Raw genomic sequence first — 142,374 nt, forward strand, 5'->3', positions numbered from 1 at the left:
CGTGTCTGGTGTTGGGTGTGTACAGATGGGAAAGGTGGATCAGGTGTCAAAACTGAATCCCCCTCCTTCCCATGAAACATGCAATGTACCCTTGCTTTCTTTAAAAAAAATCAACTTTATTGAAGTATCACTTGCAAAATTCAAATGCATATTTTAAGTATATCAACAACATACTCACCTTGTCATCAACACTATAATCAAGATATAGAGGCTTCCCCCCCAGGCTTATAGAGGTGTAACTGGTGAATAAAATTTTGATATTTTTAAAGGATGTGTGGATGCTAAGTTGCTTTGCTGCTGCTGCTGCTAAGTTGCTTTAGTCGTGTTCAATTCTGTGCAACCCTATGGACTGTAGGCCGCCAGGCTCCTCTGTCCGTGGGATTCTCCAGGCAAGAGTGCTGGAGTGGGTAGCCGTGCCCTCCTTCATGGGATCTTCCAGATTCAGGGAGTCTTGGGTCTCCTGCATGGCAGTGGTTCTTAACCCCTAGTGCCACCTGGGAAGCCCTTTTATATGGTACTACATGGAGATTTTATATACATATGTGACTCAGCTGGTAAAGAATCCATCTTCAATGCGGGAGACCTGGGTTCGATCCCTGGGTTGGGAAGATCCCCTGGAGAAGGGAAAGGCTACCCACTCGAGTATTCTGGCCTGGAGAATTCCATGGACTATACAGTCCATGGGGTCGCAAAGAGTCAGACATGACTGAGTGACTTTCTCTTCACTTCACTTCACTTCACATTGTGAAAGTTTTCCCACCATCGAATTAATTGGTGCATCCATCACCTTACATATTTAATTGTTGTTTGTGTGTGAGAACACTTGAGTTCTACTTTCTTAGCAGATTTTAACTATCCAACAGTATTATCAGTTATTGTTGCTGTTTACTTGCTAAGTGTGTCCAACTCTTTTGGGACTCCATGGACTATAGCCTGCCAGATGCTTCTGTCCATGGGATTTTCCAGGCAAGAACACTGGAGTGGGTTGCCATTTCCCTCTCCAGGGGATCTTCCCAACCCAGGGATCAAATCCATGTCTCCTGCATTGGCAGGCGGATTCTTTACCACTGATTATCAGCTATAATCACAGTGTATTATGAGATATTCAGACTTAATGACCTTATTCATCTTGTAACTGGAAGTTTGTACTGTTTTTACCAACCTCTCCCTGTTTTCCCCATCCCTCAGTCCTGGCAACCACTCCTCCACTCTATTTTTACGAGTTCCTTTTTTTAAGGTTCTACATATGAGTGATACTATGCAGTATTTGTTGTTTTCTTTTTTAAAAAGAAATATTTAATTATTTAGCTGGACTGAGTCTTAGCTATGGCACGTGAACTCTTAGTTGTGGCATATGGGACCTAGTTCCCCGACCAGGCATCAAACTTGGGCACCCCGTGTTGGGAGCACAGAGTTTTAGCCACTGGACCACCAGGGAAGACCCTTTGGGTTTTCTGTCTGATGTCTTTCACTTAGCACGATGCCCTCCAGGTTCATCCACCTAGTCACAAATGGCAGGATTTCCTTCTTTTTGAGATTGTTTTTTGGCCATACAAAGTGGCGTGTGGGCTCTTAGTTCACCGACAAGGGATAGAACCCAGGTCCTCGACAGTTAAAGCAGAGCGTCCTAACCGATGGACCATCAGGAATTCCCAGAACTTCTTTCTTTTTAAAAGCCGAATGATATTCCATTACATATGTATTATTTTCTTTATCTGTCATCTGTCAGTGGACACTGAGATTGTTTTCCTGGCCTTGGCTATTGCAAATAAGGCTGCAATGGACATGGCAGTACAGATAAGTCCTCCAGATAGTGATTTCATTTCCCTTCATGTATATACCCAGAAACGGAATTGCTGGATCCCATGGAAATTTTTAATTTTTCAAGGAACCTCCATGCTATTTCCAGTGTGACTGCACCAGCTTACTTTCCCACCAACAGTGCACAGAAGCTCTTCCTCCACATCCTCACCAACACTGAGCTCTTGCCTTTTCTTTCTTGCTTTCTTTAATTTTATTTTTGGCTGCACTGGGTCTTCATTGTTGCGTGTGGGCTTTCCCTAGTTGCAGTGCGCGGGGGCTACTCTTCATTGCGGTGCTTGAGCATCTCATCCTGGTGGCCCCTCTCGTTGCAGAGCATGGGCTCTAGGGCGCGTGGGCTTCTGTAGTTGTGGCTCATGGGCTTCGTTCCTCCGAGGCATGTAGAATCTTCCCAGACCAGGGATCGAGCCCGGGTCTCCAGCATTGGCAAGTGGGTTCTTAACCACTGTACCCCCAGGGAAGTCTGGCCCTTGATTTTTGATGTCAGTCATTCTAACAGGTTTCAGGTGATATCTCATGGTGGTCTTGCTTGACATCTCCCTGATGGTTGGTGATGTTGAGCTTCTCTTTGTGTACCTGTTGCCCATTGGTATGTCTTCTTTGGGAAAATGTCCATTTAGGTCCTTTGTCCATTGTTATTTTATTTTTGGCCGAGCCATGGGGCACGTGGGATCTTAGTTCCCTGACCAGGGATGGAACCCATGCCTCTTGTAGTGGAAGCATGGAGTTTAACTGCTGGACTGCCAGGGAGGTCCCCCTTTGCCCATTTAAAAATTGGATTATTTGATCTTAATTATGTTGAATTGGCTCATAGTGAGTTTCAGGTCTGCTATATCCTTCTAATTCTCTCTATATTTGTTCTGTTAATTTTTGAGAGCTTGATATTGAAATTCTAACTGAAAAATCTTAATTTATCTACTTGAAAAAATTGTAATATGTGGTGGAACTATATGTAACCTTGTTCTGTATTTTCCAAGTCTCCTGTAAATGTGTTATCATATTTTCACAATTTAAAAAATAAAAGAAAAAATTGGGGTTTTTTTGCTATTGAGTTGCATAAGTTCCTTGTTGTTGTCTTTTTTTTTTTTTTTTTTGGTTTTTAACTCCTTAGTGGATACATGGTTTACAAATATATTCTTCTATCTCAGAGGGTGCCTTTTCATGTTGTTGCTGATTTCCTTGGCTGTCTAGAAGTTGGTTTTATTCTTGTAGAAGCTTTTTAGATTGACATTGCCCACTTGTTTATTTTCTCTTCTGTCCCTTTTGCTTTTGCACCGTGCTGTTTCTAGGAGGATGTCAGAATATCAATCAGTGTCGGGTCAGGGCAGGAGCCACTGCGCTCAGCTCGTGTTTCCTTGAGCATGGCTGTCCCGGATCATCTGTTCTGTGATGTCAGAAACGGGAGCAGAGCTGGTGTGGAGCCGATGGATGGCTTCCAGTGCCTGCAGGTCTCTTGGCCTCTGAGTCATGCTGTTGCCATCTCCCCCGCCCTCGACCCATGTCCCAGTCATGCCCGCTGGCCACTCTCATTGGTAGAGACCTTCCGAAGGTCACTGCCAAGTCGTGATGCCCTAGATACATTGTGGGTCAAGACGAGAAGCAAGGTGAGTCTTCCCCTTGGGTGGGACGCAGCCCAGGAAAGCCACTCTCAGGAGGAGTCATGGGCGCCGGACTGCATTATGGGGAGGAGAGATGGGGGCTGGATGTGGACACCTGCTGTGCTGTGCTTAGCTGCTCAGTCCTGTCTGACTCTTTGCGACCCCATGGATGTAACCTGCCAGGCTCCTCTGTCCAGGGGATTCTCCAATACTGGAGTGGGTTACCATGACCTCCTCCAGGGCTTCTTCCTGACCCAGGGATCAAACCCAAATCTCCCGCATCACAGGCAGATTCTTTACCATTGAGCCATCAGAGAAGCCGGGATGTGAAGATGAGTCACCAGAAAAACTTCCTTTGGGACAGATTGGAATATGCAGGCCTGAAAAAGGGAAGGGGGCTGTGGTCAGGCCCCCAGGGCCTGGAGCTGCCCACTTTACTATGGGTGGGGAGCAGGATTTCTGCCCTGGGGTGCCCCTATCGTAACCATCCTGGGTGGATTATGCAGACTGTTTAGTCCATGCCTGACTCCTGGGATGCTGGACAGTTCTCTGAGAGCTTGGCTGCCTACAATGCCTCTCTGGGCATTGACCCATCTGACCATTGCAACCCTCACCCAAGCCAGCCCCATGACTCTTTTGCCAGAGGGGTTCTAAGTTTTTAGACAATTTGTTGCCAAGGGAACCCATCAATATTGCATAAACTAATTTCTGTTTTGGATGGAGACAGTTTTTATTGGATTTCCACGTAATCCCCATCTTCGTGATTCCCCTGTGTTGGGGGTTCCAGAGATTGCCCCCACATTTAGTAATTCACTAGAAGGACTCACAGGTCTTAACATAGAGTTGTACCCAGTACTAAGGCTTATTACAGCAAAAGGACACACAATTGAATCAGCCAGGAGAAAACACGCAGGTGGAGTCTGGAAATCTATGCACAGGCTTCTGACGGCCCTTTCCTCCTATAGGGGTGGGGTGCAGACCGTGCTCCTTCCCTAGCAATAAATGCAGTAATATGTGTGCAGTGTGTCTGCCCATTACAGACTGAGCCCCTAGAGTTTTCACTGGGGAATGGTCACGGGGGTGTCTATGCTGAGCAACCATCAAAGTTTCAGAGTCCTCTGAGCATGGCAGATGTTCATCACAAACTACATCGTTTGGACAAGCAGGGCGGGCACAGTGAACCCGCCTTCTCAGCCAGGGAAGGGAGGGATGGTTGAAGTGCCAAGTGCCCAGAAGCAGGCTCAGAACCAACTCTCTCTTTTTTTTTTTTTTTTTTTAGAGTAAAATAAATGGGGTTTTTATTCACTCAAAGTTTTTTGTTTTTTAGTTGAAATACAGTTGATTTACAATGTTGTGTTAGTTTCAGGTGTGATTCAGTTACACACACACATATATATAGCATATATAGAGTTACGAAAGTGAAAAGTGGAAGTGTTAATCACTCAGTCCGACTCTTTGGAACCCCACGGACGGTAACCTGCCAGGCTCCCGTGTCCTCGGGATTTGCTAGGCAAGAATACTGGAGTGGGTTGCCATTTCCTTCTCCAGAGGATCTTCCCAACCCAGGGAATGAACCTGAGTCTCCTACTTATCAGGCAGATTCTTGACCACTGAGCCACCTGGGAAGCCCCCGTCCCTGATGTGAGGATAAGGCTAAGACTAGACAGGTCACACCTGTGGGACAGGTGCCGCCACGTGGGGCTGAGTGCAGCTCCGGAGCAGGGCGGGATTCTCTGAGACGGCTCAACGTGTTCCTGGAAAGTGAGGGAGAGGGACCAGGAGGGGGCGCACTTCCAGGCCCACCCCGCCCCAGGGCAGGAGCAAGAAGGAGCAGGCTGTGCGGACGGCCCGGAGGAGAGGTGGGGGCCGGGCCTCACAGGGGCTGGGGCCGTGTGTGCCCTCCGGGGTCCTGTGAGAGGCTTCACGCGGAGGTGACAAGTCCCTCTCTCCTCAGTGCCCGCTTCCTGGGACACCGCTTTCTTGAGTCTTCCAAACAAGACCCAATTTATTATCGTCCTAAACACTGATTTGTGCATATTAAAAACAGGGCCCTCCGCTTGGAGAACGGCTGGGCTCTGGGATGACTGATGGCTTTATTAGCTCGCTTCAATTTTATATTTATCAAATTAAACCAGCAGCCAAGGGGCACTGGATTAAGATTCTTTCTCAGCAGTTGGAGAAGAGAAGATGGGGGAAGAGACAAGGCTTGTGATCCGTATTCTAAGAGGCAAGTTTTTAGTGCCTACAATAACAGGCTAGAGGCCCTCACGGGGGCTTGGTGGGTCACAGGCCTGAGTCAAGGGCTGTCTTCACGCTGGGAAGCCTGGGGCGCGGTCCCCATCCTCCTCTTCTTCAGCGTCTGCCAATCAGAGCAGCATTTGTTTGGTGTCAAGCTACAGCTTGCTCTGTGCCGTGTCTACAAATATAAAAGAGCCCACAGCAACCAGTGGCCTGGGCTCGGAGACGAAATCTGGGTTCAAATCTTACAAGCTGTGTACTTGGGAGCAAGCTATTTATTTCATTTTTTAAAAATCGAGGTATAATTCACGTCAAAATCACCCCTTTTGAGTGTACGATCCAGAGGGTTTTAGTATATCCTTGAGACTGCACAACAATGACCACCGTCCAGTCTTAGACATTTTTATCACCCTACAAAGAAACCCCCTACCCATCAGCAGCCACTTCCATTCCCCTCTGACAAGCCCATAGTAAGCATTAATCTGTGACATGTGGGATCTTAGATCCCTGACCAGGAATCAAACCTGAGCTCTCTACATTGGAAGCCTGAAGTCTTAGCCACTGGATCTCCAGGGAAGTCCTTAATCTACTTTCTGTCTCTATAGATTTTTCTCATGTGATTGGCTTATTTTAACTTAGCATAATGTCCTCAAGGTCCAACTCCATCGTAGTGTGTGTCAGAACTTAATTTTTAAGGCCAAATAATATTCCATGCTATGTGTAGACCACCTTTTGTTTATCCATTCATCCATTGGTGGGATATTTGGGCTGCTTCTATCTTTTAGCAATTGTGAATAATACTATTCTTTGAGATTCTACTTTCAATTCCTTGGGGTATATACCCAGAGATGGAATTGCTGGATCCTATGGTGATTCTATTTTAATCTTTTGAGGATCATTCCTTCTTAAGGCTGAATAAATAGCATTCCATCTTATGGATATGCCACAGTTTATCCATTCATCCATCAACAAGCAAGCTTGGGCTGACTCCCCTCCTTGGCTCTTCTGAATTGCACTGCTATGAATGTTTGAGTACTGGCGTGTGTGTCTGGCTGTGTGCTCTTGTTTCTTTTGGGAATAGCCCTAGGAATGAAATTACTTCATCCTTTGAGTCTCAGCTGGTTTGTTCCTGAAATCGTAGTTGTGACCTTGCAGGCTTCATATAAATGGATGAGATACATACCTGGTGCAAGGTGGGTGCCCAAGAAATGGAAAATATTAATAAGACAGACAAAAGATCAGCACTTCCTGTGTATCAGGCCCCATGAGAAGTTCTCAGGTGTAACCTTCACTTTATTTGTTGAACCATTTAAAAAATCGAAGTGTAATTAACTTACAATGGTGTGATAGTTTCAAGTGTAAAACAAAGTGATTTCATTATATAGGCATACGTATGCATGTATACACCAGTGAACCAGTGAAGTTGCTCAGTCGTGTCTGACTCTTTGCAACCCCATGGAGTGTAGCCTACCAGGCTCCTCCATTCATGGAATTTTTCAGGCAAGAGTACTGGAGTGGATTGCCATTCCCTTCTCCAGGAGTTCTTCCCGACCCAGGGATCAAATCCAGGTCTCCCTCATTATAGGCAGATGCTTTACTGTCTGAGCCAACAGGGAAGACTGTATATACATAAACCTTTATACATATATACATATTCTTTTTCAGATTCTTTTTCATTATAGATTATTATAAGATATTGAATACAGTTCCTTGTATTATATAGTACATGCAATTGTTTTTTTTTTTTACTTTTACATTTTTGGCTGTGCTGGGTCTTCATCACTGTGAGGGCTTTTTCTCTAGTTGCAGTGAGTGGGGGCTACTCTTGGTTGTGGTGTGCGGGTTTCTCTTATTGCAGAGAACAGACTCCAGAGGGCAGGCTTCAGTCACTGCGCCTCTAGAGCACGGGCTCAATAGCTGTGGTGCACGGGCTTAGCTGGTCCATGGCTTGTGGGGTCCTCCCGGACTGGGGATCGAACCCATGTCCCCTGCATTGGCGGGCAGATTCTTTACCACTGAACCACCAGGGAAGCCCAATAGGTGCAATTCTTACTGTAGAGATGAGGAAACTGAAGCTCTGAGAGTAATTTGCCCAAGATCACAGTTGGGCCGTGAATGCAAACTTGGAGCACAGGCCCCGCTAACTCCAGACTCACACTGTGAATGAGGGGGCGACTTTCAGGATCTTAGTTCCATGACCAGGGATTGAACCTGGACTTTGGCAGTGAAAGTGTCAAGTCCTCACTACTGGATTGGACCGCCAAGGAATTCACAGAACGAGGCAGCTTCGATCTGGGACTGACCACCACCCCCATCCTGCCGACACTGCTGCCCTTCAGGTACACAGGTGAGCAGGCTGCCTGTCCCCCGAAGCTGCCTGTCCCCTTGCAGGCAGGGCTGGAGCTAAGCCATGCCCTGGGCACCATGTGCATAACTCCCCCCCCCCCCCAAAAAAAAGCCAGGAATAGCACAGGGAGGGACTTCCCTGGTGGCTCAGGAAAGAATCCATCCACTTACAATGCAGGAAATTTAGGAGAGGCGAGTTTGAGCTCTGGGTTGGGAAGATCCTCTGGAGGAGGGCATGGTGACCCACTCCAGTATTCTTGCCAGGAAAATACCAAGAACAGAGGAGACTGGTGGGCTATAGTCCATGCAATCGCAGAGAGTCAGACACGAATGAAACCACTGAACACAGAACAGGGAGACTGACCCTGGGGGTGATACTCAGAGTGAGTGGGGACTTGCACAAGAAAGCAGATTTGGTGACAGTGGAAGCTAGCTAGGTTTGGGGCAGGAACTCTTTGGATGGCATGGGAGTGACTATTTCATGAAGGGAAGGGGGCCTGTAAAGTAAAAGTGGGGTGCAGAAGGCAAAGTGAGAGAGGGCGCCAGCTGACCACATGTCAGGGTGGGCTTAGAAACGGCCCTGTTCATGTACATATTCACTCATTCGAAATTTCTCTGCTGGATGTAGGGACTTTCCTGGCAGCCCAGTTGTTAAGACTCTGCGCTTCCAACACAGGGGACTTTGGTTGGATCTCTGGTCAAGGAACTAAGATCCCACTTGCTGCTTGGCCAAAACAAAAAGCCTTCTCTACCAGATGTAACTTGTATTAGATACTGTCTAGGACATTTGGGGCACATTGGTGAAACAGAGAGATAAAAAATTCCTTCTCCTGGTTGAGAGGAGTGCATCGTTACCCTCCTGCATCTGCCCCCTCCTCAAACCTCTCAAGGGATCTAGAAAGGGACACCGCTCTCCCAGCACAAGCTGCAGCGTGGAGGCAGAAGCGGAGGAGGACTGTTGAAGTGGGGAGGGAGTCACAGAGGGGGCGTGGACCCCTTGCCGCACTCCCAGATGTTGAGAGGTCATTGTCTCTCAAGGGTATGATCTCACATGGGGTTGGATGCTAGGAGATCTTGCTAAAAGGGGACAGATTCCAAGCTGGTCTGAGACAGAACTTGAAATCCTCTGAGACATGAAATCTTGCATCAGCCTTGCCTGAGCAGAAATCAGAGAGAGGAGCCTTTGGGCAGTTGTTCTTTTGAGATGACCCAGGGATGTTTGGGGAGCAGAAGGAGGAAACTGAGGCAGCTGGATGCTTTCCTGTGTCAACAAGCAACTCTCGGAGGTGGGGAGCTTTCTTCCTGGGGACTGCATTCTCTGAAGGATGCCTGCTCAAGTTAGCCTCCCAGGACCCCTGGACCAGGGTTTTGAAAGCAATGAGTGACCTGGGCTCTGAGGTCTGCCAGGTTTGAATTTGGAATCTGGATCTGCAATGAACCCTTGAGCAAGATACTTTACCTCTCTGAACTTCTGTTTCCCCATCAGTGAAGTGGAGACATGAGCTTATGCATGGTGAGCATCAAGCTTTGCAGTATCTGGCAGTGGTGGCCCTTTTTAGACAGTATGTGGTTATAACAAATAGCCACACATGTAGTGACTGAAAGCTACACAGATGTATCATTTTGCTGTTCTGGAGACTGAGCATCCAAAATGCACCGCATGGGGCTAAAATCCAGGTGAGAGCAGGGCTCTCTTCTTTCTGGAGGCTCTGGGGAGAATCCATTTCTTTGCCCTTTTCAGCTTCTAGAGGCTACCTGCATTATGTGGCTTGTGGCCTCTTTCTCCATCTTCAAAGTCAGCAGTGTCTAGTCGAGTCTTTTTCATGCTGCCTCCTTCTTCCATATTTAAGGACCCTTGTGATGACATTAGGCCTACCAGATAATCCAGGATGATCTCCTTATTTTAAGGACCCATGATTTACAACCTTAATTCCACTTGCAACCTTGATCTCCTTTTGCCATGTAGCATAACACATTCATAGATTCCTGGGATCTGGACATGGTCATCTTCAGAGACCATGATTCTACTCACCCTAGATAACTGCTCCCATATTCCTACAGTGACCTGTGATGCATCTGGGGAAACTGTCCAGAAAGAAAAGGGGTCATTTTTTTTTTTGGCTGTGCCCCATGGCATGCAGGATCTTAGTTCTCTGACCAGGGATCAAACTTGTGCCCCCTGCAGTGGAATCTCAGAGTCTTAATCACTGAACTGCCAAAGAAATCCCTTTTCTATTTTTCTTAGAGGGGTCATTTTTTTCAATCGCCCTACTAAAGAAGATTTAAATAAAATAGCCACGTAGCCATGGTAACGAACTTCCCTGGTAACTCAGATGGTAAAGAATCTGCCTGCAATGCAAGAGCCCAGGGTTCGATCCCTGGGTCAGGAGAAGGAAATGGCAACCCACTCTGGTATTCTTGCCTGGAGAATCCCATGGACAGAGGAGCCTGGTGGGCTAGAGTCCATGGGGTTGCAAGGTGTTGGAAATGAATGACTAACATTTTCACTTTCACTTTCAGCCATGGTAACAAGATTTAGAATCCCTGAATCATTTCTAGGCACATAGTAGGTGCTCAATAAATGGAATCTCACAATCGAGTTAAATGACGAGCTTGCCTTTGTCTCCAGTGCCAGGATGGGGTCCACTTGGGAGGGTCCCCTGTCTAGTCCATCCCAGGCTTCCTTGCCTGTCCACGCACCTGCACACACACATGCACATGCATGCACAGACATAGACATAGCTGTGAACTTCCCTGCGGAATAAGAAAATAAAATAGCTACGCTCCCGACTCCCACAAGCTGTGCGGCAGAATGGCCTTCCGGCATAAATAAAAATAAACCCCAGACGCTGCTTTTCAATCAGAGGATTAGCCTAAATGTTGTGAAACAGAAAGCATGAAATATGCATTGGAGCAACAGCTCTCCCCGCGCCTCGGCCGCACTGGCCGGCTCGCGGCTGCTTGTTCCTGCCCGGCGAGGCAGCTGATGATTTGTGCAGAGTGTCGGTAAACGTGTTATGACATTATTAATGCTCTGCTCCCCGGCAAAGGACAATGGCCTATTGCCTCTTAATGTGCTATCTGCAGCGGCAGTCGGAGCACATTAAATGGGGATTTCAGACACCAGAAACCTCATGTTTCTTTCTCTTCTCTTTCCACCCCAGGCCCCTGTGAGCTCCCAGAAGCTACCTGGAAGCCTCGAGCAGGTGGGTGTGTGGTCAAAGCTATGATATCCCTGGAGGCTTCAGGGGGGTTCATGATGGGCCAGGGAGGCCCCCAGGGAGCCCTTAGAGCCACTAGGACTCCTGTCCTTCCTGGAGCAGAACTGCATCTCTGCTGGGCTTAGGGGGGCCTGGCCTCAGGGAAGCTGGACTTGAGGGGTGGGCAGGGCTGGCAGGCTCCCTGCTCTGCCCTCAGGTGACATCTGCAGGGGCTGCCGACGCCAGACCTCCAATGGATCCTATCGTTTTTGCACAATGTTCTAAAAATGTTGGGCGTCCCTTGTGGCTCAGCTGGTAAAGAATCCGCCTGCAATGCGGGAGACCTGGGTTTGATCCCTGGGATGGGATGATCCCCTGGAGAAGGGCAAGGCTACCCACTCCAGTATTCTGGCCTGGAGAATTCCACAGACTGAGCTTTGAGCTCACAAAGCTTTGAGCTCACAGTCCTTTGAGCTCGCAAAGAGTCAGACATGACTGAGCGACTTTCACTTTCATTTTCACCTAAAATATTGAGGAGATTCTTCTCTGGTGGTCCAGTGGTTGACTTAGCACTTCCAAGATGGAGGCTGGGGTTTTTGATCCCTGCTTGGGGAACTAAGATCCAGCATGCCTCTCAGTGTGGCAAAAAAAATAAATAAAAACAAAAAACTAAAAATATTGAGCTACATTTGTAAATGACGTGACTACACAAAAGAAGCCCAGGTTTCTGATTCCCTTGAAATAACTGGGTCCACAGTGACACAAAGCGAAGGTGGCATGTCCCCCTTAGGGACTTCTGTTTTTCTGGTGGTCTCTAATCACTCCAGCCCCTTTCTACTAGGTCCCTGAAGTAGGCTGAACAGTACCCCCATACCCAGCCCCCATTCATGCTCATCTGGAACTTTAGAAGATGGCCTTATCTGGAAATAAATTCTTTTCAGATGTAATTAGTTAAGATGAGGTCATTCGGGATTACTGTGAACCTGAATCCAATGACTTGGGACTTTCTGATAAGAGGAGAGGACACAGACACACACAAAGAAGGCCAGGCAGTTGCTGTTGTCCGACTTTGCAACCCCATGGATTGCAGCACGCCAGGCTTCCCTGTCTTTCACTGTCTCCCAGAATTTGCTCAAACTCGTGTCCACTGATTCAGTGATGCCATCCAACCATCTCATTCTCTGTCATCCCCTTAAATCTTTCCCAGCATCGGGGTCTTTTCCAATGAATCAGCTCTTCACATCAGGTGGCCAAATACTGGAGCTTCAGCTTCAACATCAGTCCTTCCAATGAATATTCAGGACTGATCTCCTTTAGGATTGATCTCCTTGCTAGCCAAGGGACTCTCAAGAGTCTTCTCCAGCATCACAGTTCGAAAGCATCAATTCTTCGGTTCTCAGTCTTCTTTAAGGTCCAACTCACATCCGTACATGACTACCGAAAAAACCATAGCTTTGACTAGATGGGCCTTTGTCAGCAAAGTGATGTCTCTGCTTTTTAATGTGCTGTCTAGGTTTGTCAGAGATTTTCTTTCAAGGAGACAGACAAAGGCAGAGACTGGAGAGATGCAGTAATAGGCCAAGGATGCCAAGGATTCCTGCCAGGAGCCAGCAGAGGGGTATGTGACAGTCTCCCTCAGGGCTTCTAGAAGGAACTGACTCTACCAACACCTGATTTAGGGCTTCTGGCTTCCAGAACTGTAAGAGAATAAATTTCTTTCTTTCTTTTTTTTTTTTTAATTATTTTTTAAAAATTTCTTTCTTTCTTTGGCCGCACTGAACACCATGCAGGTTCTTAGTTCCCTGACCAGGAATTGAACTTGGGTCTCCTGCAATGGAAGTGCCAAGTCCTAAACCACTGGACCACAGGGGATTCCTGAGAATAAATGTACATGCTTTGAAGCCCCTCAGTCTCTGGTAGCCTATTACAGCATCCCTAGGAGACTATATAGCTCCCTTCCCTTCTTTGCATGGCCCTTATTGTTGTTTAGTTGCTAAGTCATGTCTGAATCTTTGTGACCACATGGACTGCAGCATACCAGGCTTTCCAGTCCTTCACTATCTCCTGGAGTTTGCTCAAACTCATGTCTGTTAAGTTGGTGGTGCTATGTAACCATCTCATCCTCTGTTGCCCCCTTCTCCTTTTGCCCTCAGTCTTTCCCAGCATCAGGGTCTTTTCCAATGAGTTGACTCTTCACATCAGGTGGCCAAAGTATTGGAGCTTCATCTTCAGCGTCAGTCCTTCCAATGAATATTCAGGGTTGATTTCCTTTAGGATGGACTGGTTGGATCTCCTTGCCGTCCAAGGGACTCTCAAGAGTCTTCTCCAATACCGCAGTGCATGGCCCACCATCTAGGTACTTTGAGTTCAACCCTCTTTAACAGCGGTGCATTACCCATATTCCCCAAATCTTCTCTGGAGTCCTGCTCCCCCTTTTGGACAGAGGCCCCCCACCCCCCTACCTGGCCAGGGCCTCCTGCTGGCTCTGGGCTTCTCCTGACCCTTCTAGCCAGACCATCAGGTCGTGGGGAAGGCAGTGGGGGAGGAGCCAGGAAGTGCCACATTCAGAGCTCTCAGGCCGATACAGGGTCTACACCCAATCCCCTACACCGAGTTCACTTGTGATTCTGTTTATAGTCTCAAAAGAGAAAAACTGTAGAAAAGAGAGGGTTTTGGAGTCTGATGTGACCTAGCCTCCTGAGTCCGTAGATGTGCCCCCAGCCGGAGTGTCCCCTCTTCTCCTCTTGTTTGTTTAGGGGCACTCTGCTTCTTTCTCTGAAGGTTGTAGGTATCTTTCCAGAACATGAGTATTTCTCCAGTGGTTCTCCACCTAGCCAGCTATGTGGGCATAACTTGTGGCGTTAAAAAGCAAATGTGTCCAGGGCTCAGCTTCGTGCGTGTGTGCTCAATCCTGTCCTACTCTTTGCAACTCCAAGGATGGTAGCCCACCGGGCTCTTCTGTCCATGAATTTTCCAGGCAAGAATGCTGGAGTGGGTTTTCCATTTCCTCCTCCAGCGGATCTTCCTGACCCAGGGATCGAACTCGAGTCTCTTGCATCTCCTGCATTGGCAGGAGCATTCTTTACCACTGAACCACCTGGGAAGTGCTTTATTCACCTTGGGAACTGAATCAAAATAGTGACTCCCTATTTGGTTATGTTCTTGCAGATGATTCTGCTGTGGGTTAGTCTTGAGACCCACTGGACTACAGAGCAGGGTCTCAGTTTGGGGTCCCAAGAAGTAGATTCTTTTCTTTTTCTTAACTTTTTGGCCATACCATGTGGTTTGTGGGATCATAGTTCCCTGACCAGGGAACCTGTGCTCCCTGCAGTGGAAGCGTGGTGTCTTAACCACTGGACTGCCAGAGAAGGAGTCACACATTTATTTAGGAAGTGGCCCCAGGAACAAGGAGTGGGGGATGAGGCAGGGGAGGAAGGAAGTCAACATGGGGTGCCTGACAGAGCAGGTTACCACTGCGGGCAGCTGGGACTCAGGGAAACCAATGTGGGTCTTCCCTGAGAGGGGGGAGGTGGGCACCTATTCCTTGAAGGCTGCTTCTGGGGCAGGAACTCCCTGACACTTCTGTCTGGCCCCTGCATGTTCAAGCATATTCCCACGGCCAGGAAGAAAGCTTCAGGCAGCACTGCATGTATTCTCATGATGTGCCTGCCGGCATGTAGAGGTGAATGCCCGGGGAACAGGCCGAGGTACCAGCAGTGGTGGCTGCAGGTGGACAATAACAAGAAAAATCATAGCCACCTGCTGGGAAGGCTCCAAGGTGCCGGGTGACCCCTGAGTGGGGACTCACAAGTTTTCTCCGAAGGTCTGCAACATGGTGGACAGCAAGCTGAGCCTCGTACACTGAGTTACGCTGCAGAGGCTGACAAAGGGCACACAGACTCCAAAAGGAAGAGGCAGCTGGGTGGTCTGGCTCAGTGTCCTTCACTCTCTGCCCCGAGCCTTCCTGCCTGGCTCGAGCCTGCAAACGCAGCAGGCACTTTCTCCCATCTCGAAGTCCAGGCTGGGAGGGTACCCTCTGTCACCTTCAGAAATCTGGCTTCCAGTTGAGAGAAGGCCACTTCCTCCCATGAGCCACACCAGGCATGACCGTGCCTTTGGGGAGACCCCCATCTTCTCCTCTCCCCTGTGGCCTAAAATGCCAACCAAATGCCAGTGTGACCCCCAGAGCTTGCGCACAGCCGCCAGGACATTTCATGCCTGAGTGTGGCTGTGGTTTTCACCCTGACATTCAAGGCTTCGGTTATTGCCTGAATGTACAGCAGACGTAAGGGTCCAGGAACAAAATGATTTAGATTCCTGCCCTCAGAGATCTCCTTGGCCAGCCTGCCGTGATGCCCAAATTTCCTGCCACCATTTGTCACTCTTCCGCACCAAGGCCCGGTCAGCACGTCCTTGTTCAATGCAAATTTGTCACCTAGCTGGAGTTAACACATTAATCCGCCAACACCAATTCATCATCGGCTTTCACATTAGTGGCGAGCATGGCGATGAGGTAATGGGATGCTGGACAGGTGAATTTTGATGAGGAAGGAGCAGGAAAAGTAGACTGTGAGTCACAGCTGGTGAGAAACGGCCCTGATCGGGCTGGGGGGATGGGCTAGGCGAGCAGCAAAGGTGGTGGGGGGGAAGCGGGGGGATCAGGGGCCTGGTTGGACCAGACAAGGACTGGATGGACCAGTATAGAGGTTTCCTCTTCTGGAAAGGCCCTCGGGGTCATCCATGTCCTTCTTCACATGGCCTGAGGCCTGGGGCTTTTCCCAGCCTGGGCCTTCCCCGGCTGTGCCTGGCCAAGCTGGTCTGGCAAGTGCTGTTTCTGACTGAGCAGCATCCTCAGATCAAGGCTTGGTTCTTGCTCAGGGTGCTCACAGGGGCCACTGACACCTCTCTGCAAAGGCAAACACCTCTCCAGGGTCAAGAAGTAGAGGGTAAGGGAGGACATGCATGCTTCCTGGAGTTGGAAGGAGCCTTAGTGAACCTCACGTGTGTCTGCCAAGTCACTTCAGTCATCTCCGACTGTTTTCGAGGCTGTGGACTGTAGCCTGGCTAGGCTCCTCTGTCCATGGGATTCTCCAGGCAAGAATACTGGAGTGGGTTGCCATTTCCTCCTCCAGGGGACTCTTCCTGACCCAGGGATCGAACTCGTGTCTCCTGTGGCTCCTGCATTGCAGGTGGATTCTGTACTGCTGAGCCATGGGGTAAGGTGGGGCGGGGTGAGGGAAACCGAGGAGTCCCCTTGACTTTCAGGCATAATCCACTGGTTAACGGAGAGTCTGAGACTAGAACCCAAGCCTACAGAGCACCCACCTGCCCCTGTTTCTGGGCTCAATGGAAGAGCCTCAGTGTCACAGGCCGAGTTCAAAAAAAGGAAGCAAAGGAGAGCTGCTGCAGTCTCTTTCCAGAGAGGGCCAAAGGATGGGTGGAGGTTGCAAAGCGAAACCGTGGGTGTGAAGGGGCCGATGCAGAAGCCCTGTGGCTGCAGAGGCAGGGGCAGCGACCCGAGGGAGGGCCTTGGCACCGGGCCTAAGGGGGCAACTCCTCCTAGCGCCGACTTCCTCTGTGCACTGCAGGAGCCCAAGCAGCCCTCGGCCCTCAGAGCTGGTGGCACCCGGCATGCTTCCGAAAGGGGCCTGGGGAAGTTGCAGGGCTGGAAGGAGGCTCAGGGACGCCCGCCTGCCCGCTTGCCCGCCTGCCCACCCCAGCTCCCCGCCTCGGGCCTGGAGTGAGCGCCGCTGGGCCGCGGCCACGAGGTGGCGCCGGCGCGCCGAGGAAGCGTGGTGGCCGCTCCCGGGCCGCCCCAGCCGCTCCTCGGCCGCCTCCTCCGAGGAAACAATGCGGCGCCTCCGGGCGTAACGCGGCGCGGGGCTGGACACCGGACACCCGAGCGCGGGCAGCGGAGAGAGCGGGCGGCAGGGCGGGCGCGGAGCGCCCTCGCCGGGGGCCATGGGCGCGGCGCGGTACGCGGCCCGGGAGCGGCGCGGCCCGGAGGCGCGGGGGGCCGGGGCGCGGGGCCGGGGCCGCCGCTAGCCGGCACCGAGGGCGCGGGCCCGGGCGGGGATGAGGGCGCCCGCGGCGGGGAGCCCGTCTGCGCGTCGCGGCGCCGTCCCGCCCTGCGAGCGAGCCCGAGCAGGCAGACGCGCGGCTGGCGGTCTGGGGGCGCGCCGCCTCCTGGCCCCCAGAATGTGAAGCGGGGAGGGCGGAGACGCAGAGACGGCCCGGCCGGGCGTCCTCGCCGGCCTCCGGCAGCCGCGCGGCTCCCCGGGCCCTGCCCGCCGAGACCCCGTCGACCTCGCGGGCCGCGAAGCCGCCGGGCCCCGCGCCCCCTCCTCGCCTCGCTTGGACCTGGCTTCGGCCCGCAGAGGGTTCGCGGCCAGGACGTGGCCAGAGCCGAGCTCGGGACCGTCCGGCCGGCCTCGCCCTCGGCTTCTCGCCCGGACAAGTTTGAACAATGATCACAGTCAACCCCGATGGGAAGATAATGGTCAGAAGATGCCTGGTCACCCTGAGACCCTTTCGGTAAAGTTCTTTCCCGTTGGCGAGGGGAGGGCTTTTTCTCCAAGTGGGCGCGGGGTAGGTGGGCGAGGTCAGCCCCTGCGAGGATGCCTGTCCCTACGGTGACTGACTGTCCCAGTAGTAGAGGGGGGCGGTTTGTGCTTCCACCCTTGGTGGTGGCCAGCGGGGCTGGGAAAGGCATGGAGCTGGGTCCCGGTTCGGGTGGGGAGGGTGTACGATTCGGGGACGTGGACCAAGTTTGGTATAGATTCGGAGAGGACTTCGGGGTGCGAAGGTGGGAAAGGGGGCAGAAATCACCCATGTTGTGGTCCTGGGCCCGCGAAGTTGCCCCAGCCAGGGCGCCCCTTCCCTGCCTCTCCCGGTCCTTCCCCACCTCGCGATCGGCCCCACCCCCGCGGCAAAGTTAGCGCTCGGAGCGGGGTGGCACCCCCACCCGGCCGACCCGCCCACCCCCTCTGCCTGTGCCGCCCTCTTTGACCCCGCCTTCTGCGCGCACTCCTTTTCTCTCGGCGGGGTGCGGGCCTCTGTCCCATGGGAGGGCCCCGAGATTGGGGCAAAGACCGCCCACCCCCCCCTGGGAATTCGATCCCCGACCGCGGGCCTTGGAAAGGTTGGGGCAGGGGCGGCACTGTGGGGAGGAGGGGTGACCAGGGCGTGGAGGCAGGATGGAAGTCAAGACCGACCTCCTAGTCCGACCTAGGCTGTCCAGACCAGGCAGGGCTATGGACTCTGGGGGCCTGGCTAGGCTCTGCGGGTCCCACCCCAGGAACCTCCAGAGCCTGGCGGTTCCGGGGCAGCTACTGCTCCTCCCAAGTGCAGTCGGAGCCAGGCCTGCAGCCAGGGTTGGGACGCTAAGCGATGAGCGCCTAGCAGAATTAGGGTGTCACCTCACCCAGGGGCAGGAGGTCGCGAGGGAGCTGCGGGACCTGGGGCTGGGGCGGAGAAGGGGGTGGCCTGACTCCGGATGCGGTCACAGGTGGGATTTGGGTGAGGGAGGGAACCTGTGAGGGTGGGAACTGTACAGGCAGAGATGCCTGAAGTTTGGGGTGCGGGAGGGGCCAGATTTGAGCCCCTCCCCTCCAGACCTGAGGCTGAGACAGGGGACCCCTCCTATGCGCCCCACTCCAGATGGGGAGACCATGGTCCCACCTCCCCATTGCCTCCCTCTGCCCCTTGCTCCCACCCCCCACCCCCAGCCTATTGTGCAGAGTTGAGGAGACAACCTTCAGGGCAACAGGGATCGAGCTGGACCTCCAGTGTCTAGAGGATGCAAGAGGACTACAGAACCAGGGGTCCCCAGGGTAGAGCCTTGGGCGGGTGATTGAGTGTGTCAAGAGCCCCCACCCCACTAAAGTTCCCCTGCGAAGCAGGATGGGAAGCTATCATCTCTGGAAAGGACCTTGTTCTTCCAGGGAAATCCTCAAATCCCTAGCCAACCAGCAGTCCTCAGCCCTGTCTCTCCCTCCCAGTGTTGGCCTCTCCCTCCAGGCCATGGGGAGCCCAGCCACTGACCCCAGCTTGGCTGGACATTTCGCAGCACGGTTAAAGGTGGTGGCTGACCGCAGCACCACGGACAGCGCCAGCTCCCTTAAGCTCCTTCCCTCTGGAGTCCCGCCCCTGTGGCTCTTTCTGGCTCTTTCCTAAAAACAGGATTCAGAGGTGGGATTGCCTAGGTTCCCCTCCCCTCCCCCCAGGTTATGTAATTTCACCTCAGGGTAATCCTAGGCTGCCCAGAGACCCACAGCCACCAGTGAAGTCTTCAAATCCGTTTCACATGGTTGGGGGTGGTGGAGTTGTGTTTACAGCCTCCAACCATATCACCTCTATTTGTTAATCCTCCAGGGCAGACTGCTCCTGTTGGTCTTCCCAGAGTCTCTGGCAGGGTCCTTACTCTCTAGTTGCTTCTGGAATGTTGCTTGAGTAGATATGAGGGTGGACAAAATCATCTTAATTTGAATCTACTGTAAATGGCCCTGGGATTGGGGTCTGGCAGAAGGAGATGCAGATGAGGTGTTGGGGCTTGAGGTTCTGTGTAAAGGCCTAGCTACCTTCTCATAGCAGGTTTTTGGACCCTGGCAGTCTAGTTCTAAATATGAGTACCCCATAGCTGGGGAAGGGGAGGGAGGAGTAGGGGACAAGAAACTTGGAGAGATCCATCCTTGTCCTCAGGCTGAGGGGACAAACTGCTTTTCCCCAGGATCTTCTTGGGCGTGTGGCCACCCTCCCCCTACAATGTCCCTCTGACTGCTAGCCTGAGACCAGCCTGGCTTCGTCTTGGAAATCCAAAGGCCAGAGCCCCACCCCCAGGCTTGGTGGAATTCAGTGAGGGGTCTCTAGGAGGTGAGGGAGCTGAGGGAAGCTCCCTTTTCCATCTCTGCTTTGGGGTTTGTTCTGCTCCCCTCTCTGATTTAATCTGAAACGGCTTCCTTTAAATATGGGTTGGGAATTTTGTTGTGCTTTTATTTTCTTCCACAATTATGTGTTTTCTTTAATGGACCAAATTTTAATTAAATACTGCTCTGCCAGTTTCAGATAATGAAGATTAAAATGCATAAGGCAAGTCTTGCATAGAGATACAGACAAATGTAGGGTTTGAGGATGGGGGGGAGGTGGGGGGGATGGAGGTCTCTGGCATCACTTGTGGGGTTCCCCATGGTGTGGCTGGCTCCAACAGAAATGGGGTTCCTCACCCTGACCTGAAGGGGAGCAGCTCCCCTTTCAGCTCTGCCAGTTCGTCAAGTCCTTGGATAGACTCAAGGTCCCAGAAGAGCCTCCACCTCTGCTGCCCTAAGGCCAGATTGGCCCAGAATCTAGTCTAGAAGCAGCAGGAGCCTGGGGCCAGACATGAGGGTGGGTTCCCTGCTGGGTGTCCCCCAGGAGATTCCCTAGTGCCACTTGGCATGTAATCAAGTCTATGAGTTGAAGTATAAACAGTTGTTTTTTGTCAACTCCCCGGAATACTGTGACAGCACACACTTGTGTGACACCCCTTGCACAGGGGTTGACTTACTCTGACCGGTCCGTGGTTCACGCTCCCGTGTGCCTGTCTGGTGAAGATGTGGGTTAGGGAGTGTCTGGACACAGAGAGTGGCCACATGACTCTGTCCTTCTAGACCTTACCGTCTGGTAGTAACAGCTCCCCTCCACCCCTACCCCTCACCCTGAACATGACAAGGTGTTAAAGCGAGCTCATGACTGGTCACAGCAGCAAGACACGTGTACACAGGAGCTGACCATGTTCCAAGTGATTGATGGGATCCAGGTGGGTTTTGTCTGGACCAATTACTTGCCCTCTAGCTGGCATCGGGTTCTGCTGTCTTCACCTATACCAGTGGTCCTCAAACTTGAGCGTGTATCTGGGTGACCAAGAGAACCTGTTCAAACACATTGCTTATCCCCCTCCCAGAGTGTGTGATTCCCTAAGCCAGGGACTGGGGCCCAAGAATGAGCACTTCTAATGTGTCCAAGCTGCTGCTGCTGCTGCTGGCCTGGGGACCACACTGTGAGGACCTCTGCTGTTAAGGGGCCAGCTTCTGTCTGGAGGCTAGGAGCTGCCCACCCTCACACCTTGTGTGCCTCAGTGTCCCTCGTGGTTTTTTGTGTGTGGCTCATGGTCACTTCTTTGTAGTCCAGCTCTCTTCATCCTGTGTGATGGGAGACCTACTGGCCAGGAGCTCAGCCCCCCGATCTTTTACTCCTCTGTTTATCCATCCCTTCCTCACTCATTCATTCGTAGGGAGCCCTTGTGGCATCAGAGTGCATGTGCTGACCCGCCCTATTGTTCTCCGCAGGCTTTTTGTCCTGGGCATTGGCTTCTTCTCACTCTGCTTCCTGATGACATCTCTGGGAGGCCAGTTCTCGGCCCGGCGCCCAGGGGACTCCCCCTTCACCATCCGCACAGAAGGTATCTTGGTGGGGAAAGGGGTGTGGAGGTTTGGGGGTCGGAGGAGAGGGAAGCCTTTGAGCCTCACCCTGCAGGAGGCTTTCTGGGGCTCTGTCTTGAGGGCCTGGTCACTTCGTTGGTGGACGTGTGAATGGTTGGGGCTTTAGCTCTTGACCTAGCTGTACTCATCAGCCTCCTTCTGGCCTAGGTTCCCTGGTCAGGAAGGGCCTTTGAGCCAGGAGCTCCCCAGCATCACAAGAGGTGGTCTGTGTTGCTTCTCTAGTGGGGCAGTTTGGGGTCTCTGGATATGACCCCTGTCTGTTTGAGACACACGCATTCTGCTCCTTTGGCCCAGGCTGTGGCCACAGCACAGGCAAGACTGGCCGTGGGCTCACGTGTCTTATCTCCAAGCTCTATGGTTCTTCGTCCCTGCCCACATTACTTTCGAGGCAGGGGAATGGAGGGTCAGAGCATGGGGTCTGGGGACCGAATAGGCTTGGTTTGTACCCTGGTTCATCACCTACCAGCTGTGTGCCATTGGCCAGGTCACTTAACTCACTTGCAGAGAAGGAGAGGAGTGACTGTTTTCTGGGGTCAGATGGGACGAGCTCACGTGGCACGGGGTGTGACCGGGTGATGGTCTGGGAGGCCACCCTCCTGAACGTGGGTCCTGCCCCCCTCCATCCTGCTCAAGGAAGAATGGAGAACGGTTCAGAGAGTCCTGCTCGCTGCGTCATGGGGGCTGTCCCAGTAACCATGAGAAGGAGGGACAGAGTGGGGAAACTGAGGCAAGGGGGGTTTCTGTAACTGTTCAGGGGGCTGCTCTGTGAACTCTCCCCTTCCCCCCACTCCCCAGGAAGTCTTTGTTTGACATTCACCTTCTCGAGTCCCCAGGCCTCATCCTTCTGACTCCCCTCTTCCCAACGATGGATAAACCCTCCGGGAGGATGGGGTGTCGTCTGGGGTGGGTGCTCTGAGGGGCGCTTACTCTGCCATCTGGTGTCTCCTCTTTAGATCCATGCTTTTGGTTTAACATGTACTTCTTTAAACGTGCAAAAATCTCCCAGCAGGAATTTCACATTTATTAGTCATTCAAACCTGAATGTAAATGAATCTGTCCCTTCTCTGACTCATGGAGGTCCCTCAGTCTCTTTGAGCCTCCGTCTTCTCCTCTGGTACATGGGGCTAACAGTGCCCACTTCCCCAGGATTGCATGAGGGGGCATGAAGATAACATAGATGAAGGGTCCTGAGCAGCTTCTGGCAAAGAGTGTGAGCTCTGCAAACATTTACAGGATGTGCTGAGTCTGAGATGCAAGAGAGGATGTTTAGGGAAGAGGACCAAGGAGGTGCCAGGACCTGGGATCTCTGCATGGGAGACTCCTGAGGATTGAGATTTGAGGAGGGGGTGAGGCAGTTGTGAAGGTGCCCTTGAGGGGTAGCTTGGGGACGGGTGGGGGAGGTTGAGAGTCGGGGGTGGGGTATAAGGAACGGTGTTCAGGCTACCTGGGGGCCACTCTGGGCAAGGGGGCGTGTCTGTCTGGGTGGGCTTGGGCAAGCTGACCTCTGAAAGGTCGAGGATCCAGGAGGTGGGAATCAGGGGCTGGAGGAGGGGTGTATGGGTGAGCTCTGGTTCTGGTGCTCATCTCCCTGATGGTGGCCCCCATCTTGGTAGTGGTCAGAGGACCAGGGCTTGTGGGGGTCTTGCTGTGCTCTGTACTATGCACTTCTGCCCAGCATGGGGAGAAGGGGCCCAGCTCCAACCTAGATCTTGTGTCTAAGGGGAGAGCAGAGCTACCAAGGGGAGAGGACTTGCCCAGGGTCCCGAAGTTAGAGTTAGAGGTGTGTGTGTGTGTGTGTGTGTGTGTGTGTGTTTAAACTTTCCATCTGAGTATGTGCTGTGTGTGTACTTAGTCGCTTCAGTTGTGTCCGAATCTCTGCAGCCCATGGCCTGTAGCCTGCCAGGCTCCTCTGTCCATGGGGATTCTCCAGGCCAGAACACTGGAGTGGGTTGCCATGTCCTCCTCCTGGGGATCTTCCCGACCCAGGGACTGACTGAACCCAGATCTCCCACACTGCAGGCAGATTCTTTACCGTCTGAGCCACCAGGGAAGCCCTTTCCCATCAGAGTATAGTATCCAGAAACTGAATCCGTCCAGGCAGCCAGCAACCCAGATCCAAAGACAGGGCATCATCCATCCCCAGAAGCACCCTCAGGCTTCCTTCCACTCTCCACTTCCCTGCGGACACCAGGACCTGACGTCTATAACACAGAGGAGTGCCGCCCGGTTCTCGGACTTTATGAGGACGGCGTCATCTGGCAGTTGTTCTGTTGCCTGCGCCTTTTTCTATGTTGCCTTTGTAAGATTCACCCCTCTCCTGGCGTGTGGTTGCCAAGGTTTGTTTTCACGGCCGTGCAGCATCCACTGTGTGACTGCAACACAATGTATTTCTCCACTCTGCCCCAGGGCGGACCCTGGGCTGTTTCCAGCTTGGGTCGTTCCTGAATTGTGCTTCTGCGAACATTCCAGCATGTGTCCGTGGTGGACACACGTGGGCATTTCTGTCCAGTCCACCTGGGGGTGGAGCTGCAGGTCTCTTCTGTGTTGTGACTCCAGTTCTCAGACCCAAGTGTATCCAAGTCTTTTCACACCTCTCAGGCCCCCTGGGCTGGGAATTTCCTGCCTGGAATATGGAAGTAAATGTTGGGGAGGTGGGGAGCAGGACCAGGATGGGGGCCTCTGGGAACCCCGGGGAGGTGACCCTGACCCCGGGGAGGTGACCCCGACAGTTCACATCCCAGGTCCCCATTGTCCCCTCAGTGTCCCTCATGCCCTTGGTTTGAGCTGGTTTTCTTGGGGAGACCCATAGCAAGGACTTGGAAGAGCCCCAAGTTTGTGCTGGGGGTTTAGAATCCTGATCCAGTGAGAGATGCCGCCTCAAAGGAGACCCCGGGCTTAGGGCAGCCCCACAAACAACCTAGGAGGTGCCAGTCTGTATCTCCAGGAGCTGCCCGGGGAAGGATGGTTTGAAAGTGGAGGACAGTTGGAAGGGGTCTGGGGAGCGAGGTCACAGTGGGGGCTGGGTGTTAGATAGTGTTTATTCCGGGGATCTGTGCAGGCCCAAGGCAGAACTAGAAGAAGGAAACCCACTCGGGGTTAGAAAATAAATAGAAAAAATAACTTAGGAAGAAAAGCCCTCCTCTGGCCAGTAACACCATCTGAGCGCAAATAGGGACGTGGTCTGTCTTTTCCTCGCCCGTCAAGCCTGTGAGGGGAGCGCGTCCCCACGAGGACATGACTGGGGGAGGGGCAGGGTGCAGGGTTTTCCCTGAAGAGAGGGGAGCCTTCCACCGCCTCTCCCTGGGGAGACTCTGGGTTCCCCTGGGGGCCAGTTTCTATTTTGTGATGAAGTTCTCTAGTTGGGGGAGAGAAGTGTGACAGACATCTCATTCTCTATTCTGCACACTCATCCTCACATGCAGGGAAGCAGGAGGCTGAGCGGAGGAGACTTGGACCCGGGAGGAGGCCTAACCTAATTCCCTCTAGCTGTGGTTGGGCCCCGCTTGGGGGGAGGATTTTTTTTTTTTTAAGGCTCCCTCTCCAGTCCTCAGGGCTTTCTTGGTAGCTCAGCTGGTAAAGAATCTGCCTGCAATGCAGGAGACCTGGGTTTGATCCTTGGGTCGGGAAGATCCCCTGAAGAAGGGACAGGCTACCCACTCCAGTAGTCTGGCCTGGAGAACATACAGTCCATGGGGTCGCAAAGAGTCGGACACAACTGAGCGACTTTCACTTCTCCAGGACTCACTTCACACCCCAGTTCCTCTTTGTTGCCTCCTTTTGTCTTAAGAGGAACTTGCTTCCTTCTCATGACAGGGGACTTGAACTTGTGTCTGAGGCCTCTCCCGAGGTCTCCGCAGATGCCCCCAGAGCCCATGTGGCTGTTCCTGGCTGACCATCTCATCTGGAAGTAGAGGTCAGAGGCCGTCTCCGGAGATGGGGCTACAGGCTGGAAGTGCTTGATTCAGCTGCTTGTGTCTGCCCTGAGATCTCCCGGTGGACTGGCCCCCGCCAGGATTTGAACCGGGACTGTTGGAGACATAGTGCCTGGCTCTGTAGCCTGTCTCTGGCCCAGGATCTCGGTGCTAAGGGGGCTTCTCTTCTCAGAGGCTGGCACTGGGTGGGTGTGCCAGGGCCTGCCCTTGTCCCCCACGCTGCCCAGAGCTCCCGTGGCCTCAGCTGGTTTCCTCGGTGGCCATGTGCAGAGAGACAAATGTGCACTCTTCTCCAGCTGCGCAAACACCAAGTCAAGGCCTCCGTGTCGAGTGCCTGGGAGGTCTCTTCCATCTGGCGAGGTGGAGGCTCCTTCAGTTTTCAGGAACCAGTGGGAAAGGGTGGGGGTGGGGAGGAGAAAGGGGACAAGGGCGGACAGGATGGGGCCTCGGTGGGTGAGGAAGCACCCTTGTCGGTAAATGTGAGGCCCCTTTGTATCTCTCAGCATCTCGGCTTTCCTTATTAATATGGAAATATGGAGGGAACATGTGTGACTTCTGAGATGTGTCGCCAGGGACCTCACATTAGATACATTTCAATTTAGCGGATGCTGAGAGTAGGGAGGTGACTCAGGGCAAGGCTCATTGGGAGCCTGCTCTGCCTGTGGTCCCGGCCGGCGGTATCCAGGGAGCGCGTCACGTGGCAGGGCCTGCCGGCCCGACTGACAGTTTGCTTGGCCTGTTTCCCTCCTGGGACCTGCTCCCTGCCTCATGCAGGGCAGAAGACGTGCCTAGTGCCCTGGAGCTCCTCGGGAAGCGATGGGCAGGGAGCTTCTGGAGTCCTGCACCATCTGTAGATGCTCAGAATAGACGCTCTAGCCCCAGGTGCTGGGAGAGTATCTTGTGGTCTTCGCCCAGTCCGATGGAGGTGGCCTTCAGACTCATCCGAGAGGGGACTCTGTCTCCTTAGAGCCAGTTTATAAGCCCTCTGGTCTTCTGGAGTCACTCTGTTGACATTTTTTGGGGTTTTTTTGGCCACGCTGTGTGGCATGCTGGATCTTAGTTGTCTGACCAGGGATCAAACCCGAGTCCGCTGCAGTGGAAGTACAGATCCTAACCATTGGATCACCAAGGAGTTCCCTCTGTTGACAATTTTAAAGAAGGATGTCTTTGTCCTTCAGAGGAAGGACAATCCAGAACACTCACATATCTCCAAGGACTCTAAGGGGCTTATGTCTCTTTCCCTGGACACCTCGTGCTCTGACCTGCTTCTATTGAATTATTCTCTTGGGTGTCTCCCCTCCTGCCTCCTCTGTGTCTCCCACACTGACCTATTGGGAAGGACATTCCTTACCCCTAAACCCTCACACACGGATTGGGGGGATTTGGGGGTGGGTCTCAGACCACTGCTCAGCACAGTGAGCAGATGACAATTCTCTCTTGGACACCTGCCTTTCAGAGCCCCCCGAAACCCTTCCCCATGGGTCATCCCTTTGGTGGTGGAGCATCCCCGTCCTGTCCAGCCCCTCTGAGCCATTGTCCTGTCCCTGCCCACGTCCCCAGGCCTTGTCCTCCCTGCTAGTCTCCCAGGCTGAGCTGGGAAACTCCAGTCTTCCTAGTTGAATATGCAGAGTCATTTCGCTTTCTCTCTGTCTCATTGCTCTGGGCATCTAGACGAAGCTCTGGCCCACCCAGGGGTTTAGCAAAACAAAGCAGAGCTCTCTCCCTAAGGAGATTCTGCAGGCTTTTATAAGAACACATCTTTTCTTTCCCATTACCTCCATTTCTCTGGAGGCTGCTAGGGGAAAAGATGGAATAGGAGTCTCAGCCTGTAGACCCTTGAGTCTCAGTAAGTCAGACCCTCACATTTTACTGGAGGGGACACTGAGGCCCAGAGAAGGAAAGTGACCTGTCCCCTCCCCCCACCATCCGGGGGGCAGAGCAGGTCTGGAGTCAAGGCCTCTCCTGGGACCTGGTGCTGCCTCCAGGCTTGGTCCAGCTCTGTTTGGCTCTTTCGACCCTTGCAGTTATTGGCTCCATCAGCTGTTTCGCAGCTTTTGTAATGGGGTGGGGGCGGGGTAGGCATTGTCAGTGAGATCTTGGGAGGGGTGCAGACAGTGAACTCCGAGGGGAAAAGGACACTTGGGATGAGCCTGGAGAGAGGGCAGCAGTGTGACAGGGCAGCTGGCAGGCCCGAGCCGTTGCAGGGAACACCGCACGGCCCCAGGAGCTGTGATGTGGCTCAGTACTGCTGGAGTGCTGTGTCTGCAGGTTCCAGATGCTGCCCAAGCTCTGTGGTCCAGTCGGGCCCGAGTGCACAGCCTCAGATAACAGACTCTGGCTTGAGAGTGTTCCCAGCTGTGGTCTCACTTTCCAGTTTCCATCCAACTCCTTTGGGGAAGGGGCCACCCCAGCTCCAGCTATGAGCGATCAGGGCAGCCCAGGGAGGCCAGCCACTGCATGATTCCAGGACGTCCATCGGGTAACCCTGAACATGGGGGGCTCCCATGGGCCTGTGCAAGGCAGCTCCAGGATCAGTCATCTGATGGGCTCCTATTTTTCTAGCTGAAATGATGGGAACTCCCCTCTGGTTTTACTCTGTGCTCCAAGCGCTGGTTGAAAGTGAGGTATTGCATTTGGATGACAGGCTTGGGTGGGAGGTCTCTGGATGAGAGTACTTTCAAAGAGTCAACTGTCCCCAACTGCGTGGAGCTGAAAGAGAGAAGGAGCTATTTATATCTTGCTTGCTGAGGGACTAACTGATTGAGGCCATGAGTGAGTGGGGAGGGGCTGAGTGGTGGGAGAGACCTCACATTGCTTCATCAAACACTACAGTGAAATTTCCCGATCCCAGTGGAAAAATCCACCCAGTTTTCTGAGAGGGGAGGTGGGGAGACCATTAGCTCTTTCAGCTACTCAGGTGGGGAGGGGTGGAGACTGTTTCCTTCCTTCTTTCTGATGCCCAGTTTTTCCAGCACCCAACCCCTCCTCGTGTCTGTCCTCTGCTCCCCCCATCCTTCCCCCATCATTCATGCTCGCTGTCTTCTTTGGAGCCAGAGATTGAGGCTGTTTGAGTAACCTGCAGCCCCCAGCCCCCCAAGGCCTCCCTTCTAGGCTCAGGCCAGCTCAGCAAGCAGGGACACCCAGCCGGAAGGTGACTTGGTATGAGAAGGCGGCTGCAGCCACTGGAATGGGCCTGGCACCAGGGGATACAGGGACAGGCACAGCAGAAATGTCACAAGTAGCCTGGTTGTCAGCCAGCCTCCCTAGGGCCCCCTTTGGCTCAGTCCCAAGCATGGAGCAGAGGAGACTGGCCCCTTCCTGACCCCCTCCCCACTCGACTTCTTGTCTCTGCCTCTGGTTCCCTGTGGCTGGCTGTGATCCCTCTTACCCGCATCCTGGCACCTTGAACTTGGGTTGCAGTAGGGACCTAATGTTTATTGCCTTGAACTGGGGACACCGAGGCTGAGAACATTACGATGACACCCTTGGCCGCATGGCCCCTTGAGGGGATGCTGTCAGAGGCAGGTGAGAGCCCAGGTCCACCCCAGCCCCTCTGAGTCCACCGGGCCCCGACCCTGGCTTTCTTGAGAAGCGGATGCTAATGATGCTCAGCCCTCAGAGAGTCCCGTCACATGCTGGAGCTGCTGCCGCCGCCCCATGGAAAGTACCAGATCATGGCTGTCCCGGGGAGCAGCCCTCAAGCAGTGACTGGCGAGAGGTGGTGTATACATGCTTAGCCCCCTCGCCCCCTCAGGGAGAGAGCTGTGAGGCTGCTTCTGCACCAGCTGGTTTCCCCAGCGTGGTAACATGCCTCTCTGGTCTGTCTCTGCTTCCCTGGCTCACTTCCCCATAACGACCTGCCCTCAAACCTTTATCTGGGGGGCCTGATTCTGGGGATCCCCATCCAAGGTGCCGCCTGACAACCCACCCCCCACCAGCAGCCTAGGGAATCCCCAGGAGCATCTGGATCTCTAGGGACCCAGGTCAGTTGTTAACGGAGATTCAGAGTCTGGCCCCTAAGGTTTGCAGGCAACCTTGGTGGGAGCTGCCATACCTGGAACCGAGCACTGATGGATGGTTTGGAGGGACCATTTAAAACCTTCACAAAATTTAATTAAAAAGGAAGGTGGGGGCTGCTGTCCCACACTGACATGCGTGGTGCTAATGATGAGGAGTGATTAGATGGGAAATTGTGGAAAGTCTCAGGCTGGTTAACGAGGTCTTGGTTGAAGCACCTCATTTTCATCTAATTTTATTCTTCACAAGGTCTCCTGGCCTCTCCTGGAGTTGATCTCTGAGAACCCAAGGACTGGCTTAAGAAGATAAATTCACACTGGTTTTCTAGAGTGGGGTCTGGGGGAGTGGATGGGAAAGGGAGGTGGCCAAGGCCCCCACCCCTTTGAATACAGGCTCACAGCCTCTCCTGTGCATCTAAGTCACATGAGGAGCAAGCAGAATGCAGAGTCTGGGGCCCTAGGTCCTAGAGATCTGAATCAGCAGATCTACACGAAGGCCCAGGAATCCAGACTTCACCTGGCCACGAGGTTCAGCTGTGGGTGGATGGTTGACTGTACTTTTAGAAACCCTGATCCATGAGTTCTGTCTGGAACTTGTTGTTGAGGGTCTTTGGGCATTCCCTGTCATCTCACAGGCCTGAGAGTATGTCTAAAGCTCGATTTCTCAGATGAAAACCAATGCTCAAAGAGGTTAAAAGATTATCCCAATGTCACACAGCTGGTAGGGAGCAGGGTGGGCCCAGGGCTCTCCGGATTCCTGTTCTGCAGGAGTGAGGGGTGGTGCAGGCTCACTCTCCTGGCTCCCTCTCTTTCTTTCTTTTCTTAAAAAATTATTTATCTATTTTAACTGGAGGATAATTACTTTACAATATTGTGGTGGTTTTTGCCATACATCCCCCCTCTTTCTGAGAAGAAGCGAGTGGGGCTGGGGTCTGAGCCACCCCTGACCAGACACCATGTGGTCTCAGGTGGCCTCGGGGCTGCCTGGGCCATGCCTGACGGCGCCCACCCTCTGCCCACAGTGATGGGCGGGCCGGAGTCCCGTGGTGTCCTCCGGAAGATGAGCGACCTGCTGGAGCTGATGGTGAAGCGCATGGACACGCTGGCCAGACTGGAGAACAGCAGCGAGCTGCACCGGGCTGCCGGCGATGGGCATTTTGCCGGGGACAGGTGAGGGGGACCCGGGAGCGGGAGGGGCTCCTGGAGTGGGGGAGGAGTGGTACCCGCTATACCGGGGATGGAGCCGGGGATACCGACGCAGAATGCATTTTACACATACACACACACACACACACACACACATACAGTAAATGCAAAGTGTGTGGTGTTTGCAAATCTTCCCTAAATGGCTTCCCGTTGTACGTTATCTGACAGTTTTGAGCTCTGTCTGTGTTGACCAGTATGTTTGACTGTGCATGGGATGCAATGACCTCAGTGATCATCTGTCTTCCTCCCATGGACCTGGGCCATCTTTGCAAGAAGAATTGCCTGGTTTATGCATTCTAAATATTCCCCTGCTGAGGCCACAATATGCAGAGTTCCCTTAGGGTTTGTGCGGCAGCCCCACGTGCTTCTGCCTGTCCCTGGGAACCCAGGTGGTGGTCTGAGGTGTGAGGTCCTCCTGAGCCCCTGAGAATGAGGGGGCATGAAGCTAGGGCTGGCCCAGCTGGGAGTCCTGGCCCCCAGACTCGGGTGTGGAGGAGATGAGGCTGGGACCCCACCCATCCCAGGGGACAAGCTGCGCTTGACCTTTTATTAATAAATACTGGGTTCTTGATGAGCTGGAGCTGCTCAATGTGTTTTGAAAGTGTTAGTCGCTCGGTCGTGTACAACTCTGTGCGACCCCACGGACTGTAGCCCACCAGGCTCCTCTGTCCTTGGGATTCTCCAGGCAGGAATACTGGAGTGAGTTGCCATGCCCATCTCCAGGGAACCTTCCCAACCCAGGGACTGAACCCAGGTCTCCTGCATTACAGGCAGATTCTTCACCATCTAAGCCACCAGGGAAGCCCTGATGTGTTCTAACTGCTGAAAAATTAGTTTGAAACCCACACTTTTACACAATTTGGGAGAAGCTATACCTCAGCCAATGTGATTTGCTAAAAGAGTCCTGCTGCCGAAAAATGTGTTTGAAATCCACACTTTTGGACAATTTGTGGGAAAAGCTATACCTCAGCCAATGTGTGGTATGTAAAAGCCAAAGCCATTTCTGAAGTTTGGTGTTGGGTAAGATCAAAGGAAGGGACGGTGGTGAGTGCTGGTCCTTGAGAGGTCCTGGCCCAGGGGAGCCTGAAGCACAGTCCGCTCCTTCGGGCTGGTCGGGGATCTTCGGCCCCATAGGCTGCCTGGGCTAGACAGCTGGCCCTGGGTCCCTACTTTAGCAGACCTCTGTGATTGAATGTTCTGGGTGCCCAGTCGGGTGGGCCAATATCATCATCCCTGTCCTCATGAGGGCTTCCCTGATGGCTCAGATGGTGAGGAATCCGTCTGCAATGCGGGAAACCTGGGTTTGATTCCTGCGTTGGGAAGATCCCCTGGAGGAGGGCATGGCAACCCTCTCCAGTATTCTTGCCTGGAGAATTCCCATGGACAAAGGAGCCTGGCGGGCTACAGTCCACGGGGTCGAGAAGAGTTGGACACGACCGAGCGACTAAGCACAGCACAGTCCTCTTAATGGGTGACATTTACTCACAGCTCACCGTACCGTGTTACCGCCGAGAGCTCGTCAACCCCACAGTGCCTTACGGGGAGGAAACGGAGGCACAGGGGTGTTTAGGAACTTGCTCAAAGTGGCACAGCTGCTGAGGAGCTGCGCCTGGCTCGGGACACAGGTCAGCTGGCCCCACCAGAAGCCCACCTTTTTATATACCGAGCTCTTGGTGGCCACTCATTAAATATGCAGTTTCTTGGGGGTTTGTTTTTATCCCTTTGCAAGATTTTTCATATCAATTAGTAATAATTTGCAGCTCAGGAGACACAAATCCTTCTTTAGACCTTTGCTGTAATTTTTTTTGTTTTGGGAAATGTAGGCACTAAAATTACATTACTGGACATAGGGAACAAAGAGGGACTCCAAGGGGGAAAGGGAAGGGGAAACTGGGATTGACATATATACACTATTGATACTGTGTATAAAATAGATAACTAATGAGAACCTACTGTAAAGCCTTGGGAGCTCTAGTCAATGTACTAAATGATCTACATGGGGAAGAAATCCGAAAAAGAGAAGGTATAACTGGCTGACTTTGTTGTACAGCAGAAGCTGACACAACCCTGTAAAGCAACTATACACCAATAAAAATTAATTAAAAAATAAATAAAATTACAGTTCTGGAGCCTGGAATTAAATGCAGTGGTGGATGTGAGGAGCTCGCCAGAGTGCCTGGCTCTTGGTGGGAGCTCTTCCCCCTTGGGAAGTCGGGGTCCCTGGTTACATTCTGTGTCTCTCCAGAGCCTGAGCATCTGACAGAAGAAACTAGAGATCTCTCTGCTCCTGAAATACGTCTTGGCACCAGTGAAGCACCAGGCACTGCTCCCGGAGGTGCTGGGGACACAGCGATGAGCCTTGTCCCCATTCCTGTGGGGAAGACAGACAGTAACTGAGAAAAAGAAAGAAATGAGATAATGTAGAGATCTTGAGCCAAGCTCTAAGCGTTGAGAGAGCAGATGACTGGGAAAGAGGCTATTCAAACAGGGTGGTCTGTCAAGGTCCGTGGGAATGGGTGATTTGTGAGCTCAATTCTGAATGAGCAGGCGGAGCCAGCCACATGAGGAGCTGGGGGGTAGAGAATTTGAGGTAGAGAGAACAGCAAGTGCAAAGGCCCTGGGGAAGGAGCAGGCTTGGTGTCTTTTTAAAAATTATTTATTTATTTGGGTGCTCCAGGTCTTAGTTGCAACATTCGGGACCTTTAGTTGCAGCATATGGGATCCAGTTCCGACCAGGCCTCTGCGTTGGGAGCGAAGAGTCTTAGTCACTGGACCATCAGGGAAATCCCAAGCTTTGTGTCTTGAAGGAAAGAAACCAGTGTAAAAGTCCACCTGGAAGAGTGCAGTGGGGGCTAAGAGAGGGCAGCGGGCAGGCGGCCTAGAGCTTTGTCAGTGATGGTAGGTGGCGTTGGAACCCTATTCTTAGAGCTGAGGGATGTCTCTGCATGAGGCAGGTGTGAGAGGGGAAGAGAAGGGCTGGGGCAGAGACAAGTGGTGATGGTTTAATCGCTAAGTTGTTTCCGACCCTTGCAACCCCATGGACTGTAGCCCGCCAGGCTCCTCTGTCCATGGGATTCTCCAGGCAAGGATACTGGAGTGGGTTGGCATGCCCTCCTCCAGGGTGCAGAGACGGGAGATGGAGGCGAAGGTGCTGGGCGCCCCTGGGCTCCCCCGGGGGTCTGAGGCCATCTCTTCTCCGTGTGCCCAGGGTGCTTCTCCCTGATGCTGCTGTGTCCCCTCTGATTTAGCCCCTTGCCCCCCGCCCCATCCTTTCCACTTTCCCAGCTGCCCCAGCTGTGCTCCCCGCTGTCTGGGTTGCAGATCCAGCCTCTGTCCACACTGGTCTGTTCACCAGGGTGAGGGCAGAGTGTCAAGTGCTCCTGGGCTGCTGGGCCTGCCTCCTGGGGCCAGGAGTGCTCCCGCCAGCGCATTCAGTGTCTCTCCGGTTTCTTCCCGTCCCAGCCCGCCCTCCCTCCCCTGCTCTGCCCTTCATCTCCACCCGCTCCAGCTTCATCCCAGGAAATAGCAACAATCCATCATGACCAGCAGAGCCCATCAAACCCCACAGGCAGAGCCATAAATTTCAGGGACACTGTTGCTTCTGGCTTCAGGGAGCGAAGCGGTGGGTGTGTCCGGGCACGCGGAGGCTGCCTGCTCACCCTTCCCATGGGCACGAACACTGCCGTCCCCTCCCTACCCTGACCCCACTCCGGGCTGTCCAGCAGGGCACTGGCAGATGAGAACCCTGCCGCCGCTGTGTTTCCAGCAAACTCTCAGTTATCTGTACTTGGATTTCTCACTTTGCAATTATCTGTGGCTTTAAAAAGAACAGCCTCCACTGCCCCCCTTCTGCCCTTTGGAAGCTTCTCGGCTGTGCCTCCCACTCATGGCTGGTATATCCTTAGGGAAAGCAAATTCGCTTTATTCAGCCTAGGAAAAAACAATTCAGGTTTATTTGCCGATTTATTGCAAATGGCATCGTATTATGTATCCTAAAACCAAATAGTGATCTCTGAATTTTCCATAAGGCCTCTCTGCAGTGGCAAAGACAGCTGAGATTTGAAGCTGTCTGTGTTCGAGCCAATCTGTATTTGTTGAGTGCTTACTGGGTGCAGGCTCTGGGCTGGGGTGTCAGGAATGGATGGAGGAAACCCAGAAGACGGAAGTCAGAGTTCTTGTCCTCAAAGAGTGTCAGAACTCCTTAGGAAGAGGGAGCCAGCAACCCCTCCCTGTGGAGAAGGGAATGCAGGAAGGAAGATCCATCAGAATTATCATCTGTGAGTAAGGAGTTGAGGTTTTATTTCCCCCCACCCCCTGATTTTTTAAAGTTTTATTTAAAAACTCAAAAATTCTTCTGAGGACTTCCCTGATCATCCAGAGGCTAAGCCTCTGGGTTCCCAATGCAGGGGGCCCAGGTTCCATCCCTGGTTAGGGAACTAGATCCCACGTGGCACTACTAAAGATCCCACATGCCTCAGTGAAATCAAGATCGAAGACCTTGTATGCCACCACTAAGACCCGGCGCAGCCAAATAGATAAGTAAATTAATAATAATCATAAAAAGCTTCTAGACACTCTCAGCCATCTCTGTGTTGGTGGGGCTAGGTGCCAGGAGTGTAGCTTCTGTGTGTGTGGGTGGGGTGTAGGACAGGGGACACGCTACTGGTTAAGATGACTTGGGGCTCAATTTTAAAAGACATGCCCCACTTCTCACAGGCCCTGTGCTGGGTCCAGCCTCTGGATTTGCCCCTTCCTAATGGGACAGATCCGGGAGTGTATCTGGACCCTGGGCTGGGGAGAAGCCGGACTGATACGGGGTTGTGGGGAGATATTGGTGACTGGTTGAGAAAGTCACTCCAGGGCAGACACCTGTTAAATGTGACATAAATGCGAAGGGTTAACCATCCCTAACAGGGACAAAGGTTCTCAGCATCCCACTGTATGCCGTTTGTAAGACAGGCCTCAAAACCAGTGACTCAGAAATTAAAAATAAAAGGAAATGTATCCAGGACACACAAATGGAGAGAAAGTGGAGATGGCAATATTTATACCAAACAAAGCAGAATTTGAGGCAAAAGAACACATAACAGAACAAAGAATTCTCCTTCATTATTAATAACAATCCCACGCTTAAGGAACTGTTTAACTTATCAAACTGGGAAATGTGTTTTAATTATAAGATTTTTATCACTGAGGATGCAGCCAAATAGACACATGTACTTTTAAGATACTTCAGAGTCCTACTATTGGGACTTCCCTGGTGGTTCAGTGGTTAAGACTCTGAGAGCTCCCAATGCAGGGGGCCTGGGGTTTGATCCCTTGTCGGGAAAACTAGACCCCACAGGCTGCAGCTAAAGATCCTGCCTGCTGCAATTCAGACCAGGCCCAGTCAAATAAATAAAAGAAATAAAAGTAAATATTAAAAAAGAAATCAGTGGGGAAAGGTCAATATGGTATGGATACACATGATGGGATTCTCCAGGAGAGAATTCTGAAGTGGGTTGCCATGCCATCCTCTAAGGGGTCTTCCCGATCCAGGGCTCGAACCCGTGTCTGTCACGTCTCCTGCATTGGCAGGCGGGCTCTTTACCACTAGTGCCACCTTGGGAAGCCCTAAATAAGACATACGAGATGTTAGAAAGAAAACCCTCCAGGGGAACACTGGGCTCTGGGGTGGGGACGGGGGCTCTGTTCCCCATAGTCTGGCTGTGCCCCACCCATGGGGTACCAGTCCCTTCCCCAAGTGATGAAACTACAGTCCAACTCTAGCTCTGTTCCTATCAGCAGTGGGAAGACTATCTGTCTGTCTACCATCTATCTATCCTATCTTTCTGATACATACATGTGCATGTATGTGTATATATATTTCTCAGGGCAGGAGAGAGGGCGTCTTCTCTGCTCTCACCTGGAGAGGGGCAGGCAGGTCCTTGATTGCATGCTGGCAGCACTCTGATGGCATCAGACCTCTGACGGGAGTGAAGAGGGGGAGCAGAGGAGGAGAGCAGTAAAAAAGATGCAGGGAGGACTGGACACCAGGGATGGGTGTTTCCTGTGTTCTGTGTGGTGTGTGAGAGACAGACACCTGGAGAGAACCCATCTCCTGTGCGCGGCGCTCGTGTTTCTGGCTGTAGCATTTGTGTCTTGGTACATGTGTCTTCAGGCACCTGTGAACGCGAGTCTCTCTGTTTTAAAAGGAAAGCAATCAGTTTTATAATAAAATAACAACTCCCAGCAAGCACGCTGGCCAGCTGCGCAGAAATCAATATCTCATTAATTGAATGCAACCCTCATAAATCATGGGTGGAACTCAGAATTAAACCTCCTTCCTGCGGCTTCCTGGAGCGCTCATGATGGGGCCAGGGGACTGAGAACTGGAATCAGTAATGGCCTCATGGGCCTTCTGGGGACCTGGCCTGATGGGAGGTGATGCCTGGAGCCGGTGTCCTGGGGGGGAAGTGGCCACTGATTACCGGCTGGAGCCAGAGTTTCTTGCTCTGTTCCCTGCGCCTCTGGCCCCTGGCTCTGCGTGGTGAAGGGGCAGAGGGTCCTGAGGTCAGTGGGTGGCCTGTGGTGTTGGTTGCTTCTTCAGGGGACCCTGGGCCAGCGCCCAGAGGTTGGCCGTACCAGGGTCAACCTTGGAGGGTGGCTGGCTCCAGGAAGCCACTTATGCCCGAGCATATTTAGCCAGTAGCAAAATTATATTTTATGACTACATTGGCATAACGATGCTTATAGTAACATTACATATTAAAATCTTTTCCTGACCTCAATTTTTTCCTGATGTTTAGAGGAATGGAAACATTTTTGTGGACCCCCTGAAAGCACTGTGGGCCCTGACAGGGCACCACCCTGGCCTGGCCTGATGGAGAAGCCAGCCCTGCCACCACCCCAATCCCACGGTGACAACACCGTCAGCGGTGGGCAGCCATACACCTTGTCCCCAACCCACCCCCACTTTTCTTTTCCACGGAAGCATTTCCCAGGTCACAGATGTGCTGTGGTTTGAAGTCTGACAACATCAACTTTTGTTGTCATTTAAAAAAAAACTTCCCAGGGAAAGAAGCCTAATCCTATATTATTTGAAAATAGAAAGTGCTGTGCAAATGCTAAGTCCAGTATAATAATAGTGACGCCAAGTAATTCTGTTTTGAACAAGTTGAACTTGTTAAATCAGACAGATGCCATCTGTGCTGTTTTAAAGCCCAGGCTGGTGATATGTTTTATGCAAAAAAAAAAAAAAATGCTTATCGTATGAAAATTGCTGAATCTCCCCAAAAGTGAAGTGCTTTGCTCTGTAGTTAGACTTATGAGACTTCCTCTCAAGGATGGGGTGACTCCTGGAGGTAGGGAGTGAGACTGTCTCAAGCATTTTTGAGCACTTACTGTATACTGAGCCCTTGACAGTCAACTTCATATCTAATCCTTGTAGTTCATCACTTCGTGAGGGAGCTAAAATTATTCAGACTTTATATGAGCTAACTCTGGGGCTCAGAGAGGTTAGGTTACTTGCCCAGAGTCACACAGCTCTCCACTGGAGCCAGGATTTGAATCCAGAACCTCTGACTCTGAGGTCCTTTCTCAGTCCGATGCCTGCATGCTAAGTCACTTCAGTTGTGTTTGATTCTTTGTGACCCCATGAACTGTAGCTTTCCACGCTCCTCTGTACATGGGATTCTCCAGGCAAAGAATACTGGACTGGGTTGCCATGCCCCCCTCCAGAGGATCTTCCCGACCCAGGGATTGAACCCATGTCTCTGATGTCTCCTGCATTGGCAGGCAGATTCATGACCACTAGTGCCACCTGGAAAGCCCTCTAATAAGTCTCCGAATAATGTGGACCCAGAAGTGTGAGGAGTCAAAGGCTCCCCCCTACCCCCCATTGCTCTTCATCTCCCATGAAAGAAGCAACAGGATGAAGGCTGGGCCTATGGATATGGTACCTATGGATGTGATCTTGTTCAGAAATAGGGCTTCAATAGATGCAGTCAAATTAAGATAGGTGAAACTGGATCAGGGTGGGCCCTAATCCAGTGCTGGTGTTCCTATAAGAAGAGGAAATTTGGACACACACATAAGGAGGCCGAGGAAAGACAGAGGCTGAGGACCGCTGTCTCCCCCAGAAGCTAGGACAGACATTCCCCCAGAGCCCCCAGGAGGAAGCCAGCCTGCCGACACCTTGCCTGAAGACTTCTGGTGCCCAGGGTGTGAGAGAAGACATCTGGACCGCTCTAAGCCCCCAGTCTGTGGTCATTCGTTGCAGCAGCCACAGGAAGTGAATGAAGGGCAATGCCATTTTCCAGGAGAGTTTGGAGAGCGTGGACTGGACTGCCTTGTGTGCGTGTGTGTGTGCACACAAGTGTACATGTGTGTGCACAGGTGTGTGTGCTGGGCTCATCTCCCCCCTTCCTGCCGCCTCTGCCTTTGGTCCCCACACCCTTCCTCTCCTTACAAAAAGTGGAGCAGGGAGGGCTTCCCTGGTGGTCCAGCGGTTAAGAATCCGCCTTCCAGGGCTTCGCTGGTGACTCAGTGGTAAAGAACCCACCTGCCAACACAGGAGACACAGGTTTAATCCCTGGTCTGGGAAGAACCCACGTGCTGCAGAGCGGCTCAGCCCGAGTGCCACTGCTACTGAGTTTGTGCTCTGGAGCCCGGGAACCGCAACTTCTTGCTCCACAAGAAGATAAGCCGCCACAGTGAGAAGTCCAAGCACATGACCTAGAGAGTAGCCCCACTTGCTGCAACTAGAGGAAAAGCCCGTGTAGCAGTGAAGACCCAACACAGCCAAAAAAAAAAAAAAAAAAATAAGAGCACGCTTTCGAATGCACAGGACGTGGGTTTGACCCCTGGCTGGGCAACTAAGATTCCACATGGCAAGGGGCAACTAAGCCCACACACCACAACTGAAGAAGCCTGGGCATCGCGACCACTGAGCCTGCGCTTTGCAGTGAGGACCCAGCACAGCCAAAGTTTTAAAAAAGGAAAATGGTGGGGGGCGGGTGGCCCAGGAGGGGCAGCACTGTGCCTTTCCTGGTGGGAGGTGGGGTTTGAAGATCCCAGAGGAGCCCAGGTTGGAAAAATCCTCCTTCGTGTAGTTCTCATTATGTGCGGCAAGGAAGACCCAGTCCTTGTACGGGGATAAATGAAGCTTACAGTTGGCCTGCAAAGCCAGAGGAGGTGGTGAAAATCAAAGGGAAAGGAATCACTGTCTTCAGGAAAAAGGAAGCGGCCTTCTGGAGAGGGGCCCCCAGAGCCCTCCTGGCTGCGAGCCCCACGTGCCGACTGAGTGGAATCTGTCTTAATAGAAGTTTTTGCCGTGAGATAAATACTGCATCTGATGTCTAATAAACTCCTCTGACAGGGGAGTGGCGATCAACACCAGGGGATACTCCAAAAATTAAGGCAGCGCCAGTGTTGATGGTGAGTTGGAGGGCTGTGATGTTTGTGGCAGTGACCTCGTCTAGGGTCCTGGGAGAATTCATTCTTGGGAATCCAGCAATAATTTTACTAGAGGTTTTAATAGTTGGCAAGTCCCCAGGCTACTTTGTGTGGAATTTATTTTGGCAAGATACAGCCCTCCCTGGGAGAAAAATAGAGAAAGAGACTCAGGGCGGCCGGCTGAGCCCAGGAAAAGGTCCTCCATCACCTGGGGGTCCCCAAATACATCCCATCCAGGCTCTTGGAGGGAATTCCTCTGCCCATGTCAGCCCGAGCACTGCCCTTGGCCTGGCACCTGCTGCTGTGGGTTTTCCCAGAGGCATGCCAGGTGGGCATGCTGATGGTTAGTTAGTGAGCTCCATCAGCCCGGGCTGAGACAGCAGCGGCTCCATTTCCTGGCCTGACTGTTGGTCGCTGCATTGCTGTTCCGTGCAGGCTGGCCTTTGGGTGCTGGGGGCCCTGCAGTCCTTTGCAGGCAGGCTGAGCCCTCCTTCCCCCGCCCCCGGGAAGGCCATCACCGCAGGCTCACCCTGGCTTCTCCCTCTCAGGCTCTCTGCCGGGACTGGCCTCATGGAGCGGATCCAGGCCATCGCCCAGAACGTCTCGGACATCGCTGTGAAGGTGGACCAGATCCTGCGCCACAGCCTGCTCCTGCATAGCAAGGGTGGGGGCCGGGGGCGCCTCGCAACCCCTAGGAGGACAGAGTACAGGGTGGCGGGATGTCCGGGGTGGGGCCTGATTTCTCCCTGCAGCAGCTCCCCTGGTTCCTGGGGGGTCCTGCCTCGGGATGTCAGTGGGGTGACCCCACCATCCCGGGGTGGCCCCTCTGTCCCTCTGATGTGGGGAGCATCAGGCTGGGGAGCCCCCTCAAGAAGTCGGGAGTGCATTCGGATGTGTGCCTGAGGTCTGCCCATCCAGAGAACTGGTCTTTAACCATTCAGGCCAGCTCCTCATTGGCCCGAATCGCCTAAGGAGGGTGGGCATTGTGGCAGAGGGGGCAACTCAGGCCCAGGCCAGCCCTGGCAGGTGGCCTTGCAGGGAAGAAAACTCAGATCAAGGGCAGTGTGTGCTCCCATGCTCCCCCTTCCCACCTGGCTTGTGCCTTCTCTGCCGGGCTCCTTCCCGGACCCAGGTCCTCAGCAAGCTGGCCTTCTCTCCCTGCAGTGTCTGAAGGCCGGCGGGACCAGTGTGAGGCGCCCAGTGACCCCAAGTTCCCTGACTGCTCAGGGAAGGTGGAGGTGAGGCTTGGGGCTGACGGTTGGGGGTGGAGGTGACCAGGAGAAGCAGGCCGCTTGGCGGGGGCTGTGCCCCAGATTAGCTCTGGGGTTCTGCTAGCAACAACATCCACCACCAAGGTGCTCTCTGCCTGGCCTCCGGACCCTCACACTGGCACTAGCTAGCAGAGGCCAACCTCAGAGGAACTGCTTCTCTGCTTGGGCCACCTGCCTGGTCCACCAACCCAAATTTCCCAGAAGGGGTCCTGTTTTGGGGTTTTCAGTACTGTCTTACAGCAGACAAGCTATTAAATATACATGTGCCACCCCCAGCAGCCTGAATCCCAACAATTTCACACAAGAAGTGGACCTCATTCTCTCTCTCCATCCCTTCTAACCCAGCTGGACTGAGAGAATCCCTCCCCCCCGCCCAGGGTGCCCCCTCACCCCCGACTGCATGGAGTCTGTCTATCTGGGGAGCCAGTTCACAGGCATAAAAGCCAGCCCCTCACTGGTGCTGAAATCCCTGAGTTGGGGGGCAGTGGCACTGCAGACCCTTTCTTGGGGACCACGTGGGGGCCGCTGTGGATGAGTCCCGCCCTGGCTGCACCCCTTGTCTGCTCAGAGGCTGCGCCCTGACCTTGGCGTCAGCCGAACCTGGCTCTTGGTTATGGATGGAGAACAAATGATGAGGGACCCGCCAGGCCTGCAGCTGCTGCACCTCCACTGTTGGACCGCATGTGGCCTGACCTGGCCTCATTCCCGCAGGGTCCTTCTCTTTCTGGGCCTGGGGGATGGTGGGCCAGTCTGGCCTTCCCTGAGTTTCTCAGTGGCTGAGACATAGGGCTGGGTATTAGGACCCTGGTCCATTCTCTCTTCTCTGCTTCTGGCCTTGCTGCACCTTTAGGATGGGCCCCAGGGACCCTCTCCTGGGGGGCCTCGGGGTCCCCAAGGACATCCCGCAAGGGGGCCCTTTGGGTACAGGAGGGACTGGCGCTGGCTCCCTGGCCCAGGCTGGCCCTCTCTGCAGTGGATGCGTGCCCGCTGGACCTCTGACCCTTGCTACGCCTTCTTCGGGGTGGACGGCACCGAGTGTTCCTTCCTCATCTACCTCAGTGAGGTCGAGTGGTTCTGCCCCCCGCTGCCCTGGAGGAACCAGACGGCCACCCAGAGGGCTCCCAAGCCCCTCCCCAAAGTCCAGGTAGGCGAGGGAGGTGGGTGGGTCGGCAAGGGGCTGGTGGCCGGGTCGTGCTTGGGGGACAGCAGGGAACACTTGGCCCCCGGGTAGGATAAGGCCAGCTGGCTCTGCCTGGTGGGTGGGCTGGTCCCGGCCTGCCGGCCTGCGGGTACTCGCCCCAGTTCCGGCGGGATGCTGCAAAGCTGAAACTGCTTGAGGGGCAGGCTGGGGCCCTGGAGGCGCCTCCCTTAATGGACTGGAATAATAGTAATAATAGCTGTCACTCATTGAAGGCTCCCTGTGTGCCAGACACTTTGTTTGTACTTAAATCTCGCAGCAGTCCTTACACAGTCATATTTAACAGATGACAGATCTGAGGTCTGGAGAGCTGAGTTAACTTCCTTAAGGCATACGGATACTCTGGCTCCGCTGAAAGGCAGCCTGGCTTCTCTGCCCTTGGAGACCCGGCTCTGACCACGACCTCACTGCCTCCTTGTCGGAGCTGGGATCCTGGGAACAGGTCACAGCTGACCCCGTCCTGAAGGGCCCAGGACTGGTGGCTGACTGGAGCTGGGCTGGGACAGACCGACGTGGCTGGGGAGTGACTGTTGGGGGGATGAGAGCGGAGCTCGTGACTCTTAGAAACGTGGAAGGAGCTAGAACAGACCCAACCTCACAGGGAAGATGCCCTGGGTAGCGGATGATGGTGGTGGTGTAGTTGCTGGCTGGAAGTTAGAGAACTGAGGTCTGGACCCCACCCCCTCCAGGCAGTTTTCCGGAGCAATCTGTCCCACCTCCTGGAGCTGATGGGCAGTGGGAAGGAATCGCTAATCTTCATGAAGAAACGCACCAAGCGGTTCACAGCCCAGTGGGCACTGGCCGCCCAGCGCCTGGCGCAGAAACTAGGGGGCGTCCGGAGGGAGCAGAAGCAGGTACCGCATCCTCCCAGGGCATTCAAGGAGCTGAACTTAGTGAGCCGGGGACCTCAGGCTGCCAAGGGCACCCTGGGTCTACCCTTGAAAGGCTTTCATTGTGTTTATTTGAATTTGAGCTGGGGTGGTGCGGCGGCAGAGTCAGGATGGTTGCATGTGTTGGTTCTGACCCTTTTCAAGTTTGGGGCAGAGTGACACCCCCTCGCCCTTAGGAGTCCTGCATTCTGTGGACGTGTTGTTCTTGTCAGGCAGAAAAGTCGTGTCATTTGCCTGGAATGTTGGGAATAATGTAGCCTGTTTGGGGGAGTTCCTCAGCTCGTTGGTTCCTCCATCTGTCTGTCCATCCATCCATCCATGCGATAAATACTTGCCTGACTCTCATTTGCCCTGTTTATTTCTTTCAGAGTCCTTGTCATTTCATGAATTTTCTCTTGTCTGTGTTTACTGTCTGCCTCTTTCATCTGGAACATAAGCTCACCGAGGGCAGGGTGTGACCGTCCTGCTCACCTGTGTCTCCAGCGAGGCCACCGTGCCTCTTGGCCCTTCTGCTGTGCTCTGGTGCCAGAAAGCACAGCCGGGAGGGAGACCGTGTCTTCCGCTGGCCGGCTCTCCCTGGGGGTGGCCGGGCCGAGGGCTGCTGCTCCCCCAAGCTGACCCTCTGTGTCCCGCCACCCCCGACCCCCACCAGATCCTCGTCCACATCGGCTTCCTGACGGAGGAGTCGGGGGACGTGTTCAGCCCGCGGGTGCTGAAGGGCGGGCCTCTGGGGGAGATGGTGCAGTGGGCAGACATCCTGGCTGCTCTCTATGTCCTGGGCCACGGCCTCCGGATCACAGTGTCGCTGAAGGAGCTGCAGAGGTGAGTGCGGGGGAGGGGAGGGAGGGGAGCCTGTCCCCCAGGAGCCCAGCCACTGTCAGATGGCGACGTTCCCCGTAGCTTTCTCCACCTGCTGGGTCTGCCTCCCGCCCTGCCGTCCTCAGTGCTGATGCCCCCGTCATTCTGGGGGATGCACCAGGGAGCGTATTTGCTCAGTGCTGTGCAAACAGTGTCAAGTTCTCCGTCTTGGACTAAGGGGATTCCTGTTGTTTGTGCTCAGGGCCTGACAGATCCTGGTTTGTGGAACTGAGCCGCATCATCAGATAGGGTCCCCACTGCTCCCGTCCTGCCTGACTTGGTGCGGCCTCGGGGGTCCTCTTCTGGGACTGGGCTTCTTCATGGGGGCCAGGAAGGCCTAGAGGGTGGGGAGGTGGGCCAGTGATGCCTGCCTCTTCCAGTGCTTGCCTTTCCAGGTCCCTCTGGTGCTGTTGGAGGTGGGAGACTGGTGGTTAGAGGGGATGTGATTGTGTGTGTGTGTATGATTAGGCTCATTTTTAACCACTATATTTGTGGGATACAGAAATATATAAGATATTTCTTATTTTATCTATCAATATTTATTATATGATATTTGATATGTACAAAAATATATGTACCATATGTCACAAAGCACAAGAATGAAGTGATCTATGATTCTGCCACCACCCAGCTGCAGAATGAGAGTATTACAAGGACTCTTGTGTTCACCTGGGGGTTTCTCTCACCCATCCCTCTCCCCTCGACACCACCCAGCCCTGGAGGAAACCTGAAACTTCGATTTTGTGTTTATCATTCTTTTGCTTTAAAAAACAAAATTTGTTCTTTTGTTGTTGTTGTTTTTACAATTTTATGTATGAATAAACAATATATGATTTAGTTTTTATTTTGGTTTAATTTGAGCTTTGTAAAATTTTTACCTACTGATTATAACCTCAAAGATTTGTTTTCTTCACTCATTATTAGATTTCCAAGATTCCTCCATGTTGCTGCCTGTAGCTCTATGTCATTCATGTTCACCGATGTATAATATTCCATTGTGTGACTATACTACAATTATTCATCAATTTTTCCTATCTGTGGACATTTCCCCGTGTTTTTTCATGTTATTTTGAATGATACTATCTGTGGTGGACATGTCACCAGGTATCTCTGGGTCAGAGTTTCTCTTGGGTATAGACTGAGTTTTTTCTTTGGTATAGACTTAGGTGCACAATTGCTGGGACTCCAGGTGTCTAAAAATTCAGCCTAACAAGACAATGCCAGTTGTTTTCCTAAGTGACTGCACCAGTCGAGTCCTACCACGTGTAGGTTCCCAGGGGGCTGATTCTTCCCCACAGTTAGTGTTATTGGGCTTTCTCACTGGGGCTGTGGAGTGGTATTGTGGTATCTTGTTATGGTCTTAACTTTCATTCCTTGACAACTGATGAGGTTGAGCAGTTGATCATATGCTTGGCTCTCCTTATTTCCTCTTGATGAGATGCCTATTTGTGTCATTTGTCACTTTTCTGCTTTGCTGTTTATCTTTTCCTTATTGAGTTATAGGAGTTCTTTATCTATTATAGGTATAAATCCTGTGTAAGTTATATGTGTTTTAAAATCTCCCAATCTAATTTGTGGTTTGTCTTTGTGATTTCTTTATGTCTATTTTTAAGGAACAGGAGGACTTAATTTTAATATATTCAAAGTTATCAAAACATTTTCTTTATGGCTTGAGATCTTGTGCTTGGTGAATTTCTATTCCTTTCACTGGCATTGAAATGAGACTATCCTAATTTGTCCCAGGGTCTAACTAAGGAGACTTTCCAGGTGGCTCAGTGGTTAAGAATGTACCTGGCAATGCAGGACACACAAGAGATGCGGGTTGGATCCCTGGGTTGGGAAGATCCCCTGGAGGAGGAAATAGCAACCTGCTCCAGTATTCTTGCCTGAGAAATCCCATGGACAGAGGAGCCTGAAGGGCTGCCGTCCAAGGGGTTACAAAGAGTTGGACACGGCTGAATGACTGAGCACATAACTAAGGAAGGCCCCTAAATTGTTTGCCTGCAAACTGACTTTTCTTCACCAGACCATGAACTTACTTTCAGGTGGTTTTCAAGCTAAAATGTGATTCCTGTCTAGAGCCTGACCACCACCTGGATGGTCTGTTAGTTCTAGATGTCTTTCTCTCTCTTTTCTTTTTTTTAATGGGCGTTTTGTCCTGACCACAAATGCTGATGCTCCGTAGCAGAGAAGTGTTGGAGAGAGGAGGATGCTGTCGGGGACTGAGCCATCGACAATACTTGGTCGACAGGGCCCAGGGAGCACTGGTCTTGGGCGGCTACTCAGAATGAGTGACTCAGAGTCTGCCAGTGACTCAGGTTGTCAGAGAGAGTCAGGGGAGAACGAGGCTGAGACTGGGGTGTGCTGTGAGGCTACCAAATGACCTAGTAGTTTGAAGGTTTTCATCACCATGGCTTGAAATTCCTCCCTCTGGAATCATCCTTTTAAGTTGATGTGCTTGTCTTCAGTAGGCTTAGGAAGGATGAAAAGTGTCTTCAGAGAGGAACAGCATGTGTAAGTGTGGATGTGGGAGACGGTCTGCTTTGTAGGGGGAGAAGGTGACAGGGCCTGACGAAGGGGCTGCATGGTTGTGGCAGCGTTTGGAAACACATCCCAGGTCAGGAGCAGCGAGTTCTGGGGGAGGAGGTTCCACTTGGAAACAGCAGCTCCGCCTCCTCTGGTTGAATCACCTGAGTGGGAATGAGCTAGGCTGGGAGCTGTCCCGGAGGCTGGTGCTGAACCGTCAAACTAGCTTCCCAGGGTTGGGAGCGGGAACCAGCCACACGTCCCCCACGCTGGCTCTCACCCTGTGGCATTTTGTTGTCAAACAAGCTGTTGGCATTGTGCGGGCCACTTCAGAGCTGGGTGGGCCCTCCTGCTGCCCGCCAGCACGCACTGCTGCTCACCGCGCAGGGCCCGCCCCTGCTCCCTCTGAACAGAGAGCTTGGGAGACGCATCTACACTGTGGAGCAGAACACTGCAGAAGCAGCTGACATTTGCAAATAATGCGAAGAGGCATCTCTTCCTGGCCTCAAAGCTTCCTACGGGAAACTCAGATGGGACGGGGGAAGAGGAGGAGGAAAGAGAAAAGGGACCCGAGGTGCAGGAAGTCAGAGAAATCTCAGACAACTTAGGATGGCACAGCCAGTGCTATGGGAAGCCAGACCTGCCTCAGGAAGAGCAGTAAGCAAGGATTTGGGGACCCTTGTCCCCGGGTCACCGGAGACTCCAAGATGCAGTGTGAAGGATCCTGGGGATGGGGACCATCCAGAGCCTGCATCTCAGGCTCTGCCACACAGAAGTCCCCTGCAAGTGTGGAGCATCCTTCTGTCAACACCACCAACACCTGGCTCCACCTCTAGGTTAGATGAATTCACGTTTATCAGCGTTAGCTGGACTCTTCCCTTCTGACTGTGCATCTTTTGGGGCCAGAGAGGTGAGAACTTCCTTTCCCAACTGCTCCCTCAGGGAATGGGCAGGCTCCCTGAGTTTGTGATGGCCCAACATCACACTCAGAGAACCATCTTTGTGTGAGAGAGCAGCTATTCGACAAGTCTCCCTAAGAGGCGGGAATTTAAAGAACCTTTTATCCATTTATTTTATTATTTAGATTTGGCTGTGCTGGGTCTTCGTTGCTGCATGTGGGGTTTCTCTCGTTGCAGCAAGCAGGGGCTGCTCTCCCATTGCAGTGCATGGGCTTCTCATGGTGGAAGCTTTTCTTGTTGTGGAACGTGGCTCTAGGGTGCCCAGGCCTCAGTCATTGCGGCACGTGAGCTCAATAGTTGTGACACACGCTCGATAGTCCTGGCTCATGGGCTTGGTTGCTCTGTGGTGTGTGGGGTCTTCCCGGACCAGGGATTGAACACATGTCCCTGCCTAGGCAGGTGGCTTCTTTACCACTGAGCCTCCGAGGAAGCCCGAGAGGCAGGACTTTAACTCAATTGTTCTGCTCAGCCCCTGCCGGGATGTCTCCTCTTCCAACCTCGACCCTGAGTCTTCACCTGCCCAGACTACTTCCTCCTCCTCTGGCCACTCACTGGGCCCGGCTGGAGCTGAGCCTGTCATCAGTGAGGTTGCCGATGTCCATCACAGGGCCAGAGCAGTGAAGATGGAGGTCACTGCCCTTGGGCGGTCCTGAAAGTGAGGCCCTTGTGAAATACACCTGAAATACGCCCCTGCTGCCATTTCTTTCACTGCATATGTGCACGCTTATGCATGCACGCATGCCCCTGTGCACAATCACCCAGGTACACCCTTGTATGTATACGCACCCCTGCATGCACACCCCTGAGTAAAGAGGCATGCCTGCATCACACACAAACACACACCCTTGCACATGGACATACACATACCCCTAAGTGTGATATTCAGCCCATGGCACACTTGTGCATATCCATGCACACAAGCACTCTCGCATGCACACAGGTACACCCCCATGCACACACACCCCACAGAGGATCCATATTTTCCATATCCACCAATGTGTCACCCATGCAGAGCTGGAACTCCCTGCAGCAGGAAGGAGCTCTTGAGAGAGGTTACCCCGTCTCCACTTTGCAGTTTGTTAAGTGGGCAGGCCTGAGGCAGTGCCCAGACAGCTCTGCCCTGGGCTCCCTGTGGGGTGTAGGTGCCACAGAGGTTCTTGCTCAGATGTGGCAGAATTGTGTAAACAGCTGAGCCACCTGAGGGAACAGTCTCAGGAAGGTTTTTTCTAAATCTGATACCAGGTACAATTTAAGACAACTGAAAGAATAAAAATTAAAAAAAGAAAACCTCCTTCCCCGGGAGACATAGTACAGTTATGTCTATAAAACTAACAGCCTCCGCTGTGTTGAAATTCATTTCAGGTAGGAATTCTTAACCCTGGCTGTAGTGGAACTGCCTTGGAAACTTATTGGCCTTTGGGTGTCTTGGTGTCTCTCATTTAATTGGTCTGGGGTGGGGCCGAGTATCAAGTTTTCAAAGCTTACCCTGGCGATCTATGATCTAATGAGCAGTGATGGTTGGGAAATAGAAAAGTTGGGTATATGGCCTTTCAATGCCCCACCCCCCACCTCCCAGTCTGTTTAGCAGGATAGCTGTGCAGTTAGGATACTGCAGTGTGTGAATAGTTACCAAGGAACAGGCCTGGGGTGAGGGCTCAGAACCCTAGAGGATTTGTGAAAAGATGTGTGAATTCCTCCTGAGCCCGCCTTTGCAGACTTGAAAGCACCCGTGTTCCCCCCTGGCTGCAGGGCAGGGCTGAGTGGAGGAGGTAGGCCAAGGAGGTACCCCCCAGAGTTGGCCCAGGAAGCTGGGCCACTTGCACCCCTTCTGGGACATTGTGTGAACCTGCTGACCGGGAATGTATTGGGTTGGCCAAACAATTCCTTGGGGGTTTTCTGAAACATCTTATGGAAAATCCCAAATCAACTTTTGGGCCAGCCTGATATCTGGGCCAAGCCTGATACTTCATGCCACGCCCTTTCCTGGATGTACTTTTTCCTGGTGACAGTTGCTGGTTGGGCCTAGCCTATGAGCTCCCAACACTCATTCTCTGCCAGGACCACCTGAATGCTACATACCTGCAGGCCTTTCCTTGAGTGGACGTTAACATACAGAGGTGATTTAGTTTGCTAGAGTTGCTGTAAAGAAGTACCATAGACTGGGAGGTTTAAACAACTGAAGTGGGCGGCCTCCCACTTCTGGATGCTGGAAGTCTGAGATCATGGTGTTGGTAGGGTTGACTGGTTCGGAGGCTTTGAGTTTCTGTTGGTCGTTGGTGATCTTTGGTGATCACTGGCTTGTGGAAGCATCAGCTGCATCTTTGCCTTCTTCTGCACGTGGCATTCTCTCTGCGCATGGGTCTGGGTTCAGTGGCCCCCTTCGTATAAGGACACCAGTTGTATGAGATCAGGACCTACACTAATGACCTCATTTCAACTTGGTCACCTTTGTAAGAACCCTACCTCCAAATAAGGTCCCATTCTGAGGTTCTGGGGTTAGGACTCCAATATATGTTTGGTGGGGGGACAACAAGGCAACCCGTAACACGATGGTGACTGTTTGAGCCTAGAAAGGGGTCACAGGCAGAGAGACCACTGAATACAGGCATGGCGCTGCCGTGGGCTCTGCGGAAGGTGGGGTCATCTGGGGGTCCCATCTCCCAGCCAGGTGGAGCCGTTCTATGCAAGAGGCACCAGGGTCATGTGAAAATAGGTCAGCAGGGTGTGCAGATAATCCAAATTCTGAGAGTCACGGCTTGGCTCCTACTGCAGAAACGTCTCCCTGGGCTGGTATACGCCGCGCGTGAGGAAGGCTGCAGGCTGAGGATGCTGCCCGTACATTTGTTGTAGTTTATTCACAGATGTTCACGGCAGATGTCTTGGTCACTGACTCGACAACGAGGCTGGACAGACTAGCCGCTTTTCTCTGCTCCTCGTGTTTTGGTGTTTTAATTAACCGACGCGCTGACATGATGTTTGGGGCAGTGCACGGAATCCACATCTGGTTTTGCTTCTGCAAGATGTTTCCGGGGTGACAGTGGCGGCAGCAGCGGCAGGTGGGGACAATGGGCTCTGATCAGACTTCAGCTTGGGGATGTCAAGCAGTCCTGGCCGCACCCTGCACGTGCAGCGGGAGGAGACACGAAGCCAGAGTCCCCGTTGGCTGCATCTGAGACGTCCCCAGGAATGTCCAGATCCACGGTGGGCATTTTATTTTTTTTATTTTTTATTTTTTTCACTTTTTTTTTTTTTTTTTCAGTGGGTTTTGTCATACATTGATGTGAATCAGCCATAGAGTTACACGAATTCCCCATCCCGGTCTCCCATCCCACCTCCCTCTCCACCCGATTCCTCTGGATCTTCCCAGCCCAACAGGCCCGAGCACTTGACTCATGCCTCCACGGTGGGCATTTTAAAACGAAGCCTTTCCCCTTCCCGCCTGCCCAGGATCAGCTGTGCTCATCCATTTTATTTGCATAATTTCAAGCATCATTAATAGTACATGGCATGAGGAAAAATGACTCAGCTCTTCCTCCTTCCATGAGTGAAATTGGGTTTAGTAGAAAATTAGTTGACTTAACTGGCAAATGATGAAAGCTTGAGAGGAGAATGTTTAAATAAGGAGGGCGAGGAGGGGAGACTCTTAGCTGTCAAGCACCAGCCCTGGTGGAAATTGGTCTCTTGGCCTTTCTGTTTGATCAATGTTTGTTCAAGGGAAATACTGGGGATGGTCCCTGGAGAGTGACGAAGGCAGGGACCACGTCCTGTCCTTTGTGCTCAGCCCAGCTTGACCAAGCTGTAACCAGAAAACCTCTAAGCAGCCAGTCCAGGTAGGCCTCAGGGTTGTTTTATATTTTTTAATATTTATTTATTTGGTTGCACTGGATCTTGGTTGCGGCATGCTAACTTAGTTGCGGCATGTGGGATCCAGTTCCCCAACCAAGAATTGAACCCTAGGCACCCTGCAGTGGGAGCTTAGAGTCTTAGCCAGTGGACCACCAGGGAAGTCCCTGTCAGTTCAGTTCAGTTCAGCTGCTCAGTCGTGTCCAACTCTTTGTGGCCCCATGGACTGCAGCACGCCAGGCTTCCCTGTCCATCACCAGCTCCCAGAGCTTACGCAAACTCATGTCCATTGAGTCAGTGATGCCACCCAACCATCTCCTCCTCTGTCGTCCCCTTCTCCTCCCGCCAGCATCAGGGTCTTTTCAAATGAGTCAGCTCTTCGCATCAGGTGGCCAAACTATTGGAGTTTCAGCTTCAGCATCAGTCCTTCCAGTGAATATTCAGGACTGATTTGCTTTAGGAAGTCCCTGTGAGCATGTTTAAATGCTGGTGTGAAGGAGCCAGAAAAGGGAGTGGTTGAGCTCCAGGAAGAAAGACATTATCGTGAACCTTGGCCCAGAGGGTGGCCCCCAGGAGGAAGGGGAAGAGAGCAGGATGTAGTGGGGCTGCCAATGGGGTTACAGGGACGGGGCCTTCCCACTGATGCTTTTTATCTTTTAGAACATTCTCTTGTTTTGGCTGCTCTGGGTCTTCGTTGCTGCGTGTGGGCTTTCCATCATTGCAACCAGCGGGGGCTACTCTCCAGTTGCGGTGCCCAGGCGTCTCATTTCAGTGGCTTCTCCTGTTGCACAGCATGGGCTGTAGTACACACGGGCTTCCGCAGTTGCAGCGTGTGGGCTGAGTAGTTGCAGGGTGCAGGCTTCAGTAGTTGTGGCTTACCAGCTTAGTTGGTCCGCAGGCTGTAGAATCTTCCCGGACCAGGGATCGAACCCGTGTCCCCTGCACTGGCAAGTGGATTCTTACCACTGTGCCACCAGGGAAGTCCTTATTTCATCTTTGATGTAGGAGGAATGAGCATCTTCTGGGAGTGAGGTGGAGGGGGCAGGAGGTGTGAGGACAGCAGATAAGACTGGAACACCCCGAAGGCTGCCCTGGACTTCTAGTGTGTTAACCCTTCACAAAAACCCTTGAACCAAATATGGCAGAAATCTGATGACTTGACAAGGCTGGGAAGTGGCAGCACAGATATTCATCATGTCATTGTACTCTTTTCTATAACTTCTGAACGCTTGAAATATTTGATTGTTCAATTAGAACAGGGGAGGAAGAGCCATGTCCAGCTTCTGCTTGGCACTTAGCAGACCCTGTACACAGTGGCTCTTTCTCCTCCACCTCTTGCTAGAGGAGGCATGAGAGGCAAGTGGCTAATTTACAATAAAACACTCCATCCCCTCCCTCTTCTGTTTGTTTTTGGCCACACCACATGGCTTATGGGATCTTAGCTCCCAGACCAGGGATCAAACTGTGCTCCCTGCACTGGAAGTTAGGAGTCCTAACCACTGGACCCCCAGAGAATTCCTGCCTCTCCCTTCTTTTGCCTTCCTTCTCCTTGGGTTCCAAGGAGGCCTTTTAATCTGTGTTGTGGGATACCATTTAGCACAGCTGGGACACCACAGAAGGTGGGGGGCCTCTGCTGCTGGGGGCCCAGAGCCTCCCTGGTACCCAGCCTTCATCCTTCCTGGGGATCCAGGAGAGATGATTCCCTGCTCCTCCCCCTCCAAGCTGCTCTGAGCCTCAAAGAGTGGGAGTCTGTTTCTTGCTAATCAAGTCCCCTAAGTCTTGATCTCATGGATGCAGTGGCCAAGGCGCCTTTTCCAGCTCTGGTCTGGTCCACATTGGGGCTGGGAGGTTGCAAAGGAAGAGTGATTTAAAAGAAATCACGGGCTCTCAAGAAAGGTTCATGCAACCAAGTGGGGTGGGGAGAACTTTCAGGGAGTCAGAGAAGAAAGGAAGAGGAGGGCTGGCTTCTGCAGGCTTTTGAAGGAAGAGTAAGGAGGTGGGATTTGTCCTGGGGGAGGGGAGGAACGCATCCGTATACCTTCAAACCTTAGGAGCCGTGGGTTCTTGTAAAGGAAGGGGGCATCCTGGCCAGGAGAAGGTCTTGTCCCATGGCAGCAGGAGAGGAAGGAGGCAGATGGTGGGATGAACTTCTTGGAGACTGACGTGCCCCCCACGGGAGGGATAAAACTCTGCTGCTCCCAGCTCAGGACGGGGTCAGGGCTGGCCTGGGACTTTTCTATTCCTGGTGAAGCTGGCAGAAGACAGAATGGTATGAATAACCCCTAACACTCCTTCCAACTTCCCCGAAATCATCAAAGGGCTCCCATAAAGAGAAGACTTTTCTTGGAACCAGACTGTTCTTTCCTGGGCTGTTCTGGAATGGACTCAGATCCCTGCACGGTTCATGGCTGGCACCCCAGGGCTGTGTCTTTAACCCACATCCCCCACAAGACTTGTTCCAGGGTGTCTAAGAGCAGGGTCTCACCCCATCTTTGTTTCCTCTATGAGTTGGTTCTCCACAAAGGCTTGTGGAATTGGATAGAACACTGAGGGGCTCCCCAGGTGGCATTGGTGGTAAAGAACCTGCCTGCTAAGGCAGGAGATGCAGGAGACGCAGGTTTGGTCCCTGGGTCGGGAAGATTCCCTGAAGGAGGGCTTGGCAACCCACTCTAGTATTCTTGCCTGGAGAATCCCACGGACAGAGGAGCCTGGCCGGCTATGGTCCATAGGGTCACAAAGAGTCAGACATGACTGAGGCGGCTTAGCACACAGCATGCATAGAACAGCGAGAGCGCCTAGGACGTGAGAAGCCCCAGAAAAACTGGAAACCAGCATCCCAATGGCAGGCCCCACCCGAGAGCCAAGAGGCGGCCCCTCTGGGACCGGCCTGGCCATCAGGAGCCAGAATAGATCCAAACCTGCACCTGGACCTAAGAGCCACCTTCATGGAAAGCCTGGCTTGGCGAGAGGAGCCTGGATTCCTGCTCAGCACTCACGCGCACGGTTACATAAATGGGAAGGAGGCAGGGGACAGCCAGAGGGATGCGTTCCTGGCACCGCAGCCCCCGGGGAGCTGGAGGAATGAGTCTGTGGTTTCATCCACCTCTCCTGGGAGTGGCAGCCCTATTCTTAGCCCTGAGTTTGCTTACTAGGAAGGAACGCTGGGGAAGAAAGCGTTGGCTTTGGACCACAGGCCCAATGCAGGCCACCCAGTTCCCTTTCAGCATCCTCCCGCTTGTACTTCCTTTGGGCTTTGGCTGAGGCATGGCTGGAGTCAGCTCTGATCTGCTTTTCCTTTGAATTCCTGCTTCCTCTGAGCCCTGACTCCACTGGGGACCCGGCCATTCTCTTTAGCTGTGATCCCTGACCCTCCGAGGGCACTGTCTTGTCAGGAGACAGACGTTGTGGGTGGACCCATCATGAGGGCATCATAAGGGTACTTTTGTCAGGCTCAGGAAGGTCAGCTCACGCTGGGCAAGAGAGGAAACCTGGCAGGAGAATTTAATTCCTTCCTCGTTAGTGATGCTAACCAGCCTTCTACAGCAGCTCGTTAGATGCCCAGTTAGCTTTCTGCGTTTGCTTCTTTGTGTTCCTTGTGTTCTGGGGAAGAGGCGGCGGGTGCTTTAACAATGGACCTTGGGAGAGAGCCAAGGTCAATGCTGTAGTGCTCGGGGGATGGGCACCCGATGGCATCAGAGGGCTGGCGGACCCCGGAGGAGACAGGGGTCCTGGGCTGCCCAGCCAGGTGCTCCCAGTAATGAGATGGATCCAGGGAAGCTGAAGTTCCCCTGTTCTCTTAGCTCTTGAAGGCAAAGATCTTTGAGCACGTTGTAAGGATGCTTTTTAATTAGGTCCTTCCCACACAGAGAAGACAGACAGAGAGAGAGAATAGTCTGTTCCAGAATTTGAGCGCTACCTGGAGAGCTTATTTCCAGTCACAGACCAAGCACAGGGAGACATAAACCCGAAGAGTTTTTAGCCTTGGAGGGGCCGTGGAGATTTGTCCTGTGTCACAGAATGGGAGCGTACAGGAGCCCTTCTACGTCTGTGCAAGGCAGCCCAGCAAATTCGTGCTGGAGCTCACACCTGGGGATCCTCTTCACTGTTAGAACTTGGCACTTTTTTCTTTTTTGGTACATGGGAAGAAACAATATAAATTCAAAACTTACAGATAAAGGTTAGCTCTATCCCTCATCTCTTTTAAAAATTTATATGCATAGAACTCAGCATTTTGATTCCTAGCTGAGAGTTGTTTTTTCTTCTTTTTTCTTCTGTTGTGTATGGGTTGTATTTTTTCTTCTCCACCTTGTTGTAACCTACCTTTGGGTCTTTTATCTTTTTAAAGATATTTGTTTATTTGACTGCACTTGGACTCTCTGATCTCTGTTAGGGCATGTGGGTGCTAGTCCCCTGACCAGGGATTAAGCCCAGTGCCTTGCATTGGGAGCACAGAGTCTCTGCACCCCTGGGGAAGTCCCACCATCTTTTGATCTTTTGGCCAAGAGTGGCTAATACATCCTGGTCTGCCTATTTGCTGACCCTCTCCATTGTTGCGGGGTGGTGCTTCCCTGGTGTCTCAGTTGGTAAAGAATCTACCTGCAATGTAGGCGACATGAGTTTGATTCCTGGGTTCAGGAAGACACCCTGGAAAAGGAAATGACAACCTACTCCAGTACTCTTGCCTGGGAAGTCCCGTGGACAGAGGAGCCTGGCGGGTTATAGTCCATGGGGTTGCCAAGAATTGAAAATGACTAAGCGACTGACACTTCCATTGTGGGGGCCTGTAGAAGATGGGGTAGGGGTGCCTCTGGGAGAGAGAGTGCTGGGTGTGTGTGGGGCTGTACATGGACATTGTGAGTGTGGACAATCTGTTTTGGGGTTTTTAGAAAAATTTTGTAACGTACATATAAAGTTTACCCATCTTAACCACGTGCAGTTCAGTGACATTAGATACATTCACACAGTTGTACAACCGTCACCACCATCCACCTCCAAAGCTCTTTCATCTTCCCAGACTGCAATTGTCCCCATGAAACCCTGACTCCCCATCACCCCTCCCCCATCCCCTTGGTCTGCATTGAGACTCCCACTCAGGCAGCCTGAGAACACTTAGAAATTCATTGCAACTGCCCAGATTGGCAATTCCACGGAAACTTCCCAAGCACTGGGGGTGGCCATGGGCGGGAGGACGGGGGCTGCTAGGTGGGTGCGTCTGAAGCCCCTTCGTGCTGAGATGCTGCTTGTCCCCATCTCAACAGTGCCGTGGGGGTGGGGAGGCTTCCCGAGCCCCTCCTGACGCAGCTCTGGGTAAGAGTCTGAAGAGAAATGAACTTAACGTTGGAATTACGGGGCCATCTGGACAGAGGACTTTTGAGGAGTCAGCGTGTAAGGTGGAATTGTACAAGTGAGCCTCCCTGGGCACCTTTGACTGAAGGATGTCAGGAGAGTGTTTTTCAATTCATGTTGCTGCTCCAACCAACCACTTAGCGTAAAATTGCCCATAAAAGTGAATTTAAATTACAAGTGATAAAACCATAGCCCCCTCTCCCCTCGACTGACCCTCTCAGCTTTTCTCTGGACGAGCTCAGATGCCTCCTGACGAGAGTAATGAGGAAACTGCAGACGAATCTCCAATACAGTCACTGTAAACTGAAAATCTTTGTTTTCTGTGGCTGCGGGGATGGGGCTCCTCGTTAACTCCCCCTGGGGAGGGGACCTGCTGTCTCTGGGCTGATTTGTCTCTCCTCCTCTTCTTCCTGCCATGATGTCCTTTGGGGATCCGTGGGGTCACTTGTGTCCAATTCAGACCAGGAGGTCTTGATAACCCTTGGAGATGCCCACATGAGCCCTGGGCTCCTCTTGCTCACCGCCCCTTCTCTCCTAACATGCTTTTCTTGACCATATTTTCAACCTTTAAACCAGTTCTTCCTGGGGGGTTCACCGGGTTCATTGCTTTGTTAATTCATTCATGAACACGATACTTATTGGGTCAGATCCTGTCCCAGCTCTGTGCTTTCAAAGGTAATCTAGCCCTACCCTGGGGGAGGGGTGCCCAAGTGAGGAGGTGACTCAAGGCAGTGCAGAAGGATGGTAGCGAGGACAGTGGGATGCTGGGGTAGGGGTATCAAAAGAGAAGGGCGTCTCACTCTGTTCAGAGGGCCAAGGAAGGCTTCCTGGAGGAGGAAAGTGAAAGTCGCTCAGTCCTGTCCGACTCTTTGCAACCCCATGGACTGTCCATGGAATTCTCCAGGCCGGAATACTGGAGTGGGCAGCCTTTCCCTTCTCCAGGGGATCTTCCCAACCCAGGAATCAAACCAGGGTCTCCCGCATTGCAGGCAGATTCTTTACCAGCTGAGCTACCAGGGAAGCCCTCCTGGAGGAGGAAGCAAGGTTTGAGTCAAGGAGCAGGAGGTAAGAAGGCTCTGAGAAGGATCAAATGCAACCAGGAGTGACTGACCAGGTAGACACTGTGGGAACATCTCTCCATAAAAGAGTCAGGCAAGGCTAGAGGGAGGCGGAAGGGAGAGGAAATGATTTCCAGATTCCAGCTGAAAACGACTGGGGCCTTAGGTGAGGGGTATGTGTATGCTGGGGTGGGAGTCAGGAGTTTCCAGACTTGGCAATTCAGAAGGTGAAACTGATGACTGAAGTCAGAACAATCAGTGGAACTTTCACTCTCCTTGCCTCACTCGATCTTATCAGGAACCTGGTGAGGTAGGCATTTTTTGTCTTTTGCTGATGAAAAAGATGAAATTCCTAGAGGCTACGACTCCTCCAAGGTTAGCAACAAAACTGGGACTGGGGCCGATCTCTGCTGGCAGCCTGCAGCTCCAATTTCGGGATGTCGCTGTGGACTGATGACACACCGCTGTACTGTCTGGTGGCCGGTGAGTCTGGGGAGAAAGGAGAGCTCGGCCAGTGGGAGCGTGGGTGCTGGAGCCTACTGCCTGGGTCCCAGTCCCAGCTCTACTCCTCCCTGGCTCTGTGATCCTGGGTAAATTACTAAACCTGTTTCTTAATCTGTAAAGAGGGGAGCAGGTTAGGAACGGGTCTGATCTCATAGGGTAGCTGTCCAGACGAAAGGGATTGATGAGTTAATGAGTTGAAAGCCTGTAGAATGGAGCCTGTGTTCAGAATGGTAGCCACGAAGGTGAGGGAGATGATGATAGAGGCTCTAGAACATCAGTGCAGAGTCATCCTCCCAGGAGAAGACCCCATGACTTGTTCATCAGGCCTCCCAGTGGCCCTGGGGCTGGGGCTGGGGCTGGGGCCAGGGGTGTGGCTGGGGCCCGTGACTTTGTGGTACCACTCATGGCTACAGAGGGACAACACGTTGCCTGGTAACCAGCCAGAAAGGCAGTGTGGGGAAGTCATGTGACTCTGCAGGTAGCAGCAACTAGACCCACCTACGGGTTATATTTTCAGAATCGTCTTCATTTTTTTCAGACCCAGATTCCATGAGGGAGGAGCAGCCACCCCCTCCCTCACTTCTGCAAGAGGCGTCATCACTTTGTCTTTCTATTTGTGGTTCTCAATGGAGTGGAGGCAGTGGGGAGGGGGACTAGGGTCCGTCCTCAACCCAGAGCTTCTATAACCCAGGACAACAATGGTGCTCCATCTGACTGGAGAAGTGTGGGGGTGTGTGTGTGAGAGACAGCCATCCTTGAAAGAAAACAGGATCCCACAGAGTACAATATAAAACCTGCTTGACACTTAAAAAACACCACCAGATATTTCATAAAGTCTTCAGGTTATGGGCGCTGCTTCCTGTGATAGCTCCAGACCTCTGAGGTCTACGCTTTCTGAGGACTTCAACAAAAAAGCTGAAGTATTTCTTCTTTGCTTTCTGAGTATTTCAACAAAAAAGCAGAAGAGGTGGGCCCTGCCTTAGAAGTCCTGGCTTTGAGAATCCTGCCTATGGCCATCTGGTTGGATAGAGGGATCATTGGAGATTGGATGGGTGGGGAGTGGGGGAGCTTCGCCAGTTTTAAGTTTAAAAGATAAGAAACTACTGTGCAAAATAGTTGAGTATTATCTATTACATTTAACAATTACTCCTAGATAAATACTTGAGAGCTTCAGAATTTTTATTTCTGATTATATATCCCCCAAAATTCTTGCACATGTGCATCAGGAGGTGTATGTATAAGGATATTTATATCGACAGTGGGCAACAGGAGCAAAAATCAGAAAACAATCCATATGCCTTTCCACTGAATGAATAAACTATAGCATATTCACACACGCACAAGAGAAATGGGGAGAAAATGGTTATAAGATTTTTGCACTCCAGTATTCTTGCCTGGAGAATTCCATGCACAGAGCCTGGTGGGCTGCAGTCCGTGGGGCCGCAAAGAGTTGGACATGACTGAGCGACTAACACGCACACAGTCCCCACTTAGCAGCAAAGGTTCTCACACTTGGGGTGCTAGTGTGGGGAAGCTGAGTGAGGCTGGGGTGCACTGGCTGGTGGGGAGCAGTACAGAGAAACCCCGCTCTGTCGTGCTGCCCTTCTCTGCTGGCACAGGCCAACCCCTGACGCCTTGATCCTCGTCTCCGAAAGCTCCCCTTGACATCGTTCCATCATGGCTTTGTCATCAGGTTGTCATAAACATCGCTGAAAAGGCTGCGCTAGGGCAGTTTGCTCTGGGAGACGGTGCATCCAGAGCCTCTGTTGGTGTGCTGCTGAGTGTGAGCAGGAGAGTGCAGAGGCGTCCAGGTGCCGCTTCTCTGTCTGCTTGAATTGTCTCAAGGAGCTCGAGATGTGACCCAGGGAACAGATGATAATCGTGGCCCTTTTGCCGGGTGGATCCCTGCAGGGACTCACTCGGAGGGAGGTCTCACGGATGCCTTCCAGCATCTGGCCCATGAACCCAAGGGAGGCAGGAATCAGGAGGATGTGAGAGGTTCCTGGGGGCCCCCCCAAAAAAGGAGGGCTTCCCTGGGGGCCGACACTACTCCCTGCCAGGCTCAGCCACTCAGTACAAACTTACTGAGTCACTGATCTAAAAACCCCATCATCCTTGTAGGGGGTGTGTAGGCAGGCTTAGCAGGGGCTTCTGGAGGGTGGGCAGGGGTGAGCAGGACAAAGTTCGTGCTGGCACTGTGGGGGCCGGGCAGGGGCCTCTAAGCCTGTCTCCAGGGAGGTGGACCTGGGAGAAGTGAGGCCATGTCCTCCAGGCTCCAGTGTGATGACCCAGAGACTCCGACCTGGGTCGCCAGAGGCAGCCCTGTCCCAGAGGAAAAGGTGCGAGAAAGTGACCCAGCAGGCAGGGTCCCCCAGTGGGCCAGGGCTGGGCTTCTCCGTGGCCAGGAACCAGTCAGCAGAGAAGGATTGTATCTTCTGGGATTTGGGGTTGGGGGCCCTTCTGTTCCAAACAAATGCTGAAGCTGCGCTGAGGGTCTCGACTGGTGTTCATGGTACTTTGTGAGTGTCCACACCCCCTCTGGGTGGACACAGCTCTGTGGGGATCAGGTTTGTGCAAATGGGCAGAAGGTTCTCTTCCTTCTGGCATGTAGCCCAGGCCAGGCGCAGGCTTGGCAAGGTAGCCCAGGCCAGATCTCAGTCCCATTTGCCCCTTGTTGGAGGCTCTTGTGCAGTGAAAAACCTATGCAACTGTACATGGCGGCCCTGTTGGCTTCCTCTTCAAGAGTCAGCCAGGATTCATGCACTGACCTCACTTTCCTTTACAGTGTCCCCCCCTCCCCATTTTATTCTGGGCTGTAGGAACCAGGGTTAGGTCCAGATCCCCCAAACACAAGACTGGATGGGAAAGTGGGTCTGTGGGTCCCTCTTAGGGCTCAGACTCTGAAGGGTTCTTCTCTCAGTAACTTAGGGGTGCCGCCAGGCCGGGGGAACTGCCCACTCACCATGCCCCTGCCGTTTGACCTCATCTACACCGACTACCACGGCCTGCAGCAGATGAAGCAGCACATGGGACTCTCCTTCAGGAAGTACCGGTGAGAGGGCAGCGGGAGGGTGGTGACTGCCCACTGTTCCCCAAGGTGGGGTTGCACTGTCCCGGGTTCCAGGGTGGAGCGAAGGCTCACCTCCCATGCCCCCCACCCCCTACCTTCCTTCCCAGACAGCTCTGCCTCCTGGCTAGGGCTGACTTGGATGACAATTAATAAACCACAGCCAGGCGCTCCAGGGCCTCTCTGCTGCTGGGCAGGCTGGGGGGCGGCGGGGATGAGGTCAGGGCTGACCCTGCTGGAGAGGGCAGAGGAACAGCAGGGAGTGGTGGCGGGAAGATGGCACAGGATCAGGCATGACCCCTGCGTGTGAGGACCTAGCAACGCCCTCCGCACCCCTCCCCCGTCCGGCCCCCTCTTGGTGGGAGGAAGGCCAGTGCCAACGCTCCATCTCTCTGCAGCCAGCAGGATATGGGGTTTAATTTAGCACAGAGAGCCCTGCTATTTATTACATGTGCTGCAGCCTCATTGACTATCCCACATGATTTTATTAGGAAAAAAAGGGACAGGCAGCGTTATTGCTTTTATTATTAATGCATGTTCTCCGTGCACTCGGGGCCTCCTCCTCCCAACCCTGCCCCTTCTCTGGGGCGGGGAGGAGTGCTAACCGCAGCAGTCTGGACACTGCTAGGTCACCTGGAAGGACGCTGGGTGGGGGAGCGCCTTGGAGGGGCATCTGAGCCTCAGCGGTTTTCTTTAGGTGCCCACTCCTGGGGTGGCCGAGATGCAGGGAGAGGTTCTGGGCTCTGGCCTCAGGGTGGGACAGAGCCCCCATCGGCTGGGAGGCCCACCTGCAGTAGCCATTCTTGCAGAGACTTTGAGGCATGCCGTAGCTGGTTCCCTGGGGCCCTTCTCTTCTGCATGTCAGCCCAGAGAGGCCAGGCACTTCCTGGGGGTGTCAGGCTCCTGAGCAGAGGGGCTGGGGACTCCCTGCCCACGAAAGTGCAAATTGTGCAGGTGAATCCTGGGCAATGGGGAGGGCCCGCATTCCAGGAAGGGCCTCCCTTCTAGGCTCCCTTAGGGCAGCTGTAAAAACTGATAGTTTCTGAGTTAGTGGTCCATGGTTCACATAGCCTCTGAGATGATTCGGTGGTTGTTATCCCCCCTTTGACTGATGGGAAAGCTGACCCAGAGAGGTTAAGGCACTTGCCTGTGTTCCCACAGTCAGCTAGTCTCTGAGCCCAAGCCCTGACCACACATTGCACTACCCTGACCAGCCAACTTGGGGTTCCAGAGCCCATGGCCGGGGCCACCCCAGCCCAGGGAGACACCGGGAGATTGGTGACCCGGGTTCCTGGGGGGCGGGGTGGGGGCAGGTGCCGCATTCGGGTCATCGACACCTTTGGGACCGAACCTGCGTACAACCACGAAGAATACGCCACGCTGCATGGCTACCGGACCAACTGGGGCTACTGGAACCTCAACCCCAAGCAGTTCATGACCATGTTCCGTGAGTGTCCAGCCACCACACGGGGTGGGGCGGGCTGGGTGGGGCCTCTCCCAGGGGTGGGGAGGAGGCAGGTCCCATTCCTTCCTCTCCTTCCTTTCGGAGTCTATGTGGGGAGAGGGATGCATCCAGCCATCGGCCTTGGCTAAGAAAGCCTTGATCCCCTCTCAGCAAAGGTGTGAACCACAAAGGAAGCCTCTGGTGGTGTGTGGAGGGGGAGGGGCGGCCTGGGGTGGGGGTGGGGCGGCATGGGGTCTTTTCAATACCTGGAGGATGCAGCCTTTGTCCTCCTGGACCACAGGTTGCCCTCAGAGAGCAGCTGAGCACAGGGTTTCAGATCAAAGAGGATTCTGTGGCCTTCCAGAGGCATTCCAAAGTGATGGAGACTTAATGAGTGGTGAGGGGCAGCACAGAGAGGCTTTCTAAGCAGAGGAAACAGATGTAGTGAAGATGGACGTAGAAAGAACAGAAGGTTCTGGAAATGCAGGTGTTCCAGGAGGCTCCAACACTGGGGATGATGAGAAGTCAGGCTGCGGGTGGGGGCTGGAGCCGCTTCAGGCAAGGGAGGCCATTTGAGCTGAGCTTTCGAGATTTTCTAATGAGACTTTCAAATGTGTACACACTGACCTCCCCTCTTCCATGCAGCATGCTGAAAATAATTTAACCTTTTCTTGACAACTCAGGGTCAACGCTCTATCTCTCTGGCGTGAAGCCTGCCCTGCGGGGCCGGCGGAGGTGTGCAGAGCCGTGTCCCCTGCCAAGTGGCCCCTTGTCCTGTCGCTGTGTGATGTGGTGCTCTTTCTCCTAGTTGGGAGGCTGTCAGCTGTCACTTTTAATCGTTGTTAGGCTATCTGTCTCCCGCGGCATCTTGCACATCTAATTGGCGGCTCTTTGAAGGCTGTGGGTCAGAAAGTCAGACAAGCATCCTCATCAGGATTGTCTCTAAGTTAAGAGTGACTTTGGTTCCAAGCAGGGTCCCGAGGAATTTGCTTATAAGTAAAGTAGCTGATCTTTACTCAGTCCGTCAAGTGACTGCATCCCTTCTGGGTGTTTAGTGACTTCTTTTGTGTTACTCTTTAGGTTCTAGGCTGCATTAGAGGTAGATGAGATTTTTGAATAATACACAAGCTTGATTTGGAGAAGGAAATGGCAACTCACTCCAGTATTCTTGCCTGGAAAATCCCATGGTTAAAGGAGTCTGGCAAACTGCAGTCCTTGAGGTCATAAGAGTTGGACACGACTGAGTGACCAAACCACCACTAGTGGCTTGATTGGGAAGGTGGGACGTTTCCTTGAAGCCCAGATGAGGAAACTGAGGCCCAGAGAGGTGGAATGTCCTGTCTGAAGTCACATGGTTTTGTGGGTGCCAGACTCCCTCCCCGGGGCCCATTGCAGGGCTGCATGAGGCTTCTCCATGAGAAGAGTGACTGTCCCAACTGGTCATCTGGTGGCAATATGCTCCCAGCCGAGAGATTGGGGTGGGGTGCGTGGGTAGTGGTGGTGATGCCCTGACTGTAGAAATAGCCTATGTGACAACAGAGAGGAAAAACACAGGATCTGGAAGCAGAGAGGTGGCTCTTTAGCAACGACTCCTAAGTTTATATTGGATATGGTAATTTGAGAGTCACTGCATGTTCCTGAGCTGGGAAATGTCATGAAGACTCTTTTGGTTGTTGTTGTCATGCCATGTCGCTTGTGCTTTGCTTGCGGGATCTTAGTTCCCCAACCAGGGCAAACTCCTACTCATCCTCCAAAACCCCATGTCAAATGTCTCTCTCTCTCTCTTTTTTAATGTCTCTTCTTTTTACCAGCACTTTCACTAATCACCTTATCTATTCCAGGCAGAATGTGTTTATAACTCTTAAGCCTAATTCTGTTAAAGCATATATTGAAATATGAGTTATTTGCTTATACATTTATTTCCACTGATAGCTTAGGAAACACTCAAAAAGGAGTCACTGACTGATTTAACTTTATTTCCCTGGAGCCTATTGAGGTCTTCAGAAAATGTTAATTGATTGAATAAATTAAAGAAAGAGAGAAAGAAACACAGACTTGCCTGTCTTAATGATATCCTAAGTCCAGGAAGGAATTCATGAGCAGACCTCTTTCCAATCTAGCTGGTTGATTTACCCAAAGAGCCCCTGGGAGGCTGGCTGCCTCCCCCCACCTTGCCCTGTGCCCAGGAGCTCTTTTTCATGGTCCCTGTTATTTTAATTGGTTGCAATACTTCCCTGTCCCATGTCTACTAGTTTAGCTAATTTTTCTAAACCTGTCACTTCTCATGGAGTTGGCAAAATGAAATTTTCTTGAAAATGGAAGAAAATGATGAGCAGGAGGGAGGCCTGGTTGCAGCCCCAGCTGGAGCCAGAGAGTAAGTACAAAGGGTGGGGCTGGGGAGGCAAACTGAGTCAGGGAGAAGAGTCTGTCTGCCCTCCTGGGGCTTCTCCCCGGCCTCGGCAGAGCCTCCTGAGACAGGAGAGCTTCCTGAGCTCTCAGCATCACAGAAACAACTCCTGGCCTCCAGCCCCTCCCTGTCTCCACCCCCACCCCCAAGCCTCTGAAACCCTAGTGTGCGCGTAGTCGCTCAGTTTTGCCTGACTCTTTGCGACCCCATGGACAATGGAGCCTAGCGGGCTACAGTCCATGGGGATTCTCCAGGCAAGAATACTAGAGTGAGTTGCCACGCCCTCCTCCAGGGGATCTCCCCTAACCCAGGGATCGAACCCAGGTCTCCCGCATTTAAGTGGATTCTTTACCATCTGAGCCACCAGGAAAGCCCAAGAATATTGGAGTGGGTAACCTATCCTTTCTGCAGGGGATCTTCTTGAGCCAGGGATCAAACTGGGGTTTTCGGCATTGCAAGTGGATTATTTACCAGCTGAACCACCAGGGAAGCCCAGAGAGGAGATAATTTTGTTTTGCAGCCAGCAAAGACTTGTCCTTACAATGGTCAGATTTTCACACTCAAGAATCCATGAGCTTTCTGGATAGAAAACCACCACCTCTTCTAAGATGCACCAGATATTGATTAAGAATTCTGTGGGTATTGAGGGGGTTGGGTAGACATGCTATGTTAAATCTACACATCTGAATTAAAATATACATCCCAGGACTCCCCTGGCAGTCCAGGGGTTAAGACTCTGTGCTTCCACCTCAGGGTGAGTGACTTCGATCCCTGGTGGGGGAACCAAGATGCTACATGCCGAGTGGCACGGCCAAAAGAAAAAAAAAAGTATATCCCAATTACAGAAATGCTAAAATGTGAAAAACGTGCATCTGAAATGAAGAAAGGGGGTGTTTGGCCTCAGGGTTGTTCTGGGAAATCAAGGCCATATGGCTGCTGCCACCCTATTTCGCGCATGCAACCTCTCCCACCGGGAAGGTAGAGTAGGTGTAATTCGGTTCCATAGGCATTCTGCTCGAGGTCCTTTGCATGGAAGAGGGAGACCGTGGTCCTTGCAGATGGATGGCACCTGTGCCCACTCCTTTAGCCGGCCGCAGCAGACAGAGCTAATCAGTGACATGCCTGGAGCGTGGCGGAGGAACTGGAGCCGCAGCTGAAACGCACATCCTTGCCCCTGGTGCTCTGGGTTCTGGGAAGCGAGTCAGGGTGCGAATCCGCGCTTTGCCGGAGACCTAAGCAAGGCGGACAGGCCCGCAAAGGGAGGGCACTCAGACTCCAGAGAAGGCTCCCGGGAGGAGAGGAGGTGACATGCGAGTGGGGCCCTGAAGCGGAACACGGTTTTCTCATCGTGGAAAAGGGCAGTGGGCGCTTAAGCGAAGGGCAGGGGCAGAAGCTTGCAGGTGTGAACGCGAAGATGGGTCCGCTCCCATGGGCTGGGGACACAGACAGCTCCTGCCCTCTTAGATTCGACGGTAACACACGAACAAATCACTATGTACTGTCGTGTCTGATCAGTGAGTTCTGGGGCAAAAGATAAAGGAGGGAAAGGAGACGGAGAGGGGCTGGGGTCAGGAAAGACCTCTCAGTAGGGCCCCGTGAGCGCAGGTCTGCGTGGAGAGAGAGCGGGGAGGCAGTGAGAGATGCCGCGGAAGGGGGCCGGGGCCCCGATGGATGGATGCTCTCCCCAGCGCCCAACCAAAACCGCACCCCTTACCTCCTAGCCCCCTTCCACTTCCCCGCCAAACGGGTGTCCCCTCCGATGGGGCCAGTCTGGGTAAACCAGGGCATGCCCCTTCCTGACCTCGTGGTCTGGCTGCAGCTCACACCCCGGACAACTCCTTCATGGGCTTCGTGTCCGAGGAGCTCAACGACACAGAGAAGCAGCTCATCAAAGATGGCAAGGCCAGCAACATGGCGGTGGTGTACGGCAAGGAGGCGAGTATCTGGAAGGTGAGACCCGCCGCCCCCCAGCCCCCAGCACCAACCCTTGGCCTCCAGGAAGCTCCCACCCCCCGCCCAGCCCCGGAAGGTGGAAACGACCCCCCAAGTGGTCAAAAAAGAACTGCCATTGGAAATACCGCCCTGGGACTCCTGCCTCACTCCCCTCCCTGCCCCCACTCTGCAACAAATTCAAACGGCTTCATCCCCCACCCTCGCTGGTTTGGATCCACAAACAACCCACCAAAGGGGTTTAGGCTACATGTGGGGATTCTGGGGGTGGGAGGTAGGGGAGAAATAAGAGAGTACTAGGGATTGGAACCCCAGCTTTAGGGCAAAGTCCCTCCAAGAAGCGCCATCGGTGTGGGATGTTATCGCTCACCTGGCCACTGACCTGCTCTCTCTCCTCTTTTCTCTCTGCCCCCCTGGCAACGAGGCAGCTGCAGGTATGGTGACTGTTTGCCGCATGTTCCTTCCACCTCCTGCTGCTCCCCGCTCTCCGCAGGGCCTCCCCTGGGGGTGCTCCCAAGTTGGGGTTTCTGGGCTTGGTAGTGCCTGTGGATGGACCAGACCGAGGTGGGAGGAGGGTGATGGGGACATCGGGGTCTCAGGTGGGCTCTCTCTGGGGCCTGGAGGTCAGGGTGCAGCTCGGAGTGGAGCAGGGCAGCTCCTAGGATGGACAGCTGACCTAAGACAGGTGACATGAGGGGAGAGGTTAACAATAAAGATGCCCATCGTGGGAACCGTCAGGCAGCTCCCATACCCCATGTCAAGCTGTCACATGACCATCTTAGTTAATGATTCTCACGCTGTATGGATCAGGTCCGGCTGTTGAAGAAAAGCCCCGACTAACCGTGATTGAGACAAGAGGGAAGTGTGTCCTTTTTCCGCTGACGCTCCCCTGGGTGACTCGCTGTGTTTCGTGTTCATCTGCAGTCTTGCTTTGTGGTTTAAGCTGACCACAGGCAGTGCAGTCATTACATCTGCCCTTCAGTCGGTGATGTGGGGTGGGGGTGGGGGGGTGGAGGAGGAGGAAGGCCGGGTTTAGCATATCCCCAAACATTACACACAGCTCTGCGCCATATGGCCCCGTGGCTAGGTCTCAGTCCCGTGGCCACAGCCAGGGTTAGGGGACTTTGGAAGTAGGCGTGCTTTAGCCATATGTGCCCAGCTTAGCCCTGGAGTTCTGTGACTGAGGAAGGGGGAGGAATTAAGGGACATCTCATGATCTGTGCCAAGACAACCCTATGCGGTCTCAGCCGTGGTTGATACTCATCCAGCCAGAGCTTACTGTTGCCAGGTGCTCACATGTAGTTTCTCGCTTGACCATCAACTGTGGGGTTAGTATGACCAACTAGTTAAGTGGGTGGCGCTGGGATTCGAACCCACATCTAACTCCAGAGCCAGGACCCTTAATAGCCTCCTCGGTTATGACGCCTTGGATGGTGGCAGAGAGAAGCTCTGGAGGCTGGACTAAGGGTCCAAGCCCTGTCTGAGACATCAGTGTCCACCATGGAGTGTGGGGACAGAAGCAAGGGGTCATTTTCATATGATGCCAGACAAGCTGGCTGCCAGGATGCCTGGGGCACTGGGCAAGGGAGTGAGCACAGTGTCTGCTTGTGCCAGAGAACAGTGTTCAGAGACTGCCCCAAGAGAATGAGAGGTCATGAGCTCTGGGAAGAGAACGGTTTTATCTCGGGCTCAGGAGATTCTGGGATAGCCAGGAGCAATGCTACACAGCAAGAGACCTCAAAGAAACTGCTTCCAAAAAAGACATCTTTGCTCTGGTTTTTGTGACCAAAGGCAGGCAGAGGCGGCCGGGTGAAGAAAGGAATGGCAGCAGCATTCTGGGACAAATGCCATCCGGAGTTCAGGGGACCGGGTGGCAGAGAGGCGGAGGAGGAAGGAGAAGGTGCGGTTGTCACATCGTTAGGGCAACGGCAGCCGGGATCCGGGCGAGAGTTTTGATGACTTTTGTGTTGAGGAGGTTTGTTATCCTGGGTCCCCAGAGCTGGAGGCTAAGGCTTAGCTACTGCTATTTTATGAGAGTCTGTCCCAGGGATCGGGAGTGAGAGGATGGGAAAAAGACTGCTTATCCAGGTGCAGGGCAAATCCAGCCTTGCTGCTGGAGGAATCATTCTGGACATCAGAAGTGCCAGGTGGGGGACCTAAGCTCGCCTTTGCAAACTGCAACTCAGCTTTATTTTTTTTGTTTTTCCTCCTTAGGTTTACTGAGGTATAGTTGACAAAGAGAAATTGTATGTATTTAAGGTGTACAACATGATGGCTCGGTATACATATACATTGTGGAATGAGTACCGCCATCAAGCTAATTACCACATCCATCACCGTGCATACTTTGTGTGTGCCTGGTGAGAACATTTAAGGTTGACTCCCTGGGAAAATTTCAAGTATACAGTACAGTTTGAGTAACTATAGGCACCATGCTGGATGTTAAATCCCTGGGTTTATTCATTTCGTAACTGAAAGTTTGTCCGCTTTGACCGCCATGGTCCCGTTTCTCCCACCCCCAGCCCCTGACACTCACCACTCTACTGTTTCTATGAGATTGACTCTTTTCAATTCAAGAGATGAGATGAGTGAGATCCTACAGTTTGTCTTTTTCTGTGTCTTAATTAGCCTTTCTAAATGAAGTAGGATAGCCTAGAAACAAGAGAATAAAAGGATATCAGAGGACTTTATATGTATTAAGGGTAACTATTGTTTTGTAAAACTACATTTACACACATAAATACTCACATATGCATGTATGTGTATATATGATTAGGTGAAGAAAAGCTTGGTGAACAGTGCATGTGACATGAACCCATTTGTACATGTATGTGTGTGGTTTAAAGAAAATGTACATCCGCTTATCATGCATAAAAGATCTGAGGAAGGCACTTGAGACACTGTTAACAACAGCTGCTCTGGTAATGGGGTCAGGAAGTTGAATAGGGGCTTTGAAGACATTTTATTCACACATTACATCCTTGATTTGATATTTTTATGGGGGCATCAATTTATAATAAGTAATCCTTTTTACATTTGGTGTGATGACTGATATTATCTGACTCTGAATCTACTATTTTGTTAGTTGGTTTCTTTTTTCTTTTCTGTTTTAAAAAAATTTATGTATTTATTTATTTATTTTTGGCTGTGCCTTTGTTCCTTCGCGAGGGCTTTCTCTGGTTGCAGCAGGCAGGCTTGGTTGCCCTGGGGCATGTGGAATTTTCCTGGACCAGGGATCAAACTGTATCTCCTGCTTTGGCAGGCAGATTCTTAACCACTGAACCACCAGGGAAGTCCTCTTTTTCTTTTTCTCAGCTGTTTCATGTTTCCCCCCCTCACTTATCTTCTTTTACATTGATATATTTTTTAAAATCCACCTTCCTTTAGCTAATTATGTTCTCATATTCTTTTGGTTCTGGTTTTCTTAATGTTTTTGTATTCTTTCAGTTCAGTTCAGTTCAGTCGCTCAGTCGTGTCTGACTCTTTTTGCGACCCCCTGAATCGCAGCATGCCAGGCCTCCCTGTCCATCACCAGCTCCCGGAGTTTACTCAGGCTCATGCCCATCAAGTCGGTGATGCCATCCAGCCATCTCATCCTCTGTTGTCCCCTTCTCCTTCTGTCCCCAATCCCTCCCAGCATCAGGGTCTTTTCCAATGAGTCAACTGTTCGCATGAGGTGGCCAAAGTACTGGAGTTTCAACTTCAGCATCAGTCCTTCCAATGAACACCCAGGACTGATCTCCTTTGGGATGGACAGGTTGGATCTCCTTGCAGTCCAAGGGACTCTCAAGAGTCTTCTCCAATGGCTACCATAAAGATTATAACATCCATCCTTGACTTATCAAAGCCTAATATAAGTCAGTACTTTAAAGCTTTTATGGGGTTGTAAAAGAATCTTTAAATGTTTTATTTCTATTCTCTCCAACTGATATGCTCTTACGGTATTTTAATACTGTCCAAATATTTTATACCACACAATATATTAGTATTATTGTTGTTTTATAAAGTCAGTATTTATTTATGTTTACCCACATCTATCCTTTTTATTGATTTGTGTTCCTTCCTACGTCACTGAGATTCCATTTAGGATCATTGTCCTTCTCTAGAAGAAAGCACCCTAGTCTGGGTTTGCTCTGTTTTTTATTTTTCTAAAAATGTCTTAGTGGTTATGTTCATCATGTACAAATTCTAGCTTGTCCTCTGCCCTCTATCATTTGTGCTGACAAGTCAGTGTGGGTCTTATTGTTCCTTTAAAGGTAATTTGTGTGTGTGTGTTTCCCTTCGCCTGCTTTTGAGGCTTCTGTTTATTTGGTTTTCGGGAGTTTCACTAAAATAAGCCTCAGTGGTTTTTGTTGTTTGTTTGTTTTGTTTCTTATCCTACACGGAGTTTGTAGATCTTCTTGGCTCTGTAGTTTGAACTTTCACTAATTTTAGAAAGTTCTCAGCTACCATTTCTTTAAATATTGCTTCTGCCCCAGTGTCTCTCCTTTTTAAAAAAAAATTTGGCCAAGCTGCACAGCTTGTGGGATGATAGTTCCCCAACCAGGGATTGAATCCACACTCCCTGCATTGGAGGTCAGAGTCTTAACCATTGGACCGCCAGGGACATCCCTGTGATCCATTTTGAATTAAATTTTATATATGATATGAAGTATGGATTGAAGTACTTTTCCCCCTGTCCTTTAAAAACAGTTTTTTTTAATTTGTATTTTCTTCCCCTCTCCTTTCCGTTTTTCTTTTTGCATATGGATATCGAGTGATCTGTGACCGTTTGTTGAAAAGACTATGTCTTCCTCCACTGAAATGTCTTTGTGTCTTTGTCAGAAATCAATTGACCCCACATGTGTGGGTCTATTTCTGGACTGTCTGTTCTGTTCTATTGATCTATCTGTCTAACTAGATGCCAGCATCACAGTCTTGATTACTGTAGCTTTGTAATAAGTCTCGAGATCAGATAAGTCTGCCCACTTTCTTCTTTTTCAAAGTTATTTTGTGTGTTCTAGGTCCTTGCATTTCCAAATGAGTTTTCGAATTAGCTTGTCAATTTCTATAAAAATGCCTGCTGGGATGTTGATTGGGATTTCATTGGTTCCTTTTTTTCTTTTTTTCTTTTTTTTTTTGGAGTTAGGAGTGGTTCTGGAAAGTGAATATGAAAAATCGTAGAAATAACTTGATGTCAAGAATAATGTTCTCTTCCTCCAGAGAGGATTTTCTTTTATTCTTGGTTTACAACTGAGGCCCTTGCAATCCCAGATTGCCTTTTTTGTTTGTTTGTTTGTTTTTGGCTATGCTTAATGGCGTATGGCATCTTCGTTCCCCAGTCAAGGATTGAACCTATGCCCCCTGCATTGGAAGAGTGGACTCTTAACCACTGGACCGCCAGGGAAGTCCCCTAGATCACCTTAATCAGTGATAGTGATTGAGACCATTTTTAAAGAATTCAGCGTCTGTTAACTGTGCTTCTAGTTCTGGTCCACCCTTTCATTCATGATGTAATTTCTCAGAATTCCAACCCAAGGTGTAGTTTCCATCAACACTCCCTATCTTTGGTAGGCCTTGAACTTGGACTTTCATCTCCTAGGTCTGCTCAGCTGCCTAGATCCTACCCTTGGAATCAGCAGGTGGACCCTCCAGGAGGAAAACCAAACCCAACACTGGCCTCAACAGTCTCTTTTTCTCTTTCTCTCAAGTCTTGGCCTCGTAATTTTTCATTCTTTGTTAGACTTTCAGGGCAATCATAGATGTTTTTCCCATCTTTCCTGGTCATTCTCAGAGACAGGGCTGATCTGCATTACCCAATGTGTAAGGCCTTCTTGTGAAAAATTTATGCACTTTGAGTTTCAAAATGTGAATTGTTAATTATTTTAATACTTCTTGATAACATTCTTCAAGAGCTGTGGTTTATAAACTAATCCTGGGCTGGAGCTCCTGGTGGTCTGACTTCATGCTGACTGGTAGGACATGGGGAACCACGGGTTCTTTTTCTCTGACCCATTGATCTACTGGGAACCAGCATGCCCTGAAAAGACCTCTAAGCCCTGCCCTGATTCATGATCTTATAGCTACTTTCCGCTCAACTTATCCCTTCCTTTCTTCTGCAAGCCTCAAAAAACTCTAAAAAATAGAACCCAGCAGCTGATCCCATGCTTATTCCTACTGAGGTCCTACACCGACCACAGCTCCCAGCTCAGGACCCGGGCTGTAGGATCAGATGGGCGCCCAGGCGCTGAGGTGTGATCTATCCATCTATACTGCACACCTCTGCAGAGGTCCTCAGAGGTCATTAGGGTTCAGAGGAGGCCAAGTAGCTCCATTTGTTCAGTCACTAAGCATGTCCAACTCTTTATGACCCCATAAACTGCAGCACACCAGGCTCCCCTGTCCTTACCATCTCCCACTCAAACTCATGTCCATTGAGTTGGTGATGCCATCCAACTATCTCATCCTCTGTTGTCCCCTTCTCCTCCTGACCTCAGTCTTTCCTAGCATCAGTGTCTTTTCCAGTGAATCAGCTCTTCTCATCAGGTGGCCAAAGTATTGGAGCTTCAGCTTCAGTATCAATCCTTCCAGTGAATATTCAAGGTTGATTTCCTTTTGGATTGACTGGTTTGATCTCCTTGCTGTCCTAGAGCTCCCAAGAGTCTTCTCCAGCTCTACAATTCAAAAGCATCAGTTCTCTGGTGCTTAGCCTTCTTTTATGGTCCAACTCTCACATCCATACTTGACCACTGGAAAAGCCATAGCTTCAACTACGCAAACTTTTGGGTGCAATCGGATGTTGGTTTCTATGGGAGACGTTTGGAAGACAACAGGTCCATGGCTAAACAGGCCTAGGGCCCCTGGTCTAGTCCAACCTCCCTAACCTCACAGATAAAGAAACTGAGGTCCAGAGAGGAGAGGGGGGCGTCTTCAAGGTCACACAGCTGGTTAGGGACCAACCTGATACTAGGCCCATGTTTTCTGACTTCCCGACCAGTGATGTCTCTTCAGTGGACTCTGCCATCTGTGGTCAGAGCAAGGCCCCCATCTCCTCCTTCTCCTCTTCCAGGGGAAGGAGAAGTTCCTGAGCATTCTGAACAAGTACATGGAGATCCACGGCACTGTGTACTACGAGAGCCAGCGGCCCCCTGAAGTCCCGGCCTTTGTGAAGAACCATGGCCTCTTGCCGCAGCCTGAGTTCCAGCAGCTGCTGCGCAAGGCCAAAGTGAGCCCCACCCCTTCCTCCATCTTTACCTCAACCCGGCCATAGATGCCCAGGAGGGAGCCCATACATGCCTGCCACATCTGCCACCATCATTCATGCCCCCTTCTACATGTGGACATGCCCCTGCACACTCTGCTGCCCTGAACCTCGTGTCCAGGCCTCCGAGGTGTTAGTCGGAGCCAGGGTTAGAGATAGGGATACCCATCAGGGAAAGGGAGCTGGGTGGGGTTCATTGATGTGAAAAAAGAGTTGGGCTTCCCGCCTGCTGCCCCTTAACACCAGTCCAGACAACTCCTGGGTCAGGCGTGGGTTTAAGAGCCACTGAGGGGGTAGAAAGGCTAGGGGCAAAGGAAGGAGGAGCAGCCAGGCTAGAGTTCCATCAGGCCACTGACTGCTCCTGGAAGTCCCTGAAATGTGTCCTTGGAACATGATCCTGCTGTTGGGCCCTGAAGTGTCAGCTGAAGCTGGAAGGTCTCTAGGCAGCTGTGGTCCTCTCCTAATTAGGTCCTCTCCTAATTAGGTCCTCTCCTAATCTGACGATAGCTCCTTTCCTTAAGCATCTTGGATATGTATGGTGTGTATGTGTTAGGGTGGAAGAAGATACCTTTGTGCAGTGAGCAACCTCAACATCCTTACATGGCAACCCCAGATTCAGAATCACTTATATTATCTTCCAGGGGTCAACCCTATGAGCACTCCTACTAGTACAAGTCAGGTGCTGAATGAATGTCTTTTGGGTGAGTGAGTAAAGGTCCTTTGAGGTCAAATGTAGGAGTGACCTGAAGCCTTGTAAGCTTGGGAACCCTTGTTCTTCTCTTTCCTCTCCAAATCATAGTCTTTGGAGCAGGAAGAGGCCATTGATACTACCTAAAGAGACCTCCTCATTTCACAATGGCCAAGGCACACAGCTGGCCTGTGCTCCCTACTGCCCCGGTTGCCTCCTGTGAATGTCCTGACCTCAACCTCACCCCTAACTTCTTGGGGCTCCTGGGCTGTGATACCCAACCTTCCCTGATCATCATGCCACTTTGGTTCTGCAGCTTTTCATAGGGTTTGGCTTTCCCTATGAGGGCCCTGCCCCCCTGGAGGCCATCGCCAATGGCTGTGTCTTCCTGCAGTCCCGGTTCAGCCCACCCCACAGCTCCCTCAACCACGAGTTCTTCCGGGGCAAGCCCACCTCCAGAGAGGTGAGTGGGAAGGGCCTGAGCCCACATCCAGGGGCTCTGAGATGGGATCCCAAAGTTCCTGGAAGGGGAAAACTGAAGCCTGGGATGAAGGGAGAGATGGCCCAGATGGGTGGGGGCACCTCCCCTTCACCCAGCCCAGCTTGGCAGCACAGGGAGAAGCCGCCTGTCTCTGTGCCCTGGCTAGGTGTTCTCCCAGCATCCCTACGCAGAGAACTTCATTGGCAAGCCCCACGTGTGGACCGTCGACTACAACAACTCAGAGGAGTTTGAAGCAGCCATCCAGGCCATCATGACAACCCAGGTGAGGCTCGGATCCAGACAGGACCACCAATATCCTATACTTTGCGTCTTTGCTATAATTGGAAAAAGATGCTTCTCTTGGTGAATTCAGACTTGCAGCCTGGATTGGCAAATTTGCGCAGGGGCTCCACTCACCAACTTGGATGTGTGTGTGTTTGTCGAGGAAGTGGAGATGGAAATATGCTTTTGTGCAGTGGGCAGCCTGCACAACCTTACATGGCAGCCCTGGATCCAGAGTCACTTTTTGAATGTCTTTGGAGGCCAGGTCATGTTAGCATAAGATAGGTGCAGGGTGGTCTCCAGGATGAATGCGTGAAGGTCCCTTGGACTCTTGGTGTCTCTGTGGTCTTGGGCAGCACGTCTCAGTGCACACAGATCACCTGGGATCTTGTTAAAGCCCAGGTTCAGATTCAGCAGGTTGGGTGGGGCTGACGCCCTGCCTTTCAGACCAGATCTGGGGTGGCGCTGGTGGTGTCACCTTTGGGTAGCAAGTGGGTGGGGCATTTGTGTTTTCTCCAGCAAGTGGGTGTTGGGGGTTGTGTGTGGGAGGGGTCAGGGAGGGGCTTGTGGAGCTCAGCTCCTCTCCTGGCACCTCTGGCATCTGAGAGCTCCCTGTGTGTTCTCATGGTCCCTTTATATAGAGAAGAGGTCAGACTGTGTGAACAGGCTGGAGGTGGGGGTTTCTGCTTGCCACAGTCCCTCTGGACCCACTTCTTGCGGTAGCTCGGACCCCAGGCTGAGCCAAAATAACCACTCCTGCTGGGTCCTCTTCCCTGCCCAGTACCATGTTGTTCGTTCATTGAGTGTGCCCTCCCTGGGGGGATGTGTGGCTCAGGGTGGGCTTGTGGCAGAGTCAGAGAGCATGTGGGGCAGGGGCTCTATAAGGGAGAGCCATGCCCAGGAGGGCGCCCACCTGCCGGGGGAGCTGGGGGCACTGCTGGGCTCAGGGCAGAGGCCAGCAGGCATCGATCCCCCTGCGGTCTTTAATACTTAACTCTAGGTCCAGAGTTCTGCCTGGTTGTCCTGACCACAGGCAGGTTTGCGTTTTTTTTTTCTTTTTTTGAGGGGGGGGCACACCATGTGGCTTGTGGGATCTTAGTTCCCTAAACAAGAATTGAGCCCCATGTCCTAACCATTGGACTGCCAGGTTGGCATCTTTTAACACCTTCCTGCATCCCATGGGTCAGTCCCTCCCACTCAGCCCTCTCCACTTAGCCCACCCTCTCAGCAAATGGCCCCAGAGAGTCCCTTCCTCTACCCACTACACCCTTGTCCTTCCCTTCTGAGTGGGTGTGATTGTTTCTTTAGAGAAAGTGCCAAGGAAACTGCCGTGTTACAGCCTAGGTGCACCTCTAGTTGTGGCAGGCATGGCCAGGTTGACCTGCGAAGCAGCTGAACCCCGGGACCCTCCATCAGTGGTGCGGGGAGATTCCTCCGCCTGCTTCTGAAGCATCCACATAAGCAAATCCTCCTCTGTTGGGAGTTCCTCCAGGTCACAGACTGAGACTGGGTTCTACCAGGAGCTGACCCCAGACAGGGATTTGACTACAAGTAGTTTATTTGGGGGTGGTCCCAAGAAGGAAGGTTCTAGAGTGACAGTGAGTCAGGGTGTGTAATGGAGGTTACCTCTGCCTGCAGGCAGCTGGTGCTCAATGCTAGCAGGGACCTGTGAGAGGTAGGGTACTCAGATCCCGAGCTGTCCTACTGAGAAATGAGGAAACTGAGGTGTTCCTCCCCCAGCTCCATCCATCGCTGGATGGGGCGGGGGGTCAGCTCTAAACACGGGGCTGAGCAGGCACCTCCATGGAAGGTATGGGGGAGGGTGCTGTGGGATGCTACCCTGGAGGAAACCGCCCATCCTCTTCCCATTCCCTCTGCCTACCCCTTGCCAAAGTAATCATCCGAGGCTTCCACCCGGAGGTGGGAGCAGAGGTGGGGGTGAGAGGGGGACCTCCGAAGGCTTTTGTTCACCCTCAGGCTGCAGGTCTGGCCCCACCTCCAGGATCCCTCCCTGGAGAGAAACTCAGTGAGTGAGATCCCAGCCCTGTGGACACGGTTTTCCCAGCTGCAGACCTAAAATGCAGGGGGTGGGAGGGGGGTGGTCTGTGCAGGGGAGCCCGTTCATCTATTCACACGTTATTCTGGTTGGACACACAAGAAACTGATAATGTGCTGCCCCCAGGAAGGGTCTGAGCATCTGAGGTCAGAGGAAAACTTCCTTTGTCTTGTTTTCTCTTGATTTTTTAAAACCATGAACATCTGTTTAATTGCATTAATTAGTTAATTAAAAATCACAGGAACATAAGGGTCCAGGAACTAAGGTATTGCAGATTCACCAGGCTGACTCTTGTAGCTGGACTCCAAACCAGCCCAAGGCCCCTCTGCCTTTAACCAGCCCCACTCCTACCCCACCTCCCAGTTAGCCTGGAAGGTGTTTAAAATGCAGACTCTTGGGCCTGTCCCCAGCTTCTGATTTCAAAGAACCGGTGTGGCTCGGAGTCTGCGTTTTACTCTTTTTTTTTTTTTAATTTATTTTAATTGGAGGCTAATTACTTTACAATATTGTGGTTTTTGCCATACATTGACATGATCAGCCACGGGTGTACATGTGTCCCCCCCAACCCTGTCCCGATCGCCCCTCCCACCTCCCTCCCCATCCCATCCCTCTGGGTTGTCCCACAGCACCGGCTTTGAGTGCCCTGTTTCATGCATCGAACTTGGACTGGAGTCTGCATTTTAAACAAGCCCCCTGGGTAAATCTGATCATCCTAGTTTAGAAAACAGAGATAGCTGGCAGGAGCTCAGAGAGCGAATGAGGGCCGCCAGCGGGGGACACAGCTTCTTCTGCAAGTCGTGGGGCCTTTTGCAGGGAGAGGGAGGGGGAAGGGCCGAGACAGACCTGAGGCACCAGCCTGGCGGCCCCCACCCTTTGCCTGCCACCCCCACCCCCACAAGCAGCGAGGAGGCTCCAGGTGGGGGCTCTTTTCAGGTCTCCCAGCTTCGGTGGGTTTGCCCTTCAAGCATCTCTCTGTCCAGGGTGAGGCCATTCGAGGTGAGGGGAGGGAGAGGAGGGGAAGGGAGGTTGGGGGAGGGACGCCTGCTTTCTCCCAGCCCGCCGCGCTCATTATCACAGGCCGGTAATTCCAGCAGGACCAGCACCTGCCATTCTGTGAGACGGATCACTGTGCACACCTGTAATTAGACCTAATGGGGGTAATTTCCAGGCAGGCTGGCTTGTCCGGTGGGAGATTCACGGCAGGTGGGATGTGGCTGCTCTGAATGGTCCCCTCATTGGGAGGGGGGGCACAGCTTTGAATCACTGCGTGATGGGCTTCAAACCACAAGGGGGATAACTCGGTGGCTGCTGCTAGAGCAGGCAGTGACATTTGGAGGGGAAGTCTCTTCTCCAGGGGGTTTATTTATAACCAGGACTTGAAGCCTTGTACCCGAGGCGACTGGGGAACTGCTAGGGCAGCAGCTGGCGGCCGGGGCCTCGGCGGCCAGCAGCTCGGGCTGGGACTGACCGTGCAGAGCTCAGGGCTGAAAAGCTGTGCTGGTCGATGGGCTGTGAAGGATGTGGCTGGGTGTGGACACGGGGAATTCTCTGGGACCCCGGAACTGCCCCTGGATTAAAGACACCTGCTCCCAGTGCAGGTGAAGTGCGGATTGGGGCAAGGTCAAATGGGAGGGGTCTTGTCCCGAGACTCGGTCGTGATGGTGGCTGCCGCTTCCCAAGACCCTCCTCAGCTTGATGTTGGGCATGTCGCCCTGATCAGAGGCCTCAGGACAGGCCTGCGGCCCCTCAAGGTGGGGTCTCCAGGACCCAGGTCTCCAGGATTGGGCTCTGACTCCACCCACCTCTGATGAGAAGGAAGGGTGAGTGGGGGTGGGTTGGAGGGGGGGAGTGTGGCCTTGAGCAGACCTGCAAGATTTCACTGCCAGGGCTGAAGCTACCTGATTTCTGGTGCTGCTGGCTGGAAAATGGCATTAACAGGAGGTGGGCTGGCTGGGTGTGGTGCCAACACACACACACACACACACACACACACACGGTGATGGGGCAGGGGTGTTGAAGGCTAAAACAGATCTTTCTCTGAGTCTGAGATGGACTATCTCCCATGTCAGCCTGACCTTGCCTCCTGCCCACCTGGCCGATCTTTCCTCCAAGCTGGCTGTGTGCTGGGCCACTGGGCATTGGTGTAAACAGGGCAGGGATGCCAGGTAAGAAGAGTGGAGGAGAGGTGGGGGTCCCCACTCCAGGAGGCGGATTCCTCATCACGTCCTCTCTCTCTTCCCTTCACTTCTCGGGCCCCAGCTGCCAAATCTATCTGCTCCCATCAACCCCAGCATGCACTGCTCTGTAACTTTGATATTTAGGTGGACAGTATGTGGCCTTCGTTTGGGGCACCCTTGTTCATGGAGCTCCCAGATACCTGGTCTGGGCAGGAAGCTTCACAAATGTGATCTCATTCCATCAAGCTGAGAGATGCCTTGCGTTCCTTTGTGTGAACCTTCTGCATCCTGGGCAGGACACAGGCAGAGCCGAGATACTTTTCTGTTCTGTGACCACTTCCCTGGGGACCACTGTGTACCAGGCCCTGGGTGAAGCAACAGGTGGACAAGCATGGTCCCAGAACCCTGGGGCTCCTAACCTGAGGGAGACAAGGGACACATCAGAAATGATGACACAGGTGCCGGTTCTACTGGGGAAGTCTGGCATGGGGGCCAAGGAAATGGTCTTTTAACAGGAGTTAAACAGGAGGTGGTACTCTGGGTCTGCTTCCTGGAGGCGGTGATATCTAAGCTGTGCTGTGCTTAGTCACTGTGCTGTTGGATTCTTGGTGACCGAATGGACTGTATAACCCACCAGGCTCCTCTCTCCGTGGGGTTTCTCCAGAATACTGGAGCGGGTTGCCATGCCCTCCTGCAGGGAATCTTCCTGACCCAGGAATCAAACCTGCATCTCCTATGTTTCCTGCATTGCAGGCGGATTCTTTACCAACTGAGCCACCAGGGAAGCCCAAGAATACTGGAGTGGGGAGCCTATCCCTCCCCCAGGGGAACTTTCTGACCCTGGAATTGACCCTGGGGTCTCCTGCATTGCAGACAGATTCTATACCAGCTGAGCTGAGCTACCAGGGAAGCAAAGAATACTAGAGTAGGTTGCCGTTTCCTTCTATAGGTGAACTTCCTGACCCAGGGATAGACCTCATGTCTCCTGCTGGTGGCTTCTTTACCACTGAGCCACCTGGGAAGGTGAGGATGAATCCAGGGGTTGGCTCAGAAAGAGCAGACATCACAGCCCAAGTGGAGATGGAACAATGAGCTTTAGGGAAAGAGGAGAAATGGTGTAGCTAGAAAGGAGCTGAGGAGAGATGAGCTGCCCTGAGCCCCTGGGGGCCACTGCGGGGTGCATTGGGGAACAGGGCATCCTAGTGGATGGGGTGATCGGCTCGCTGAGTGCAGGATGCCTGAGCCCCCAGATCTCTGCTCCCAGAGCCAAGTGGCCAGGTCTGGGGAGCCCCAGGGTTTCTCCTGACCCATGTATCTGCCTGTCTCTCCCACAGGTGGACCCCTACCTGCCCTACGAGTACACGTGTGAGGGGATGCTGGAGCGAATCCATGCCTACATCCAGCACCAGGTGTGTGGGTCCCCCACTCTCTGTCTCTGGGGTGGGGCAGCTTCAGAGTCTGAGGACCCACCTCTGCCTGGGGTGCAGGGTGCTTTAACCCCCTAGTCTTTCTCCAGTCTGTTTCCTTCCCTGGGGTGCCACTCTCCTGGACCCCCAGCTCTAGCATCCCAGCCTCCATATCATAGTATGGAAATGCAAAGACTTTTATTTTTCATTTTATTATAAAGCTGTTTAAAAGTTTGGTAGCAAGTGAGGGGGTAGTAGGGTATAGGTTGAGTTGACGGGAGAGAGGCACCCCATTTTTTCCTCCTAACACTGCTTTCCTCCCGCAGGACTTCTGTGCATCCCCGGGTCCTGCCCCACCTGGGGCCCGAGCCCCTCAGAGCCCTTTCATCCTGGCTCCCAACGCCACCCACTTGGAATGGATCCGCAACGCCAGCTTGGCCTCGGGGGCCTGGCCCCCAGCGCACTCCCTCCGGGCCTGGCTGGCTACCGCGGGGAGGGCCTGCACGGACGCCTGCCTGGACCACGGGCTGATCTGCGAGCCCTCCTTCTTCCCCTTCCTCAACAGCCAGGACGCCTTCCAGAAGTGAGTGGGCCCCTTGCCTGACCCGGCCCAGCTGACCTCCCCTGTAGCCCCTCACTCTCTTGACCGCTTTGCCCCCTGGCCTGCCAGCAAGGGTGAGGGGGACTCAGTGCTTCCCAGAGAGGAAGGATCTGGAAGGGATCTTCCAGGCAGGTATCCACATTGCAGCTCTAAACCCTTGGCAAAGCCTCAGACCCCTGCCCAGCCTGTCTGGGCATCTTCTAGGTCCAGGCAACAGAAATTGCCCCATTCCTCTGATGCGTCAGCCTGTGGCCCCACCCTCCTGCCCACTCGCTCAGGAGCTGCCCACCCCAGCATTTCTCCCAGCGCCTCCTAGCAACCTCCCTGGGTCTGGAATGGGTGGGCCGGGGCAGGGGAAATGGGCAGTGACCACCTCTGGTGGTGCCCACCCAGGCTGCAGGTGCCCTGTGACGGCATTGAGTCAGAGATGAACCACCTGTACCCGGCCTTCGCCCAGCCCGGCCAGGAGTGCTTCCTGCAGAAGGAACCTCTGCTCTTCAGCTGCGCCGGCTCCAGCACGAAATATCGGCGGCTCTGCCCCTGCCGAGACTTCCGCAAGGGCCAGGTGGCCTTGTGCCAGGACTGTCTGTGAGGGTGACCGCCCGGCTGGCCCTCCCCACTACAGGAGAAAGCACCAGCAGATTCCGAGCTCCAGTGACCCTCCTTCCCCTCGACGCCCCTGAACTGAAGCCTTCTTCCTTGACCGGCACGTGGGCCGGGCAGATTGGTGCGTAGGTCTAGGGAGGGGGGAAGACTCTGCCAAGCACCTGGTGCCCGCCCTAGGCAGGCTCCTCGTGCTCCTCCAAGGGGCGCATGGCAGTGCAGTGGCCAAGCAGCTGGGGGTTGGTGCGAGGGTCTCATTGAATGGCCCAGGAGCAGGTGGCCAGAGGTCCCTTGTTTGTGCAAGACCAGATCTGAACCAGATCTGAACCAGATGGAGAGGGTTCTTGTCCTTCTTGGGCCCAGGAGGGGCCCTCTGGGTATACGACAGAGGAAGCATGGTGAGGCTTGCCCGATGACCCACCGAACGGTCCACAGAGTGGGGAGTGATGCGTGAGGGGTCAACCTTGTCCCTCTGGAGCTGTTTGCAATGTGGACAGAAAGGGTGGGGGGCCGGAGGGAAGGCCAGGCTGGGGGACCCTGTTTATGCCTCCTGTTAGCTTTCCCAAATTCCCTCTGCCCTTCACACTTGGGGACTACAGTCAGAGGCACAGGGACCACCTGGAACCTGGGTTGAATTGTCTCCCTCTTGCTTGTTCCAACTCTCTTCACTTTGGGCATTTCCTGAAATCTCCCCCAGCATGACTGCAACTCCAGACTGTGGACTTGCTTCCAAAGCCTCAGGCCCCGCCCCACCTCCCAAGCATCTTTCGTAGGCTTGGGATGGACCTTCAGCCCCACAGCACACCTGGCCTATTTCCTGGTTCCCCAAACCTGCTACCCCCTGTGCCCTCCCACCCCATCAATGCTGCATCTGCGTCCCTACCTCCAGCTTCCTCCAGCCGCAGACCTCCTCTGGATCCAGCTGTCCATTCATCTTTGTGTGGCATGCCTTCCCCTTCACCCTGAGTCCAGAGCCCTCCTTGAGGAAAAAGACCAGGACTGCAGAAACACTGCCACCCCAGCCCAGTTGGTTTTTAATCCCACTCCCTTTCTGGAAACCTGCCCCACCCACCTAGGCCTGCCCCTCCACCCTTTCGGGGAGGCAGTCGCAGGACCCTGAGTCCAGAGAGGGGGGACGAGCCCCGCTGTGGGCCTGAGGGTGGACACCTCCCATCAGAGCGCCCTCTCGGCCTGAGTGGCCCCTGTGGCCACAGAAACTCAATAGTCACCAAGGACCTGACCTGTCGGGGGAAAGCAATAGAGATACTCTTTTCTCTCTCTCTTTTTTTAAAAATTTATTTCTTGAAATAATAAATATTTTATTGGGATGTGAGGTGCAGAGGAGGAGCTGTGCTATTTCTCATCTTTTTCCTGGGATGCCCAGGCCTGGAGGAGGAGTGGGATGTGAACACCCAGGGTGGGGGGCAGATATCCAGGGCCCACGGGCCCCTCCTCCACATTGTCACTTCATCTACAAGGTTAGTGCTGTGGCAGGCTGCTCAGAGGAAATCCCTACAGGTGTCAGAAGTCCACAGACCCCTCCAACCACCCCAGCACTGTGACTTTAGGGACCCTGCTTGACCAGCAGGCTGTACCCAGTTCTGTCCACCTGGGTCTGATCTCTGCTGGCTGTGCTTGCTGTGAGGTCAGAGAACAGAAATGCATTTTGAGGAGAATCTCTGAGCTGGATCATGATAAGATGACTGACTACGGGAGGGAGGTCAAGACAGCAGACGAAAAAGATGAGTTCATCTCCCAACGAAGACTTCAAAATTACATGTACACATGGAACAATTCTCACAGAAAACCAGCTGAAAGCTGGCAGAAGATCCTTCACAACCAAAGCTGCAAGGAAGATCCCCATGTAACTGGGTAGGACAGGGGGGAAAGAAAGCAGGATGGAATCTGCACCCCTGGGAGGGAGCTGTGAAAAAGGAAAAGGTCCCTCATCCTGGGAACCCCCTTGGCCACTTGGGAGGCCTGCTGGGCAGACGGGAGCTGGAATGGGCTGGTCTTTGCTCAAGAGGACTGTGCAGGTGCTGCCTTGCTGCCAGGTAGGGCAGAGAGAGACCAGCACTGACAGCTGTCCCATCACTGTACTTCCCAGCCTGAAACACAGTCCTGCCAGTATGTGCAGGGTGTGCAGTAGATGGGGTCTCAGCTGACGGACCCAGGGAGAAGGCTCGATTTAGCTGCATAGAAATAGCCCAAAGGGCCTAGAATGTGGTCTAGGCCACCACTGTCAACGCATATAAGATGGGCCACGAGTCTGCCATAGGATCCACTATCAGTTTGCTCGGGCAGGGTGTGGCTACAGTGGCCAAGGGCTTTGTAGGGGCAGGGCTGACATCTGAGCTGATTACCAGTGTTCCCTCAGCAGAGGTGAGTCCAGGGCGGGTCCAGCAGCAGCAGACTTCGTTGGTACGCACACTGGGTGGTAGGCAGCATCACTGAATTGCATGTCCCCTGTGGACAACCCGTGGGGAGGAACACACAAGGGCTTCTTTCCCAGTAGGAGCACTCCACTCCTGCCTACCTCACACTGCAGCTTAAAGCCAGATCTGGGGTTTTTAACTCCCAGCGACTGGGGAGCAGACCCTGCCCCCATCAGGGCTGTGACAACCACAGAGCAAAGAGGCTGCTCCACCCAACATCCAGTGTAGGCTCTGGCCTCCCCAACACCAAACATACTCCCCATCAAGAGGACAACGGCCAGCACATCCTGAGGGAAGATGTAGCAGGCACCCACACCAAAAATATTGGATTCACACAGTCTACACAGGGTCACCAGAGAGCAAAAACACACAAAAGAATCACAAAAAACTAGAAAGAAAGAACTCAAGCCCAATACAAGAGAAAACCATCAAGACACTGAAGAAAAAGAATAAAGGACTATGAAATCAACTAGAAAAACAAGGTTTAAAATGGCAATAAATACACACTTATCAATAACTATTTTAAATGTCAGTGGACTAAGTGATCAAAAGACATAGCATGGGGACATCCCTGGTGGTCCAGTGGTTAAGAATCTGCCTGCAAGCGCAGGGAACACGGGTTTGATCCCTGATATAGGAAGATCCCACATGCTGCAAGGCCACTAAGCCCCTGCGGCAACTACTGAGCCCATGCATCAAAACTGCTAAAGCCCTTGTGCCCTAGAGCCTGTGTTCTGGGAGAAGCGAAGCCACCACAGTGAGGAACCCGCACACCACAATGAAGAACAGGCCCGGCGTGCAGCAGCAAAGACCCAGCACAACCGTAAATAAATAATTTTTTCTCTTTTCAAGTGCTCATGGAGTATTCTCTAGGATAGACCACAAGGTATAATACAGAATAAGCCTCAACACATTTAAGAGAATAGGAATTATTTCAAGCATCTTTTCTGACCACCATGGTATGAAACCAGAAAGCAACCACTGAAAGAAAAACGAGAGAAAAAAAGATTACGTGGAGACTAAGCAACATGCTACTAAGAAATAATGGGCTGACAATGAAATCGAAGAGGAAATCAGAAAATACTTCGAGACAATTGACAATGAAAACAAAAATCTATGGGATGCAACTAAAGCAGTTCTAAGAGGGACGTTCATAGAGATACAGGCCTTCCTCAGGAAACAAGAAAAACCTCAAATAAACAACCTAACCTACCACCTACAAGAACTTAGAAAAAGAAGAACAAAAACCCCAAAGTCAGCAGAATGAAGGAAATAATAAAGATTAGAGAGTAAATAAATGAAATAGAGATTTTTAAAAAAGCAAACAGAAGATCAGTTCAGTTCAGTCGCTCAGTTGTGTCTGATTCTTTGTGACCGCATGAACCACAGCACACCAGGCCTCCCTGTCCATCACCAACTCCCAGAGTCCATCCAAACCCATATCCATTGAGTCAGTGATGCCATCCAACCACCTCATCCTCTGTCGTCCCCTTCTCCTCGGCCTTCAATCTTTCCCAGCATCAGGGTCTTTTCCAATGAGTCACTTCTTTGCATCAGGTGACCAAAGTATTGGAGTTTCAGCTTCAACATCAGTCCTTCCAATGAACATTCAGGACTGATTTCCTTTAGGATGGACTGGTTGGATCTTGCAGTCCAAGGGACTCTCGAGTCTTCTCCAACACCACAGTTCAAAAGCATTAATTCTTCGGCGCTCAGCTTTCTTTATAGTTCAACTCTCACATCCATACATGACCATTGGAAAAACCATAGCCTTGACTAGATGGACAGAAGATCAATAAGGTTTTTTTGAAAGGATAAAAAAAATCGACGACCTTCTAGCCAGGTTCAGCAACAAGAAAACAGAGAACCCAAATAAACAAAATAAGAAATGAAAGAGGAGAAATGACAACTGATCTTGCAGAAATAAGATCATAAGAAAACACTATGAACATTTATATGTCAACAAATTGGACAACCTAGAAGAAATGGGCAAGTTTCTAAAAACATACAGCCTAACAAAATTAAGTCAAAAAGAAACAGATAATTTGAACAGATTGACCTCTAGAAGTGAAATAGAATCTGTAATTTAATAAAACAAAAATCTCCCTGTAAACAAAAGCTCAGGACTGGATGGTTTCACTGGAGAATTCTAAAAAAACATACAAAGAACTTATACCAATCCTCAAACTATTCTAAAAGACTGAAGAGGAGGGAACACTCCAAAAGTCATTCTATGAAACCACCATCACCCTAATACCAAAACCAGACAAAAACACTAGAAAATTATAGGCCAATATCTTTGATGGATATAGATGCAAAACTCCTCAACAAAATATTAGCAAATGAATCCAACAATATATAAAAAGGATCATACACCATGATCAAGTTGGCTTCATTCCAGAGTTGCAAGGATAATTCAACATACACAAATGTGATACACCACATCAACAAGATACAAAATCCACACAGTCATCTCATTAGATGTGGTGTATATGATGTCACTTATATGTATTTAAAAATAATAAAAATGAATTTGTTTACAAAACTGAAAGAGACAAAGCAAACCTATGGTTACCAATGGGGAAAGGATAGGGGAGACAGAAATGAGGAGTACGAAGTTAACAGATACACACTGCTACCCAGATGGCGCGAGTGGTAAAGAATCGCCTGCGCATAAAGGAGACACAGGTTTGATCCCTGGGTTGGGAAGATCCCCTGGAGGAGGGCATGGCAACCCACTCCAGTGTTCTTGCTTAGAGAATCCCATAGACAGCGGAGCCTGGCGGGCTATGGTTCATAGGGTCACAAAGAGCAGACATGACTAAAGCAGCTTAGCACACACACACGTACAGAAAATAGATAATAAGGATTTACTGTACAGCACAGAGAATGACAACATCTTGTAATAATCTATAACAGAAAAGAATCTGAAATATATATATATATAACTGAATCACTTTGCTATACACTTGAAACTAATATAGGATTGTAAATGAGCTAGACTTCAATTCAGAAAAAAAGACCAATATTTCCTGGGCATTTATTGTGCTTCAGACACCATGCTCAGAGTTTGGTATACAGCTGGTCACTTTATGTGCTTGGCCATCCTATTAGGCAGGCACTAGTTATCCCCCAGCTGAAGCTCCAATACTTTGGCCACCTGATGCAAAGACCTGACTTAGTGGAAAAGACCCTGATGCTGGGAAAGATTGAAGGCAGGAAGAGAAGGGGACAACAGAGGATGAGATGGTTGGACGGCATCCTTGACTCGATGGATATGAGTTTGAGCAAGCTCCGGGAGTTGGTGATGGACAGAGAAGCCTGGAGCGCTGCGATCCATGGGGTCGCAGAGAGTCGGACACGACTAGCGACTGAAGTGAACTGAGTTATCCCCCATTTGACAGTTGAGAAAACTGAGGTAACAGAGTTTAAGTAACTTGCCCAAGGTCACACAACTTGCAAGCAGTGAGATAGGATTTGCCATAAAGTAAGGATCAAATGACTCAATAGAGGGATAGCCCAGCATGGTGCTCACGCCATAGGATGTTATTCATGGTTTTGCATAATTCTGTGTTTGAGACGCTCCCCTAGTTCTCATCAGGGACAGTGAGCTCCCCAGACACCAACTGGCACTGTCTGGAGATGTTTGATGGTCACACGGGGCTGGGGGAGTGACCTGCTACCAGAAATCAGTGGGTAGAGGCCAGGGATGTGTATCAGCCTCCTACAGCGCACAGGACAGCCCTCAGCAACATGAACCATCCGGCCTGGAACATCGGCAGAACCAGGGTAAGAAACCCTGTTCTAGGCCAGTGGTTCTCCAACTCTGGCAGCATCAGAGTCATGTGACTCTGAGCTTATTAAAGCCCAGGCTGCTCTCACCCCACCGAGTTTCTGATTCAGTCGGTCTGGGGTAGGGCTTGGGAACCTGAGTTCTTACCAAGATAATGCCCACACGTTGCAAACCACTGGTCTAGACCAACTGGGTTGTTGTTTAGTCGCTCAGTCGTATCCAACTCTTTGTGACCCCATGGACTGTGAGTCTGCCAAGCTCCTCTGTCCGTGGGATTTCCCAGCCAAGAATACTGGAGTAGGGTAGGTGTTTTACTTATTATTAATAGGGTCTTAGCTTGCAATCCCCTGATAACATAGGATGTGGAGCATCATTTCATATGCTTACTGGCCATCCGTATATATCTTCTTGGTGAGGGGTCTGATCAGGTCTCTTGCCCATTTCTAAACTCTGGTTTCTTTCTTATTGTTAAGTTTTGTAAGTTTTGAGAGTTTTTTGTATGGAAGCCTACATTTGAATTCTCTTAAAATCTTAATGTGAGGTGGCAGGTGAAGCTGGAAGGGCAGGTGAGTGGCAGGAGAAAGAAGCCAGGCCCTGGGAAGAAACTGCAACTCCAATATAAGGCCAGATGCTAGTTTTAAGGGGGACTTTCCTCCCTAAAACCGAAGCTGGCCACACTTTTCTTCACCCCCACCCCTGCTGAAATAGGCACAGAGTGGCCACAAGCATGGTGAAGCCCCATCCCAGTCCTCCGTGGGGAGTGTTAGCCATCCTCACATGTAGGATGCACCCAGATTAATTAAACCGAAATCTCTGGGTGATGGGAAGGCCTGAGAACCTCCTTTGGTGTTTCTAAAGTGCACCCAACATGAACCACGGGCCTCCCCATCATGCCTGGATGGTTCCGCTCTGCTCCCTCAACCTTCAGCTTTGTTCTTAGAGTCTTGGCTAGGTTGAGGGTGCTGGAGGAGGCCTCATTTAAAGGATTACACCCCCTCCACCCCCACCCCCTGCAGCCTCCAGACCCAGAGCAGCTCCTCCCTACAGCCCAGGGCTCGGGAGGCTGCCAAGCCTGGGAGTGAGGAGGAAAGAGATTGGGTCCAGCCTGGGCTTGGGGCCAAGAGCACACACAGGCCTCAGCTGGCTCCCAGTTCGAACCCTGAGTTCAAGGACAGGAGGGAGAGTCAGGGAAGCTACCGACCAGTGTGCCTGCCAAGAACCAGGGAGGCGGGAGGGCTGCCGAGGGGCCAGGGTCTCCTCTGGTCTCTGCAGAGGGCTGGGAGGCACTCCTGACTCCCGTTTCTCCTCCTGGTCACCAGGGACCCTCTAACCTTGGGCCGGGGCTGGCGGATTTGCCTCCCCCATGTCCTGGCACCACAGCCACACCCCCTCTCTTTGGCTGACTCAAAGTCCCCCCCCCAGAACCCCATATGTTCCTCCTGTCATGACTGGGGAGATGAGCCAGGGCAGGGTAAAGTCTCAGGAGAAAGAGGCCCATGTTTTAATCTATCTTTCTGCCCCATGGTCGCTCTGGTTCCTCCAGCATCTTGTCTAGTTACCTTTAAAGTGGTCACAACATTTCCTTAAGTGGAGGTGGGATCCCCTTAAGTGGGGGGGATTGTTTCAGGACTGTGATAGGGAGAGGACCCTCCTGCTCTTCCCCAGGTTCCGCCTGCGCAGACCCGTGTCCCCCAGCTTGGAAGGGAAGACGAGGGTGAAAGCCCCCATTCCAGCTCTTACAAGAGCCGAGTCAGGCCCGGGCTAGCTTCCGGACACCTGACCTGCTGCCGTGGGGCTTACCTGATTTTACTGCCGTTTCCTCCTGTGTGATCTGACGGAAATGATCCTAGCACACGGAGGAGTTGAGGATGAAAGGAGGTGAGGCAGGTACGACCCAGGAGTGAGAAGAGGTGGGTGTTGAGTAAGTGGGCTACGAAGGCTGAGGGCTGCCTCCGGGTACATGGCCGGTGAGATCAGTCAGGCTCATGAGAGCGGCACCCAGCTCGCAGCTGATCCCCATATTCCACCTCCACCTGGAGGACCTTCTCTTCACCACGGTTGAAGGAGACGGGGGTGGGGGGTGATGCTGTCCTTGGGTAGAAGGAGATGGATGGTGTCAAGGTTGAACTGTACACTCCTCCCCACCCCAGATGTATCGAAGTCCAACCCGGCGGCTGTGAATGTTATCTGGAAAGTCTTCACAGATGTAATTAAGATGAGGTCATATCGCAACAGGATGGGCCCAGAGTCCTTAGGAAAGATGGAAATTTGGACACACACACACACAGGGGAGAAGGCCATGTGGAGACGGAGCAGAGCTATGTAGCTACAAAGCACGGAACACCAAGCATGCCTGCAACTCAGTAAGCTGGAAGAGGCAGGGGAAGTTTTTTTCCAGAGCCTTCGGAGGGAGCGTGGCCCTGCCAACACCTTTTTCAGCTCAGCCTTCTAACCTCCAGAACTGTGAGAGAAAAAATTTCTGCTGTTTTAAGCCATGCAGTTTGTGAGAATTGATTACAGCAACTGCAGGAAACTAATACACAAGGGGTCAGATTGCTGCTGCTCTTAAAGATAATAACAGGAGCGAGAGGTTACCGGCTCAGAGGTCGGAGCTGAATGCCCGCGGTCACAAGCTGGATGGCTCCCTGGCCAGGCTGTCGGCCCCAGAACACAGCCCAGCCCATCTTTTCTCATAAAAGCGTGGTGCTGACTCGGTAAAAGGCCTCAAAGGAGAAACAACACTGGTGCCCAGCCGCGAAGGCAGGCTGCGGATCATGCCGGCGCTCCCGCACAAACCCCCAGCGCGGGCCCTCGGGGCACCTGGCAGCGTCATCCGGCCACGTCCAGTGGGAGGGCCGCGGCCCCTCGAGCCGAACTTCCCGGATCGGCTCTGCTTGATTCAGCCTTAGATCGGCTCCCTCTGACCCTGCTAAATATAGCCCAGGCTTGTTTGAATATGGGGCTCTGGAGAGAGTGATTCTGGAGAATACTGCAGCTGGGGGCTGGGCCGTGTGGGGGCTCCTTGGACCCACGCGAGACGCCCCCCCGATGCTTGATACCCTTGCCCGAGCCCCTGCCTCGGACCTCCGGAACCGCCCTCTCTTGGCCACCACGTTCTGGGGTCCTCAGGAGGTGGGGTTGGAGGGTTGGGTAGATATTGTGAATTACGCATTTTGTCTAAAGTTGGCATCCTCATTTTCCATCTTGTTCCCTATCACTCAATTCATTCAACAAACGTTGGCAACCAGCCTAAGCACTTGGCGCGGCGTTTGACCCACGAGATACAAGTTCACCTATCTAGTGCCCGTGTCTTGGGCAAGAGCACCCAGGCCTGGGGAATGGGACTCGCCGGGCTTCCTGCATCTGATGATGCTTGGTTTCCATCCATTCTGGAAAGTGCTCGGCCAGCATCCCCTCGTATTTCACCTCTTCCAGGAAAACCGACCAGCCTCCTCCTCATCTCCTTGCCCTGGGACAGGTAATTTCTTTTGAAGCTGTGGTCCTTAAGAGGTTGCTTTTCCCGACCTCAAACCCCAGGCCATGCCTCTGGCTTGGAAGTCTGCTGGCTTAAGCTGACCACCTGGTAGTCTTCATATCCAGCTTCATTTGGGCCACACCCACCCTGAGGAGGGGGCGGTTCCGTCCTTCTCACAAGCTTAGCTGTGCCTTCACCTGGACATTGCCTTTTGTCGTGGTTTATATTCTGTAAAGAAAACTTCCCAGTTACTTAGGCTGAAGTAGAACTAAGTTGGTAACCTCCCCAAGGGCATTTATATTTCAAGAGTGACTTCTCTCATGAGACAGAACAAAGAACTTGGGCTTTGGAATCAGACACCTCCTGGGCTCAAACCCCTTTGATGCACATCACTATGGCAACCTGGGCAATCCGCTTCTCTGAGCTTTAGGAGCATCGTCTAGTTAACTGTGGACAAAACATATTGGGATTAGTTTCCCACGGCTGCTGTAACAGATGACCACAAACTTAGTGGCATAAAATGCCACCAATGTATCAGTTTACAATCCTGGAGGTCAAAGTCGGAGATGGGTCTCATGGCTAAATCAAGGTGTCAGCAAGGCTGCAACCCTTCTAGAGATTCTGGGGAAGGACCTGTTGCTGCCTTTTCCTCCTTCTGGAGGTTGCCTGCATTCCTTGGTTTGTGGCCCCTCTACATCCTCAAAGCTGTCAATGGCTTGTCAAGTCCTTGTCACACCTCATCACTTGGACACTGACCCTCCTGCCCCTCTTGTGGTTCCACTGTGCTCTTGTGGATTATCCAGGACAATCTCCCTGACTTTGACTATTTCAAAGTCAGCAGATGAGCAAACTTAATTCCATCTACAACTGTAGTTCTCCCGTCTTCTCCCTTGCCGTGTGTATTAGTGTCCTTGAGAGAGGTAGATGTGTATGTATGTGTATATGCAGGGTAGGTACATATATCAAAAGAGATTTAAGAAATTGGTCCATATGATTATGGAGGCTGGATGGTACAGACTCTGAAGTGGACCACCTGGCTGGAGACACAGGGAAGAGTTGATGCTCCCGTTCAAATCTGAAGGTAGAAGTTTCTCCTAGGGGAGCTCAGTCTTTTGTTCTATTCAGGCTTTCAACTGATTGGTTAAGACCGACCCATATTAGGGGAGGCAATCTGCCTTATTCAAAGTCCACCTGCTTAAATGTTAATCTCATCCCAAAACCCTCACAGAAACATCCAGCATATGTTTAACCACATATCTGGGCACTGCAGCCCTGTGAAGTCGACACAGAAAATTAATCAACACATGATGTAACGTATTTATAGGTTCTGGGAATTAGAACATGGACATCTTTGATGGGGTGGGGGCATTATTCTGGTGACCACAACTACCTCTGTATTAATTAGGTTTCTCCAGAGAAGCAGAACCAATAGGAGATATCTATCTATCTATAAAATGGAGGCTGGCAGCACTCATGATGTCCAGCCAGCAAGCTGGAGACCCAGGGGGGCTGATAGTGTAATTCAAGTCTGAGTACAAAGGCCTAAAGAATCAGGTGAACCAATAGTGTAAGTTCCAGTCCAAAAATCAGCAGGCTTAAGACCCAGAAGAACCAGTGTTTCAGTTTTAGTCCAAGGGTGGGAAACAGTCAATATCCCAGCTCAAGACAGTCAGGCCTTATTCACGGAAGGTTCAGCCTTTTTGTCTTATTCAGGTCCTCAACTGATTAGACAAGGCCCACTGACATGGGGTAGGGCAATCTGCGTTACTTGGCCTACTCACTCAAATACTAAACTCATCCAGAAACACCCTCAGAGACACACCAAGGATAACATTTGACCAAATATCTGGGCATACGTGGCATCATCAAGCTGACACATGATATTAACTAACCATCACGCCTCCTTGCAGAGAAGTTTTGAATCCCATTGTATATACTGGGGGACTGGGGGGGGGGGGAGCTAGTTCCTACTGGCTCGCAGAAACGGTTTTTAAATTTTTAGCAATTTTACAAGCCAAGTATCACATAGTTGGTGTCTTGAAACTGGCTGTGGTGGGAGTGTTTACGCCTTGGAAATTGGCACATGTTACAAATTAGGGCTTTTTATGTCTTATCTGCATTTCGTTTATGAAAAATGGGTTTCTGCCACATGTAAGGTGCCTCAGTCACTGTTCAGTAAGTGATAATTCTCTTCTCTTCCCCCCTCTGCTAAAGTCCTGATTACCCCATGGAGGGGCTCCCCAGAAGGATGTCCCATGGGGTGGAAGGGGTGTCTGCGCCACTGCGGCCCTCCCTCCTCCCCTGCTTTCTTTCCTCCCGAAGTCTGTGCTTCACGGCTCCGGCTCCATACAGGCTGCTCCCGCTCCCCCCGGACCCAGGCAGGCAGCTGCCCAGAGCCCCACTCATCCAGGGTTTGACAGCTGACTTATGGCTGTGGGCTGAGCAGGACCCTGCCTCCTGCCTTGCCACTGCTTAAGAAAATAATTAAATAACTAATGAAGAAAGTGTTTATTGAGAGCCGTTTACCACAGAAAGCCTCAGGGTACATTGTGCTCAAGCATAATTAAAAGTGGCATCTTTTAAACTTTGATTTGCCATGGAAAGCTGGCTCAGATACCCCCATTCCTCTCTCTGATCCCAACTTTGCAGATGGGGCCTGGAAAGGTGGGAGTGGGAGGCCTGGTCATGGGGATAAAGGTGCAGCCAGAAAGCATGGGAGGGGGCCCCCAGAGATCAGAGTGGGCCCTCAAGTCTGAGAGAGCTGGTGCAGCTGTGGCCACCAGCGGGGAGGGAAGCAGATGGCTGCCCTCCAGGAAGGGGCAAGACAGCCCAGTTCTGTGCCAACTGAGCCCAAAGTTGAGATTTCTACTTCTTAGACCCAACACCCTGCTCTCCTTCCCTTGCCAGCAATTGTGATTTGCTCATTCATTCAGGAAGTGTTTATTGAGAATCTACTGTGCTGAATCCTATGTAGGGAATCTGTGCACAAAAGATACTTGTTCCCATTGAGCTTATACTGCAGCTGGTGGAAGATAGACAAGAAACAAAACAAAAAAAACTACAGCAAGGAGCGGGAGTGTGAAGGTGGCTATTGATTTATAAGAAGGTACTTACAGAGATGGCATTTGGCCAGGAAGCTGGAGGAAGTGAGGCAAAAGGAACAGCACCCCAGGCAGAGGGAACAGGCTGTGCAAAGGCCCTGAGGCAGAGAGGAGCAAGGTGGGAAAAAAAAGAGGTGCAGGTGGAGCAAAGACAGGAATGGGGACAGTGGTGATCAGACTCCTTTCTACACTGAGTCCTAAACTCCAATTCTCTACCTGAGCCAGACCCTCGAGGTACTGTGGAGGACTGCAAAATGGAGAGGCATTTAGATTACAGTGAAAAATGTAGCAGCAGAACCGTAAGCTACTAGGGCTTGTGATGATCAGCCAGGTGAGGCATCCCAAACTTGAACAAGGACAGGTGGTGGAGCCTAGAGAACTCTCCCCTCTGCATCTCCCACCTCTCCAGGGGCCTCCAAGGTGGACCCGGGAGGTAGCTTCTCCCGGGAACTGCCTCCCACTCAGCTTTCCATCTCTCTCCAACTGGGTTCTCTCCTGGCTTCCCTGGATGCATCAACCTTATTCTTTTCCTGTTGAGACCCCCTTGGGAAAACCCCCTCCAAGAGGCCGTGAGTCACTGCTGACTCTGGATAATAACTGTGTCCTGCCCCTTCTCCTGGGGAAAGAATGGCATTAACAGGACACATCCGGGTGCCAGGGCCCCTCCCAGAGATCAGCGGTCACGTGAACGTGACCATCTGTGTTTGCCCTGCTCACTTGCTCTTTATGTCTCCCTAAAATCCGAGATGTTCGTCCTTCTGCATCCCAACTAAGGCTAATGGGAACACTGAGGACCCCTAATTCTTGCCCGGAGTGGGGAAGTAGTAGTAAAAGGGACAAGAAGTGTGTCCACGCCTGTTAGAGTTGTCACATGGCTGTCCCCAAACGGGACCACGCTAAGGACTGCAGACCAAAACTCTCTGCTTTCTGCTTCCCCATCATCACTAAACATGCCCCAGGGCCCAGGATGGTGCCCATGCTTTAAGAATTCTGCCTTTGGGAGAAGGCTGGAGGAAGGTCACATCCAGAAGTGAGGTGGACTGGCATCAGATAGGAAAGAAAGGAAAAACAAAACCTTTTCAGGGCAGGTCCTCGGCCCCTTGGTATTCTGCAATTTCCATTTCATTTTTGATGAAAGAAACAAAATTGGTTCCAGCCCAGAAAGTAAGGAGAATCATCCCTAATTTTGTAAGCTTCTATACAGCTGGCTTGATCTTTGGGGTCCTTGTTTCCTTCCATCCATCGGTTAATTAAAAAAAGACGTCTGGGTGCCCAGCCTGAGCCCAGCACTGTGTTTTAAGCCCTCCAGACAGAGCTTTGTTCCCTCTGTCCCTGGAGAAGGAAGACTCGCTCGAATGTTTCCGACTCCAGTGGAATTACAATTATAAAAAGCACACACACAGCAATTCAGGTTTAGGTTGAAAGTATTAATTTTCTGGTTTCAATTATTCAATAGAAATTAATGAAAATGCAAAAGGCATCTCAAAGGAGCTGCTCTCACCAGCAGGGGGGCATGTGTAGGCAGAGGAAAGTGGCATAAAGTGGAGTCAAGGCAGGTGTGGTGAACCCAAAGGCCAAGGACTCCAGCACTTACCCCCAACCCCATCAGCCTAGGAGCTTCCCCAAGGTGGGGCGCCTCCTGCACCAACCCAAGACTTGGAGTTGGCACCTTCAAGGACTGATGCTGAAGTTCCAATTCTTTGGCCACCTGATACAAAGAGCTGACTCATCAGAAAAGGCCCTGATGCTGGAAAAGACTGAGGGCAGGAAAAGAAGGGGGCGACAGAGAATGAGATGGTTGGAGGGCATCACTGACTCAAGAGACATGAGTTTGAGCAAACTCAGGGAGATAGTGAGGGACAGGGAAGCCTGGCGTGCTGCAGTCCATGGGGTCGCAAAGAGTGGGACACGACTTAGCAACTGAACAACAATGGAGAATACGTTGGCTCCATCTGTGCCAGATGTTGGGGAGACAAAGAAGACACAGCCCTGCTCTCAGGAAGTTCACAGTCCATCAGGGAGATGGACTGGTAACTCCCCCATCCCATCACTGTGGCATCAGAGCTGCAGCCCTGATGTTATGGCAACACAGGGGGCGGGGGTGGCTCAGTTGACTGGGGATGGTTGGGAGGTGGGGAAAGAAAAAGCTCCCTGGAGGCAGTGACTCCTGGCAGAATTCCAGAACTCAGAAAACCCAGCTTTGAACAAAGGCACTATTCTGGGCTCCTGGTGACCATTTGCGACAGGTTAATTTCCCTTGTGGCATGTCTAATTTGTCCTTCCTGTAAAAGAACCCGAGTTCAGAGAGTTCTTTTTTCTTGCCCACCCCCAAAAGAACAAGGTGGGGTGGGCTTGAGTCCAGATGACTGAATTACTAGGGGTGGACAGTTCCGGGGCTTTCTAAATGGGGATGCTAGCTACTCTGGGATACAACTTCCCGAGGAAGGAAGTAGATCAGAGCTTTGAGGGTGGATGATTCTGATGGTGGGGAAACCTGTGTCCCAGGTCCATGAGGACTACCAGGTGACAGGTCTTCAGAAGGGATGGTGCACAGATAAAGAGATGGATCTAAAGAGCTCTGGCCTTGGGAACCCTGGCAAAGAATCCCAATCCTAAACTCACCTCCAGGGATGGAACTGCCCATAACTGAATGGACCATCAGTATCTTGGAAGAGAAGCATCTCCATGGGGATCACACATGGATGAAGATGGAGGCTTCCCCATTCCTGTGGGATCTCTGAGAGGGTGGAGAGGGGCATAAATTTCTTGCCTCTCTCAGAAGCAGGCTTTTGGAGTAAGATTTAACTGAATTTAGCCAAGTGTGATCTATTTCAAGAGAATGAGAAGACAAGTCACAGATAGGAGAAAATATTTACCAAAGGACACATCTGATAAAGGACTGTGATCCAAAATATGCAAAGAACTCTTAAAATTCAACAATAAGAAAATGAACAACCCCAGAAAGTCTGCTCACTCTCCTTGCTGTTAGTTCCTCTCTCATAGGCCCTTGGATTTCAAGATTTCCATTTAAAGTTTTCCTATGTTTACTGACAGGTGACCTCTAGGAGCTTGTCCGCTGCTGGGGAAGGAGGCCACACATACTGGTTAGTGATGTGAGTGGACTTTTAAGGGTGTTCAGGCAGAGAAGGACCCAAATTTAAAGGACAGGAAGGACTCCACAGGCAGGTGGGAGCTCCAAAGTACCTAAGTGTCAGGGAACACCAGGATTACCTACACAACAAGGCAAAAGGACACAGCGGGGAAGAGTCTGGGCTTTGAAGAGAGCAGACTTTGAATCTGTTTGAATCCCACAAATTACTGACCTCCTGTGTGCCTCATTGTCCCCACTTGGAAACATGGATTTTCCATGGCACCCATGTCCTGGGATGGCTGAGTGGATGTTGGTATTTTTCTGGAAATGCAGTAACTGAGCATTGCTCTTGTGGTGTCAAAACCCCAGTTTCCTTGGGAGAATAGTCACTTCTCTCCTTTGGTGGCGTGTGACCCAAGGCAGATCAACAGAGACGCCCATCCTCCCTAGGACCTTATCTCCAAGAGTGACACGGAACTGACACAGGTGTTGTCAGGCATTGGGCTGGAGCCACTCTGGTTCCCGTCCTCCCTGGCCTGGCTCTCCAGCCTCCCGACGGCTTCTGAGCTCCCAAGGCAGTAAGTTCCCGATTCTACCTAAACCAGTCAGGATTAGCTATCATGTGTAATCAGTGAGTATCAGCTGATGGTAATTACCACTGATGGAAGGTCCAAGGCATCAGGCACTGTGGTTACTGAGAGACTCAATATCCAAAGGCTATGGCCAGACTGTATATAAAAATAGAAGTTTGACTCACAGCCTGCAGCAACCAGCCCAGGAAACCAACCCACTATTTATAGTAACCAGTCCAGAAAGCTGGCCTGCTGGCTTATAAGTCAGATTTGGAGGAAGTCAGACCACTGTCTCTAGCAAACATCCTGGGAGCCTAACAACCACCCCTGTAACAATTGGCCCCAAACAACCAGGATTTGATTCATAACCAGTAGCATCCCTAATTTTTGACCCCACCTCCAACTTAGGACCAATCAGAGAGCACCAGATATGCACCTCTAACCAATCACGTCGGGTGACCCGCTGCCAGTGGACCACCCCCTCGACCAGCTTGCCCAGGCTGCCGGCTCCCAGGACACACGTGGGGCCCCTGCAAAGCCTTCCCACTTCTCTGCCTGATTGTGTTTCTTTTGGAAGAAAAGTGATGGGGGCTATAGGAACCTTGAATAAATGGTTGTTGCCTATTCTCACTTGGTTGACCTTCATTTGTGTATTTTCACATTATTTTTTTTTTTTTTTACAAAAACCTGTATAGCACTCACTCTATTGCAAGCTCTGTGCATATGCTGAAAGACCCCGACACAGACAAAAATCCCCAACCTCTTGCTATGTGTTCTGTCTCACACACCTTTGGGGTTATCTCCACTTTGTGTCATCTTGGAGCTATTTTACAATTTCAAGTTGTAGAAAACTGATAGTAAGGCACACAATTTTTGTCCATAGGAATGCATAGGAGCTGAGTCTGATGGAATGCAATTGACTATCGCAAGTTTGCCTCTGTAAATTCATTTCCGCATTCCCAACTATCCACATGTATGTGTTCTTTGAATTCTTTGTACTGGCTGTGGTTCCCTCAGGAATTAACGAGTTCAAGAAAATCTTTGCTACATGTTCATTTTCTGTTTGAGCCACGATTTTACTTATAGAAATTATCCTTTAGTGACCTCTCCGAGTCCTCGACATGGGTAACATTGTAATCCTTCACGTTACAGAGGAAGACCAGTGAACACAGAGAGGTAAAGCAGTTTGCCTAAGGTCACACAGACAAGTGGGCCTGGGATCTGGACCTGGGAATCTGGCTCTAGAGTCTGTGTGCCTCACAGAGTCCTCGAGCTCTTTTATCTGAGTTAAGTCCCCTCACTGACCCCACAAAATAAGCACATTATTTGTGGAATGAGAACAGGAAGCCACAGAGAGGTTAGGTAACTTATCGAAGCTCCTGCTCTTCTGGTGAATGGCTGATGCTACAATCTGGCAGCTGTCCACAGCAGAGGTGGTCTGGTGTTGGTGCTGATAGAATATTGACATAAATCCTGGCTAACATTTATGAAATGCTTTGTAAGTGCCAGATACTGTGCCAAGGGCTATGCCCAGACCATCTCATTTACTACTGCCGATGGCTCTACAAGGCAGATAATCATATTAACGCATTTTACAGATAGGGAAACTCCAGGTGCCCAGAGAGTGAGTAATGGATCTTTTCTTCATCTCTTGGTTTATCTGGGGCTGAGCTCTGCAAGCTGAGGTCCCTCCACCAAGGCCCCATTGGGGGCTCCTTAAGATCTGGTGTGTCTGCTTGGTGACCTGCTCAGATCTCTCAGCTGGGCCTGGCTTTGGGGCACCAGCCTTGTAAATCCACTAATTACAGCTGGGGGCGGGAGCCCCAGTCCCCTGGGCTTCAGTGAGGGCAGGTGGTCAGGGGTCGAAGATGTCCCCCCTACTTATGGGGGACTCGTCAAGCTAATTGAAACGTGCCAGCTACCTGCTCGAGAACCAGGCGAGCCGAGCAGCCCCGGGCTCCTGGGTCGACTGCTGAGTTGATGAGGTTTAAAAGAGGAAAAGATGCTTGAGCAGTGGCTTCATTTGCAAGGGAAATGACTTGACAGGGGCCCTTCATTTGCAGTCTTTGCCCAGAGGTTTTGATTAACTGCGGAGGAAAAGGTTCCTCCTGTTTTATGCATGAGGAGCCCTGCCTGGGAATGCAGGGGACCCCAGTGGCCAGTAACAACCTCAAGCCTTTCCTTCTCTGCCTCCCAGGTGGGGAAGGAGACCGGGGACTCAGGGCAAGGGTGCCCAGAGGGCAGATCGATTGATTGTCAGCCCTTGGTGGTGAGAATGGAAATTTCCCAAGGCCAGGCTTCCCCCTCCTCACCTGGAGACTGTGAGACCTCCTCCTGAGGCTTGAGGTTGGGGGATGGGGGGGGGGGGGGAGGGCGGTGTAGGAATTTAACGAGCTCAGCATGCGGGCGCCTGGCACGGAGCCTGGCACGAAGCAGGAGCTCCTTCCAGTCCCCATTACCCCGCTCCCGCTCCTGAGCGCCCTCCCCACCCAGCGAGCTGCTGGCCCCCAGCCTCCTCCACTCCCTCCAGCCCCTCGGAACCTAGACGCCACCCCACCCCCGCCTAGGGCCCTGGCACACACTCTGCTGGGAAAGTTGGCAGGGGCTGGGGGTGGGAAGTGCGGAGGGGCAAGGGCACCGGACCAGGTGTTTTCCCAAAGTTCTCTCCAATTACCAATTTTGGGGACCGTTCTCCTTTAAAAGTCAAATTTCACTTCCTCTTCCTTTTCCTTTCCAGCGTACCACACCCCCTTGTTTGCTTGCCTCCTTGGGTTTTTTCCACCCTCCGTCAGGGCTGCCTCTCCCGCTCTGCACAGGTGAGGAAATGCCTAGTCGATTTGTGCAGGGGTTGAAGGGGCTGCGTGGTCTTGGGCGGCCAGCAGGACCCTGCAGGCGACAGAGGACTGACCCAGAATCTTGACCAACAACAATGTGGTTTTTTCCTCTGGGACCTTGGGGAGAGGGGTGCCCAGATTTCACCCTCCAATATTCCCCAGGGTCCCAACCCAGCGGCCTTGAGAATGTCCAGGCCTGGGGCCTCTTGGGCTCAGCCTCTGGGGCTCAGCCGCCTCCCCAGGCTACGCCAGGCTGTGGTGGGGGTGGGAGTCCTGTCACTGTGTATGGGACACACGGATGTGAGCACCTGTCAGACACCAGCAAGTTAATGATGCCACTTACCAGCTGCTGGTCTCTGACAAGTTTCTTAGCCTCTGAGACTCAGCTTCCTCATCAGAAGAATGGGGATGGTTGTTCTCTACCTGCAAGGGTTATTGGAAAATTTGACACCATGTCCCTAACGCTAGTGACTTTGGTAGGCCTTCAATGTTGTAGCTGTTTAGTTGTTCATTTGTGCCCGACTCTTTGTGACTCCATGGACTGTAGCCCTCCAGACTCCTCTGTCCATGGGATTTCCCAGGCAAGAGTACTAGAGTGGGTTGCCATTTCCTTCTCCAAGGAATTTTCCTGACCTAGGGATCCAATCTGCATCTCCCGAATTGGCAGGTGGATTCTTTACCACTGAGCCACCAGGGAAGCCCAGACCTTCAATATGTTTAAGTTTCTCTGAAGCTCTGCAGGTGGTGTTACCTGCAGATCAGGTGGGGGATTATGGGGAGGAGCTCTGCCTTCAGTTCATTTCAGTCGCTCAGTTGTGTCCAACTCTTTGTGACCCCATGGACTGCAGCACCTAAGGCTTCCCTGTCTATCACCAACTGCCGGAGCTTGCTCAAACTTGTGTCCATTGAGTTGGTGATGCCATCCAACCATCTCATCCTCTGTCATCCCCTTCTCCTCCTGCCTTCAATCTTTCCCAGCATCAGGGTCTTTTCCAATAAGTCAGCTCTTCATATCAGGTGGCCAAAGTATCGGAGTTTCAGCATCAGTCCTTCCAATGAATATTCAGGACCAGTTTCCTTTTGGATTGATTGGTGTGATCTCCTTGCAGTCTAAGGGACTCTCAAGAGTCTCTTCTCCAACACCACAGTTCAAAAGCATCAATTCTTCAGCACTCAGCTTTCTTTATGGTCCAACCCTCACATCCATACACGACTACTAGAAAAATCATTTTTTTTAACTATATGGACGTTTGTCGGCAAAGTAACATCTCTGCTTTTTAATATGCTGTCTGGGTTGGTCATGGCTTTTCTTCCAAGGAGCAAGCATCTTTTAGTTTCATGGCTGCAGTCACCATCTGCAGTGATTTTGGAGCCCAAGAAAATAAAGTCTGTCACTGTTTCCATTGTTTCCCCATTTGCCATGAAGTGATGGGACTGGATGACATGATCTCAGGTATCCCCACCAGGCATCTCATCTCCTTCCTCCTACAACTGCCATGAGAGCAGGAGGTGGCCCCAGGTGAGGCTCTAATTGGGGTGCATTCATAACCTGGAGGAGAGAAAGATACTGCAAAGAGTAGCAGGGCCCTGGAGAAAGCTAGTGTTGGCAATTTTCTTGGAACACAAATACGGGTGAGGATTCAGGATGCAAGGGTCTGGGTGGGCAGGAACATTCCCCTCCCCCACCCCGATGCGTAGTGAGGACTCTGCTGATTCCTGAAGGCTGGCGCTGTATTGCCCGTGGACAATGGTCCTGCAGGGCCTCAGGGAGGCTGCAGAATCACCTGGACCTTCGTGTCAAACATGCGGGGGTTGGAATTCTGGTTTCCTTCAATTTGGAGTGAGATGATTTTTCTGGTTCAGTTTTAAACTGTAAAATGGGGAAAGAATAACAACAAGAAATAAGTGAGGGACTTCCCTGGCGGTTCAGTAGTGAAGAATCCACCTTGCAATGCAGGGGCCATGCGTTCAATCCCTGTTGGGAAACTAAGACCCCCCCACATGCTTTGGAGCAGCTAAACCCATGTACCCCAACTAAGACCCGATGCAACCAAATCTTTAAAAATAAATAAATGAGAAAAGCATGTGAAGCCTTGCGCCTGGGGTGTTACCAGCGTCGATCAATGTCCAATTTCATTCATGTTGTGAGAGCTTCTATTTCCTGCCGAGCCCCAATTCAATCTTGGGTTGAGGCTTCCATTTTGAGAGCTGTGCATACGAGCATCAAGTCCCCACCGAAATGCAAGAGTACCAGCAGGAGAGGAAGAGCCACAACAGCGAAGATAGCCCTGGGAAGGGGGCTCCTGGGTCCCTGGAAGAGACCGTGATAGGAGGGTTTCATTGGGCTACCCTGGTAGAGTGTGTTTCAGCCCAGAATAGGCTGTGACAGGTGCAGAGAGAGGGATCAGGGACTGGCTACAGGACCCCCCGAGGCTCAGGGCTCAGGTCAAGAGACCCTGAAGAACCCAAGAGTAAAGAGGGGCTGCTGAGGACAGAGGAGTCACTCAGGGTCTGTTTATAAGACAAGAGCGCCAGTGACTGCTCACCCTTCCCCGTCCCTGGGCTTCTCGCCCAGCTAAACCCCAGCTAGAGATGTTAAAACAATTGTTAGGGAAAACTAAGGCCACCAAGCAGGATTGTGGCACGTAGGAGGGTATTGTAAAGCCCTACCCATTAGCACTGGGAGGTATTGGGGGAGCTGAGGAGCTCTCTGTAAAATAAACATGACCTCACGAGGCTTCTGTTGAATTCTCACTCCGGAGGGGATGGAGAAGCCTAGTGACACAGTAGCAGAGGATACAGAGCAACAGAAATTTTCAGAATACTGCTGGTGGGAATGAGAAATGGGACAGCTGCTCTGGAAAATATCTGACCGCCTCTTACAAAGTTAAGCAGACCTGGCGCCCCTCTCCTCGTGTAACCAAGCAGGACCCCATGGGGTCTTCCCAGGACAGGCCACCTTTCCCATGTCCTCTGCCGGCCTCTTGTTTGTAGGATACCTGTAGTCTCCCAGGCCTCCTCTGAGACACAAAATCCTGGCTCAGGAATGAATGATTGAAAGGGTGTGAACAGGTAGTGACAAAAATAACAGTTGGGTCAGGAAAACTGGTAACAATTTAACAATCAGCCTTATGGTGGCCACAGAATCTTTACTTCCTTCCTGAAGCACATGGATGGCAGTGTCTGATGTACATCCCTGAGTTGTTTTACGGGTACTAAAATCCCCACCAGATGGAAGAGGTTAACTACATCACAACCATGAGCGTGTAGCCTCCAGATAGACAGGAGTCTGAGGACTGATGAGGTTACCCCCTGTGACACGGCCCTGCCACCTCTCCATCCGCCACTCGGAATTGTGCAAGAGCTGATCACATACACCGAGACTCCCCCTCACCTTCCCTTTATAAATGCTTCCCTGACACTCATCAGGGAGTTTTGAGCATTAGCCACCCTGGACTCCTTGGCTGGTGCTTGCAATAAGTTCTGCACTTGCCTTCACCACAACCAGTGTCATTAGACTGACGCACGTGTCAAGCCATTACCCATATTTGGTTTGGTAACATTAAGTTCCCACATCCAAGAAAAGTTAAAAAAAATATGTTCACCCAGAAACTCATCTGAGGACGTCTACAGCAGCTTTGGCTCATCACCACAAAAGACTAGAAACAACCCAGTACCCCTCAATGGGTGAATAGACTGTGGTGTGTTCATGTGATGCAACAGTTCTCAGCTGTAAAGAGGAATGAGCTGTCACGACGCAATCACACAGGTGACGCTTGACAGTGTTATGCTTTGCACCTTGCTTATTATGGTCTTGGTTAGGTGACTGCATACTTTTGTCAAAATGTACATGTACAAACTATAAATTTAACTGTATTTAGCTTCAATACTTCAATAAACCTTAGGGGGAAAGCCATTATAGACTTAGTCCACAGTCAGAGAAATTCAGATCTCAGACCTTGTGGTCTTAAGCCCTGTACACTGTTCTATTACCTCTAGAATATTGTGTTCTTTTCTGGGCATTCTTTTCCCCTATTTAAATTTTTATTAACTTGCTTGTTGGAATATATATGTAAATGATACTAAACAGAAAAAGTAAAAGATTTTGCAGTAAAAAGTGTCTCGCCTTCTTACCTCCCTTTTTCCAATCCATCTATTCTCTCTAGAGGTTAATAGTTACAAGTGTCTTATGTAGATTTCCAGAGATGCACTTAGAAAACTGTGTGTGTATGTGTGTGTGTATGTAGATACAGGTTAAGAGATATACGGAAATCTATCTATCAATCTACCTATCAAGTTTATCTAGAGAGAGAAGGGGAGGGTATTCACCTCTTTTTTCCAAATGAGCTCGTGTCATGCTAAAGCTTGCTATTTTTAAATTTAACATTAAATCTCAGAGATTTTTCCATATAAATGCAATTGCCTCATCCTTTGTAAGAGCTGCACAATATGCCTTTTGTCTATGCACCATAATTAATTTAACCTGTTCCTTTCTGATTGACATTCATTTTTAATACATCTCTTTCAAGCAATAATGCCACAAATGCTTTTATGTGTATATGTGCTAGGGGGTCAAAGTTTTATTTTCAAAAAGTGAAAAAGCATGATTCCTGTTCCACTATAAAGTGACTGTGTGTCAAAGACCTTGAACTCATTAGAGGAGAAAGCAGCAGGACACCAAGACTGGTTCAAAGAGAATTCGAGAGACTAGATACATACAGGCACTGAAAGAAATCCGGAATAAGGCAGCTGGGTTACATAGAAAACTGGTTAATATATAAACTCCAGGGCATTAAGACTGTACCCTTTGGGATTAGCATTTCTACAGGACAGAAATTATTTGCATCTCTGCCAGACAAAATTCATTTGAATTGTTATTAGACAAGAATCATTTGCATAGCTAACAGTTTTCTGCAAGCTGACATCTGCCCTTCAGCATTGTAAAATTTCCTAACCCATACTAAAAAGTAGGTCAAACCAAGGTGCACACGTCCATATTAATTAGATGATCCTTGTGTGAGCCTAGTCACCAATACCTGCCCCCCCACCCCCCCCCCACCCCACCGTAGGACACTGACAAACAACCTCCAGTTTGGGATTATGTTTCTTTTTTTTTTTTCCCATTTATTTTTATTAGTTGGAGGCTAATTACTTTACGATATTATAGTGGTTTTTGCCATACATTGATATGAATCAGCCATGGATTCACATGTGTTCCTCATCCCAATCCCCCCTCCCGCCTCCCTCCCCACCCGATCCCTCTGGGTCTTCCCAGTGCACCAGCCCTGAGCACTTGTCTCATGCATCCAACCTGGGCTGGTGATCTGTTTCACCCTTGATAATATACATGTTTCAGTGCTGTTCTCTCAAAGCATCCCACCCTTGCCTTCTCCCACAGAGTCCAAAAGTCTGTTCTGTACATCTGTGTCTCTTTTTCTGTTTTGCATATAGGGTTATCGTTACCAACTTTTAAAATTCCATATATATGCATTAGTATACTGTATTGGTCTTTATCTTTCTGGCTTACTTCACTCTGTATAATGGGCTCCAGTTTCATCCATCTCATTAGAATTGATTCAAATGAATTCTTTTTAATGGCTGAGTAATATTCCATGGTGTATATGTACCACAGCTTCCTTATCCATTCGTCTGCTGATGGGCATCTAGGCTGCTTCCATGTCCTGGCTATTATAAACAGTGCTGCGATGAACATTGGGGTGCACGTGTCTCTTTCAGATCTAGTTTCCTCGGTGTGTATGCCCAGGAGTGGGATTGCTGGGTCATATGGCAGTTGTATTTCCAGTTTTTTAAGGAATCTCCACACTGTTCTCCATAGCGGCTGTATTAGTTTGCATTCCCACCAACAGTTTAAGAGGGTTCCCTTTTCTCTACACCCTCTCCAGCATTTATTGCTTGTAGACTTTTGGATAGCAGCCATCCTGACTTGCGTGAAATGGTATCTAATTGTGGTTTTGGTTTGCATTTCTCTGATAATGAGTGGTGTTGAGCATCTTTTCATGTGTTTGTTAGCCATCTGTATGTCTTCTTTGGAGAAATGTCTGTTTAGATCTTTGGCCCATTTTTTGAGTGGGTCATTTATTTTTCTGGAATTGAGCTTCAGGAGTTGCTTGTATATTTTTGAGATTAATCCTTTGTCTGTTGCTTCGCTCGCTATTATTTTCTCCCAATCTGAAGGCTGTCTTTTCACCTTGCTTATAGTTTCCTTTGTTGTGCAAAAGCTTTTAAGTTTCTTAATGTGGGACAGCTGTGGGATACATTGCCAGGAGACTTGTTGGCTTCAGGGGTCTATGCATTTGTAATGGCCATGGATATGGCCTTGGAGGCCCCGGGGCGTGGTACCAATATGGCGGCCTCTGAACTTGCTGCTCATTGTGCTCATTGCATTCACCGAGATGCTGATGGTTGAGTGCTGCCACATGGCCTCTGCTGCTCCTGTGGAGACTGGAGTGGAGGTCCTCTCCCTCCCACTGCTATCAGCAGTGCTGGTAGGACAATGGTACCGCCTACCATCACCCTGGGCTTACAGAGGAGTCTCCAAGGCACCTCCTGGAGTTGCTGCTGCCCTCTCTCCAGCACATTCCACACCCTTTGGTAAATGGTGTGTCCTCTGGGCCTTCCCATGGAGCCTGCTCATCTGATGGTTTTCTGGCTTTTCCTGGTATATCGCCTCAAACACGCCCACTTGTCTGGCTTTTTGACCGTATGGAATTCTGGCATTTCTACCTCTCGATCTGGGTCATCACCTTCCTACCCTGCTGGGATCTGTTCCAATACAGTGCTCAAATCACATCCAGGGGTCCCTGCCCAGCAGAGTGCCCCCTCCCGGGTCCCAGGTTCCACCTACCTGGTCAAGCACCTCTGGCACTGGTCCCGTATAGACTTGTCCGCCTCCTGCAGCAATTGGCTGGCTGTTTCCCAAGCTCCTTTGTGGTCTGGTCTTCCTCTTTCATTAGGCCCAGAGTGCCCTCAGCTGAGCTATGTTGCAACCTTGCCCCATTTGTTGGTAGCCAGGGAGCAGTTTCTGGAAAGGATGCGTCTTGTTTTGCAGGGGAGATGCCTCCACATTGTTGTCAAGCAGTAGGGGTGCTGACCCTTCATGTGTGGTCATGAACCTCTCTGCAGGCTCACAGCATTTGGGGAAATTTTGGGATTCAAGATTTGGGGAACATCAACCCATTTGTTCTGATCCCATGTATCAGGGTCCTATTCATTCCAACCAGGGCTCTGCCCTTGGCAATGGCAGATCTTCCTGGATTAGGAGTTTAGCCTTCTGCAGAGTTCTGCTATTTTTAGGGCCATGTCTGGGCAAAACTGAGGCCTCATCCCAAGAGATCAGAGTCTGTCATGTTTTTCCAAGAGGGCCCTCCATCTTTCACACTTGACTTTTGAAAAAAATTTATTTATTTGGCTATGCCAGGTCTTTCTTCACTGTGGCATGTGGGATCTTGTTCCCCAACCAGAGATCAAATCTGGGCCTCCTGTATTGGAAGCACGGAGCCTTGGTCACTGGGCTACCAGGGAAGTCCCAACAATTGGCTTTTAAATGTGCATTAATCCCTCTCAGCTTTGTATTATCTCTTCCCAAAGCATCATTCATCTTCAGGGGTTTCCTCATTGTTTATCAAATGCCGGGTATACCACAGCAGCTGGGGCTTCCCTGGTGGCTCAGATGCTAAAGAATCTGCCTGCAGTGCAGGAGATCCAGGTTCAATCCTGGGTTGGGAAGATCCCTGGAAAGAGGAATGGCAACCAACTACAGTATTCTTGCTTGGAGAAGTCCATGGACAGAATAGCCTGGTGGGTTACAGTCCGTGTAGTCACAGAATCGGACGTGACTGAGTGACTACACACACTCCATACTAGCTGGCGCGGGCTCCTCCCCCACCAGGGCAACAGCGGAAATGTTTCAGTGTTTGCCACCTGCACCATGACCTACGATTCCCCCCACCATAGCTGGGGTCCTCATTGCCAACCGATTGGTAGGTGACCCAGCTCCGACATCCAACTCCACGTGGGTGTGTTTGGACCCTTCGAGCACTCGAGGCTGGATTCTCCAGGGGGCAGACTCTGAGCCAGCGATCAGCATCACAAGGTGGATAGGGTTCTCTTGGGATCACACCTCTGGGGGGAGGGAAGGAAGCAGATTGGGCCAAGGGGGAAGCTGGGGTGTGATGTGGTCACAACAGGATCCCCAGGGGACCCCACAGGGTGTTCTGAAGATGGGCGACACACAGAGCCATCCCAAGGCAGGAGGAGAGGCCCAGACTTTATTTATATCCCTGTGTCGATCAGTCCTTTGGCACGGGTCACTCTGCGAAGGGAATGTCATCCATGCAAGGCAGCTGTCTTCAGCTGAAGTAAACCTCCCCAGGAGGGGCTGCCAGCTGTGGGCTGGGTGTCGGTGACTCAGGCCCCCAGTCCTTCCTTCCTGAGTAGGGATCTGAGCGGCTCCAGCACCCACCACACAGGTGCTCAATAAATACTTGTCAAGCGAGCAAAACACAGGAGGGGCCTGGAGAGAGGAGTGACAGTGACAGCTGCCATCTACTGACCCTGGACAGCCTGTGTGTACCCGTTGTCTCATTGGATCCTTCGAGATACAGCAGGTTCTCTCCTCTGGCCCATTTTACAGATGCAGACACAATGGTTCAGAGAGGTGGCCTTGCCTGAGGTGGCCCAGCTAGGAGGTACCTGTGTGGGGACACCCCTGGGGAACTCGATAGCAGCCCCCCTTTAGAGGGTCACATGCTCCCCAGTTTTCCACACCCTGGGGCACCCCCCACCCAGTTCCATCCCCCATCCCCAGCCCTGCAGCTGTCTGTGAACTCAGACCCGGTGGTTTCTTGAGGTCTTTCTAGGGACTAATATATTCTATGACTAATCATGCCACTTGGGAGGGATTGAAAGACAGACCTATGAGACTAATATGAATCACATTTGTAAAAATATTGTGGCCGGCTTACTCCTGAGCTCCTCACACCTGTGCCTGCAGAGTCTGCCCTGCAGCCCATTGGGAACCTGGACTTCCTGTCCTCAGAACTGGGGTGGAAACAAATGCTACACGGATTCCAGCCTGCTGTCCCCTGGGAAAGGCAAGATGCCATCTAGGAAACATCCCCGCAGAGATCTGGGTGCCTTGACTAACCCCCGTGTGTGTTTTCTCCGGCTGGAAGCAGGCCCTGAAGGAGCACAACCCTGGACAGGTCTGCTGTGATGGGAGCAGCGAGAGCATTAAGTATCTCTTGGGAACTGAGCTGCCGGGGATGAGGTGGGGACAAGAAAGGGTCTTTGAGTGAAGGCTCTACAAGCTGGGAGACTGGGATGGAATTAGAAAGAGTCAGGACATGTTGGGAACTGCTCCCAACCAACACCCTTCCCGCTGGTTCTGAACCCTTGACCCTGAGTGGTGGTCCCCAGATGCCAGGGCTCTTGGTGACCAAGGGCCCTCTCTACTGACTCCTGCTGCATGCGAGGCCCATGCTGGGCACCTCACGTGTGCTAATCTAGAGGCATTTCTACGGATGTGGGCGCCGAGGGTCACATTTACAAGAAGCATCCAGGTGTATCAATGGCTCCGTGGTTTCCACTTCCTGATGAGGTTCCATTCCAAGTGCCTCACCCATACCCAATTCATGCATCCCTCCCCAGGAGGGCAGGAGGCACCCCTCTTTGTACCAAGCCCTTCAGCATCAAATCCTTGATCCTGTTGCCATAGAAACAGCTTTAGACCTCGCCATTGTCTCCTGGGCTGACTAGGGAGGTGCTGGAGGGAATCCTCTACCATTTGCTAGCAAGTTCAGGGAATTGAGGATCATGTCAGGCAGAAAGGCAGTATTGGGGAAGTGGGGGAGGAATTTGATGTAATTTCAGCCTCTGTGTACGGGATGGGGAGATACAGCATCCTCCCACCCCTGAGAGACCCCAACAACTCGAGGACCCCCTGCTGGGGAAACTGGGCATCAGGAGGGAGAGGCCCCGAGGCTGACCCCAAGGAACTTGGCCTCCTGGGATCATCCTTACTGAAGCAATAGTCATTCTGGTGTTCCTCTGTGCCAGACACACTCCCAGAGATGCAGGGATGGATGCATGTGACAGAGATTCCTGCCCTGGAGGCGCTTACATCCTTGTGGGGGAAACTGGACAAGGTACCACAGACACAACACATGCATAGCAAATAGTGCTGGTAGATGTTGAGAAAGAAACAGCGGCGCTGGGGACTGCACCTGGGAGAAGCAGGGGTTTGCTTTGAAGTAATAAGGCAGCTCCATCTTGGAGGGGGGATATCCAAGTGCCCATAAACAGAGCCCTACCTGCCTATTTCTGGGTTCACGTGGGACTCAGAAAGGTGCTTGTCTGATGCAAAGACAAGAATTACAGGATTCCAGAGGAGTTACAGAGTCCAAGGGGGAAAGCTGGTATCCCCTCATCCCAGCTCCAAATTTCACAACCCAGAATTCATAGGTTTGGACATTAAAGGCTTTCTTTGTTGAAACCCCTCCTGTTATCACCTGGATGTTGGGCGGTTGTGCTCAGAGAGCACACTGCGGGATGGTGAGTGGCTCTCTGGAAGCAGGCAGAGACCCTGGGTCGGGTAAGGACAAAGTTGCTTGGAAATGAGCTCTCCAGCTTATCACCTCACTCGCCAGAGCCAGGCCCACCAGGATGGAAGGAAGGTAGGACAGAGCAGAAAAGCAGAAGGCGAGTATGAGTTTTATTTTTTATTTATTTACTTTTTTTTTACTTTTTAAATTTTCCATTTATTTTTATTAGATGGAGGCTAATTACTTTACAGTAGTGTAGTGGTTTTTGCCATACATTGACACGACTCAGTCATGGATTTACATGTGTTCCCCATCCCGAACCCCCTCAGACCTCCCTCCCCATCCCATCCCTCTGGGTCTTCCCAGTGCACCAGCCCTGAGCACTTGTCTCATGCATCCAACCTGGGCTGGTGGTCTGTTTCACACTTGATAGTGTATTTGTTTCAATGCTATTCTCTCAGAACATCCCACCCTTGCCTTCTCCCAAAGAGTCCAAAAGTCTGTTCTGTACATCTGTGTCTCTTTTTCTGTTTTGCATATAAGGTTATCGTTACCATCTTTTTAAATTCCATATATATGCGTTAGTATACTTTATTGGTCTTTATCTTTCTGGCTTCCTTATGAGTTTTAAAACCAAGGCTTCTGATTGAAAAGAACCTGGGATCTGGGGTTTTGAAAGTCAGCCTTGAAGGATTCAGGATATAGAGTTGATGGATTAGTGTGTGAAAAGATGAAGAACTGGCCACCATGTCCCACCCACTTCCAACCCAAAATGTATAAAACACTCTTGCTATGAGAGAAGAAGACAAATTACACATTTGTTTTTTAATGGGCAATAGATTTGAATCACGCACATCACAGAAGAAGATATACAGCTAACAAAGAAGCTCATGAAGAGATGTTCACCATCATTAGCCAGCAGGGAAATATGAGTAAATTAAAACCATCCTGAGATAACCCCACACACCTCTCAAGATGACTATTGGAGAGGATATTAAAGGACTGGAATGCCCAGATGTTGCTGGTGGGAATGAAGAAATGGCACAACCACTTCGGAAAACAACTGGTTCGTTTCTTAAGAAGTTAAACATCCTTCTACCAGATGACCCATCACTCCGCTCCCAAATGAAATGAAAACGTATTTACTCAAGAGGAAAGAAAACGTATGTATTCAAAGACTCCTACAGAAATAGTTATGGCAGCTTCATCTGTGATAGCCCTGACAGTGAAGATAGAGACGGGGATGATAAGGGGAGCAGGGGAGCTCCAAGGCTCTGCTAAACCGTCCACAAAGTAGCCCATTGGTCCCCTTGACCTGAAGCTTTAGGGCTCAGAGTCCTCATAGCTCCTTCCCCGCAAAGGTGCAAATAGGATCAAGTTCTCCCTGTGTCCATCCCCTGTGAACTGCCTGTTGCCTTAGAACATTTGGCTGGACCATTACTAACAAGCTTCTGTCACTGCCCATCCTCTCCCTCCTGGACACTCTTCCCAGATCTAGACACAGGAATCAAAAGTCAGTTTTACCAGGACTTCCCTGGTGGTCCAGTGGTGAAGAATTTGCCTTCCAATGCAGGGGACACAGGTTCAATATCTAGTCGGGGAACCAAGATCCCACATGCCAAGGGGCTACTGAATCCACAAGTCACAGCTAGAGAGAAGCCCCCCTGCCACCACAGAGAGCCCACCTGCACTGCAACCAAGGGTCAACACAGCCAAATAAATATTTTTTAAAAATCAGTTTTACCATAAAAAGAATAAAGAGGGCTGATGCACATTATAATATTTTTTTTTTTACCACGCCTAAAGTTTCCATAATCTTTGGCTCTGCCAGGTCTTCTTTGCAGAACTTGGGATCTTCATTGCCACAAGCAAGTTAGTTGCAGCAAGCAAGATCTAGTTCCCCGACCAGGGATCAAACCCAGGCCCCAGGCATGGGAGCGAGGAGTCTTAGCCACTGGGCCACCAGGAAAGTCCCTAAAATTTCCCTTTTAAATAGCAATCACCTCCGGGGCTCTGGAAAAGGAATTCAACTCACAAAATTCTGACCCTCTTCTGGGTTTCAAGGACCCCCAACTGCTGCCCTGGTGAAGTGGATCTGGATTCCAAAGATGACTTGGGGGGAGTGGGGTGACAGTGAAGATGTTTGCGTCTTACCCATGAGAGGGCCCCGGGACAGGGTCCCCAAGATGACAGACATCCTTCCACCCCTTGCAATTCCACTGTTTTATTAACAGATACATATTTTTGCAGACTTTTCAATTTCTGCTCATGAGATTTTTATCCTTTTCATAAAGGACAGTTGTTCAATGCATAACAGAATGGGACTTAACATTTATGTCTGTTTTGGCAATGCTCCAGATTCACTGTGGTTACCTGGAGTCAAGGGGTTGCTGGAAGGAGTGATGTGTAGAGGAACCGGGAATAAATAGCTGAACCCACCCTCCACCCCTACCCCTGGGCTGGAGAGAGCTGGACCGGGCTGCCCACGGGGAACAGAGCTGGCTCCTCTCATCTTTTTGATTTAAATGCATTCTTGAGGTGAAGGGGGGAACCCAGGCAAAATTTTTGGCTCAGAAAATATATGAGTTTTTTGGTTTGTTTTTCCCTGCCTTCCTGAGATGGACTTGTGTTGCCTTTTCTTTACAGCCCCCCCCCCCCCCCCAAGCAGGGATCAAATGGGTCCTGCCCTTCTGGGACCAGAAGTGCTATTGCTCCCGAGGATTCTGTTCTCCCTTCGTTACTGGGTCACTGCAGGGCATGCCCTGTTTCCAGGGCTTCTCAGGAAGGTCTTGGCTGTTTGTAAAAGCTTGCCTGCTGCTTCTATATTTTATTATCCTTTAAAAAAAAAATTCACTTGGCCACTCCAGGTCTTAATTGTAGCATGCGAACTCTTAGTTGCCTGGGCTCCCTGTATCGGGAGCCTGGACTGCCAGGGAAGTCCCTGCCTGGGGCTTCTTTAACATGAGCTGTTCAGGAAAAAAAACAAAACAAAACCTTTCTGACCACTTGGCTATGAGCACGTGTCAAAGTTTACATGCCCAGGGACTGTTCCCTCCCAGACCCAAGTTAAGAAGCGTTCTCTGACGGGGGCCTGGCCTCCCTGGCTGTCCTCTGAGCAGTGACTCCCCTCCCAGCTGGGGCTGGGGTCTCCCCAGTGGATATGGGAGGGGGTTTGCCCAGGCACCGCACTCCCCTCCCCACCCAGCCTCCCTGCGCTCCCGGGGCACACACCAGTGTAGGCCTTGTGACACGTGTCCTGGGGACCCAGACAGTCTGTCTGGTGTGAGTCCGTCTGCTGTGAGCTCTCAGGCAGCCTCTGCATGTCTGGGATTCTTTGCAAAGGATGGAGGCCAAATCCTCCTCCCTGGAACCTTCTCTCCTTTCATCCTCCTCCATCCTGAGAATCACCCCCACCCCATACTCCTGTGGGCTGATGCTATCTCAGTTCAGGCTGCTATATAACCCATTACCGTAGACTAAGGGGATTATCAACAGCAGACGTCCATTTCTCACAGTGCTGGAGACTGGAAGTCGGATATCAGGTGCCCTTCCACCCTCCTACAAACTATGGCTTGGTTCTCTCTGTGTCTTATTTCTCTCTCTTCTTTTGGAGTTGGAATTTATTTATTTAAAATCTTTATAATCTTGTTTTTCAGTTTGCCATTTTGTTTTATGTTTATTTTCTAGGGAATGTATTTTACTGTGTTTTAAGCTTACAAGTAATATAATTCGCCCTAGAAAGGCCAGGAAATATGAAGCAAAAAAAAAAAGTAGAAGGGAAAGCTATATAAACATTTAAAAATTCTACTTGATGTTTTAGACTTTTTATAAATTCTCATTCTTTCTAGATTAAAAAAAAATGTTTTTTTGGAGTATAGCTGCTTTACAATGTGTTAGTTTCTGCTATATAGCAAAGTGAGTCAGTTGTACATATACATATATCCTCTCTTTTTAAAACATTTCTTTTCCATTTATCCCATCACAGATCATCTGTAGCTGGTGGGGGTGGGGGGGGGGAACCCTCAGTTACTGAAGGAGGTAACAGAACAGGCTCTATCTTGAAAGCAGGACTCCATCGTGGGCTGGACTATGGACTTAGAGCCATATGCCCAGTATCTATGGAAACGACATACCAACTGGAAAACCAGGGCCAGGAAGGAAGAGCCCCAGGGCTCTCCATTGCCTAAAATAATACCCTAATTATCTGTGTAACCAAATAGAATCATACATTCTATTATGCTTATCGGGGTATGACCACAGGCCTATTGATAATTGTCCACTGTTAACTACATAGGAATAAGGCATATGATCATCACTGGTTAACTCTGATTGTATCTTTCTTTTTCTTTTGCTCAGACTAGTTTCAGGGAACCTTACACACTTAGGGTATATAAGGTTTTCACTTTGGTTGGGGTCCTTGGCTAAGAGGAGACTCTGCCTTGGGCCCGCCGATGTAATAAACTGCACTCCACTATCTGCATTGTCCTTCTGAGTGAGTTCGTTTCCTGGAACGCGTGGCTACAACATTACCTCATCAGCATAAACTCAGGTAAGATCAAAATGTCTTCTTATGAGGGGGATGGGGAGGTATAAATTAGGAATTTGTAGGAATTATTAACAGATACACATTACAATGTATAAAATGGATAACCAACAAGGACCTACTGGAAAATATATTCAAGATCTGCTAATAACTTAGAAAAGAATCTGAAAAAGAATATCTGAATCAGTTTTCTGTACACCTAAAACATTGTAAATCAACTATGCATCAATTCTTTAAGAAATCAGGGTCTCCTTGTGAATGATAGAGGATACTCAGCATTTAGGAAAGGTTGAGGGTCTTTGGAGCTCTGGGCCTGTGCCTGGGACAAAGATGAAATATACAAGGTAATATATTCACAAGCTCCTGAGATGAGGACGTGGACATCTTTGGGGGCCTTTATTCTGCTGAGGACACTTTGTGACTGGCTCCCACGACTTTTCTGAATTGAAAGTGAAATTTGATTCAAATTTTGTGGTCTCTGCAAATGGAAAGCATGCCTAGTCCAGGCACCCCCAGTCCTGCTGGTAGCCTGAGCCCTGAGCTCTAGAGCCTGGGATGTGGAGGGCTAGAGATCATGAAGGGGGAAGTGAAGGTCGTTTGGGCATGATGACCACAGTCCTGCATCAGGACCAGCAGAGATGGGGTTCTTTCCAGCCTTCCCTTCTGGTTTTCCTTTTTTGCTTTGCCTCATCCTCAGCTAAAAGCGAAATCAGCACAAGTTCTGCCTGATTGTGAAGGCAGTTAATGGTACCAGGAAGTCCCTCCCATCCATCCCGTCCTCCCCCCAGACCTGGCCTTGGGAAGCTGTCTGCTCCCCATTTGTTCTTTGGGATGGTGGATAGTTAGAAGTTTAAATGCACAGGCTACATTTGTTCAACCCGCTCCAGTATTCCTTCCTGGGAAATCCCATGGACAGAGGACCTGACAGGCTACAGTCCATGGGATCGCAAAAAGTTGGACGTGACTTATCGACTAAACAACAACATTTGTGCACTGTCTCCCAGGAGAGTTGGATGGAAATGCATCCTGCAAACACATTTGGAAAGAACCGGAAGCAGAAATGTCACTATCTGGGGCGCCCAGAGGTCTTGGGCAATTTTCTTATCCTGCCCTCGATCCAAACTTGTGGGTTCATTTCTCTCTCACCCAGAGTTGATGGGGGAGAACTCATAGACTTGGCCATTTCAACTTCAGGCTTCCGGCTGAGGGTCAGCGACTTCCTCATTGTTCCTCTGCAAATTAAGAGGGTTGCCCACCCCTGTCACTATAGCAACCGCCTCCCCCCCAGGGGTTTTGTCACTGAGAAATGGAATTCATTGGACACGCCATTCAGTGAACTCCTCCAGACAAAGAGATGGGGGAAAGAAATTACTGGAAGCTCAGCACCTCCTAACGGGTCTTTGTTTCCAGGAGAACAGTTCAATTGGCTGATGAGAGACCCAGAAACCACAGCAGAAAAGAACAGCTATTAATTAAGGAGTGTTCCAGAAGTTGCCCTGGCCACCGTGGAGGTCTGCGGATCCCACTCACAGCTCCTGGCACTGCAATTAACCCAGAGGCCACCTGAAATATCAGAGACAATGAGGTTTTATTTTTCTATTGCTCTCCCACTATTCTCGAGTCTGACTTCCATACTTCCCACTTCATAGTGTTATGGCCATGCTTTCTGGGAAACAAACTCACTCAGAAGGACAATGCAGATAGTGGAGTGCAGTTTATTACACCAGCGGGCCCAAGGCAGAGTCTCCTCTTAGCCAAGGGCCCCGACCAGCATTTGTGAAAATCTTTTATACCCCAGGTGTACGTGTACAAACCCACCAGCCCAAATCCCTTGAGGCTTACAAAAGAAGGGTAAATACAATCACAATAACCCCATCATTCACGTGTTATGTGTTCAAACAGTTAATAATCAATAAGCCCACGGTTATATTCCAACCAGTTAATAACCGATAAGCCTGTTGGTTACATTCCAATAGATACTGTCCGGAGGCAGGGGTGATTAGTGTCTGTTTTCTCTTAACTTGGATGTGATCTTCAAGATTCCCCTGCCCAGAAATGGTCTTATCCTCCCATTGACATTCCCACAGGCGCTAAGCACAGAGTTCAGAGTCCACTGGAGAGGCGGCCTCGCACGATCAGCACGGACAGGCCTGAGATGGAGTCCAGGCCCTATGAATTCCTTCTTCAATAGAGCCTTAACCAGGTTCCCACCTCTGTGAGGGAGGCCACATACAGGACGAACGCAGCTCAAAAGCAGAAAATCCCAGCACCCCAAGCCGTTGGCCACCTCGAGGGGTTCATGGAGGCTCCTGCAAGGAGGCAGGATGGTAAAACAGCATAACGCTCCTGGATCTGGCTGCAAAGAAAAGCTTCCCCTCCTGGCTTCCATGGATTGCTTAAACATTCCTGTTGCTAAAATATTGGCCCTCCATGAACTGATGCCAAATAGAAATACAGAGGCAGAGTTTTGGAAGAAAGAGTAACTTTACCCGCCCGACTCTGGGGGTACCTGTGACCCCTGGTGCGTTCGTGTCAAATTCTGAATGGCCCCATGTGACTCCTTCCTCTGGGACATCCATCAGGAGTTCCTGCAGCATCCTATGGTGTACCGCCCCCAACCACATCAGACGGCCCCATTGGACAGGTCTGTGCGTGGTCCCTGGAAGATTCTCTCTCTGGTCCACAAAGACTATCCCACCTCCCTGCTTGGACTAACAAGCCTGGATCTGTGGGCTGTCCTCCCATCCCCCAGCCTTTTCCTGGCACTGCCATAGGACAGCCAAAGCCCATTCCCTGCCGTGATGTCTCTGGGGGTACAGACCCCCATCCCTCTTCATGCGAGCTTCTTCAGGCTGGCTTCTCTCAACTGTAGCGGACACATTTCATGGCTCTCTTAGGGGCCGTGACAGAGACCATGAAGCCCACAATCTGAAATATTTACCATGTGTGTGCTTAGTCACTCAGTTGTGTCTGACTCTTTGCGACCCCGTGGACTGTATAGCCCGCCAGGTTCCTCTGTCCATGGGGATTCTCCAGGCAAGAATACTAGAGTGGGTTGGCATGCCCTCCTCCAGGGGATCTTCCCAACCCAAGGATTGAACCCAGGTCTTCCGCATTGAGGGTAGATTCTTTACCATCTGAGCCACCAGGGAAGACCATGAATACTGGAGTGGGTAACCTGTCCCTTATTCAGGGGATCTTCCTGAACCAGGAATCAAACTGGGGTCTCCTGCATTGCAGACAGATTCTTCACCAGCTGAGCTTCCAGAGAAGGTCCAAAATATTTACTCTGTGGCCCTTTAAAGAAGTTTGCCAACCTCTGCAGTGGAGGATTAGATTCCCCTGCTTTTTGGACTCAGGGGTGTCCTGGTGACCAATGAAATATGAGCAGAGTGACTGGATCGCTTCTAGGTGGAAGCTTTGAGGACCAGCTCATACTGTGTGCCTTGATTTCTTTTCTTTTTCAATATAATTTTACTTTTGGTCTTTTTGTTGCTGCGTACGCTTTTCTCCAGTTGTGGCTAGAGGGGGCAACTCTCTGATTGTGGTGCACAGGCTTCTCATAGCAGTAGCTTCTCTTGCTGCAGCGCATTTGCTCGAGGGCACATGGGATTCTGTAGCTGGGGTATTTGGGCTCAGTAGTTGCAGTTTCCAGGCTCTAGAGCACAGGCTCAATAGTTGTGGAGCATGGGCTTAGTTGCTCTGTGACATATGGGATCTTCCCAGATTAGGAATTGAACCTGTATCTCCAGCATTGGCAGACAGAGTCTTTACCACTGAGCCACCAGGGAAGCCCTGTGCCTTGCTTTATCTTCCTTCCAGAAAACCTCCAGTGGTCTGGGTAGAGGCTGCTTGGTCAGCTTGGGTCCCAGAGTAAGGATACATCTTTGTATCAGTTTCCTGAAGTTGCTGTAACCAAGTGCCATGAACTTGAAACAATAGAAAAGGATTCTCTAGGATTCTGGAGGCTAGAGGTCAGAAGTCAGAGTGTCACAGGACAGTGCTCCAAACTCACTAGGGGAAAATTCATCCTTGCCCCTTCCACCTCCTGGTGGCCCCAAGTGTTCCTGGATTTCCTGGCTATATCACTCCAACCTCTGCCTCTGTCATCACGTGGGGGCAGAGCCACAGATGACCCACAATGGACACTATTCACAAGGAGCCCCTGAGACTCAGGACTTGTTTGCCTCTGCACCACTCAACCTGTGTGGAGTGATGTCAAACCTTAGGCAACCCCAGGCCAAGGTGGCTATGAGCCTTGAAGCATGGAAGGCAGGCAGGGCCAGTCACCAGGCTGACTTGGACAGTGATAGAAGACACACCCTAGGGAGCGTCATGCCTTTAGAAACGTTTGCTTTGTAACATCTAAACCTATTTAATTTTCTTCCACCTGCATTCTTCTATTTTTTTTTCAAGTACATTCATGACAGTGTTGAGCATTGAAAGTATGCTATCTGCTGGGGCTCTCTGGGACAAAGCAGAGACTTTTTGTCAGGGTTTTGGGACATGGATCCCCCTCCCCCAGTCCCCACCCAAACAGAAACCCCTCACCTTGGCAGTTCCAGCTCTGACCTGCAAACTGCCGCCAATCTGTCTTATCTGTACTTGCTACCTGGCTGGCAACCAAAAGTGTTGTACAGGAAAGACTGCAAAGTATCTGAATTTACATATAGATTTCCCTGGGCAGGTAGAGTCCAGCTTTTTCTTGAAGAGAGGAGGGTGTTCTCCATTTTCTGATTACCCAGAGGTCGGGGTGATGGTGCAGGCTTTTGCGCAAAGGTTTTAGGGGTGGCACAGAGTAGGAATTTAACAGTGAAAGTTGGTGATCTTGGAAGTAGGGGTGGGTAGCTGGTCAGATGCACTGATTGGAGATTCATTTTGGAAGTCTGTGCTGCAGAGTCAAAACACTGCTTGCAAGGAGCAGGGAAGAAAACAAACCTCCAACTCCCTCCCTTCCCTTCCCTTTCCTATTGCTGAACCACTGCCTGGAAGACAAGCTTCCTCTACACCACTTCTCTCCAATGTCTTTCTTCCATCCTCTGGCTAATTTTGCATCCCTCTTCCAAGGCTGGGCTGGTCAGCTTAACGAACCTCACTGATTTGCCCCCAGATGAATGCTGTACCATTAGGTGTCTGTTTAACAACCGTATTTCTTCCTCCTGATGAGGGCTCAGAATGTCTCCCATGAAATATCGCTTGAAGAGCCCCATCCCAGACTTGAAGTTCCAAGCCATTTTTCAGCCATGATTCTGGAGCTGTGACAGCTTGATGACAGCTGCCCCTTCTGTCTCCTCTGCCTGATTGGAGATCGGAAATGAAGGCTTCTCTTTTACAAGATTGATGCCTCCTCCCCAGTATTTTTTTTTTTTTTTTTTGGCTTTGTGAAGCTCTCCTTCCAGGGTCCTCTCTCCATCCTTCATTCTAGAGCCACGGGTCTCAGTGTACTCAGGGGCTGAGTTGGTCTGTAGGCTGGACCTCTGCTAGAGGGAGGTGGCTAACCCAGCTGGACCACAGGGTTGATGGAGGGCAACCATGGTATTAATTCTCATGAGGTCATGTTACTGTTGAGAAGATAACAGAGTCAGACATAAGACATCTACTCTTTGGAGGGGTCTCTCCAATCACCCCACCCAAGTTGCCTATTTAAGTAGACCTGTCCCTGACCCTAAAACCAGGTCTCCCCAAATCCATCCCTGTAGAGACTGGGCTTGCAGTCACTTGGGTCAGGCATCCCTCCATCATTATTTGTCCTCCTCTCCTTTGGTGGTCCGTGTCCATCCTCCTACCTCCGCTATCTGAGGGTCTTTGGAAATACATCCATATCTATGTTAAAACCAGGGGGAGAGCAGGTGAATGGAGGAGAGAGGCTTCTAGCAGACAAAGTGGATGGGGGCTTTTCTCTCATCTCTTCTCGCACAGGGATAAGTAAGACAGAATATAATGCTACTACCAAAAGGTTTTTAAAATGAGTATTCACAGTCAAAAGAGAAAAAAAAATTCAGAGGACGGAAAATAGATCTTTAAAGAATGGAGTAGGATAGTAGAGGCTGACCCCAACACTCCCAGGTTTGGGGATCGGGCCAAGGTTCTGATGTGTCAACAAGAGGTGATGCTAGGAGCTCACTTGAGGTGATGTGGCTGGAATGGAAGGCCTGTTTGAAGCCTAGAGTCTTTCTGGGCTGCTCATCCCTGCCCTGAAGCTGGTTCAAATAGGGCTAGAAAAACTCCACCTATTAGGCCAGTGTCTCTGAGACTCACACAGAAAGAAATCCACCTGTCAGAAACCAAAACCCCACGCCTCTGCCAAAAACAGGAAATGTGTAATTTTATGAAATCCAAGGGATGGAGGAAATCCAAGTCACAAGAATAACATAAATCTGGTCCAGAACCATTTAAACACCTGTACTCTGGCAGAAGCAAATATGAAACTTCTCTTCAAGGACAATTACACCATCTGGAACATCCTGGACTCCCACAGGGCAGTGGGTACACTCTTAATATGGACCCACAGTTGAAAAATTACAAAACTTGGATGTAAACAAACCATTACAAAAAAGAGACATTAGAAATAGCAAGAGGAGAATTATCTCCTCAATAAGTAAAGTTAATAGAACATCTGAGCTACATTTAAAGTATATTTTTCATTTAAAGTGTATTTCAAATGATACAAGAAGTGAAAAGAATCAGAGCCACAATATCTTGAAAAGGCAGACATGAGAAAAATTGGGCTTAAAAGTAAAAAAAGATTTTTTTCATTGAAAGTATAATTAAGTTAATGAGATAAGTAGCAATTTTTACAACACTAAAGAAAAAATTAGAGAAGTAGAATGTAAATAAGAAGAAATCATCCAAAATGCAATGTGAAATGTAAAGAGTACAAAAATGTGAAAACGTAATACGTTAAATGTGGAATATGGAATGGGCACATTGAAGACGCATCTTCAGATGTCCAGAAGAGAATAAAGATGGTCTAGAAGAAAAGAATAAAGACAATGAGGAGAGGCAAATTTAAGGGAAAAAATTACAGAGATTTTCCATAAATGAAAGAATAAGTCAGAGTGAATAGTCACACTATCTAAATAGGACAGATAAAAATAATTAGGCATATAAACACATTGTAGAGAAACAAGAGCACGCCAAAGACGCAGAGATCTTTTTTTTTTTTTTTTTTGGTTGTTAAATGATCCTTTATTTTTCTTTTTCCTTCGCAGTTCTTAACTAGCTGGGCACTCCACCGCACCACTGTTGATATCATCTATGATGTCATGAGGGTGGCGGCCATCAACATTGCAGCCCACAGACTGGGCGGTCCCCAGATCTCTTTAATGGTTCCAGAAAGTTCTCTAGCTAGAGACCAGTGCCGCATCTGCCGGGCAATGTTGACGATCTCATCAAAAGTGATGTTTCCACTGTGCCTAATGTTTCTCTGCTTCTTTCTGTCCCTTGGTGGTTCCTTGAGGGCTTTGATGATCAGGGCAGAAGCAGAAGGTACCACCTCAGTCTGGGCTTGTCTGTTCTGAATGGTCAGTTTCACTGTAATCCTCAGACCCTTCCAATCACCAGCTGCCTTGGCTATGTCATCACCGACCTTTTTTGGAGACAGGTCCAAGGGGCTGATCTTGGGGACCAGGGCAGACGTGGCACCGACTTCCCCACCGGTGCACCTCAGGTACACGACTTTGATCTCGTTGGGGTCGAACTTAGGCAGCATGGTGGAGGTGGCTGGTGTCGGATGAACCCGGATTCGGGACGACCGAAGAAAGTTGCACCTTCGCCCCCTCCTAGCCGAAAGCCGAAAAAGCGACACAGAGATCTTAAAAGCAACCAAAGAGATAGGACTCACTACCTGAAGAGAGATGACAACGTGATCGGCAGTTCTCAGCATCACCAGTGATACCAAAAACAGAGCTGTCTGTGAAGTAGTGAGAGAATGTGTCTGCTAACCTGGGATTATATGCCCAGCTAAACTATCATCCAAAGTTGTGAGATTATAATAGAGACATTTTCAGACAGGGACAAAAAAAGACTTTGCTATTCACGGATCCTCACTGAAAGAACTACTACTAGATTTGGAGGGAAAGTTAAATCCAGAATGATTTAAATGATAACTAACCTAGTATGCATTGACTATAATTAACGATAATACTAATAATGATGATGATGAATCAGGGGGCTTAAAAAAAGAGTGAAACTTAAAAGCTAGCTGAGAACAACACACAAGATAGGAGGGAAAAATTAGGGAGGAGACATGGTAAAGAAAATAACAGGTGTAAATCCCAATGTACCCATAATAGGGACTTCCCTGGTTGTCCAATGGTTAAGACTCCACATTTCCACTGCAGGGGGCACAGGTTTGATTCTTAGTTGGGGAACTAAGATCTCAAATGCTGTGCAGTGTGGTGAATAAATAAATAAAGAACCATTAATCTTAAAAAAAAGAATTAAGCAAAAAAAAAAAAAACCCAAATATATCTGTAATTACAATAACAGTAAATGTATTACACTTGTGTTTTAATTGAGATAATAGCTGGGTGAAAAAAAAATCCTGACTAACTGATATGGATGAAAAAAAATCCACCCAAACAAGATGTTTTAAGATAAAACTGACCCCAAACAACACAGAAAGGTTGAAAACAAATAAGGATTGAAAAAAATACATACACAGAAGAAAGCTGGTGTAGCGGGACTGCTGCCAGTAAAGGAGTCATTAAGACAGAGAGCAAGGCTTTACTCAATAATGAAAGAAACAATTCTTCAAGAAAATATGCCAAGCCTGAGCCTCTGTGCCTCTGTTAATTTCTAATATAGAAAGCATGGGCTTCCCAGGTAGCACAGTGGCAAAGGATCCTCCTGCCAAGCAGAAGACCTGGGTTCCATCCCTGGGCCAGGAAAATCCCCTGGAGGAGGGCATGGTGACCCACTCTACTATTCTTGCCTGGAGAATCCCAAGGGCAGAGGGGCCCGGTGGGTTACAGTCCATGGGGTCGCAAACAGTCAGGCGTGACTGAAGTGACTTAGCACGCACACATACACATAGAAAGCAAATTGGGAATTCCCTGGTGGCCCAGTGGTCAGGACTTGACACTTTCACTGCTGTGAAATCCTTGGGTTCAATCCCTGGTTGGGGAATTAAGATCCCATAAACCAAGTAGTGTGGCCAAAAAAAAAAAAAAAAGAAAAAGGCCAAACTGCAGGAGAAACTAATAACCTAAAATCACAGTGAAAAAATCAAACATTTCCCTGTCAGAAAATCATAGCTTAATTAGTAAAGCTACAGAAGATCTGAACTGCGTAATTAGCAAAAGCTTGATCTAGACATACACAGAAACTAAATATTCTTTTCAAACATGTGCCTGTTACTTAATATATTTAACCAGATCTTAGGCTACAGAGGAAGTTTCAACAAATACCAGAAAATTGATATCATCTAGATCACTTCCTGACACTAAAGAAATGAGAAATCACAAATGTTTGGAAACTGAAAAGCATACTTCTAAATAATTCAGAGGATAAAGCATAATAAAAAGCATCAAATATTTAGAACTGAATGTCAATGAAAAAGCTGCATTTCCAAATAGGAGAAATAACTGAAGCAGTGATGAATAATTTTAAAAACTCATTAACGAGTAATAGTGAAAATTAATTAAGCATTCAACACAAGAAATTAGAATACCAGAGAAATACTTAAAAGAATAGAAAGAAGGAAATAATAAAGATAAGTACAGAAATTAGTGAAACAAAGTCTACAAAAGAATTAATTAATCAGTCTAAAGTTGATTCTTCAAGAAGACAAAATAGATAAACTCTTAGAAGTAAAGATTGGGAAAAAAAGGGAAACCACAAAGGAATATTATCAGGAATTCAAAGGAAGATATAACTACACAGTAGAGTTCCTTTTTTTAAAAAAATTCTTCTTTTGTTGTTGTTCATTTGCTAAGTCATGTCCCACTCTTTCCACCCCCTAGACTGCAGCACGCCAGGCTCCTCTGTCCTCTACTATCTCTTGGAGTTTCCTCAAATTTATGTCCATTGAATCGGTGATGCTACATAACCATCTCATCCTCTGCCACCCGCTTCTCCTTTTGCCTTGGTTTTCCCAATGAGTTGGCTCTTCACATCAGGTGGCCAAAGTATTGGAGCTTCAGTTTCAGCATCAGTCCTTCCAATGAATATTTAGAGTTGATTCTTCTTTAGCTTCTTTTTTTTAAACGGTATTTATTTATTTGTTGTCTGCATCAGGTCTCAGTGGTGGCACATGAGATCTTTGCTGCAGTGAAGGGCTGCAGGGCACCTGGGCTCAGTAGTTGTGGCACATGGGCATGTGGGATTTTAGTTCCCTGACCAGGGATCGAACCTGTGTCTCCTGCATTGGCAGGTTGGATTCTTAGCCACTGGACCACCAGTGAAGTCCCCACAGTAGAGTTCTTTAGAAAAATAAAGAGAGCATTAGGGACACCTTTATGTCAAAAGTTTAAAAACAGATGAAACAGACAAAAGCATAGACAAAGTAGAAATGATCAGAACTGTCTCATAAAGTAATGGAAACACTGTAAGCATTAAGAACATTAAACCAGCAGTCACAAATCTATTTGCAATAAAAAGCACCAAACTGGACAATATTACCAAGTAAGTTTTGTGTTTGTAAGTTTTATACAATAATACCGAGACAAGTTTTGCTAAACCTTCAAGGAATACTTAACGCTTATAAAATACAAATTGTTCTGTAGAAATTTCCTAGGGTAGGGGTGGGAGGAAGGACTTCCCAACTAGTGGAATTTTAATCCCCAAAGCAGGCAAGAACAGTACCTACAAGAAAAATAGGAACACAGATGCACAAATTCTATATCAAAATTAGCAAACCAAATCCAGCAGTCTATATATATATAATGTATCGTGAGCACAGTCTTAAACTCAGGAATATAAAGACAGCTTAACAGTAAAATATCTGCTAAAGTCATTCACCGTATTAAAAGGTTAAAGGGGAAAGTCCATATATATAATAATCTTATTGTTATGATTATTACTATCAAATGCAGGGAAGGCATTTGACAAAATGTAATATCCAGTTATAATTTTTATATAATTTTATTTATTTATTTTTTACTGTGGTGGGTCTTCATTGCTGCCAGGCTTTTTCTCTAGCTGTGGCGCACATGCTTTTCACTGTCGTGACTTCTCTTGCTGTGGAGCAGAAGCTCTAGGCGAGTGCTTCAGTAGTTGTAGCACATGGGCTCAGTAGTTGAGGCTCCCAGGCTCCAGAGCACAGGCTCCGTAGTTGTGGTACGCCAAGGCATGTGGGATCTTCCCGAATCAGGGATGGAACCCGTCTCCTGCACTGGCAGGAGGATTCTTTACCACTGAGCCACCAGGGAAGTGCCCCTACTCATAATTTTTTAAAGAATAGATGGAAGTTTTCTTAAGCTGATAAGAAACATCTACCATAAAAGCTTCATCAGTTCAGTTCAGTCGCTCAGTTGTGTCCGACTCTTTGTGACTCCATGGACTGCAGCATGCCAGGTCTCCCTGTCCATCACCAACTCCTGGAGTTTATTCAAACTCAAGTCCATTGAGTTGATGATGCCATCCAACCACCTCATCCTCTGTTGTCCCCTTCTTCTCCTGCCTTCAATCTTTCCCAGCATCAGGGTCTTTTCCAATGAGTCAGTTCTTTGCCTCAGATGGCCAAAGTATTGGAATTTCAACTTTAGCATCAGTCCTTCCAATGAATATTCAGGGCTGCTTTCCTTTAGGATGGACTGGTTGGATCTCCTTGCAGTCCAAGGGACTCTCAAGAGTTTTCTCCAACATCACAGTTCAAAAGCATCAATTCTTTGGTGCTCAGCTTTCTTTATAGTCCAACTCTCACATCCATACATGACTACTGGAAGAACCGTTACCTTGACTAGATGGATCTTTGTTGGCAAAGTAATGTCTCTGCTTTTTAATATGCTGTCTAGATTGGTCATAACTTTTCTTCCAAGGAGCAAGCGTCTTTTTATTTCATGGCTGCAGTCACCATCTGCAGTGATTCTGGAGCCCCCAAAATAAAGTCTCTCACTGTTTCCATTGTTTCCCCCTCTATTTGCCATGAAATGATGGGACCAGATACCATGATCTTAGTTTTCTAAATGTTGAGCTTTAAGCCAACTTTTTCACTCTCATCTTTCACTTTCATCAAGAGGCTCTTTAGTTCATCTTCACTTTCTGCCGTAAGGGTGGTGTCATCTGCATATCTAAGGTTATTGATATTTTTCCTGGCAATCTTGATTCCAGCTTGTGTTTCATCCAGCCCAGCATTTCTCATGATGTACTCTGTATATAAGTTAAATAAGCAGGGTGACAATATACAGTCTTGACGTACTCCTTTTTAAAAGCATCATACTCAATGGTAAAACATTACAATTGTTTTCTCTAAAGCCAAGAATAAGATAAGGTTGCCTGCTCAATCATTTTGATTCAGTGTTTTACCAAGATCTTCATCTAAGTTAATAATAAAAAAAAATATTATTACCTAAGATAAATACTTGGCCACATTTAATTGATATCCATGCAAATTAATAGTGACTTAAGAAATATGAGTATGTCTCCCTCACAGGAATATCTGGGGGTGGTCCAGGGCTTGATGTTTGTAGTTCATGAGGTTGTCCAGCGTCCCAGACTCCATCTGTCTTGTTATTTTACCACTTAGAATGGTGTCTTCATACCATGGTCCCCCACACCTGCCACCATGTCCATGTGTAAAAGTCCAACAATTGCCAAGACCATGTTGAAGATGGATAAGAAATTTGTCTTTTCAGATGTAAATACTTACTATAAAGCAATATATAGAAATAAAACAGTGTGGTTTGGATCTAAGACAAATAAACCAATGAGATGGAATAGGGAAACCAGAGCAGATGATCATTTGTGGAAACTTGGCAAATGACAGAGGTATCAGGATAAGTCAGTGGTGGGAAGACTGAGTCATATAGTAAATGGAATTAGGATGCCTGGCTATCTGTGAGGAAAAACATAAAATTTGTGTTCATCATATTGTTGTTTAGTCGCTAAGTCTTGTCTGACTCCTTTGCGACCCATGGACTATAGCCCACCAGGCCCCTCTGCCCATGGGACTTTGTAGACAAGCATATTGGAGTGGGTTGCCAATTCCTTTTCCAGGGGATCTTCTCGACCCAGGGATTGAATCTGCGTCTCCTGCATTGCAGGCAGATTCTTTACCACAGAGTACCTGGGTTTATCATATACCATGCGTGAAAATCAATTTCAGATGAATTAAAGTCTGAGATGTGTGAAAGAAAACCTTTAAATCTTTTAGGAGAAAATGAAGTGCATCTTTTTTTTTTTTTAAGTAGAGAAAGGCTGTTCTTCAGAGCCCCAAAGCAAAAATTATAATTAGAATTCACTACAGTAAAAGTGAAAGCTCCTAAACTAAAAAGACAAGGTAATACAGTAAATAGACAAGTTCCACTTTGGCAGATGTTTTAAAACCACCATATTACTCAATAGATAATGGATGGATATATGTATAGATGGATGGATGGATGGATGAATGAATGGGTGAAGAGAGAAACATTTGTTGAATTCTTCTGCCTATCCTGGAAATGGGCAAGAAGCCTGGATGTTTGCAAGAAGCCTGGATGTTTGTTAGTGTTTTAAAATAGAGTGCATGAATAGAAAATTTGAGGTATGGTACAAAAGATCAGGAGATGTCTCCCACCAAAAAGATAGCTAATTACTCGTGGTTTCCAAGAGAGGGGATACACACTGTTCCATGGGGGGCCACGTGGGGAAGCATCAGCAGTTGTCAGGAGGCAGGGGGAGAGGAAGGAGCCGTGAGCAGGAGCTTTTATTGTGGTTTCCTTGGAAAGAAAGGGGTGAGGGAGGGTGAGCAGGCCTAGGATTGGCTACTTTGAGTAATTTCAGCCAGCTCTGGGGCATAGAGGCTGGCACTGGGGTGATTAGGCTCAGGAGTGTGAGTTAGATAAAGGGTGTGGTTGAGATGTGGACTTGTGACTTGAATTGGAAAAGTGTGACCCCCAGGGAGGAGGATTCCCGCTGAGTTGGGGGGAGGTACAGGGTGGAGAGTAAGAAGGGGGCTGGGGTGGAAGCAGGCGATGGAGCAGGAGGCCAAGGCAAGATGCCCCGGGTGTATCATCGAGTTGTCCAGAGCAAGGCAGATCTGGCATCTGCGTGTCAAGACACTGAGTTAACAGAAGCTAGAAACATGGTTAACACAGTTCCACACCACTGGCTGCTCTCGTCACCTAATCTTCTTTATTACCCTGCTTTGAATTTCCTTTCCGCTAAACAGCTGCTCAGTCTGGAGCTTCAGGAGGAAAGGATGAAATTAAAGTGCCAAAATTAAGAATTTATTCCTGCGTGTACCTTATTGTCGGCACCTGGCACCTAAGGCCCAGCAGAGCACAGGTTAATTGACTTTACCTCTTTGAAAAGACTCCCCCCATCTACCAAAGGAGGGCTCCCACAGCCACCCCCCCCCCCACCAATTTGGATCAACTCCATTTCGCGCCCACATGCCCAGTCTAGTTTGCTCCTCAAATGTTTTTCTGCCAAGCTCTCTACATGAGCAAAGACACATTTCATTTGCAAGCTTAAGGATCTACCCTACACTAAACTCTTAGTAGCGATTTTAGGATATTTAAATGCCAACCCAGCTGTTAAGTTCTTCCCCAGGACTGAGCTTCAGAAGCAGAGAGTCACTTGCATTGCATGAAATACAGCCCCACCAAACCAGCTAACAGGTTGTGCCACCTGCCAGCAGCCACGGAGAGAGGTGCTGGCCAGGAGACAAAATTGGAGTTCTCCTAGGGACCTGAATGTGGGGGCGGGGGGAGCGCTGGCTTGGAGTCCACCTGACCAGTCTCTACTGATCGTGCTCTGTTGCTTAGAAACCTTACCCTCTGACCACACTAATAAGTCCATCTATGAGCCGGCTCTTTCTGGGGCCCTGTGCATGCATGCCAAGTAGCTTCAGTTGTGTCTGACTCCTTGCAACCCTGTGGACTGTAACACATCGGGCTCCTCTGGCCATGGGACTCTCCAGGCAAGAATACTGGTGTGGGTTGTCATGCCCTCCTCTAGGGGATCTTCCCGGCTCAGGGATCAAACCTGCATCTCCTGCATTGGCAGGCGGGAATGCACCACCTGGGAAGCCCCTCAGGTGTCAGTAAAACAGCCTGAGAGGGTTGTGTGTCTATAGTCCAGAAGAAGGGCTTTCCTTGTAACTCAGTGGTAAAGAATCCACCTGCAATGCAGGAGACACAGGAAATGTGGCTTCAATCCCTGGGTTGGGAAGATCCTCTGGAGAAGGAAATGACAACCCCTTCCAGTATTCTTGCCTGGAAAATCCCATGGACAGAGGTGCCTGGTGGGCTACAGTCCATGGAGTCGCAAAGAGTAGGCCACAACTTACAGACGAAACAACAGCAACAACAGTTCTGAAGCAGACAGACAAGAAAGCAGAAAATTCTGATATGGCAGGAGCAGGGCCAGCTACCTTGTTTCTGGCCCACTGTGCAAAATAAAACTGCAGGTCCCCTTGTTCAAAAAATGTGAAGGGTGTCAAGTTGGTGACAGTAGAGCATCTAACCCAGCACAGGGCCCTCCTGCGGAGCTGGCCTGGGAAGGCAGCCAGCTTGGGGCTGGACTGATCTGGATTGAGGGGAGGCACTGGCCATGGGAGATTGAACCATCCAGAAGCCAGGGAGCTGATGTTTACATCAAGGGATCCATGTCATCAGGTTCTCCAGATCTGGTCTTTTCTGGGCTAGTCGCTCAGTGGTGTCCGACTCTTTATGACCCCGTCCTGTAGCCCACCAGGATCCTCTGTCCATGGAATTCTCCAGGCAAGAATACGAGAGTGGGTTGCAACTTCCTTCTCAAGGATATCTTCATGACCCAGGGATTGAACCATCATCTCTTGAGTCTCCTACATTGGCAGGCAGATTCTTTACCACTAGCACCACCAGGGAAGCCCTGGTCTTTTCCAGCAACTGGGTTGTTAGGTTGCTGAGAAAGCCCCCAAAGACCTTTTCTGACCTTTGTATGGTTCCTCTTAGACCCAGGCTCCCTCTTTGGGGCCACACTTACCTACCCCACCAACGGTGGCATGTAGACACTTTTCTAGGGTCTGTCCTGTCCTAGCCAGTGGCTTTTACTCCTTGATGTGGGGAGGGGGACCTTCCAGTGCTCCAATGGTGGAGGGCCCAGCAAGCTCCTTGGTCCCCGTTAATTATGTCCTACCCACCACTGACTGGTCTTCAAGTGTCCAGAGGCAAGGTGATGGGCTGGGGCAGGCTCCATCCGAACAAGCTGAGGTGTCTCACAATGCAAAAGTAACTGTGAAAACGTGTGCTAATTAATCCAGAGTACTTTGTGTTATGAAGCCATCGTATGCTGATGTTTGTCTGGAAATCCGATGTGCCATTTCTCATCAAAATTGTTTTCTGGGCACTAACTGGTTAATGCAGACCCAGGCCAGTCTTAGCCTGGGGCGCTTCATGGCCCACTGTCATTATGGGTATTCTTCCAGAGTCAGTGTTCCATGCAATGGCCTCAGAATGGCCTCTGAATAAAAGCATTCCCCCCAAACCTGGGCTACAGCTAAGCAAATGCTGGGATTTTTAGCATTTTGGAAGGAGGCACAGAGATCAAAAATCAAAACATGCAGACCGAGTCCACAGACAGAAATTTAGATAAAATAACGTCAGTTCTGCTTTATTGATGTGCCAGTGTATCTACTGATCTCACTAATGTTTAACATATACAAATGCACATCAATCAAAACTGCAAAATCTGGAGAGCTTTGAAGAACTTCCCTGAGGGCTCAGTGGTAAAGAACCTGCCTGCCAATGCAGGAGACATAAGACATGCACGTTCAACCCCTGGGTCGGGAAGATCCCCTGGAGGAGGGCCTGGCAACACACTCCAGTATTCTTGCCTGGAGAATCTCATGGACAGAAGAGCCTGGCAGGCTACAGTCCATGCGGTCATAAAGAGTAGGACAGAACTGAACTGACTTAGCATGCGTGCATGGAGTGCTTTAAAGCATGTTGAAATCAGTGCTGATTAAGTTCCTACATTTGTTAATAAAAACGTATGGAAAGGGGTACCCAACGGTAGGAGCGACACAGGCCAAGAAAGATCTGAGACAGCTCTCATGTCTTCCTGGATCTCAGAACAGAAATTCTTTCCCCAAGAATGGAGGCCCTCCGGGGGGACAGAATCCTGCATTCCACCTGTGTGTGGGTGGCTCCCAGACCTACAGTTCTCACCGAGCCCTCTTTCAGAATCTACAGCCTCATCTCCAATGGGCCCCGAGACTGAGCTTAGGCCAGGGGTGTCCTCAGGGCAGAGACTGTCCACAGTGAGAGGGAACCGGCCACCTCTGCCAGCACCCAGAGAGGGGCCTCCTGGCCACACCCCAGTGCATGCCACTCCACTCCACACATGCCCTGAGCGCCAAGTCTGCTCTGCCCGGGATGGGTTTATTCTTCAGAGCAGAGTGTCCAGGGGACACACAGAGCCCTCTTCAGCCAGCGCCGCTGCTGAAAGCTTCGTGAAAGCTTCATGCTGTGAGGTTCAATAGGAATGTTGTTGCTGCTGCTGCTGCCGAGCTGCTTCAGTCGTGTCTGACTCTGTGCGACCCCGTGGACTGGCCCGCCAGGCTCCTCTGTCCAAGGGATTCTCCAGGCAAGAATACTGGAGTGGGTTGCCATGCCCTCCTCCAGGGAATCTTCCAAACCCAGGGATCGAACTCTGGTCTCCCACCTTGCAGGCGGATTCTTTGCCATCTGAGCCACCAGGGAAGCCACTCAATAGGGATGAGGAAGCTGTATTCAAGTCCTGGGGCTGCGGTACCAGAACGCCATCAACTGGGGACTGACACAGCGGAAATCTCTCTCACAGTTCTGGGGACCGGAAGTCTGACATCAAAGCATCAGCTGGAGTTGGTTCCTTTGTGGTGGGGGTGGGGGGAATGCGGGAGTGAGGTGGGGAGGGGGGCGGGGGCGGTGGAGAATCTGTCTCAGTCCTCGCCCCTGGCGTCTGGGGGCTGCCGGCAATCTTTGGCATCCTTGCCTGGTGGCACATCACTCTGATTTCTGATTCAGTTGTCACAAGGCCTTCTTCCTCTGTCAGTCTGTTTGTGTGTCTTCTCCTCTTGTTATAAAGACGTCAGTCATAAAGGGGAATTCCCTGGTGGTCCAGTAGTTAGAACTTCATGCTTCCACTGGTGAGGGGGACACAGGTTCAATCCCTGGTCAGGGAACTAATCCCCGGTCCCACAAGCTGCCTGGCACAGCTGGAAGTTGAAATAAGTAGCAAGAGTTCTTTTTTAAAAAGAAAAATAAGTACATAAAGACATCCGTCATCTTGAATTCGGGTCCACTTTAATCCAGGTGGGCCTTGTCTGAAACTTAATTACATCTGCAAAATTTCTGTTTCCAAGTAAGGTCCCTATATTAGCTCTGGCTAATATATGATAGTAATAATGATAATCATGTACAGATGTGAGAGTTGGACCATAAAGAAAGCTGAGTGCCAAATTGATGCTTTCGAATTGTGGTGTTGGAGAAGACTCTTGAGTGTCCCTTGGACAGCAAGGAGATCAAACCGGTCAATCCTAAAGGAAGTCAACCCTGAATATTCATCGGAAGAACTGATGCTGAAGCTGAAGCTTCAATACTTTGACCACCTGATGCCAAGAACTGACTCACTGGAAAAGACTCTGATGCTGGGAAAGATTGAGGGCAAGAGGAGAAGGAGGCAACAGAGGATGAGATAGTTGGATGGCATCACTGACTCAATGGACATGAGTTTGAGCCAACTCTGGGAGATAGTGAAGGAGGAGGGAGCCTGGTGTGCTGCAGTCCACGGGGTCATGAAGAGTTGGACCCGACTTTGCGACTACATGACAACAGCAGCCACAATGAGAGAAAAAGTTATCGCAATGAAAGAATGGGGTCCTAAGAGACAAATGATGAATGGATGGATGTAATTTAACAAACATGCAGGGAGAGCTTCCTCTAGGCAGGACATGGCTTCTAAAAATTTATAATTTTTTGGTTTTTTGGCTGTATTGCGCAGCATGTGAGATCTTAGTTCCCTGACCAGTGATCGAACCCACATTGCCTGAATTGGAAGCGTAGAGTCTTAACCACTGGACTGCCAGGGAAGTCCCAGAACTTTATAATTTTTAATTCATGAAATACTTACAACCACCTTGTCTCCATTTTACAGATGGGGAAACTGAGGCATGGGGCAGCAGCTAGGACTAGAGGCAGGCTGCTGATTGGTGCTCTCAGGTACCACGCTCCTCTCCCCAGTGAGCCCCAGGATTGCTGCGGCCTCCAGCCCCCTGGAGCAGGGGAGGGAGGTGGGAGTTGCAGGTAGGAAGTGCAGAGGGAGACAGTGGACAAGGAGGGGCGATGATGGAAGGGACCCTCACACAGAGGATGGATCCAGTCACAGACCACCCACCCAGGAAACATGGTCCAAACCCCTAACACCTTTACACTTCTGTACCTGGAATCATGGCCGGCAAAAGTTTGTAAACATGTGAAGACATAATTAAGCCATAGGAACAGCCACTTATCTGGAGTAACTGGTGCTTTGCACAGGGTCTGCGCCTGGGAAGAGGTTGACATTACCCCCCGCGCTCCCCAGATAATCTCCAAGGAGAGAACAGGGACAGCAGGTGGTCCCCCATAGGTGCTTGCCGGCTTCCATCTTCCCAGACCCACTCTAATTTAGACTAACTGGGGTCAAGCCCCGTCTCACTCAGGGAAAAGACCGAATTACAGATTGTTGGACGATTCTTCAAGAACTTTTAAAATACGCACAGCAACATAACAAAATAGAATTTGCCTAGTCAAATTTCTTGCTGAAATGAACGGGAAGAGACAATTTGCAATCAGCATCTCCATCATGTAGGAGTTAAACACTTAAGGAGGATGGAAATCTAATGCTGATTCCACAGTGATACCCGATGCACCAGCCCAAACCCGGCAGAGTGGTTGCAGGCGAAACAGCCTTGCCATTTCCACCAGGCACCTCCCAGATCCAAATGTCTGTTCCCTTATCATCCCATCCCTCCACTGGAGGTGTGCTCTCTCTCCTGTGAACTCTCTCGTAACTCATTTATTTCACCTTTTTGCCAGTGACTTCTTGCTGTCTCGTAGGATTAATAACAATCCCTGTTTATTGAGCACTTGCTAGGTACCAGGCACTCTGCACACGCTGTCCCTTTTAATCCTCAGACCACCTCTGTGCAAAGGCTTCTGACTCTGATTTTAGAAGTGGAGACTAGAAAGATGAAGTCATTTATTATGGACAGTGCTGAAGGAAACACCTGTCTAGCCTTCTCTTATTCCCTCCAAATTCCAAATGAGAGACATGAATCAAAGAGGGTACATTTATTTGGGGGAAAGGAAGAGCAGGCTATTTGCCTACTGCAGGCTGTATTGTGTTAATTTACTATTCAACCAACTCTGTACACTTGTAACATTTATTCTGTAGGTGTCAGATGGCGTGTCCACAGAGGAGTCACGGTAGTGACCAACACTGGGGGCATCGCCGTATACAAGCTGGATTTTGAAGGATGAGTATGAGTTTCCTGGTAGGCAAGGGGAGAAGGTAAGGGGAAATGGAGTGGGTGAGTGAAGGAGTGGGGGTGGTGGAAGGTGAATTGAGTTTCTCGGGCACCATGCCCACAGAGGGAGAAGAGGGGTGGTAGGGATCTGGGCATCTGGACCCACACAGAGGGATGTATGCTTAATTGCTCAGTCATGCCCTACTCTTTGCGACCCCATGGACTGTAGCCCGCCAGGCTTCTCTGTCCATGGGCATTCTCCAGGCAAGAATATTGGAATGGATTGCCATGCCCTCCTCCAGGGGATCTTCTTCTCAACCCAGGGATCAAACCCAGGTCTCCCACATGGCAGGCGGATTCTTTACCATCTGAGCCACCAGGAAAGCCCATACCGAGGGACAGTATCACAGAAATGAACTATTTACTACCAACGCCCCATGAATGAGGCAACTTCCAACTGTATTGAAATCTAGTTGTCAAAATATTTCTTTTTTTTAAAAGTAGAAAGCCATGTAGCTTTATACCAGCAATTAAAGCATGACCCAGTGGAAGTCCTAATAACCACTGTAGTTTTGTAATAGTGATAAGTGTAAATGCTATTTCAAGATCTCTGCAATCGCTGTGATGGGTAAGTATCTGTACACATTTGTCCAGGATCTTCCCTGCTGGTCCAGTGGTTGGGAATCCACCTTGCAAGGCAGAGGGTGTGGGTTTGATCCCTGGGTGGGGAACTAAGATCCTGCTGCTACAACTACAGATCCCGAGTGCTGCCGTTAAGTCTCCGTGCAGCTAAACAAATAATTTTTTTTACAAAATCTATAGAATGTACAACACCAAGAATGAATCCTAAAGCAGACAATGGATTCTGGGTGATTACGGTATGTCAATGGAAGTTCATTTGTTGAGATCAATGTGCTGCCCTGATGGAAGGGGTTGATAAGCAGGGAGGCAGTGCATGAGTTGAACCAAGGGTTTATGGGAAATCTCTGGACCTTCTGCTCAGTTTTGCTGTGAACCAAAAACTGCTCTACCCAATAAAGTCTTTTAAAAATATTTTTATCATTTTTTACTTTTTGGCTGGGGCATGTGGGATCTTAGTTCCCTGACCAGAGATCACACCCCCGCCCCTTGCCATGGAAGTATGGAGTTTTAACCACTGGACTATCAGGGAAGCCCCTGAAGTCTTTTTTAAAAAATGGCTAATTTTATGTTATGTGAATTTTATCTCAGATGTAAAAAAGAAAGCTATACCAAGATATCATTTTTTACCCATCATTCCGGCAAGAAGAACAGAGTTGATGGCAGCCCGTGTCGGTGAGCCAGACCGTGGGGAAGCAGATCCCTTGCACATCGTCCACAGGTATGTTAAAGGGAAAACCTCCAGGAAAGCAGCCCGCTGACCAGATGACATCTATCACGCACTGGCGGCCTTTGACCCAGAAATTCCACTACAGGCATATATCCTATAAATACACTGGCATGCAACAGTCATGACACAAGTATATGAATATTTCTTGCAGTATGACATGCGATGGCAGAATATTGGAAACAGCATAAAATCCAGAGGACCCATTAAGTAAATGGCAGCAATTCATACAGTGGATACAAAGAATAAGGCAGCTCTTCATGGGTCCAGCTAAGTGAAGAAAGCAAAGAGCGGAACAGTGGGTTTATGCACTTCATTTGCTTATATATACGAACTGCCAGGTTTGTGTAATTCACTACAGCAACCAAAGAAAACCGTCCTGTGCCTTTTGAGTTTTGTCCTGAGTGTGTATGTGTGACCCACTCAGTCTTGGGCTTGTTTGTACCCAGATCCACTCCTCACCTTCTGTGGCTGAGTTCCAGGGGTCTGAGCCCTGCAGGCTGTTTCCTGGGGCTTGCATGTGAGCTTCTGACTGGTTTCAGGCCACAGGGGCCACTAGTGGGAAATGCGAGCTCCTTTTTCTTCCTCTGCCCTGGGGCAACGCCTCCCCCGGGGATATGTCTCCTCCCAAGGACCTCACCTGTGGCCTCAGTCCTAAGGTCTTGTGGCTCCACGCACATCTGCCTTTGTCCCTGCAGCCCTAACGATGGTAGCAACTTCCTACTAACGCCAACTTCAAGGTCGCCTCACTGCCCCTGTTAGATCCTAGCTCCTCCGCCACTGTGCAGCCATGAACTCTGGAGCATGTAATGCCTGTTGCAACCTGCTGGGGAGGGGGCTCACTGCTGGGGGATCTACCAAGAGCAGCAGCCCCAGTTTGCAGCTGTTGGGGGTCGCTGTGAAAGACACAACTCACCCAGGAACTGGGTGCACCACGACGAGAAGGGCAAGATCAGATTCAAGAGCGTGTCAGTCCTGGGGCTTCCCCGGTGGTCCAGGGGCTGAGACTCCACACTCCCAATGCACGGGGCCCAGGTTTGATCCCTGGTCAGGAGCTAGATCCTGAAAGCTGCAGCTAAGACACAGTGCAGCTGAATACATTTTTTTTCTTTTAAATAGAGTGTGTTGTTTCCCCATGGCCAGTGGGTCTCGCCTTATAGCTGGTGCAGGGCGACAGTCAGCAAGCACCCCTCTTACCCTGCAGGTGAGGGACCCCACCCCTTGCCCACAGTGGCATTGGCCACATGCCATATGTCAGACCCACTTAAACCAAGCAAAGAAGTACAATCAAGCTCAGAGCAGAGAAATGTATTCCCAAACAAAGGGAGATGCTCTCACACACGCTTTGTCTATCTGAGGACACGTTCCAGGCCCACTTTGCGACTGTGCAGGGCGGCAAGAGGACAGACTCTGACTGCCTTTTCTAACCTCCCCTACATTAAGTACACTCCGATTTTAATACCTGGAGTGTTTGGACCCTCACTGATATTCAAATGACATTAACAAGCAGAAGAAAAAGGTCATGGAAGTGAAAAAATCTTCAGAGTATTTGGTCCAGCCCAAGCTCCATGGGGCTTCCCTGGTGGCTCAGAGGGTAAAGCATCTGCCTGCAATGCAGGAGACCTGGGTTTGATCCCTGGGTCAGGAAGATCCCCCAGAGAAGGAAAAGGCAACCCGCTCCAGTACTCTTGCCTGGAGAATCCCGTGGACGGAGGAGTGTGGTAGACTACAGTCCATGGGGTCAAAAAGAGTCCGACATGACTGAGCGACTTCACTTTCACTTTCAAGCTCCATCCTTGAATCTCCCCTACCGTCTTCTCACCAAGGCGCCGTCTCTGGATGGTTTTATGCCTCCAATACTTGGAGCTCAACTCCTCCACTTGCCACCCACCACATCTCTGTCACACTCCTCCATATCTTTCAGTTCTGAGTTGTCTCAGCTTCTCTAGAGGATGCCCAGCTGCTATGTCTGATTTCTGCGTTATAAGAGTGCCCCACAGGCCAGCCCTGTTTGACCACAGTGCAAGCCCCAGAGATGTCGACAGTAAAGCAGGAGAACATGGATAACGCTGAGTATGCCTCTCTTGGTGGGGCCAGCTGTGGACAGACCGAGGCCCCAGAGGCAGGTGTGGGCCTGCTCCTCCCCCTCCTCTGCAGAGAGCCCCAGGCCCTCCCCCGGCTGGCCCCTCCTCTGAGTGGCCCCAGATCCTGCCAGCTGTGGTTGGAAGGAGGTCTCCAGCGGTTCAGGAAGCCGAGGCAGACAATCCACTTGAGAGCCTGAGCGATGTTCGCTTGCCTGCCTGGTTTTTGTTTTTAGAGTCTGACATGGGAACATTGCTAGGTGACCGTATTTTTCAAAGCTCAAATTGAGACAGATGGTCTGCCCAAAGATGTTTTCCTGATTTAGCCATTTACTTATATAAAAAAGCCTCACCGAGAGTGTGCATGCCAATTCGCATCTGATTGTCCATTTAATGAATCGCCTTTAACCAGCAGGATGGAGTCTTGACCATTGGGGGTCTTTATCTGGCCTGGATGGGGGAGGAGAAGGCAGGGGGCTTCCAAGTCTGGAGGGAGTAAGCCTGTCGGCCCTGAGGTCAGGAAGTTCGGAGCAAGCTGTGCAGAACCAACTGCTCCGGGCTCTGAAGGTGATAAATAGTCACCAAAGACCCCGGGGGAAATCGCCACAGCTCAGCAGCTGGGCTTTCGCTCCGAGCCATTACCCAGGACATGGAGCTGGGGAAGACGGATGCGCGCCCACCGCAGAAGAGCTCAAGGGGGAACCCCTGCTTGAGACCCTGTCTGGGGAGGCACTCTGGGCCTCCTGCTCTCTGTACAGGGGCAAAGGGGGAGGCAGCAGAAGTCGGGA

The 142,374-nt window shown here is 50.7% G+C and overlaps 1 protein-coding gene and 1 pseudogene across 2 annotated transcripts; one reads left to right on the forward strand and one right to left on the reverse strand.

The window, feature by feature from the left end:
• The first annotated feature begins 17,520 nt into the window (after window positions 1-17,520).
• On the forward strand, window positions 17,521-83,212 carry MGAT5B (alpha-1,6-mannosylglycoprotein 6-beta-N-acetylglucosaminyltransferase B). 2 transcript variants are annotated; one of them, XM_065909680.1, is made up of 18 exons: window positions 17,521-17,737; window positions 21,526-21,638; window positions 30,649-30,796; window positions 40,816-40,931; window positions 41,432-41,505; window positions 42,512-42,682; window positions 43,426-43,590; window positions 44,279-44,448; window positions 61,641-61,772; window positions 63,101-63,234; window positions 67,458-67,588; window positions 68,017-68,022; window positions 74,637-74,792; window positions 75,833-75,979; window positions 76,164-76,280; window positions 81,847-81,921; window positions 82,245-82,501; window positions 82,913-83,212. In XM_065909680.1, the coding sequence occupies exons 1-18, from the start codon at window positions 17,670-17,672 to the stop codon at window positions 83,109-83,111; spliced, it is 2,379 nt and encodes a 792-aa protein (XP_065765752.1). In that variant the 5' UTR covers window positions 17,521-17,669; the 3' UTR covers window positions 83,112-83,212. The 2 variants fall into 2 exon arrangements, with proteins under 2 accessions (XP_065765752.1, XP_065765751.1); XM_065909679.1 differs by lacking the exon at window positions 68,017-68,022.
• Window positions 83,213-124,716: 41,504 nt separating this feature from the next.
• LOC136149756 (large ribosomal subunit protein uL11-like) lies at window positions 124,717-125,294 on the reverse strand (annotated as a pseudogene).
• Between the last annotated feature and the right edge of the window lie 17,080 nt (window positions 125,295-142,374).

Source organism: Muntiacus reevesi, chromosome 18, assembly GCF_963930625.1.
Source record: "Muntiacus reevesi chromosome 18, mMunRee1.1, whole genome shotgun sequence".
Classification (NCBI taxonomy): Eukaryota; Metazoa; Chordata; class Mammalia; order Artiodactyla; family Cervidae; genus Muntiacus; species Muntiacus reevesi.

What these genes read in the sequence shown, in the direction of transcription:
- MGAT5B (XM_065909680.1), top strand. Translation starts at nt 17,670, where the DNA reads ATGATCACAGTCAACCCCGATGGGAAGATAATGGTCAGAAGATGCCTG. An exon ending in AGCCCCTCCCCAAAGTCCAG is followed by an intron (nt 42,683 to 43,425) that starts GTAGGCGAGGGA and finishes CACCCCCTCCAG; the next exon opens with GCAGTTTTCCGGAGCAATCT. An exon ending in AGCCAGGACGCCTTCCAGAA is followed by an intron (nt 82,502 to 82,912) that starts GTGAGTGGGCCC and finishes GTGCCCACCCAG; the next exon opens with GCTGCAGGTGCCCTGTGACG.